This window comes from Lynx canadensis, chromosome X (genome assembly GCF_007474595.2).
Source record: "Lynx canadensis isolate LIC74 chromosome X, mLynCan4.pri.v2, whole genome shotgun sequence".
Classification (NCBI taxonomy): Eukaryota; Metazoa; Chordata; class Mammalia; order Carnivora; family Felidae; genus Lynx; species Lynx canadensis.
In genome coordinates this window covers 9,833,445-9,976,958 of record NC_044321.2, presented here as the reverse complement: position 1 = coordinate 9,976,958, position 143,514 = coordinate 9,833,445, and the positions used below count along the sequence as shown (strand labels likewise).

Genomic DNA, 143,514 nt, shown 5'->3' with positions numbered 1-143,514 from the left:
AATGACGAGGAGGTATCCTCAATAGGAAAATGACACTGCATTGGAAGAACTACAGAAGCGCTGGAATGTGAGCCCCAGGGTTACACAGACTGCTGCAAAGCAGGGTTTCTCACCCCTAGCACTAGTGACATTTGGGGCCAGACCACTGTGTCGCCGAGGGCTGTGCTACGCCCTGCAGGACGCTGGGCAGCACCCGGGCCTGTACCCACTAGATGCCAGCCTCTCTCCCTCTCGGGGGACAACCAAAAATGCCTCCAAGCACTGTCAAATGTCCCCTGGGGTTAGAACTCACTATGGCTGGCTTTGGATCTTGCCCTGCCCTCTCACTACTTGCGTGACCCGGGGAAACAGACCTAACCCTCCTCCACCTCCCAGCAAATTCATCAGTAAAATGGAGCTGACACCACAGAAACGTTGGGAGAATGAAATAAAATGAAGGACGAACACGATTTATACGCACATAACATTCAGTGCCAGAGTGACTGCCCGAGCAATGGTAAGAAACGAGGGGAGGCTAAAAATCAGCTTCTAGAACCAAAGGAACTTGGCCTCAGGCCTCCAGAGTACTGTAGCCCCCACGGGAGGAGTGGCGGGGTTAGGAAGAAACGGAAGAGACAATCGAGGATGGAAAAGAGGAAGGGCACTAAACTATTTCCCCAACTTCCAAGGGAGTCGAGGCCAACGACGCTCTTAGTTTTTCTCTGGTCTACTCTCTCTGACCTCACAAACGACAAACCCCAAATATCCCCAAATCAGAACACTCTCCAAAATAAGTCACCAAGCCAGAAAGTGTTTCGTATAAAGCAAGAGGCATTTACTTCGGTGTCTGCACAGAAATACTGAAAGCACCCAGCGTCTTCGCTTTGGGAATCTACAGACCATAGGGAGAGTTACAGACAAGTCGCGATGATCAATTTCAACAGAAGCTTCTGAAAGAGAAACTACGCACACCCTTCTTAAAAGTCCCCGATTGAACAGTTCTCCGTTTCCTTCATCTCTCCAGTTTGGCTCCACGGAACAGTTTTTGAGATCACAGACAAGTTAGGGATTTTCCATCACGACGGAGCCAGAGACAGACAAACGTGTGAAAACAGTTTCTTTTATTTGAAAAAAAGCAATCAAATGCTACTGATTTTTCTCGGGTCGCTGAAATATTATATAAAGAGCCCGTGGTCACATGACATTTTGGAAACTAGCAGAAAAGTCATTCCTCAAAGGAACCGTGGTCACGGGATGTATCGTCACTTAAAAGGAAAAACAACAACAAAAAGGCGACTAATACCTCCCCAACGATTTGGCCGGCGCTTTAAATTCTCATCTCGCCTCTCCACATACAGGGTTGGAAGAAAGGAACACGATTCTGAAACCTTAGCTTGGCGTCGCCATCAGATAACGCCCTAAACTGCCTCCAGCCCCTAGAAGTGGCTTTATAAACACTGCAAAGCCCTCACCGGACTGGTCTTAACAGCAGGGCAAATGTTCACCGAGGCAGCATGGCAGAGGTCGCCAAATCAAACCGCGCGAGCGCCTTTGCTTCGTCTACATTAATCCTTCGGGGGTACGGTTTGGTCTTGCGTGGCCTGGGGTGTGTGCACGGGTGTCCCCGAAGGGTCGGGGGAAAGGCTGGCGTTCTGTTGTGTGTCCCGGGAGGAATGGGCGTATTTCCCCGCGCGCGCGCGTCTCCCCACGGGTTGTGTGTGCGCCCGTCTCCCCCCCGCCCCACCCGGCCCCGGGTACGTGTGTACGTGTCTCTCTCCCTGGCTGTTTGGGTCTGTGTGCGCCCCGGGTGTTTGTGGATCGCTCTTGCCCCGGGTGTGTGTGCGTGTGTCCCCGTGCGTCTTCCAGATGTTTGCGCGTCTCTCCGTGGGTCCCCGCGCGCTAGGGTGTGTGTCCCTCTCCCCGGGTCGTGTGGGTGTGGGAACTCGTCTTTTCTCCTGCGTCAGTCCACTAGGAGCCAGGAGGCAAAAAGCCGTCCCCGTCCCGGGACCGACGCCCGCCCCGCGGCTCCGCTCAGCGCGCGCCCCAGCTGCCCGAGGGCCAGGCCGCACTCGGGGCGCACGGGCCCCCCCCGCCCCGGACCCTGACGCGGGCGCCCCCGGCCCCCGGCCCCCGCCCCGAGGGGCGTTCGCGCTCCGCTCACCTCGTGGCCACGCAGAGGACGCCCGGGAGCTCGCGGCCGGCCCGTCCAGATGCAACGAGGAGGGAAAGTCGGGGACGGGTGGGCAGGAGGCGGCGGCGCTGCCCGGGTCCGACTCCGGCGGCTCACGTCCAGCACCAAGGGAACAACATGGCGGCGGGCCGGGGCGGGGCCCGGGGAGGCGGGGCCTCGAGGCCGCGGTACGCCCCGCCCTCACCTTCGCTCCCCGACCGCCTGTCCCCTGGCTCAACCGTGGTTTCCCCCGCCCCCCCTCCGGGATCGGCCGCTCCTCGTGTGCTCGGCTGCGTTCCAGCGAGAGAGGGCACGGAATCCTAGTTATCTTTAGAAGTTTACTAACGTGGGCATAAACAGATCGCATCAGCACAATCGGGCTTTTGTGATTACCGTAAGAAAACGAGTGTGCAAACGGCTGGATGGAAAATGGAAACAGCTGTGATATTGTGGCCTAACAGGCATCGTTAAAATTAAATTTAAAACTTCTCCGTAATCTTGTTAAAATGCTGCCTCTGTTAGCTCTAAATATAAAGCAGCAGTGGGCAAAGGCTGTATTGGAAAAGCTTCTTCTCAGTTCCTCACTTTATGTATGGAGTTGAGTGCATCGCTCTTAAGATACATGTCCCTGGAGACCCGAGGGACCTTTCAGTGACCTCTCAATATATTTCGTGGGGTGGATTTAGTTTGTTTATATCGCAAGAGAAGGGCCTCACTTTTATGATTTGCTGGGCCCACAATCATGAAATAACCTCTGGCTTTTTAGGGAGTCACTTCCAGGTAAACGATCTAATGTAGTCTTTTCATTCAGCAGTAGAAAAAGTATATTTAGGAGAGTTTCTTGCAAGTATAAAACACAATTTTAGAATACCTGTGAAAATGTAATAAAGATTGAGTTCTAGATTGAGCTTAGATGAATTTTTCTTTTATTAAAAAAATCTATTTGGGGCACCTGGTTGGCTCAGTTGGTTGAGCGTCCCAACTCTTGATTTCAGCTCAGGTCATGATACGAGGGTCATGGGATTGAGCTTCATGGTGAGCATGGGGCCTACTTAAGATTCTCTCTCTCTCTCTCTCTCTCTCTCTCTCTCTCTCCCCTGCCCTTCTCGCCTGCTAGCGTGCTCTCTCTCAAATAAAAATTTTTTAAAAATCTATTTTTTATTCATGCAGAATTTTTCCCCAAGGAAATATGAGCAAAGGTTTATAAAATACAAATCTGTTGAAAGTAGGTAGGGGAAAGAGATATTCATTATCTTATTTTAAACACAAAATAATGAAAACTACAAAAAGGGGCACCTGGGTGGTTCAGTTGGTTGAGCATCCGACTTTGGCTCAGGTCACGATCTCACGGTTATGTGTCCAACTTTGGCTCAGGTCATGAATCTCGAAGTCTGTGAGCTCCAGCCCCGCGTCGGGCTCTGTGCTGATGGCTCAGAGCCTGGAACCTGCTTTGGATTCTGTGTCTCCCTCTCTCTCTCTGCCCCCCCCCCCACCCCGCAGCTTGTTCTCTCTCAAAAAATAAATCAGTAAACATTTAAAAAATAAATAAAGTAAGCCTTGGGAAATCCAAGAGTTTTCAAAAAAAAAAAAAAAGTTCTAAGAAGGTTTTACAAGTTATTCATATGCTGTTCCAAAATGTAAGCAAGGCAGAGTGTAGCTTATACTCAGCACCTGAAGAATGAGTTACTTTTTCTGAAATAACTATTACTTAGACACTAGACAACTGACACTTAAGAATATTCATGCATTCTGGGGCACCAGGGTGGCTCAGTCAGTTGAGTGTCCAACTTTGACTCAGGTCTTGATCTCAGGAGTTCGAGCCCCACAGTGGGCTTGCTGCTGTACAGAGCCCACTTCCGATCCTCTGCTCTGTCCCCCTCCCCCCCGCCCCTCTCCCACTCATGCTCTCTCTCTCTCAAAAAATAAACATTAAAAAAAATACTCATATTCTGGTCTCGCCCACCATTCACTTCTTTACCTAATTGATTGACAGTGCAACAGTAGGGTGGGTCAAAAGATTTTTCCCTGAAGGGCAAGTTTGGGGGATTTTTGTTGTTGGATGTGTGTGGTTGGCAAGCTGACACAAGTTAGATACGTGGTCTCTCTCTCTCTTGTTCCATGAACTTGTTTACTGATGAAAAACATTTAAAAGCTGACCTCATTTGGGGCGCCTGGGTGGCTCGGTCGGTTGAGCGTCTGGCTTCAGCTCAGGTCATGATCTCACGGTTTGTGAGTTTGAGCCCTGCTTCGGGCTCTGTGCTGACGGCTCAGAGCCTGGAGCCTGTTTCGGATTCTGTGTCTCCTTCTCTCTCTGTTCCTCCCCCGCTTGTGCTCTGACTCTCTCTCTCTCTCTCTCTCTCAAAAATAAATAAACATTAAAAAAAAAGTTGACCTCATTTGACTCACTTCATCTAATTAACATTTTTGTCTTTCTATTCTGTCAACATCCACTGTGTCACTCATGGAGGAAAAAGAGGTCAAGGCTGCTAAGCATTAATGATTTCTTTCATTAAATGACACCTACTTATTACTGTGAGCACTGCGAGTTAGTACCCCATTTCCAGCTGGAGTCTAAAAGAAAATCATCTCTGGAATCTCTGAAGAAAAACTATAAATAAGTGGGCCCCAGACTCAGGTATCATAAATATTGATGTAATTAAATCGACCATACTTCTCACATACAAGGAAAAACACAGAACTCAATGGTAGGCAATTTGACCATTACATGACGTATCTAAATAATCAGAAATTTTATATTTTCCCTAAACCATCACCAAAATAAGAGATCTGTTCTCAATATTACATAGATGTACTTGTATAGCTGTACTAAGAAGAGAGAAAAGCATAAAAAGTAATTTGAAATCCATTATATTTGGCTTTAAAGTCAGAGGGAACATAACAACATACAATAAGTGAAAAAGAATATTATCAAATATTATATGAAGGAAAGAATCCCACTTTGGTGGAGGAAACATTTCTTATATAAGTTCAGTAAATATTCAAAGATTCATCTAATCATTATTTACTTATATTTATACATTTATATGATACATACATTTTCAATATTCCAAACCAACGTCACACCCATCCTATTTGCCGAGAAACTAAATTCCGCATGTTTCTTACGCTAATGCAAACTTTTTATCCTGATCCTTAAGTCAGATCAAAAAATACGAGAAAATACCAGAAATCTGATTTCTTCCCTGCTTAGCGTAAAAAGGAAGACTAAATCAAAAAACAAAGAGTAGCATCGTCCTTAATCTGTATATCGTCAGTGAGAAACTTTCAGAATTTGCGATCTTCAGATCGAAGCGATCAAGTGGAAAGTCTGACTCGCAGCCATGACGGAACGTATGTTCTTTCATGGGTCCCATGATTTCTGTATAGTGGTTGGTGTTCAACGGTTACCCGGGAATCAAGAGCCCCCAACATACTTCCTTCCATCGGCCTGCCCACTGTCAGATGAGAGGGGGCATAAGAGTCAGGAGCCAACGCAACTGGCATGTTCCCAGTCTGTGGGTCACCACCACACCAGCCCAAACCCTTCCAATGCCCGCGGTATAGACACACATCTACTCCCTTCCCTTGGGTGGTTTTCAGATTTTGCGGGAAAGGCAAAGTCATCTCATGCTAATACTTGGTGATTCGGCAAATATGTAGAGAGGGCCCACGCTGCTCCAGGTGCTGAGAATACGACGGTGGGACAAGCTGCAGAAGAATTCCAGGGGTGTCCCCAAGCACCCCTGCGTTTTCGCTGCTGTCTCCCAGCCGTGTTGACATCATATGAACTTACCTTCGTGAAGAGAAGAGACATTCAATAAGCAACGAAACGAACGTGCAGTTACAAATTGGATTAAGGGCCTTGAAGGAAACAAACAAGGTGCAGTTGGTGGGAATGCAGGGGGACGGTATCAGAGGAGGCATGAAGGCGGTGACGTGTGCTGAGCCCTAAAGACAAGCAAACAGCAGTGGGAAGGGTGTGGACAGGTGATACTGGTTGAGAGAACAACAGTCTATTAAGAACCTAGAACGCGGTAGCACTCAATACAACTCTAAAGAAAAGAGGCAAACTATTAGAAAATCTTCATAATTGATGGGAGAACCGAAATTAGAGCCGTTTCTCTAGCCACGCTTAGATCTAAAGTATTCTCTTAAAAAATATTAGGTGCATTTTGAATAGTGATCTTTCTCCACCACATTCTAAACATAGCTTCACTCAGGTAATTACAGATGGCAGAACGGAGCAGGCATTACGATTCTGGAATGTAGGGGGGAATCTGATCCCTTTGCTGATTGCCTGATGAATGTGAGTCATAAATGAACTTTGCCTTTAAAGGCAGTAGAAGGGAAATTCCCGGGACACCATGGCTACATTATATAAAAAGTATATTTGTGTGTGTGTGTGTGTGTGTGTGTGTGTGCCTGTGTGTCTGTGTGTGTTTGTGGGTGTTTCTGCATATGAGTGTTTATTTAAAAAAAAAATGGCAAGCAACAAGGAAAATCAAAACAGTTGAATCACTGGGGCAGCAGGATTCTGGGTAATTTTTATTTAAATTTTGAATTGCATGTTACAGTACTTTTTTGAGCAATAAGTAGGATATTTTGGGGGGGGAGGGGCAAAGGGAGAGGAAAAGAGAATCTTAAGCGGGCTCCATGCCCAGCGCAAGGAGGGGCTCGATCTCACAACCGTGAGGTCATGACCTGAGTGGAAATCAAGAGTGGGATGCTTAACCGACTGAGCCACCCGGGCGCCCCAGGGAGCCAACTATTTTGTGAGTCTTTTCATTATAGAAGCTCTAAAGGCCAGATACTTAGATACTCTCTCTTCCAGATACAGGCATGAGACCCAAGGCCAATCAGATACTCTCTTTGAAGATCTGAATCTTAGGCAGGGAACACAGAGATGCTGGAATAGTTCAGCGTTCATTCCGGCACGCGTAGTGGCAGCCTCTGGTATCTCGTGACCACAGATGGTGCCAGAGGTGACGATGCCAGGGGCAGCGCCTTCCACCCAGCAGTGACCACATCTTGATCAGGCCATTCGTGTTGTGGATTCTCATTGTTCCTGTCCACTGTCCAAACTCCATACTCCAGCCTTGCCTCTAAGAACTACTCCATATCTCCCTGAGAAATCCCTTTTCTAAGTTAGAAGGATTTGATGTCTTTATTTGAAACCACAGTCGATACTTGAACAACATGGGCGTTAGGAGCACCGACTCCCATGCAGTCAAAAATCTGTATAAAACTCTGACTCCCCCAAAACTACTAACAGCCTACTGTGGTCAGAGGCCTTACCAATAGTATAAACAGTCAATTAACACGTATTTTGTGTATGTATTATATACTGTACTCTTATAATAAAATCATACAATAAATATGTATGTGTGTGTATACATATACTTAAAATCCACGTATAAATGGACCTGAGCAGTTCAAATCTGTGCTGTTCAAGGGTCAACTGTACAAACTCCGAGTGGTACAAAGTTAGAATGTATCTTATAGATCATCCAGTACAAATTTACCGTGATTCATAATATAAATTCAGGTAATTGGAATGATACCTCTCAACACTTTTGTATCGACCAGCTTAGGCTCAGCCATGCTGTGGTAAAAAAGATGACCTCCCCCACCCCCACCAACTCGCAGGGGCTTATTCTAGGTCATGCTCCCTCTGGACCCAAGCTGATGAACCTGAGCCAAAGGAGAAGCCCTTGTCAGATACAGTGCAGGTCTCATTGGTTGAGAGAAAAGAGACCACAATACTACAGCTGCTGGCTCTTAAAGCTTCTGCCTGGAAGTGACAGGCATCATTTCCACCCATGTGTCCTTGGCCAAAGCAAGTCGCGAATTAGGATATACAATCCTTCTAAAGGGAGGGACGGGATGCTGCAAGTCACGTGGCAAATCTGATGTCAGTAGTATGGTATTCTAGAACTGTCTCCCTGGGAAGGTCATCAAATACTTGAGCAATAACACAGTCTAACACAGCTCTTATGACTCAGGGCTTCGTGTGATCGATTTGGTAAGTTTCAAATGCCATAACATGAATGAAATAGATTTATTTCAAATAATTTGGTTTTGGTTTTTTTTTTTTTTTTTTGGATATTGGGTTTGAAACACTAACAATAGTCACGTTTGATCCATTTTATTAAAGTTAGATGCGGTCCTTCCAAAGTGTGGGGTGGCATATGTAGAACAGAAATACATATGAATGATTGGAATTCCACTCTAAGTAAAAACCTATTTTACAACATTGAATTAAGCCATCTACCACACCCGGAGTTAATCTTGGGGCTTTGAGGGATACAAACATCACTAAGATGGGCACAGGAATTTAATGGGCAGTTAGAGGAGGGGAAAAAAAAACCATGCCCCCAAATAACATGAAGCAGTGAGAAAATAGAGGAGAGATAGGTTGGAGAGAATTCACGGGAGGAGCTAAGTGTGAAATCTCTCAGTCTAGAGATACAATGGAATTGTGTGAGGAACAGACTGCCTTATAGCAAGCCACATAATTCTTTTTTTGGGAAGTCATAGATTGCAAATGCACAGTAATTTTATACCGCACGGTATGTGTGTTTGGAAGAAGGCATGCAGGGGAGAAAAAACTGATCCAACATGTGGCTAGGAATTCCTAACTTTGCTCCTTACTAAACAATGGCTACAAGTCTTTACTAAAGACAATGGTTGTAGTGATGAAATCAGACTGAACTCAACTTGGCCAATGACAGTAAGTAGGGGAAAATATCACTTCCCTTTTCTTAAAGAAAAAAAAATCTTGTGACCTTTATCTTGTAGATAAGTGGGGTGTTTTTTTTTTTTTGTCTTTCAAAATGTCAAATTTTTTTTAAATGTTTATTTCTGAGACAGAGACAAAGCATGAGTTGGGGAGGGGCAGAGAGAGAGGGGGAGACACAGAATCCGAAGCAGGCTCCAGGCTCCAAGCCGTCAGCACAGAGCCCGACGCAGGGCTCGAACTCACAAACCGCGAGATTATGACCTGAGCCGAAGTGGGTCACCCAACCGACTGAGCCACCCAGGCACCCTCAAAATGTCAAGTTTTAACATGTGATTACCAAAAATTACTGACATAAAAATGTGGAGAAGTGCAATTATGACAGATGTAAATGTTAATTTATTTATGTAAATTCAGTTAAAGCTGCACTTTAAATAAAGGCCAGTTCAGTTCCTTTGGTTAGTAAAATATGGTTTGCTTCTTGAGTTAAAAAACAAAACAAAACAAAAAACCCCCCAAAATACACATGTGAAACAAGTCAGACACAAAGTCACATATTACATGATTCCACTGATAGGAAATGTCCAGGGTAGGCAAATCCATAGAGACAGAAAGTAGATTAGTGGTTCCCAGGGCCTCGGCAGAGGGCAGAATGGGAAGTGATTGCTAATGGGTTTAAGGTGTTTTTCGGGGGCGGTGATGGAAATGTTCTGGAATTAGATGATGGTGATGGTGGTACAATTTTGTGAATATACTAGAAACGAGTGAAAAAAACCTCGTAAGTGGCAAATAGTGTTCATATAATGTGATTTGGGGATGATTATTTTCAAAGAGGCACTTTCAGAATTACTGACATATATCTAGCCAAGCACATTCTGTAATACAGACAAAAAATCAACAGCAACAAAATCACCAAACGACTTTTTCTTTTTTCTTTTTTTTATTTTAGAGAGAGAGAGAGAGCACGCATGTGAGCAGGGGAGAGGGGCAGAGCGAGAGGGGCAGAGGCAGAGAGAGAGAATCGTAAGTGGGCTCCATGCTGGGCACAGAGTATGACGCGGAGTTGATCACGACTTGGGATCACGACCTGAGCCGAAATCAAGAGTCGGACGCTCAACCCACTGAGCCACCCAGGCGCCCCACAACTCTCTCAACTATGTTCCTTACCTAAGATTTGCAGGGTCTTCTGGGAACTAAAATGATGAACATACAGAACTTTTTTTTTTATCTCCTTTTCCTTTTTTATTTCTGATGACAGTGCTATTGAACACTAAAATGGAAAACAACGTACAAAGAAGGCAACCGGACAATTATCTATTATCTACGGTGGCAGAGAACATAATACAGTCAGATTCTAGATGTTTCTAACAGCTTCACTGAGGTGTAATTTACATACAGCAAAATTCACTCATCTTAAGTACACAATTCAACGATTTTTAGAGCGTCTGTGCAGAGTTTTCCAGAGTTGTGCAGCCATCACCGCAAACCAACTTTAAAATATTTTAAAGACCCCCATTAGCAGTCACTCCCCAGGCCAACCCCCAGCCCCCGGCCACTACGCATCTACCTCTGTCCTTACGGATTTGCCTATTCCGGGCATTTCATGTCACTGAAATCACTTAGTAAATGTATGTTTTTAATGGACAGACCATCGTTTGTCTGTGCATTCACCGGTTGATGAACAGCTGGGTTGTTACACTTTTTGCCTATCGTGAATGATGTGGCTGTGAACTCTCCCATACAAGTCTTTGTGGGGGCTTACGTTTTCATATCTCTTGCGTAGGTACCAAGGTGTGAAATTACTGGGTTGTATAGTAAAATTGCATTTAACTTCTTCAGAAACTGCCAAACTGTTTTCCAAAGTGGCTGCACCATTTTACATCCCCACCATCAAAGCACAGATTTCCGATCTCTCTACATCCTCGCCAGCCCTCGTTATTGTCCAGTTTTTTGATTAGAGCCACCATAGCGGGCACAAAGTGGTGTCTCATGGCCGTCTTAATTGGCATTTTCCCATGACTAATGATGTTAAACATCTTTTCATGTGCTTATTGGACATGACTGTATCTCCTTTGATCTTCTTTGCTGGAATGTCTATTTAAATCTTTTGCCCATTTTTATTTTTATTTACTTATTTATTTTATTTATTTATTTTTTGTAAAAAAATTTTTTTTAAGTGTTTATTTATTTTTGAGAGAGACAGACAGAATGCGAGTGGGTTGGGGCAGAGAGAGAGGGAGGCACAGAATCCGAAGCGGGCTCCAGGCTCCGAGCTGTCAGCACACAGCCTGATGCGGGGCTCGAACTCACGAGCTGTGAGATCATGACCTGAGCCTGAGTCGGACGCTCAAACGATTGAGCCACTCAAGAGCCCCGGTTTTGCCCATTTAAAAAATTTGTTTGTTTATTTATTTATTTTTAGAGAGTGTGAGTGAAGGAGAGGGGAGGAGGGAGAGAGAGAATTTATTTTTTTAGGTTTATTTATTTGAGAAAGAGAGAGGGAGAGAGAGAGAGAGAACATGCACATGCACAAGTGGGAGAAGAACAGGGGCTGGGTGGGGCGGGGGGGTGGGGAGAGAATCCCAAGCAGGCTCCACACTGTCAGGGTGAACCTGACGCGGGGCTCGATCCCACAACCCTGGGATCATGACCTGAGCCCAAATCAAGAGTTGGACGCTCAACCACCCAGGCGCCCCAAATCTTCTGCCTGTTTTTAAGTTGGCCTTCTTATTCTTTGGAAAAGAGCCAATAGGATTTGCTGATTGATTGGAAGCTTAATACGAGAGAAAGAAAGGAGTCGGTCATCCCTGCCTGGTTTCTAGCTTAAGTTATGCAAGTGTGGAGTTGCTATTAAGTGGAGAAGTCGTGTTGGAGAGAAGGTCAGAAGCTTGAGTTTAGGGGCGCCCGCGTGGCTCAGTCGGTTGAGCGTCCGACTCTCGGTTTCAGCTCAGGTCGTGATCTCATGGTCTCTGTATCTCTCAAAAATAAATACATAAACTTAAAGAAAGATAGACAAAGTCTGAGACGCTTTAGACATCCAAGTAGGGTTCTCAAGGAGGCTGTTAGATTTGGGGGCCTGGAATTCAGAGGAGAGACACAAGCTGAACCATAAAGAGGGGGAGTCATTCGCACATAGACGGTACAGAATGAATGTAGATACAGAAGGTGTCCGATTAGGAAACTCTGGACACTCCAAAGTTAAGAGGTTAGGAAAGTCGCGAGGAACCAACAAACAACATTGAGGCAGAGTGGCCGCAACCCACTGCCAGCCACGTGACAAGCGTGCCCGAGAAGGAAGCGAGCGTGTCGAGTGGGGCTGAGAGTTGTCCCCTGCATGTAGCAGTGTGGATGGTGGAGGTGGTTCGTGGCCAAGACGAGAGTTGAGAGACCCGTGTTAGCTAGAAACTCGGGCATCTCATCCCCAAGCAGAAGCCGGAAGGCGGAGTTCCCAGGCCCACTTGCTGCGGTCAGGAGAGCGCGCGCGCAGACTGTAACACGCATTGTGAGGAGTCACCGAGGGCTTGGCGACAACGTACATTCCGATCCAACGGGTCTAAGCGGTTTGGTACTCGCTCCCAGGTCTGGCTGCGGCCGCTGAGCCCAGGGCCTCACTGCGAGGCGGCGGGAGTGGCGCGCTGAATTCATCTGCAGTTTCTTCTCTGAGTGCAGATCTAACCGGGCACGCGAATGGCACTGCTCTAAGATTTTCTGTGTTCTAGGGGCTTGATGTCACTGACACAGTGCAGCTCAGGTCTGTGGCCTGACAAGCGGGGAAGAAACGCAAGGAGCGATGACGGTGGGTGGAAACTTTAGCCCTGTTTGTTTTGTGAAAGCGGGAGGGGCCTTCTACGCACAAATGCAAAGGCTGGGGCCCAGCCAACTGCCTGGACAGAGGCCTCTCTCTCTCTCTCTCTCTGCAAACTGGCAGGGGAGCCTCCCGCAAGGCCCCTTTGAGGAAGACTGCCATTATTTCTCCATTACACGCGGGAATATACTAAAGGTTCACAATGACTCGCTGAGATAAATATCCAAGAGAGGTCCTATGTCTCATTCCCTCCCTCAGTTCGTTTGATTTTTTTCCAACAGCTTTATTTACTGAGATCTCAGTCACAGACCACACAGTTCGCCCGTGTCAAGTGCATAATTCGATGGTGCTTAGCATATTCGCAGTCGTGAACCATCACCACCGTCAATTTGTGAACATCCTCATCGTCCTGGAAAGAAACCCCCAGGCCCTTTAGCCACCGGCTCGTTTTGAAATGATATTGAAATCCACTAACATGCCTGGAAACTTTCTGCTCAGCAACTTGTGAGATGTCACAAAGCTGGGGGGAGGGGGGAATGCATCTGTTGCATGAAAACAGAGCTGTAGAGATGGAAGTCCTCGGTGTGAGACGACACGACAGGCGAGACCCCCGGTGGACTCACAGATGCCAACACACAAGCCACTGAAACCTGGGGGTTCTCTCCGGTCAGATGTGGGTGACCACCCCCTTCAGCTGGCCCGACAGACGCGCGCTTGGGTCCCCTGCCATGGGCCAGAGCCAAGTGGAGCAGGGCTTGCGTGGACAAGTTCTGCTATGCTGTGGTTGGGGACAGAAAACGGAAAATGGTTTGCAGCTCCGTCCTTACCGCTCTCGGTGCACTAGGCGGACCCAGCCGGAGGACCCCACGGGGCAAACTTGGAAACGTCTTAATTGTTTCCATCCACAACGGTGAATTTAGCAAATTAGGATGCCATTTTGATGATTTCAAAGCAGCAGCTGGGGAGCTCTCTCGATGTTTGTTACACTTTTTGAAAGTGAACACCGTCTAAAAATAGTGAAGTGTTTGAATGGGCAATATTTTCTTTATTAATTAGATCTGTAACTTTCCCACGGCCGTTTTAGATTTTGTAAAAAATATGTGTCATCACAAAGATCATATGACTTCACTCATATGAGGACTTTAAGAGACAAAACAGATGAACATAAGGGAAGGGAAGCAAAAATAACAAAAACAGGGAGGGGGACAAAACAGAAGAGACTCTTAAATATGGAGAACAAACTGAGGGTTACTGGAGGGGGTGTGGGAGGGGCGATGGGCTAACTGGGTAAGGGGCACTATAAGGAATCTACTCCTGAAATCATTGTTGCACCATATGCTAACTAACTTGGATGCAAATTTAAAAAAAATGAATAAATAAAAGTAAATAAAAAATAAATTTCAAAAATCTTAAAAAAAATGTGTCATCATTTGAAAAAGATTAATGGCTCCTATTTGTACCTTGTTGATATTTTAAAAGAAAGCAAGAATATGTCCAACAAATTTAATTCTTTTTTTAAAAAAAATTGTCCTGCAGGATGCTTGCAATAATTTAATAAAGGATAGAAAACAGCTTGGTTACTTTGTCATAACTGACTGTTATCTTTGTTATATAGTTTCCCTATGTCACACAGAGAATGAAGATATTAACGCCACTATATTTTAGAGGAAATGATATTTGAAGCTGCATTTATACACTTATAGTCTTCAAATTAAAAAAATATATATATAAACATATAAATGTCCCTTTAAAAGCTCCATGTTTTTCTGTTTTTTTTTTTAAATGTTTATTTTTGAGAGAGAAAGAGAATGCGTGTGCACGAGCGGGGAAGGGGCAGAGAGAGAGGGAGACACAGAATCCGAAGCAGGCTCCAGGCTCCGAGCTGTCAGCCCAGAGCCCGATGCAGGGCTGGAACTCACGAACCCTGAGATCATGACCTGAGCCGAAGTCAGACACTTACCCTATTGAGCCACCCAGGTGCCCCTAAAAGCTATATGTTTTTCTGTTTTAAAATTTAAGTATTTTAAAAATCACTTGCTTTTCAGAAAGCTGGATAAGCCGCATGGACGCCACAAGGTTTGGGAAGGGTCCCGTGTCAGGAGCCCCAGCATGGGTGGCTGGTGCCCCCGGCTGCACAGCACTGGAGCAAGGTAGAGTCTATAAATCACACACTCTGGTCATTGAAAAAACAAACCACAACTAAAAAACAGTGGTACCTTGGGTGGAATTAACAGGAAGTCAGGATGTTTCTGGAAGCGAATGGATATGCAAGAAAAAAGCCCCCAAACAGCACCCTGCCTGGTTTTGTCGCTGTGTGCCTCCTGCGCAAGTCACTTAATCTCTCTCTGCCTCAGTTTCCTCATCTCTAAAATGCCGGCAGGGTAGTCGTGAAGATGAAAGGAGATGCTGTATATAAAGGGCCAGGAATCTAGCAAATATGGTGATGGGATCCCCTTCCCTCTTCCTCTGCCTGGCTAACTTCATCTCCAGATTTACCCTAAGGGTCGCAGCCTCCGCGAAGCCCTCCCTGATTCTTCCGGGTACCCTGCAGCCCTGCCGGGTCCGTCAGTCAGTCCATGCCTCGCTCCTGGCTCTGCAACTGGAAAATGATAGCCAGCTACATCACGCTGTGGATCCCCGAGCCCTGGGTTGGCTCCTGATCGTCTCATTGCCCCCAGCACCCGGCAACGCAGCCCTGTGCAATCACTACCGCACAGCGTTTCCGATAACTACAGCAACATCTCTGCAAACCTCATTTTCAAGAATCATGCCAAGGGGATTGCACGAAGCTGTCCTCCCCTCTCCTTTTGATTTGTGCGCTGTGCTGAAAGCAAGACGAACGCCTACTATAATGTAGGTACATACAATAAATACCCCGGCGAGGTAGGAAAGTATTTTTGTAAACTCTTTTGCATCTACTGGGAAGTCATAAAGAAAGCGATCTGACCTGAGAGATGAAGCTGGGCCCCCGGCGGCGAAGGCAGCTGCCAGCTGCGGCTTCCTGGCTGGTGTTTAGAAATGGTAATAGCGCGTGAAAGGGGCCTCTCAGCCGGGGAAGTGCTGGGGAAAGACACAGAGCCGCAATTGTATCCAACTTTTTTTATCTAAAAAAAGTAACAGGGACAAAAGGAGAGTGATGTGGGCCAAGTCCCAAAGAGCCCTTCCGCATTCAGGTGTAACAGCTGATGCTTCGGGCCCTTTGCAGGGACTCCCGGAACCGCGGCAACGAGATCCAGGCTCCACGCGCCGGGGCTGCGTTTCCGTGCTGTTAGCTGATTTGTATTGCGGGCCCGCGCGGCTAGGGGATGTGGGGTGGGTTGGAGCTGATGAAACGTCCATTTGCCCAACTGCCAACATAAGGAAGGAAGAGGGATCTTTTTTCTTCTACCCCCATCTAGGCTCTCGGCTGGGGCTCTGTGACAAAAGGCAGATTAACGAGAGGAAAGAAAGCGGTCACGTGTACGTAAGTTAAATTTTAACGGGACACAGGAGCCTTCGGAAGGAAAGGAAGCCCAAGACGCAGTTAAGGCGGTGGGATTTGTCTTCTGGGTTTGTTTTTTGTTTTTTGGGTTTTTTTTGGTGTGCTTTTATACTCGGCCTGACGAAGAGTGAAGCATCACGGAGAAACGGGATAGGACAGAAGGGCACGAGCTAAGGGGGAAACCTAGAAGGCCTCTTCGTTCGGATTCCCCTCCGTGTCCCCGCCTCTGCTCTTGCCTGCTGAACCGGGAGGGCACCTTTCCCTGGAGGGTCTTGGGACCTGCCTCAGGGGAGAAGGGAGGGGCAGAGGGTCACTCAGATTCCTTCAGCTTATTCAATGCGCCAAGGTGCCGTATTTTGGAGTACCACGTCCCGAACCCTGTCACCAAGGACTTAGTCCACTATAAAGATGCAGGGAGACCAGCCTTGGTGTTTGAAACCAGTTACATGACATCTGGACCATTGCTATGGCCACCTAACTGGGTGGTCTGCGTCCCTTCTTGCTTCCCCCCACCCATCTAACTTGACAAGGCACAGGGACCTTTCCCAAAGGCCATTCAAACGGTGTCACTACCAGCTCCCTGGCCTCAGTGGCTTCCCATTGGGCTGGGGAAAAAAACCCAAAGTCCTTGTCGTGATTGACAAGGGCCTTAACGAACCCAATGGCTCTTAGACGTCACCTCTCATCCTTCTTCCTCTTGCCACGGCTCCTCAGCCCCGGTGGACTCCTGCTCTGCCTGGTCTGTGTCAGCCGCCCCCCACCTCGGGGCCCCTGCACTTGCCGTTCCCGTAAACACGATTTCAAATTAAATGAAAGCTCCTTAGGGTGCCTGCGTGGCTCACTTAAGTGTCCGACGTTTGATTTCAGCTCAGGTCATGATCTCACGGTTCCTGAGTTCAAGCTCTGTGCTGACAGTGCGGAACCAGCTCGGGAGTCTCGTCTCCCCCCCTCTCTCTGCCCTTCCCCCATGCACTCTCTCTCGCTCAAAAATAAACATAAAAAAATAAATGAAAGCTCCTTTCTCCCACGAGCAATTTTAAAAACCCCTTTTTTTTTTTTTTTTTTTTTTTTTTTTTTTAGCGGCTAAGACAGAGCATGTGAAGGAATGATTGTACTTTAAAATGTAATGCTGTCTCATTGGCTAAAAGAAAAAAACCCACATTACATTACAAAGTTGATAGGAAATGAGAAAGACTACCCAGATTTTTACATGTTAGGGGAGTAAAGGAATTGCCATTTCAAATGCTTCTGTCTGCAAATTAAGTTTGCACAATTCTAGTACCAAAAAAACCCAAAAAACCGCACACAAAAAACAAACACGGCACGAACACTTGGTTTTCATGTGATGTGCTCTTTTATAACCGCTGAATAGTTTTTAAGATCACTCCAAGTCACATGAAACCAGTTTGTGAAACTTGAAATTTTGGGTGACTCTGCAAGTTTCTCTTTACAAGACTAGCATGTTACATCACAACGAGCAGTCCTGGGTAGCCACAGGGAGAAAAGGTATCAAAATAGAATTCCTACGTGGTGGCCTCAAGCCATTTGAAGACACAAACATATTTGAGTTTTATGCACATTTGGGGGAATTCCGGCAGGAGGCAGGTAAGCTGTATGTGTGGTTAGGCCTTCAAAGCTCTGGTTCAGAAGTTAGGAGCGGTGGGGGAAAGAATTGGTGAAAATAGGTAGGCTTGGAGAGAACTTACAAGTGAACTTATTAAAAATGTAACCGTTGGGGCGCCTGGGTGGCTCTGTTGGTTAAGCGTCCGACTCTTGGTTTTGGCTCAGGTCATGATCTCAGTTTGTGAGTTCGAGCCCTGCAGAGGGCTCTGCACTGACAGCGTGGAGCCTGCTTGGGATTCGTTCTCTCTCTCTCTCTCAAGAAAAAAACTGTAACCATTAATGCCCTCTAAGTTCTTAAAAGAGAACACAACCAGCTGTAATCACACGGAAGGCAGGTTGTGCTGAAAGGATTGCACAGACTGGTTAAACACTGCAAAAAAAGCCTTGAAGAACTGACTTCCTCTTCATGATTCATTCATTCGAGAAATATTGGTAGATCCAAAGGCTGAGGCAATGGACTGCCTCTGACACATGAAGGCCTGTTTTTACATAAGCAGAATTGGAATTTCAGACCTAACAGGGTTCAAAATATGTGGTCCCCAGATACGCCATGCTGGCATAAGGATCATTCTGCACTGAGAGCAAAAGAGAAAAGGCAGACACGGAATGAGCTCTCCGCCTTCCACCTACCTGCCTGAAAGTAGAACATAAAACCCCCTTGTGAATCCTGTACCAGGAAGGAGGTAACAATCTTATCACTGGAGATGGGATGGCACGGAGAAGAGTCTACACAAACAAACCTTCCTAAATAAACATTATCTTCCATCAGCACCCCCATATTTTACCCTCCCATAGTTTGCTGCCCCTAAAAGCCTAAAGCCCTTTTCCTTTGTCTCATTTCTCTACAAACGTACACTTCTTTAAGGTTCTACTATACAAGCCCAAGTTCTAACCACCCCTTTGAGTTCTTCATCACTGAGTTTCTCCTGCATGTATTACACTGCACATGTTAATAAGCTGTTTTTCTCGTTACTGTCTTTGGTCATGCTAATTTGCAGAGTCCCACCTATACAGCCTAGGAGAGCTTTTTTCCTCCCTACAGATCTTTTTTTTTTTTCCCCCAGTAGGCTTCATGGCCAGCACGGAACCCAACTCACAAACCTGAGATCAAGACCTGAGCTGGGATCAAGAGTTGGACGCTTAACTGAGCCACCCAGGCGCCTCCAGCTCCTCCAGATCTAAACTCATACGCCCTTGAGAACATGAAGGCTCTCTAACAACAGAAACCAAATTTTATAAACGGTTTATAGACTCTTGAGAACTTGTGCAAAAAAACCCCCCACAAAAAACAAAACACACACACACACACACACACCTCCTCTAAGCAAGAGGACTTGAAACAAAATTCTAACTGTGGGATTAGTTACAGGACAACTTTCATGGTTCAAGGGAGAGACCAGTAATGTGAGAAAAGACAGGGAACAGTAACAAAGCTCTAGCTGTCCAATGTTAGGGCCTAAACACACATCTCCAGGAATACATTTCTCAGAAGTTAATGGTGAGACGGTCTTGGACAGTGAATTTGGAAGGCCAATGTGGGAGCCGTTTGAATTGGGCTAGTTAAGGTTGCATGGCTCGGCCAAGTCACAGCACCTCCGTGGACCTGTTTTTTCATCTGTAAAGTGTATAGTGACATTCTTGTCTGAGAGCCGTGAGACAATCAAGTGAGAGCCTGTGTGTGAATAGTTCTCAACTCTGCATCTTAAAATAACTTGAGGAATTAAAAAAGAAATACTAATGGGGCACCTGGGTGGCTCAGTCAGTTGAGCGTCCAACTTCGGCTCAGCTCATGATCTCATGGTTCGTGGGTTCGAGCCCCGCGTCGGGCTCTGTGCTGACAGCTCAGAGCCTGGGGCCTGTTTCGGATTCTGGGTCTCCCTCTCTCTCTGCCCCTCCCCCGCTTCCACTCTCTCAAAAATAGATGAAAATGTTAAAAAAATTTTTTTAAGGAAATGCTGATGCCTGGGTCAGATCCCATGCATTCAGATTTCATTGTTCTAGGGAGGGCCCTGAGCACCAGTGGGTTTTCAAAGCTCCCCAGATGATTCTCCTATGCAGCCACTGCCGAGAACTATATGCCTACTGCGAAAGCAGCACTTCTCAAACTACCTTGAACAGGACCGCTCCGGGATCCTGCCGAAATGCAGAGTCAGACTCAGCAGCACGAGGCCTAGGACTCTGCATTTCTAACAGGCTCTAGGGTGTGCTGAGCTGCTCTCAACCACGCTCTGGAGTCCAGCAAAGTACTAAGTGGCCACAAAGCACAGGGCCAACAGTCATCCACTCTCTCCCCAAACTGTCAACTTTTAGCGACGGTGGTGTGAGCCTCAACGAATGACTTTCCTTCCTTCTTCTTAGGGTTGTTTTGAGAATAGTGTGTACAAGATTTTAAGACCAAGCATAAAAGGGTGGTACCGAAAAAAAAAAAAAGAAAAAAAAAAAAGGCATCACTCCGGCTCTTTGTGAAGAGAACATTTATTTGCAATTACAGGCACACCCACCTGCTGTGGTACCACTGCTCCCCACACTCATTACAGATCACAGAGGTCATCGTGTCTTCGTCTGGATTTGAGTTCCGCACCCAGCCTGGAAGGAAAAGTGCTCCTCTGGTGATTACGGTGACCTTGCAATTGAACTTCTCACAGCTTCTGCATTTTATTTTGTCTGTGTGCCCCCCACCACTCGGGGAAACTGGTGTTCCTGGATGCGAGATTCCGTGTATGCAGCTCTCAACTGCTTCAGGTCCTCGTGTGCCATTTCCAGGACAGTCGTTTTGGCAAATTCTCTTGGCGACATGGTCCCAGAAAGCAAGATTTGTTGTGAGAATTTTGGGGGGGTTCTTCAGATTGGTGACTTTGCTTCTAACACAAGTTTTGTATTTTTTGAGGTTCTTTAAATAGAGGGTAAGAATGTCTCTTGCGAAGTTGTGCCACATGTCGGCTTTGGGCTGCTGGTCCGTGGAAGAACTCGTTAAAGCTTCATAAAGAAGCTCTGTGCCTTTAGCTCTCACAGGTACTGTGGGATCCGGCAACTCACTGGATCGCTCATCAGCGGATCGAGGGGCACCGCCCGTGAAATGCTTTTTCTCAGGTTCCACTGGACTAGTGCTGTTTTCAGGCGCAATCATTTCAATGGCTTCTGCGACATCGTGGCATGATGAATGAGAACCGGAGCCACCCCGTATCTCACCCCGACTTGGGTCATGAGAAAGTCCTGGCTTTTCTTCATTTCCGCCCGTAGGGAATGATTTCGGGCTGTCCGTTGAAGCGGAGGTCCTTATAGACAGCTTTCCATTCTGACAATAGACGCTTGGCTTTCTTTTTCCAAGCCACCGTGGGGCAATTTTTGAGGACTCCGTACACGGCCCTGACCACAACGGTCCCCTGGAGGTGCTCTTGAGTCAAACGAAGAGTTTCTGGCTCAGTAAGGTGGTTGCCAAGATCCTCAAAATTCCTTCTAGACATCGAATGCTCAATAAGGGAAGCTGTGGTTGTCGTCACACATCTTTACAGCAGCAAAGAAAAAAGAAGGTTCCGTTTTTTTTAGGCTTGTGCTTGCCAATTGCAGCGACCTAATAGCAGCACAGCACTTTCTGCCAGTTACCTATGTGTTTTCTGAAAGAGTTATGTAACAAAAAGGGGTGTGACATGTTAGAAAACGGCATCTGCAATGTGCTATTGTTGCAGTTTCAAAAGTCTGAGTCCCTGTAGCGGGGGAAAAGAAAAGCAGCAATGCAACCAGCTTTTGCAGTCCCAGTCACTTAAAAGAAGCTTGCTGGAAGAACTCTAGAACTTTGTCCATCTCAAGTTGGACAAATCCATGATCTTTGCGGATCCGGATTGGCCAACTGCTTTGGATGGGATTTGGCGGTCCTGTTGGGCATGAAATCATGCCAGTGTCAGCATCAACAGGGAAGTCTGGGCAAGGCGGGACCATTTCCCCCCCTCTTCAGCCACATCGCTGAACTACTTGCTGATTTTATCATCTTTAAGAGGTACTGTTCTGAATACGAAAGACTGAGAAACAGAACAATAAGGGGATGCTGTTTAGACATCCCAAGGACATCTGAAGAAATCGTGAGATAGCACAGGTTGGGAGGCAGCCGCAGACAGGCCTGGTGGACCCCAAGGGTCAAAAGGCACTGTGCTGACAACTGAGTCTTCTGAACAACAGGGTAAGGGTTCAGACTAAGCAATCTGGACAAGTGATGACTTTGGACCAAACCAGTCCCCAGGCCAGTTTGGTTCCATTAATTTTGTAACTTCGAGGTGCAAAAAGTTGCTTGATGATTGTATCTGTGTGAACCTCATCCTGGGCAGGCAAATGTTTCCTTTATCTAACCAGTCCATTTTTCTCTCCACGTAAGGTACATAACCTTGCTACCTAATACCTTTGGACCTACATCTGCCCATCATGTCTACACGTAGACATATGCATCTTGATGGTAGGGACCTGTCTCATAAGAAACTCATGGGCTTCCATTTCACAGGACCTGATATTAAATGCCCATCACTAAGCACACAGGCTGACACTAGAGTGCAGAGAGAATCCATGCAGTCTTCTTAGGAACCATCCGACAAGTTCTGTAAAATGCAACGTCCTTGTCAGTGATTCGACTTCTGCAAGTTTACATTAGGGAAACGAGAGATGGGGAAGGTGTGTATGTAAGAATGTTGTCAAACTTCAGACAAACTAGAAGGTCTCAAATGGTTAAAGTTGCATGCAGATGTTCACAGCAGCACTATTCTTAATAACCCCCAATTGGAAACAACCCAAATGCCTGCCAACTGATGGATAAGCAAAATGTAGCATATCCATACAATGGAGTGGTATGTGGCAACAGAAATATGAAATTCTGACATATACATCATGCATGAGCCTTACAAACACTATGCTGGGTTAAAAACACAGAAGACCACAGATTGTACGATTCCATTTATATGAAATGCCCAGAATAGGCAAATCTAGAGACAGAAAATGGATTAGTGGTTGACTAGGGCTGGGGTGGATGGATGGGGCGGGGGACCCAGTGGGGTAGAATGAAAGGGGGTGGCTACCAATGGGTGTAGTTTTTCTTGGGGAAAGTGGAAAATCTTCTCTAAAGTGGACTGTGATGATGAACTGCACAGTAGAAAATATACTTAAAACCACTGAAGTGTATACACTTTAAGGAGGTTAACTGTATGGTGTATAAACTATATCTGAATAAAGTTATTTAACATTTTTAATGTTTATTTTTAAATTTTTTTGGGGCGCCTGGGTGGCTTGGTCGGTTAAGCGTCCGACTTCGGCTCAGGTCATGATCTCACGGTCTGTGAGTTCGAGCCCCACGTCGGGCTCTGTGCTGACAGCTCAGAGCCTGGAGCCTGTTTCAGATTCTGTGTCTCCCTCTCTCTCTGCTCCTCCCCTGTTCATGCTCTGTCTCTGTCTCAAAAATAAATAAACGTTAAAAAAAAATTTAAAAAAAATTTTTTTAAAGATGGTTTTTACATTAAAAAAATTTTTTTAATGTTTGAGAGAGAAGGAAAGAGAGAGAGAGAGAGAGAGAGAGAGAGAGAGAGAGAGATTGAGATCGAGATCATGAGCAGAGGAGGGGCAGAAAGAGAGGGAGACACAGAATCCGAAGCAGGCTCCAGGCTCTGAGGTGTCAGCACAGAGCCCAATGCGGGGTTCAAACCCATGAACCATGAAATCATGACCTGGGCTGAAGTCAAATGCTTAACCGACTGAGCCACTCAGGTGCCCTTATTTTTTTTATTTTTGAGAGAGAGAGTGAGACAGAATGTGAGTAGGGAGCGGCAAAGAGGGAGAGAGGGAGACACAGAATCGGAAGCAGGCTCCAGGCTCCAAGCTAGTAGCACAGAGCCCGATATGGGGCTCGAATTCATGAACTACATGATCATGACCTGAGCCAAAATTGGACGTTTAACTAAGTGATCCACCCAGGCACCCCCTGAATAAAGTTATTTAAAAACAGTATATAGAGTCTGATCCAAATTTTATTTAAAAATCACATGTTTGTTTGGGAAGACCTTTATCTCTCCTTCTAGTCTAAATGACAGACTTGTTGGATAAAGGATTCTCGGCTGCATTTTTTTTCTGTTCATCATATTGAAGATCTCCTGCCTTTCCTTTCTGGCCTGCCAAGTTTCACTAGACAGATCCGTCACGAGTCTTATCGGTCTCCCTTTATATGTTAGAGCACGTTTATCCCTAGCTGCTTTCAGAATTCTCTCTTTATCCTTGTATTTTGCCAGTTTCACTATGATATGTCGAGGAGAAGATCGATTCAAGTTACGTCTGAATGGAGTTCTCTGTGCCTCTTGGATTTCAATGCCTTTTTCCTTCCCCAGATCAGGGAAGTTCTCAGCTATTATTTCTTCAAGTACACCTTCAGCACCTTTCCCTCTCTCTTCCTCCTCTGGAATCCCTATTATACGGATATTGTTGTGTTTCATTGCATCACTTGGTTCTCTAATTCTCCCCTCACGCTCCTGGATTTTTTTATCTCTCTTTTTCTCAGCTTTCTCTTTTTCCATAATTTTATCTTCTGATTCACCTATTCTCTCCCCTGCCTTTTTAATCCGAGCTGTGGTTGCCTCCATTTTATTTTGCAGCTCATTTATAGCATTTTTAAGCTCCTCCTGATCCTTTCTTAGTCCCTTAATCTCTGTAGTAATAGATTCTCTGCTGTCCTCTATACGTTTCTCAAGCCCAGCGATTAATTTTATAAATATTATTTTAAATTCTTGCGCCGTTATATTGCTTAAATCGTTTTTGATTAGTTCATTAGCTGTCGCTACTTCCTGGAGTTTCTTTTGAGAATTCTTCCGTTTCGTCATTTTGGATAGTCCCTGGGGTGGCACGGAACTACAGGGCTCTTCCCCTGTGCTGTCAGGAGTAACTTGCGTTGGTGGGCAGGGCCGCAGTCAGACCCGATGTCTGCCCCCAGCCCACCGCTGGGGCCACAGTCAGACTGGTGTATACCTCCTCTTCCCCCTCTCCCGGGGGCAGGACTCACCGTGGAGCGGGGTGGCCTCTGTCTGGGCTACTTGCACACTGCCAGGCTTGTGGCGCTGCTTCGATGGGATCTGGCGTATTAGCTGGGGTGGATCCGTAAGGTGCACGGGGGCGGGAGGGGCAGGCTCAGCTCGCCTTGCCTTCGGTGGTCCGCTTCGGGAGGGGCCCCTCTTCCGTGGGCCTCTCGTCTACGCCTGGCTCCAGAGAGTCCGTTCTGCTAGTCTTCTGGTGGTTTTCTGGGTTATTTAGGCAGATGTGGGTGGAATCTAAGTGATCAGCAGGACGAGCTGAGGCCAGCGTCCTCCTATGCCGCCATCTTCCCCTCGAACACTAAAAATCACATGTGAAGAGAAAAGGTTGAAAATAAATACACAAAAATTTTAGACAGTGACATTTTCTGAACGGTAAGATTTTAGGTGATTTTTGTTCGTTCTTTTACTCCTTCCTGTATTTTGTATGAGTACGTATTATTTTCACAACCAGAAAAGTGACTAGTCCAATGTAATTTCATGGTAAACATGTATTTATAATATTTGCAAATTGGACACGGCCGGCGGATCAGTCTTCTACCTTCTCTTGGAATCAGAGTATCATACAGGTGTTACAGGACCTGTGGCTTTGCCTTCAGACCAGCAGTCAGAACGAAGTCTGTTACTGAGTCTAAACCAGATGAATCTCCCCTCAAATACGAACGGTTACGTACCCTTGGTCACAGCTATGATGTTCCTACTCAAGTTCTCCCTGTGGGGCCAGCTCAAGAATGACCAAGATTGCGAGTCTGGCATTTTTGCCACGGGAGGGAGTTGGAATGAAGGCAACCTGGGTGGTCTTTTTTTTTTTTTTTTAAATTATTTAAGACTCAGTGGGCCAGCAATTCAGGATCTTAAGTGGCTATATTTCTCGTTAGCAAGAATCAGTACTTCAAGATCATTGTTTTACCTTTTTAAAATTCCACTTTGAAACACTGGAAACAGTGAAAGAGGTCTTCCTGAGAATCAAAGGCTCACTGGGGCACCTGGCTGGCTCAGTCGGTTAAGCGGTTGAGCGTTCCACTCTGGATTTCGGCTGAGGTCATCATCTAGTGGCTCACGGGACTCAGGCTTGTGTCGCGTTCTACGCGGACGGCGCTGATAGCCTGCAGCCTCCTTGGAATTCTCTCTCTCCCTCTTCCTCTGTCCTCCCCACCTAGTGCACGTGTGCAATCTCTCTCTTTCTCCCTCTCTGTGTCAAAAAAGAAAAGAAAAGAAAAAGGCTCAGTGGACAAAGAACAGGCAAGATAACACAGAAAAATAAAAAAATACTTGCCTTCAATGGCTGAACATTTCTCCGAACCGTCTGCCTGAGATCCTGGGATCTGGAGGATGCCTAGCAGCCCACATCACGATAAGGTCTCAAGCTGCTTAATACACTTGAACCCTCCCCACCAGCTTGTTGGCAAGTTGCCTGACAAAGAAAGAACACTCACCTGGCCTGCATTCCACATTCACTTTATATGCATCGCTACCAAAGGGATCGGGATTGAAGTTTGCCACATGTCAGCAAGGTGGTTAATAACAGACAGGCCTACAGTGCCCATGTGGAGGCTGGACAATATTTAACTCAGGCCAGAATTTCTCAACCAAGGGTCAGAGTCTCCAGGAGATTCTGAAGGAATGCATGTCTTTTTATTTACCTCTCATTTCCTTCTTTTTCAGTTTTGATTGTGAAAAAACACACATACCCCAAGACTTAGCATCTTAGCCATTTTTCAGCGAACAGTGAAGTGACAGTAAGTACGTTCATGTTGTTGTGCAACCAATGCCCAGAGTTCTTTGCATCTTGCAAAACAAACTTTGTACCCATTAAACAACTGCCCATTCCTTCCCCCTGCGTGGCCCTTGGCCACCATCACCCTACTGTCTCTGAATGTGACTACAGGCCGCATTGAACTGGAATCATACAGCAGGTGGCCTCTTGTGTCTGGCTCATTTCACTTAGCATAATGTCCTCCAGGCTCACCGGCATGGTAGCACGTGTCCTGGCACGTGTGGTCTATACATGCAGTGGAACCTTATTAAGACTGAATCATATTCCATTGTATGCATAAAGCACATTTTACTTATCTGCTCATCTGCCAGTGGACACATGGGCTGCTTCTACCTTTTGGCCAGCGTGACTAACGGTGCCGGGAACCTGGATGTACCAATCTCTCTTCAAGACCCTGCTTTCGATGCTTTTGGGTAAATACCCAGGAGTGCGATTGCTGGGTCATATGGGAATTCTATTTCCAATTTTTCGAGGAACCGCCATACTGTTTTCCATTCTCCTCTATATTTTTAACAGCATTTACATCCTGTCAAACTTTCTATACCCTCTGTGGGACAATGATGCGGATATAAAGCATTTACTGCCCTAGGATGGTATACTGTGAAAGCAACCGAGATATAAAATTTTGAGAAGTGCCACAAGGAGACAAAGTAAGCTGTGGGTCCAGTTTAGAGTTCCACAGAGCTCATTTAATAAATATCACAGGGGCACCTGGCTGGCTCTGTCAGTAGACCATGAGACTCTTGATCTCGGGGTTTTGTGTTTGAGCCGCACGGTGGGGGTAGAAATGAAATACTACGGATCTCTCCAAGACATTCCCTCATGTTCCCGGCCCTCCAGAGGTTTCCCTCTGCCCTCAGGACGGAGCCCGAGGTCCCCCGCCAGGCGATAAAAAGCCCCCTGCCCCCCCCCCCCCAGCAGCCTCCTCTGAGACCTCAGAACCATTCACAGGCCCCGCCTATTTCACAACTCTGTGCTTCACCTCCGTAGCTCCCTGAGCCTAGCCTGATCCACACCGCGAGCGCTTCTCAGTCCTGCCTATAAACCGGAGTCATCTGGAGAAATTAGCAAAAACAAAGCCGAGGCCAGGGCCCTGTCCCAGACACACTGGATCAAGATCCCTGAAGGTAGGCCTAGGTGCTTTCCCAGCCATCCAGGGGACTCTGAGCTGCTGCCACTGCTCTGTACATGGGCACAGGGCCCTCCCTCAATGGGACCGGCTCAGTTCTGCTGCCATCAGCCCAAAGACAGCTCCTGTCCTGTTCCTGGACTGAATGTACAGAACCGCTCTGGTTGTGGGTTTTGCTGGACGAGCCCCCTCAGGACGTGTTAAAAACACTTGCCGGGCACGGCGGTTGCGATGTTGCAAGTGTCACGATGCCCCGACTGCCCATACTCATTCCCTCCCTTACCTCTCCACGGCAGAAGGCACCCAGTGGGGTTACTGAACAAGTCTACGTGCCGTACGCGCTCCCGTCATCTCAAGCCTCACGACAACCCCGAGACAAGCATGCGGCTTATCTCCATCTTACAGATGAGTGAGACCTGTTCAAAAACTGCAAATATTGGCAGTGGTTTTTCATGGCGTGTATCGCACTGAAAAAATGGTTTATTGTCTGCCTTGCCCACAAGACCATAAAAGAATGATGTCTGTTTCATTCACGGAGAATGCCTGGAAAACACTTGGCCAGTGCTTTACTATTTCTCAACAAACAGGGTTTTTATTAAAGGAGAAAAGAGCACCCAGGCTGCGCCCTCTCCTCTCTGCTTGTGCGCTCCCTTCTATGGAACCGCTTGCTTGTACCCACTTCCCCCAAGCCCAGTGCCTCTCAGCTGCTTCCACAGGAGACCCAACGTCACCTCAATTCTAGTTTAAAAAGTCATATAAAAGAAAAAAAACAAATGCAGCAGCACGGTGCCCACTAGGGGCTAATCGAATAGACTCCCAGTGTCAAGCATTTGGGGATAAGGAGGGTCAGGAGGGTGCAATTTCTAGAAGGGAGGGGTGTTGAGCACATCTGGCATGTCTCTTGACGATTTTGTGCCTCGATTTCCTCATCTCCAAAATCAAGGAAATCCCACATCCTAGGATTAATACGGGAAATAAATGACACAGTCCTTATAAAGTCCTTAGAACCGTGCCTGTGACACAGTAGGCCTGACAATTAACACAGGACTCTAATTAAAAAGCTCACATGACATGTATCTACCATAGCAGGCATTGTTTTGCAGCAAGGGGTCAGCAAATCTTTTTCTGTAAAAGGCCAGATAGGAAATATTTTAGGCTGTGCAGGCCATCCAATCTCTGTATGAACTCCTCAACTCTGCCGCAGACAATACATAAAAGAATGAGTAAGGCTTTGCTCCAACAAATCTTTTTTTTCAAAGACAGGCAGGCTGGATTTAGCTGCAGGCCACAGTTTGCTGACCCCTTTCTAAAGCAGTACTGTCCGATAGTAATATAATGCAAGCCACAGATAGAATTAAAAATTTTCTAGTAACCACTTTAAAAAATAAACAGGTGCTCCTCATCTATTTTTTAAAATGGTTACACAAAATAATTAAAACTACAAAATAGGGGCACCTGGGTGGCTCAGTCGGTTAAGCGTCCGACTTCGGCTCAAGTCATGATCTCTCGGTCTGTGAGCTGGAGCCCCACATTGGGTTCTGTGCTGACAGCCTGGAACCTGCTTAGGAGTCTGTGAATCCCTCTGTCTCTGCCCCTCCCCCACTCGAACTCTCTCTCTAAAATAAACATTAAAAAAAATTTTTTTAAATACACAGACGAAATTAGTAACATTTTGCCTCACCAGTGTATCCAAAAACACTGCTATTTCAACATGTAATTGGTAAAAACAAATGATGGATATTTTAATTCTTTTTCATACTAGCTCTCCCAAATTCGCTGTTTTACACTACCACACATCTCAATTAGGACTGGGAACATATCAAGTGCTCATTATCCTATGTAGCTAGTGGCTACCATAGTGAACAACACAGTTCTAGAGCATATGCTAATATAGATAATGCCAACATACACACCTATAACTCCTACCTTCTGAATACGTATCGATAAGAGTTTATATAGGGCCGGCCAATAGTTGGTCCCATACATCTGTTGACTAGGTGCATAAAAAAGCTTGTAAATGTTAACTAACATTTACATGGGCAAGGTGCCCACATCTGCACATTTCTGGCCTAAACCCCGGGGAGAGGGGAGATTAAAGACAATTTCCAAAAGCCGGTAGGTAACAAATCAGCAGTAACTCAATTCTGTTTAAGTCTTTAGACCTAACATCTAGAGAAGAATTCTGTTTCTAGCCATAACCCACATACACAGGGAGCCCCTTCCTCTATGGAGAGAACTGAAGCCAAATATTTGGTAGGGGCGTCGCAGTTTCGGAACAGCCACTCAACACTGCGCTAGCGCCCTTTATCACGTTGGGATGATCCCTAGCACGGGTGCAGCGAGGGGAAGGGACCAGCCCGAAGACCCGCTGTGGCCCGGGTTCGGGGTTCGGGGTCCGGGGGGTGGAGCGGGGCGACAAGCAGAGCCGGCTGCAAGCCGTCCCAGTGTGCCAGCCTGGCACCCAGCACAGAAGCGGCGGCGGCCCCGAGAGATCTGCCCACCCCGGCGACTTCGGGGGGGGGGAGGGGGAGGAAAGGACAGGATAGGGCCTACCCGACCCAGGACGCACCGAGGGCCCACCCCCACCCCGAGCAGTCGCCGGCTTCTCTGAGCACCGGCGTGCAGACACCCCGGCGAACCTAGAGCTTTGCTCACCGAGAAACCGTGAAATTCCGGACACCTCCGCGCTCAGAGACAGCAACCGCACACCTCCGCTCCCAGAGAGAGCTTCCGGACACCTCCGCGCCCAGAGCTTCCGGTACGCGGGCGGGACCACCAAGGCTCAACCAATCCAAGCTCGCAGACTTAGAGACCACCGCCCCTGCCCCTAGCGCCTGCGTGCTAGGTGAATGGCGCCTGCGCAGAGCGACCCGCGGCTGTGAAGCCGCGCCCCCCGCCCCCTACCGGAGGGCTGATTTGCCTGGGCGACTGTGGGGTAGCGGGGCCTGGATTGAAAGAAACGAGCCCCAGTGATGTTTTTCAGCAGCAACGTTGGTTGAAGTACTCTGCAACGCACGCTTTCCGCTTCCATTCAAGGCATTGCTGAGCTAAATGTTCACAGAACTTTGGCCAAACGTGCGATTTATTTAATGCAGTAATTAATACAAGTATTTATTGCACCCTCTAGCATACATCAGTTGATATGAAAGTAGTAAACGTTCATTAAGCAGCCGTGGGTGTATCCTGCACTTCTCACCTGTACACATTCTTTCCCTGCAAGGGTCCAATAAAATCAAAGTGATGGTAAAACTAGAGACTTTAGTTTCAAAGGGCTGTCGCTCTAAGATTGTTTCTATTACAAGAACAAAGTGAGACACCTATACATCTAATTTATTGAGTAGGCTGGGATCCATAGGGTATAAGAAGAAACCTATTTTTTCTCACCATTGCTTTGAAACCAGCTCTGTTCACTCTCTCTCTCCCGCCCCTTGGCTGCTCCTGGGCTGGAGCTTGAGGTTTGAGCAAATCCCACAGCTTTTCCAGTCACTTTCAGGTATAAAGAAACAATCTGATCAGTGTTGTGGGTTGAATAATATTCCCCCCCCCCAACCACCCCGACCAAGATAGATATGTCTACCTCCTAACCCCCGAACCCTGTGAATGCAACCTTACTTGGCAAAAAAAAAAGGGGGGCTTTGTAGGATCTGGAGACTACACTTGAGCCAAGCAAGGGCCAGAGCTTGGAATTGGATGAGTGCCTGAAGTTTCAATATTAGATTAGGCTGGACTTTCTAACCATCTAAAAATAAGATAAGGGGGTGCCTGGGTGGCTCAGTCAGTTGGCGTCTGACTTCAGCTCAGGTCATGATCTCACGGTTTGTGGGTTTGAGCCCTGCATCGGGCTCTGTGCTGACAGCTCAGAGCCTAGAGCCTGCTTCAGATTCTGTCTCCCTCTCTCTCTCTGCCCCTCCCCCACTCTCTCTCTCTCAATAATAAATATTTAAAAATTTTTTAAGAATTAAAAAATAAAGAAAAATAAAAAATAAAAATAAGATAAGCTTCTGGAATTCTAACAGCTCTCTTCCACTCTGCCTTAAAGCTGAAGAGGGGTGACGGACCACGGGTGGAAGAAAGTAGTGTTGGGCTCTCCATTCGGTGAGCCCCGCGCAGATGGTCTAACGTGTCTCTTCATTTTATTATTATTTTTAATGTTTATTTTTCTAGAGAGAGAGAGAGCGTGAGTGAGGGAGGGGCAGAGAGAGAGGGAGACATAGAATCCAAAGCAGGCTCCAGGCTCTGAGCTGTCAGCACAGAGCCCAATGCGGGACTTGAACCCACAAACTGTGAGATCATGACCTGATCTGAAGTCAGACGCTTAATAGACTGAGCCACCCCAGCGCCCCTACCATGTCTCTTTAGAACCAGAGGGCACTTACACACGATGCTCAGCTTTGGGGCCCTGGGCAAAACTCTGAGTCAAGAAAAGTCTCATTTAACATCCCCTTGCACCTGTCATAATCTGTAGGTCGTTTCCATATCACTTATTCTTCTCCACGCCATTTGTCCATTTTGCCCATTTTTCTAGAATTATTCTACCACAGATTTGTGACAACGGATTAGCAGGGAAATGAAAGACCGGCACGTACGGCTTCAATCACTTGGTGGTGCATATCACAGGATGGAAATTCAGAGGCAAAGAAACATTTTATACTACTTTGTTACTAGGGATGCCTCGAAATTCCATTTAATCAGGAAAATATAGATAAGGTACAAAAAAAAATGGGAAGAAAGGATGCTAATGCTACGCAAAGACCTCTGCCTGCCTGCTCAAATACCTTTGGCATTTCTGCTAAGAAATCTGAGCCTGCCACCTGGGATTTCATTCTGTCAGAGTTGCTTGTTGCCCGAAGGAATACAGTCCGCGATCCTGATGTTTGGACGGCTCTGTGAAGTGCCTCGCCTCGCTTTGGCTCTCAGGTTTTTTCATTTAAAGGGAGGTTTCTTGGGGTGCCTGGGTGGCTCAGTTGGTTAAGCCTCCGACCCCGGCTCAGGTCGTGATCTCACGGTATGTGGGTCTGAGCCCCACATCAGGGCTCTGTGCTGACAGTGTGGAGCCTGCTTGGGATTCTCTCTCTCTCCCGCTCTTTCTGCGCCCCCCCCCAAATAAACTTGAAATTAAAAAAACCCTGCGACAATATAAAGGATAACATGCTTGGGGCGCCTGGGTGGCACAGTCGGTTAAGCGTCCGACTTCAGCCAGGTCACGATCTCGCGGTCCGTGAGTTCGAGCCCCGCGTCGGGCTCTGGGCTGATGGCTCAGAGCCTGGAGCCTGTTTCCGATTCTGTGTCTCCCTCTCTCTCTGCCCCTCCCCCGTTCATGCTCTGTCTCGCTCTGTCCCAAAAATAAATAAACCTTGAAAAAAAAATTAAAAAAAAAAAAAGGATAACATGCTTATTCCAGGTCTTCTGAATCTTCAGGCGGAGACACATTGGGCCAGATGTGAGCCACCCAGGCGCGCCTGCAATGTGAATTCTGAGTAATGTGGAGACCAGTGCGGTGACAGTGATGTGGGCAGGCTGATCAGCAAGGGCTTTTTTCCCATAGCTCTGCTTCCGGCCTTGAAGCCCATTTCCAAAGTTGGATTGCTGGTTTTCCCACGCGCCTGCACGCTCCTGTCTCCTTGCCGTAACTCCCCTTAATGCAGCCGTGTGACTTGAGGGCCACCTGACAGCAGATGGTGCTGAAACTGCCTTATTCCTCGTCCCTTGTATCGAAGCATAGGCAGAGAGCAGCAGCCTGGGGCAGGACAAGTACACAGGGGTGAGATGGGAAATAATGAAAGGTCTGCAAGATTGGCTTCTTCAAGATCTCAGGGGTGACCGGACTGGAAGGTTCTAGGCCCCCAGAAAGAGGCACGGGTTCGCAAGACACCGGGGAGGGGAGAAATGGAGCAGAGAGGCAGCAGGAGATACTGAAGACGGCCCTCTTTGCGGTTTGCCCCCGCGGCGGCCACACACACACACACACACACACACCCCCTCCCGGCTGCCACGAGAGGGCGCTGCCAGAACTAGGAGAAGGATCCGAAAAACGAACGCTGGCAAGAAGTGTCTCCTATCCAGCAGGAGAGCCGTGTGACTGCAGCTTGGGCCCACGAGGGAAAAGATTTTAGAAGGACAGTGACAGGACTGGGAAAGGGGGATGTAGAAGCTTTCACGGGCGTCCAGAAGGACCAACACATGTGGGAGAGGTGAGGGGTTCCTGGCTTTCTGAGCAGCAGGCACATCTCCGGCCTCATCCGCCTCGAAACTCCAATACAGTTTACCTTCAGCAACCAGCTTGGTGACCAGCGTCCGCGGGTATCCTGGGTGGCAAGCCAGGGGACATCCCCAACGTAAGAGGCACCGGTGGCTGGACTATACACGAGCCTGTGGGACTTCAGTGATAGCCCGCCTGGTGTTGAGAGGTGAATTCACTCGGGTGTCCCAAGTCAACCGGCACAGACAGATGGGGTTCATCTTAACCGGGAGAGGGGTGACACTTTTATTTTCTAAGGTACGTTTTTATTGAAGTAGAACCCATACGTAGAAATGCCAGTGCACAGGTCGTAAGTGTACTGCTCAATGATTTTCACAAAGCGTGGCCAACCAAAAAGCATCAAGAAACAGAATGAGGGGCGCCTGGGTGGCGCAGTCGGTTAAGCGTCCGACTTCAGCCAGGTCACGATCTCGCGGTCCGTGAGTTCGAGCCCCGCGTCGGGCTCTGGGCTGATGGCCCAGAGCCTGGAGCCTGTTTCCGGTTCTGTGTCTCCCTCTCTCTCTGCCCCTCCCCCATTCGTGCTCTGTCTCTCTCTGTCCCAAAAATAAATAAACGTTGAAGAAACAGAATGACCGGGCCTCCAGATGTCCCCCGTCGGGCTTCCCCCCTCCACCAACACCCCCTTGGAGGGCAAACCTTCTGGCCACAAGGAGGCTTTTCTCAACCCCTAGAGCAGAAAACCCCAGTGTCATTCAGTACCCCTCCCTGCGTACGGCAAAGGCCACGCCGTGTTCTCAAAGTCAACTTGGTGCTTTAGTCAGTCATGGACATTGAGCCTCAGAGAGGAGGCAGAAATGGGGACTGGCGCCACTGTTATTTCAATGTGTTAATAGGAAGCCCTGGGACTGGAGGATGTGGGACGTCCTGGTGAATGTTACTCAGCCCGAGCCAGCAAGCAGGCAAGCATCGTTCGGTGGTCACTCGGGCAGCGCTCAGGATCCGCGAAAGGTTGAAGGTCCTGGTTTCGCCGAAGAACCAGCCTGCACAATGTGTCATTCTTTGTAACACTGCTTAGCAAGCCCGGTGACGGGATAGACGAAAGGCTGTGGGTTGATGCGCACTGGGACTCCGCGTGGGGGCTGTGGTGGAAGGAGACAAGAGCATGGGCCTTGGGGAGCGTCGGCAAGAGGGTCTTTGAAGGGATGGTGCGCCTTAGGGTCTAGGTTATGTTTTATTAGAGAGGAGAGTCCAGATACGAGGAAGCCAAGAGAGGGGCCGAAAATGAAGATCTCAAGGGAATGGGGCTTTCAAAGAGTCCAAAGGATAAGTGGGGGGATGATTAAAAGCCAGATTAACTAGAGAGTGTGATGTTGGAGTTCAAGTTCAGAGGTGATGATCAAGTCCAACGGGGCAGCCGTGGTGCAGTGACCGGGGAGATGACGGTAAGTGGAACAGAGGCCCACGAACGGTGAGGCTGGGACACTGGACGGGTCATCTGCATAGATGTCGCCACATTGGTTGATGGCAATGGCAAGGGAGGCCAGAGAGGGCTGTAGAGCGATTTAACTGGACCCTTAAGGATCGGTGGTTTTTACACGGAAGCAGAGAAATGAGAGATTGTGAACAAGAGGGGATCAACCAGGTGCCATCTTCCATTGGACCCTGCATGTGGGCAGTGTAGGACGATGAGCAGGGCTCACTGGATAAGGCTGCAAGGGGAGAGGTAGCCCGGGGAGATAGAGGACACCATAGCCTGTTGGCCGGAATTCAAAACAATATTTTGCTATTTCAGGATCCAAAAAGTTAGTCCCCCGAGATGATGGTCTTGTGGTGGAAATGGCAGGGGTAGCCCCCAGGGGTCAGGGAAGAGTAGTCACCAGAGTCTGGATTGTGCTTTGTTTGAAATCCCAGATAGGCCAAGAGAGGGTTCAGTTTTCTCTCACTTAATAAAATGTTGGACCGTGACTGGTTTGGGACAGGGATAGAGATGCCACAGTGTCATCAGGGACCCAGGCGTCTTCTAGCTACGCGCTCCTCCACAAGGTACGGTCCTGGACCTCATGATCACAAGGTAGCTCACAGAGCTCCTGCCCTCACGACCACATTGCAGGAAGGAAGGAGGCGGAAGAGGAATGGCGAGAGGGGCTTCCAACTGACAGCCCTCTTTAATGACTCTTCCTTGAAGCCCCACCAGTGACTTCAGCAGGCTCTCCCACCTTAAAGAGAGGCTGTATATACATATATATTTATATGTTTATACTTGTAAGGCGAAATTCAAAAATGGATATTGGGTAGGCAACTTTAAGTCTCTGCTACAGCTCCTAGAGAGACATGAAACGCTGTTATTTAATTCAACTTAACTCGGCCTTGGGCAATGATTCTCTACCTGTAGAGAACACAATTCCCAGGCTTCCCTATTTCGTTTCGGGTTCAACATCTCTTCCTTTAACCTGGATCACTGGGGCACTGGTCCTTCACTGCAAGTTCTCCCTTCTATCTTCCTTTATTCTAAGCCATAACTATGCTCTCCAATTTCCTTGGTCATTGAAGAAACAGGAGTTCTTTTTCAAGTTCTACCACAGTATTAGAAACCACCTGTATCCGTTAGCTCTTGCTGTGTAACAAACAACCCCAAATCTTAGCATCTTAAAACAACCATCTTATTATGTCTCACAGCTCTGCAGGCTGATGTGACTTAGCTAGAAACCTCTTCATCTGGTCTCACTAGAAACACTTATTTTGGGGTTTTCATACCTAGCAGTTATCCTAACAGATACAACCACAGCCCTTGGAGACTATATGCCAAAATCCCTTCACACTAAAGGAAAACAACGCTTTCCCCTACCATCTTAAGAGGTTGTATGTGTTGGTTGTATTAAAGAGAACACTGTTGGGAAAAGGTTACTAAATTGGGGGGAAAAAAGGATCACTACAAGTTTCAGTTTAAAAAAACTTTGGGGCGCCTGGGTGGCTCATTTGGCTAAGCGCCGACTTCGGCTCAGGTCACGATCTCGTGGTTCGTGGGTTCGAGCCCCGCGCCGGGCTCTATGCTGACAGCTCAGAGCCTGGAGCCTGCTTCGGATTTTGCGTCTCCCTCTCTCTCTGCCCTTTCCCTGCTCATGGTCTGTCTGTCTCTCTCTCTCAAAAATACAATAAACATTAAAATTAAAAATAAAAATAAACTTTAAGAGTGAGGCTATAAACATTAAAGATTAGTAAGGAGGCCATTTTCTCTCTTTCCTTCATCCTACAGCTCAATGCCTTCATTGCTTTAGGGGGTAACAAACATCTGGGGAACCTTCTGTTTGGGAGCTGTCCTGGACCCAGAATCTAAAAACACAATATACGTTCATCCTCAGGGGAATATACTCAAGATTCATTACCACACAAAGCTGTTCTTGAATTTGGAAGAAAAGAGAAACAGAAAAGAAGGCACTGGTCTTTCTTCTGTATCCTGGTATTTGCATGATTTCATCTTAGGGATTTCTCTGAGGCCTTACGTTCAAGAACGGAAGCTAACGTGCATTGCACTTATGAGGCCTAATAAAGCAGTCGTGTGCTCCCAGAAAAGGAAGTAATTTTATGAATTTTTAAGAATGCAAAGCATTTCCGACGAAAATGAATAAAACCCCCATTTTCCAGGAAAGCAAATAATTATACACGTAATGAAACACAGCATCAAAAACTCATTTTCTTACTTAGGAACACTTAAACCATGACACAAGGTAATTATTTGAACGTCATTACAAAGAATTTAAATGTACAAGCTTGGCTGTAAAAGATCAGGCTAAGCCGCTTAGGTAAAAACCTATCTGTGACGTCACAGTTTCCAAGGAGTGCCAGGAAAGTCAAACAAAGAAACAATTCCCTGTAGTCTTTGTTGTTGTCGTTCGTTTTTATACTTCTAAAAGCACAGTGGCACTACATTTAAAGCAACTCTTGGCACGTCTTATACAAGAAAGGCGTGTGACAATAATGTTTCTGTTGGTACAACTTTTCAGTTTGTATTTCTAAAGTGGGGGAATCTATGGTGTAATATCAGAAAACAGAGAACTGACATAAAAAGCCGAATATAAAGATGCAAATGACCACGGTCACATTCAACCATTCACAGATAAAAGGCGATCTGGACATAAGCCTGAAACCAGAAAGACGCCGTCCACTGCAATTTCTCCGGCTTTTCCCCTGCCACGTTCTGCTTCAAAAATGATCTAATAACGGAGAAGATATAAAATAATTACTTTCAACTTCCAAGTCAAAGATATACTCAAACTATTTAATAGCTATTAAAGAGGCTTGAGCTCGGGAGCCTGGCTGACGTAGTCGGTCGAGCATGGGACTTCTGATCTTGGGTTGTGAGTTCGAGCCCCACCTTGGGCACAGAGATTACTTAACAATAAAAGGACTGAACTCATCAGCCCTATTGCATAGGAACAGGCTTTGACATTGCATGCATAGTAACGTATTTTCCAGATGCCAGTATCTACACTGAGCGGGTTATAGTCAGAGAAAACTGGGTCACTGCACCACCTAGAAGAATCTGGACAGCCCTGAAGAGCGGAGAAGGGTATGGTTGAAGAGGAAATTTTGGAATTCCCATTTAAAGAAAATAAAAAGCAAAAATGAAAAAACCATGTGGTTTTCTTTTCCAAAACCAGGCTAGAAGAAATTTAACATTCCCTGTGAACATCTAATGTAAAACCGAACAGTTGAAAGAGAATTATTTTGATATATTCAGATTTTGGGAGTTTGTAGTAGTATGGTTATTTTTCCGAAAACATTGGCTTTAATATTGGAAATTACTGGGAATGTCGTTGTTTTCAAATGTTGAAAAATGTTTGCTAATAGGCTATAATCATTTTCACCTATGATAAAGTAGATCAAATTAAATATCTATTATCTATTAATAATCAAAAGAGAAGCAAACTTCCTTATGTTGTAGAAATACAAAAAAAATTTATCTCTAAATTGGACAAAAACTGACAGGAGTGACTCACTGAACAAAATGAAAGACAGACAGTTACTACTTTATATTCATTCGTCCAACAATATTTAGAAAGAAATATTATGAAAATAAATGACAGCTGACTGATAGTTTTTCTTTTTTGCCCGTTACCACAACTTTTTAAAACATATCTTGGCTATCATAAGTAATCCTGCAATAAACCGAGGCTGCATGTATCTTTCCAAATCAGTATTTTCGGTTTTCTTCGGGTAAATACCCAGGTGTGAAATTACTGGATCATATATGGGAACTCTGTTTTCAATTGTTTCAGGAATCTCCACACCGTTTCCCACACTGGCTGCCACCAGTTTGCCTTCCCACCAACACGGCACAAAGGTTCCTTTCTCTCTGCATCCTCACAAATACTTTTCGATTTTAGCCACTGTGACGGGTGTGGGGCGGTATCTCATTGTGGTTTTGACTTGCATTTCCCTGATGGGTGATGCTGAACATCTTTTCATGTGTCCGTTGGCCATCTGTAGGTTTTCTTTGGAGAAATGTCTTTTCACGCCTTTTACCCATTTTTTAATTGGATTATTTGGGGATTTTTTTGGTGTGGAGTTTTAGAAGTTCGTTATACATTTTGGGTACTAACACTTTACTGGATGTCGTCTGCAAATATCTTCTCCCATCTAGTAGGTTGTCTTTTACTTTTTTGTTGATTATTATTTCCTTTGCTGTGCAGAAACTTTTTATCTTGATGTAGTCCCAATAGTATATATTTGCTTTTGTTTCCTTTGCCTTAGGAGACATATCTAGAAAAATGTCGCCATGGCCGATGTCAGAGAAATTACTGCTTGTGCTCTCTTCTAGGGCTTTTTGGTTTCAGGTCTCACGTTTGGGTTTTTAGATCACTCTGAGTTTATTTTTGTGTATGGTGTAAGAAAGTGATCCCGTTGAATTCTTTTTTTTTAATAAAGATTTTTTTTTAACATTTGTTTATTTTTGAGAGACAGAGTATGAGCAGGGAAGGGGCAGAGAGAGAGGGAGACACACAATTCGAAGCAGGCTCCAGGCTCCGAGCTGTCAGCACAGAGCCCGACATGGGGCTTGAACCCACAAACTGCGAGATCGTGACCTGAGCCAAAGTCGGACACTTGACCGAGCGAGCCACCCAGGGGCCCCAATTCTTTTTTTTTTTTTAGTTTATTTATTTACTTTGAGAGAGACAGAAAGAGAGAGAGAGAGAGAGAGAGAGAGGCAGAGAGAAAGAGGGAGAGAGAGAATCCTAAGCAGGTTCTGCGTGGTCAGGGCAGAGCCCGACACAGGGCTCGATCTCACAAACCATGAGCTGAAACCAAGAGTTAGATGCTTAACCAACTGAGCCACCCAGGTGCCCTGGTCCAGTTTAATTCTTTTGCATACAGCTGTCCAGTTTCCCCCAACACCATTAAGAGACTATCTTTTCTCCAGTGTACATTCTTGTCTCCTTTGTCATAGATGAATTGACCACGTAAGTGTGCGCTTATTTCTGGGCTCTCTATTCTGTTCCGTTGATCTATGTGTCTATTTTTGTGCCAGTACCATCCTGTTTTGATATCTTGAGCCCTGGGATTATAATACGTCCAGCTTTGTTCCTCTTTTTCAAGATCACTTGGTCTGTTTGAGGTCTTTTGTACAAAGACCTCAAATTTGTACATACAAATTCTAAGATTATATGTTCTAGTTTTGTGAAAAATGGTATTGGTATCCTGGTAAGGGGTACGTTAAATCTGCGGATTGCTTTGGGCCGGAGGGACATTGTAACAGTATTTGTTCTCCCAGCCCATGAGAATGGAATATCTTTCCGTCTGTTTGTGTCATCTTCCACTTTCTTTTCTCAATGTATTACAGTTTTCAGAGTACAGGCCTTTCACCTCCTTGGCTAAGCTTATTTCTAGGTATTTTGTTATTTTTGGTGTAATTGTAAATAGGTCAGCTCTTTTGAAGTTTTGTTTATTTTGAGAAAGAGCGTGCGCACGAGGGAAACAAAAAGAGAGAGAGAGGCAGGGGGAGAGAGAGAATCCCAAGCAGGCTCGGCACCGTCAGCATGGGGCCTGATGCAGGGCTCGAACTCGTGAACCGTAAGATCATGACCTGAGACGAAATCAAGAGTCAGACGCTTGGGGCGCCTGGGTGGCTCCGTCGGTGAAGCGTCCGACTCCGTCTCAGGTCACGATCTCCCGGTTCGTGGGTTCGAGCCCCGTGCCGGGCTCTGTGCTGACAGCTCACGGCCTGGAGCCTGCTTCGGATTCTGTGTCTCCCCCTCTCTCTGCCCCTTCCCCGCTCACACTCTGTCTCTCTCTCTCTCTCTCTCTCTCTCTCAAAAGTGAATGAACATTAAAAAAAATAGTAAGTAAAATAAAAATAAGAAACAAACACTTAAAAAACTGGCCCTGCAGCTTCCACTCATCGTGATCAGTGCTGGGCACAGAATGAATGAGCAAGACATTCTTTTACATACTCAGTTACACATGTAAAATTAGAGTCTGGTTTGGGAGGACGCTGGTGAGGAGCCGGACACACAAACGGATCATTTCCATGACACGTGAGGGGCACGCACCTGACGGGTGTTATCGCGAGCTGCGCTGCTTAGCCGCCTGGCCTATTTTGCTCCAGAATATAAACTCTCGAAGTATAGGGAAAAAGCCTCGCTCATCTTTAGGGCCCCACCGCCCCTCTGTTTGTCGAGTCAGTGCAAGAGAATGTCAGTATCCCATGTGACACTGGTTTTCCACTTACACTTTTGGTAGTGCTGATCCCTTGCTCCAACTGAATTTTCCCCGTCTTCCACCTTTCGTCCTTGCTCCTGGTCTCCTCCCATGCCAGGGCGTTGTTACTGCTTTTCACAAACACTCGAAGTTTCCCGACTTTGTCTCCGGCCAGCCGGTAATCAAAGAGCAAACAGAAGTTGCTCTGGGGCTGCAGGTCCGGGAGCAGGAGTTTCAGGCGGCCGATGTCCTTCTTACGGCCTGCCAGGGCCGGAACTGCCATATAGTAGCCAACAGCTTCAAGAGAAGAAAAATGCGCAGTTAACGAGGCCATTGTAAAGGGTCTGGCTACGGGGTATAGAATAGCACAGAAGATGAATGATAACCGGATTCAAAATCTTAAAAAAACACACAGGGGGCGCCTGTGCGGCTCAGTTAGTCAAGCGTCTGACTCCGGCTCAAGTCACGATCTCGCGGTGCGTGGGTTCGAGCCCCGCCTCGGGCTCTGTGCTGACAGCTCGGAGCCGGGAGCCTGCTTCAGATTCTGTGTCTCCCTCTCTCTCTCTGCCCCTCCCCTGCTCCTGCTCTGTCTCTCCTGCTCTCTCAAAAAGAAATAAACATTAAAAAAACAAAAAACCATTTTTTATAAAAAACAAAATGAAAAAAAAAAAAAAAAGAATAATAGTCTCCTGTAGGGAAAGCTGAAGTCTCTCTCATTTCCAACACAGGAAAGACAATTTCATGCTAAAATGGATTTTAGGGATCACAGAGCTGAAATCCTTTGTGGTACGGAAAGGGAAAGGTCATTTGCAGCTGATGGAGAACTCGTGTTCCAGAACTTTCCACCTTGGTTGTATGAACCTTGGACTGCATTTTCCCACAGAGTCAATGAGATGTATGACGGCCAGCTCCTTAGGTAGGGTGGTATTTAATCCACAACATACATGAATTTGTCCTAATGGTTTCATGGAGCTCAACTACCGCCTGTAACGTATCAGTCCGAGTTCCGGTTGAGGAATGGAACACACCTCCTTCTATTTCTAAGATCCATGTCCTAAGTATAGCTCATCTTCAGTCCTTTGCTTGTGGCTTTGACGAACCTGGGCAAAAAACTCTCAGGGAATGGGGGTCTAAAGAAGTTGACGAAAAGAAAGAATTTGTACGGAAGCCAGGAGGAATGCATTGGGGGTAGGGGGTGGGGGCCCGGAGTCTTCTGCTAGTATATTCCCAGCGTCACTTGAAGGACCCAGGTTGACCTTGCCTTAGTTTTCACTGGACTCAGGGACTGTCTGGTCTTTTCCCCAGCTGCTCAGGTTGCCTGATTCAGCAAATAAAGATACAGGATGCTCAGGAGAGCTTGAATTTCAGATAAACAACCTGTCTGAGGGGCGCCTGGGTGGCTCAGTCGGTTGAGCGGCCGACTTCGGCTCAGGTCATGATCTCACGGTCCGTGGGTTCGAGCCCCGCGTCGGGCTCTGTGCTGAAAGCTCGGAGCCTGGAGCCTGTTTCAGATTCTGTGTCTCCCTCTCTCTGACCCTCCCCCGTTCATGCTCTGTCTCTGTCTCAAAAATAAATAAATGTTAAAAAAACAAAAACAAAAACAACAACCTGTCTGAGATGTACTAAAAAGTATTCTGCTAATCTGAAACGTAGGCATCCTACGCTTTAGCCACTGCCACTCCACCAGCAACACCCTCTCTTCTGTGACCCACTGGGGCAGATTTCCCTACTCTCTCCCCTAAAGCCCATTTTGATTTGTCCTTGAGATTTTATCCTTCTAGAAATGCTGACTCATCCCACGTTTCCTCAGAGAAAGACAAGCCCACCTAGAGATCTGAACGGGGCGCAGGGGGGAAGAAGGTACGATTTGAGTGACACAAAGGCTGGGAAACCTGAGGCCATTTGTGAATCGCGTTTGTAAACAGGGGACTTTCCATTGCTGGAAAACTCCACATGAAGACCCTGCTGACTGTGTGAGCTGTCAAGATTCTGGAATAACCTATGGGCTCCCTGTATGATGTGGCTCTGGCGGATAGAAACTTGGAGATGTCATGATGGAAGAAAGGAGAAATGCAAGTTAGCTATTGACCAGACAGGCTCTCCCAAGATATACGGTCTTGGGACTGGTTAAACCTGCCTTGAATCTTCGGTGATAGTTCCACTCACACAACTTGCTGCGTGAGATGTACCCCCTCTACCCTAATCTCAAGTTTTGCAAGGAATTTTTGTTGGGGGATATCCAGGTTTCCTGGTTGCGTGTGAAGGCTTGAAAGGGAGGAACTAGTCTAGAGGAAGGGTCCAGGAGAAGGATCTTGTAACTGAGGGATGAACTTGTAGATTCCCAAATAAATAAATGGATTGGTAAGAAAGTCGAGTCCCCAGAGTTGTCTCTACCTACACCTCTACGTGTCAGCCTCAGGAGACAGGGCCTCCATTTATGCTCCAAGTGGGTTGTATCAGCCAAAATGCTCTGCCCAAGGGGAAAGCTAGGGCCCGTCAATAGTGTTTAAGCAAGAAGTGGAAAGTGCTAGAATTCCACAGCTCAGAGCTGAAGTCGAGAAAAACCCCAGTGTAAGTGGCCAGAAAGGAATCTGCAAGCGACGGAGGGGAACATTCAGTCCAGAAGTTCAGGTTGCTGACCTGATGCTCATCATGGTGTTGCTACTTTGAGGGGTGGCTTTACTAAAACTTCAGGTTTAGGCAGAGGTCATATTTCCTTTCCAGATTTATGTCCCTACAAAAAGCAAAACAAAAACTACAGAGCACCACGAGCTGCCAAACTGGGGAAAAGAACAGCTTCTTTCTACCCTTCCCCCAATACTCTTAAAATGTACATGAATTCTTGGGCCCTGGCTGGCTCACTTGGTAGAGCATGTGGCTCTTGCGCTCGGGGTCATGAGTTTGAGCACTACGTTGGGCACAGAGATTCCTTAAAAAATAGGGTTTTTTTCTTTTTAAGTCAAAAATGTTCACGAGTTCTAACATCTGTCTCTCGGCAGCAGGAGTGACTATGGAAAAGTTTTGCTAGAACATCCTGTATGTGGGTGGGTGGGTGGGGGTAAGAGGGATAAGGCGGGACACAGATACTGAACCAACGGAGCCATTCAACAGGGCAGACTTCGGAAGGTCTAGAAGTTTCCAAAGGTGACAAACGCTGACCTAACGAGAGATAGGAATAATAACCCTCCGTCACTGGAGAGCCTTCTTTACCTGTACGGAGGGCAGAACACACAGCAGAGAACACGAAACAGTAAAATCCAAATACCATTATCTCGATCAGCAGGATTCCAGTCAAAGTCATCTTCTATATCCTGTTTCCAGTCACAGACCCCGTGCTCAAAGCTGCAGTCAACTGAGATATTTAAATCTGCTAAGAAAAAGGGTACATTGTATAATCACAAAGAGTATTAGAAGCACGTCCGACATTTGGAGCTTTGGAAGGAAATGCCGTATTTTTAGCTGTTGAGCATCGAGCCAAGCTACTCCACGGTATTGCTGCGTCCGCCACCATCTGGTTTGGCCAAACAGCCTATGGGGTCCTAAAACGGACTTTTGCCCCTCATGCAGGTGCGAGCCCTAGAGAACAGCCTGCTGAGTCACAAGCTAATTAAGTTCCTAATATGACTTCCCAACAGCCCTAGTAGATAAGACTCCCCTGGAACTCACCAAGACCCAGATCTTTCTGGTTTGAACGGACCAATCCACTAATAAAGGCCTGTGCTCTAGGTCCCGCCTCTCTCTCTAAGCACCCTGCCTCAACTTCCCTGTGTGGCCCTCGAGGCGTGCCATGCTCCTACAGGACCTGCGAGTAATAAACTTCTCTATCTCAATTTCTCTTGTGGTCTTTTGTTGAGCCATCTGGCACCCGGGGAGCTCTACCTGACAAATATTAATTTAACAAAATCATAACAACTGCATGGAGTACAGATCACGGCCACTGAAATGGCCTTAAGGACAGTGTCAAACTAGATACTGCTTCAATTTAAACCTGTGAAGTCCTTCTGGCCAAATTCTGTTGTGATCTTAAATAAAGTAGAAGCAAAACCAAAAACTTAAAAAAAAAAAAAAAGTAATGGGCAAGAGCCCTGTGAGCAAAGTGAGACACAGAATATAGGCAAGAGTTTGTAAAATTTAGGCCAGAAAATCTCTCCTACCCAAACGAACTAGTGCAGACCTTGTCAGATCCTTTGGGATAATCTGCGGAATGCTAAATTTCTCTGTGTGAGGGTATTCTCTTGCTGGAGCATGCTCGGATCAAGCCAGGGAGACCAGAATACCAGGAAGCTATTTCCCCAGGAAAACCCTCAACCACTGATGGACAGGTGTTGGTGGACAGATACCGCAATTTTCTTGCCTTTGGGTAAGACCATAAGTCCCTGGAATTGAACATGGACCTGAAGTCAGACTGGAATCCAGGCTCTCTCTGGTCTTGCAGAGGGTCCAACTGGGATGGAGGTCCAGTGGCCACAGTGGTGCCCTTCCCTGCTTTTATGGCAAGCCAGGAGTACCAGGGAATTAACACCCTCCCGGGAGCGGCCATTAATCATTGTCAGATGGGAGATGGTGTATGAATACCCAGCTCTCTTGTCCTCCAATAGGACAACTCTGAGCTGTGTGTTCTACACTGGCTTTCAGAGTTCCCTAACGGGATTGAGCTTCAAGGGGACTGAGTTCCCCAATGGGATTGAGCTCCAATGGGATTGAGTTCCCCAATGGGATTGAGCTCCAATGGGATTGAGTTCCCCAATGGGATTGAGCTCCAATGGGATTGAGTTCCCCAATGGGATTGAGCTCCAATGGGATTGAGTTCCCCAATGGGATTGAGCTCCAATGGGATTGAGTTCCCCAATGGGATTGAGCTCCAATGGGATTGAGTTCCCCAATGGGATTGAGTTCCCCAACGGGATTGAGCTCCAATGGGATTGAGTTCCCCAATGGGATTGGGCTCCAATGGGATTGAGTTCCCCAATGGGATTGGGCTCCAGTTGCCCCCAGTGAAAATTTCTTAATAACACACTGTTGATTGCCTCCTTCTCGCCCCCACTCCCCAAGCATTCTTTCCTGGGACCGCCTCCCACGTAAACCACTTGCACACAAATTCTGTTTCTGGGGAATCCAGCCTAAGACAGCACCTTAGACAAGAGTGGTGCTTTTACTCCAACCTCACACATGAAAGCAATGAGATGTTCTAAGTCTCAGGGACTTGCCCAAGGCAAATAGCAAGTAGAAGGGCTGGGGTGCCCACCGAGTCTTCCAAGTGAGACTGAGTGCTCCAAGGGACCTTACTCAAGGACCTTTGACAATTGAGTAAACTTCACGTGTTTCATTAAGGATCATGGAAGGAAAAGTAAAATAAGAGACCTGGTCATTCTGGGGATCCAAAGGGGGTCAATTTAGTAATGTCACTTAGCAAGTGGAGAGCCGAGCAGAAGCAGTTCTAAGCACCCGGAGAATGTAGCTAATTCCCTGAGCTATGAAACATTTTCTTCCCAACCAGGAAAATGGATAATAAGATGTTTGCTGCAGAGAAACTTAAAAAAAAAAAAAAAAAGAACATTGAGGGGCGCCTGGGTGGCTCAGTTGGTTAAGCGTCCAACTCTTGTTTTGGCTCAGGTCATGATCTCATGGTCTGTGAGATCGAGCCCCGCGTCGGGCCCCACGCTGACAGCATGGAGCCTGCTTGGGATTCTCTCTCCCCTTCTCTCTGCCTCTCTCGCTCAGAATAAATAAATTAAATTAAAAATAAAATAAAATTGAAAACAGAACATTTAGGGGAAATATGGAAGAAAACAAGATGCCTGTCGGAGCTGGGTCACTAGCCTTTGGAGAGGTTTTAGTAGAAGCTTCTCAGATTAAGTTTGGAGGACTGAACCAGAGAGGCTCTACCTTCATGGTGGAGATTCCTATAAACCAAAGGGACCGAACTGGAGAATGTACTCATGGGGTAAACACAAATGGCGGTCAAATTAGCACTAGCTTAGGACATGCACAGAGGTAAGTAAGAGAGTTTGCAAAGGGGAGGGAAGATCGACGCATGAATATTTATGCCAAATAAAGGGACAAATACAGAAATAGGCTTTCCCCTGGTGTCTGTGTAGAGATGCCACATATAATTTGTCACAGGTAGTCAAAGTGCTAAAGGGACTCAGAGGAACCCGGGATCACGCCTACGAGATTCCTGACGATGAGGCTCTGTTAGCCTGATCACAAGAATGGTCCCAATTTTTACCCCTCCCTGTCTCCACGCTCTTTGCAACATGACGTTGTAGCGCCTTCCCCAACTCTCAAGTCCCGGCCGGCCTTGGGACTTGCCTTGGCCAACAGAATACGGTGAAAGTGACGCTGTGGCCGCTCTGAGCCTAGCCCTCACAAGGCCTGTGTGCTTCCACTCTCTCTTGGAACCCTGCCACTGCTTCTCGAGAACAAGCCTGGCTGGCCCGCTGGAGGATGAGTCACCACATGGAGCAGAGCTGAGACAGCTCTGTTGTCCCAACTGAGGCCCGGAAAACAGCTAAGATCGGCCAAGTCACCGAGTGGGACCAAAGCTGACTGCGGACCCGTGGGTGAGCCCCCCCAGACCAGCTCGGATCAGCAGAACCACTCAGCCGGTTGACGGACTCATAAGCAAAAATAAACAGCGGCTGTAGGCGACCGAAGGTCTGGGGTTGTCTATGACGCAGCACTATCGTCCGGAATTCAGTGCATGGTCATTTTCAGGTTGTGGGCCGTCGGGTGTTGAAGTTGAAGCAAAGGGGTCATTTTCATCTATCTTCACATATGTACCATGTGTCATTCTCGGTGTCAGGCGGGCGTGGTGGAGAGAAGACAGCCTTCCTATACTGTCGTCATTGGTACTGACCCCGTAAGGACCTACTACTTCGTACTGGCACTGTGTCCAGATGTAACGATTTTTCCCTCGGGGGCTTAGGAATGAAGCAGTGATTCATAAATGAAGGTATCAGTTACCTTTGTGTTCCAGCCTGGATGTGACAGCTTTTCTCTGGACCAGAACCAGACCCAATTCACCCGCTGCGTTCACCTTCGGGGCTAATTAAGAACACTTGGTCAGTTAAGAAAAGCCCTGAACCCTCGCATGCTAAGGAGGTGTCAACGAACGACCGAGCAGAGGTTTATCCTGTTATTCTGAGTACAGACTATGTCAGAGCAGACTTTCCTGAACATTCCCAAAGCATTCACACTGGTTCCAGTTTCTGTGTCTAAGACATCATTTTCCAAAGATGACCTAAGCATCTACACTAGTAACATGCCTCTTCTCACCCGGGTTTGGAAATACACTCTTGAGATTTTCGCTCTCTATTCGAGGAGACAACACCATCGTTATGCTAGTTCTTGGATAAGTGGGCCTGGGTCTGCTTTCCATTTGGTTAAATCCAAGAGCCATGGAGCCAAGGGCAGACAAGGCAAAAAAAAAAAAAAAAAAAAATAGGGGCAGTAACAAATGCCTGGTGAAAATGAAACACCAAGTTTCCGCCTGGGGATGTGGGGGAGAGGGGGTTAATATGGAAACTGTCCTGGAGGGGCTGAGACTTAGCTGTGGGCTCTGCACAGCAATGGGTGAAAAGGGCAGATATCCAGTTCAGGGAGAAAATTTAAGCTCCTCTCTAGAATGTTCCCCTCTACAATTGTCATTCTGGCTTTTTAACCTGTAACCTCACAGCTGCGAAATTCCCCTGGCATCGAGCGGGCAGGTCGAAAGTGCCTTCGAGAAGTAAAAAGGCAGAGCTTGGCAGATCCAGCTGGACCCAAGGTCTCTCTGGTCTGGGGGTGTGCAGCATGGCCAGCCAGGGCAAGCGTGCTTACTTGGCTGGGAGCGGAAAGAAGGTCTGCATCAAACAGGAAGCCCCCCAGGGAAGGGGAAAGGACTTAACCTCCTTGTTTCCCACAGCAGCAAATACGATTTGGGATCTGCAGGGGTTGTTCATTTCCAGAACTTACAGAGAACCCTGCTTCTTTAGAATCAGTACTGAACCTTAGTGTTACGGCAGGCACGAAGCCGTCTTTCCTTCTTTCCCTGCCAGGAGAAATCACCATTCGCTTTTCATAAAATGTGCAAAATAACCAAAGTGTTACTCACAAAACACATCTCCTCGAAGGCTTTGCTCCCGCTCCACGTGGTTCTTCAGGGTTTTCTCCTTTCTCTTCTTTTCCTCGAGCCCCTCTTTCTTTCTCTCTTCATTTCGGTTTTTTCCTCCATCAGAGTTCCTACCTCTGGAAACACTCTCTTCAGACTTGAGGGGCTGCAGGTTGACCTCAGGGGCAGGAGCTCCAGAAGGTTCTGTGATGACATTTTTGATTTTTATCTTCTTTTTCATGCTGTTTTTGTGAGCCAGCAACTTCTTGATTCTGTCTTTGATGGTACCAGGGGCCGTGAGGACTTCCTTCACAGAATTTTCAGGGATCACTACAATAACAACAGGTGGGAAGTTTCACATTGGCTGACAATTAGGTCACTCATGAAAAATGAAGTACAGTAAATGAATGCTTCCAGAATCAATCCACAGGAGGCCCTACTGCTTGATATTTTAATACATATTTTTTTAAGTAGGCGCCATACCCCACGTGGGGCTTGAAATCATGACCCTGAGATCAAGGGTCACGTGCTCTACTGACCGAGCCAGCCCTGAAACAAGGATTTGGGGGCAGGGGGTTTATTTGAGAGGTGATCCCTGGAGGCAGAAGTGAGGGGAAGGAGGAAAACAATGTAGAACACACCTCAGAACTGTCCCATCCTGCGACAATTTAGGGGTATTTATCCAGACTCCTGGCCCCCACTGGTTGAGGGCTGTCCTTACAAAGGGGCTGAGTGGCACTCTAGAGAAGACGCACGGCCACAGGCAGAGAGCCCACTGCCCTGGGGCTGAAGATCTGCGTGGAACTGTCCATCCACCCTGCCGTGTTGAAATCAGGGAGCAACAAGGGACTGGGGCCTAGCTGGTCACAAGCTGGACAGGAGGAAATGGAGTTTGGAGAGGTTGAAAAAATTTTATCGAAGGTCATAGCCAGTATGGGGCAGAGCTCAGAGTGAGATGCAGGCTTTCCTAGGTCCTGAACCTCAGCTGTTGACCATTACACCAAATGGCCCACAACAGGTGAGGCTGGAAGACAAGCGTTCAGATTTGGTGGCACGAAGGAGCCCTTGACCACGATGCAACACAAAAAGCTGATCTACTCCACTTCTTCTCTGGGGGCCTCTCCAGGGTATGGCATCCCTCCTCCCGATCCACCCGTGCACGTCCTACACGGGCCGTCGATCTCTCTCTCTCTCTCTGTCTTTGAGAAAGTTCCAGAAGGAGATCACGAGCACATGTGCACGGGATCGAGACCCGAGCACTGTGTGGTTGGAGACACAGTGGCTGTGTAATCCCACCTCCAGCCCCGTGCAGGAATCCCTCGGAGAGCCGGGCCTGGAAGCCTGAGTGGCGGAACACGCGCTGGGCAGGGCTCCCGGCTCCACTCCCAGACACCTGGCCATCATCTGGAAGACAGAACATGGCCTCCACCCGGCGCTCCCAGTCCGCTTTAGGAAGTCACTTTTATTTCACATTCCTTAAATACCTACGGGCACCACGTATACTTTTCCATACTCTTTGTTCCAGACGAAATGCTGCCCAGTTCTTCTGGCGGTTCTGCAGAGAATTTGGTTTCTAGACTCATCCTCCTTGACCATATTCTTTGGCGCACACACTCTCGTCCAGTGGCACTCAACCACGGCCCACCGGGGTACTGTGAACTTTTATGGCTGTGGGGCTCAGCGTCTATCACGGTGCGGACACTTTGCTTTTGGCCACCACAGAGTGGCCACTCCGCTGTGTCACCAGGAGCACTGGCCATATAAGGACACGGGACAGGTCAAGGCAGAACTTGAAGCCGTACGTGTTGGAAGACGTGAGAACCATGCTAAGGGGTATACAGGACAGTGGAGTCAGGGCAGTGAACAGATTGAGGCACGTGATGGGCCAGTGCTAAAATGGACCAGACCAGGGGTGCCCGGGTGGCTTGACGGTCGGGCGTCCAACTTCAGCTTGGGTCACGATCTCACAGCATGCAGGTTCAAGCCCCGCGTCAAGTTCTGTGCCGACAGCTCGGAGCCTGGAGCCTGCTTCGGATTCTGTGTCTCCCTCTCCCTCTGCCCCACCCCCGCTTGTACTCTGTCTCTCTCTCTCAAAAATAAATAAACATGAAAAAGAATTTTTTTAAATTATTTATTTATTTATTTATTTTTATTTTATTTTTTTTTAATTTTTTTTTTCAACGTTTATTTATTTTTGGGACAGAGAGAGACAGAGCATGAATGGGGGAGGGGCAGAGAGAGAGGGAGACACAGAATCGGAAACAGGCTCCAGGCTCCGAGCCATCAGGCCAGAGCCTGACGTGGGGCTCGAACTCACGGACCGTGAGATCGTGACCTGGCTGAAGTCGGACGCTTAACCGACTGCGCCACACAGGCGCCCCAAGAATTTTTTTTTTAAATAGAGAAATAAAAGGGACAAGACCCGAGGGATAAACCTAAGGGACCTCAGACATTATGAGACACTTTCGCCAGGACGGTGACTGCAACGTAATCACCACCGGCCTGTCTTGGTAGACGTTCCGGGTTCTTATGGTCATTTCTAGTTTGCCAGACACTCAGCAAGACTATGTATATTTTGCCCCTACTCCCAAGTTGAATGAACGAAGAGCTGGTGTGCGATTGTCCATGCTTCTTTCCCTGCCTTGACAAACCCTAAGGGCTCCAATCGGTATTGTGGTATCACAGGACGCTGGGGACTCTATCGGCGTGGCTCCCTGAGGGACCACATGGAGAAGAAACGTCGGAGAGAATACACCGCCAAGGGCAATGAGTGTCACATTTCATGGTTCTACGTGTGGTTTGTCAATTTGAGATGTTACCACCTACGCAGTAAGGAATTCACCAGCAAGAACAATGGGACTCGTTGCTAAACGTGTGAATCTAGGTTTGAGGATGACCGATAAAGTGCCGTCAGCTTTGTCCGACTTGCTTTTGGTGGTGTATACTGGAAGAAGCTCTGATTCCTGCGGTCAACAAGCTTGTGGTTCTGAGCCCCTGACGTGTTAGGATTGCTTGCTACTGTGCCATAACCTGCCCTCTCTCGGCAGGTAACATGGGCCCAGGGCCATTTGTCCTTAAATCTTCTTTTTGGTCGTTGAGAGTGTGCTGTGACCAGACAGAAATCCAGGACCTTTGCTGCTCTGTAAGCTTTAGTGGCTACGACTTCAGTGAGTAGTGAAGATATGGTCCAGTTAGCAGAGAAGTCAAGGCTGAGTTAGAGTTGCCAAATATTGCATGCACACGTTATCATACGTGCAGAGAGAGAGAGAGAGAGAGAGAGAGAGATGAAGGGAGAAAGAAGAGAAGGAGAGAATGCTTTACTGAGAATAGCTAAGACGCCATGAGCAAATCCTACTTACCGGAACACTGAAGGCCATTGCCTCTGTATCCCTGCTTGCATTTACACTTGAAGGATCCTTGGGTATTGAGGCAGTTGGCATAGAGGCTGCACGGATGGGTATTCCCAGCACATTCGTTTATATCTAAAAAAATGTGAACGTTCCCGTGAACAACTCTGTGGCTGCTGGGCTTTGCTAAAAGCCCGACTATCCCTTACACTTGAGCAACTCCAGGGCCAACCCCTCAACACCTGCCAACAAACCACGTGGGGCTTGAGAACCGGGACGCTGTCAAATCTCCCAATGCCTGGCTTTTGCCCGACGCCGGTACGCAGGGAACTGGGGGGCCCCCTGCACCCCCAGCAACCTCGACTGCTTATCACAACTACTGAAAGCTGGAAGATGTTTACGTCTTTTTCTGCACGTTTTCATCTGTCTAATTCCAAACTAAATAACGGCATCAAAAAATAAATTCTACATGTGGAAGGGCTTGGAACTCCTAACCAACAAAGGAGAAGGGGGGTTATGAACCAATGACATCATCTAAACTCCTAGGCATTTTGTTCCAAGGCTGCCAGGAGCAGGGCTGGGCTGGTAGGAGCTTGTCTGCTGGACCGAGACCAGGAAAGTTGGCCGAATTCCACCCAAGTGAGAAGTTCATTAGCCCTCTTCTGCATCTGACTTGCTATCCACCCTTTGGGAGACCTATGCACACAAAATAGCCCATTGTTTTTAAGTCAGCCACCAAAGGAGCCCAGATGCCAATCTTAATCCTTTAAAATCACAAGATGGGTTTCTTCTGGAAGCTCTCCATGGGAATTCCCACCCTGTCCAGTGGAACCGGCTAGGGATCCAGGAACGGGCTACTTCTCAGGGACACAGCACCACTGGGTTACACAGCTGGATGGGTCTGCGGCGGGACATGGGGTCCAAGCCCACGAGCAACATGGCTTGTGACGAGCCGGTGAAGAATGGCCTTTATGTTTGAAAAGATCTGAGTAAAGAGCTGGGGAGTCTTCCTAAGACGGTTCAAAATGCTGGAGCCAACGGTAGCCACGGTGCGGTCACACAGGACACAACCTGGGACGCTCTGCACGTGGGGTTGAAAGAAATCCCACTTTCCCCCAACTGTGAGCTTTCCTGTCGCGCACACGTTGGCTCCACGTGTTACACGAATAGGCATCTACAGGGAGCCCGGATCTCCCTTCACCGAAGGGCAGGCCCCGTCCCCCATTACATCAAGGGCAGTGCGGATGCACCCAAGGTCCCCAAACACCGTACTTTACTCGCTCGTTCGGACTCGGAATCCCTTCACTAAGGGCCCAAATATCTTCTTTCACACAGATCAGGCCAATAGCCAACTGAGACCAGAATCTTATCAGAGAGTGGCTTCGGTGACCTGGAAAGGGAACATCTTAGGCCATTTGGAGCCTGAACCATGAAAGGGGCCTTCATCTTCTTTATACCTTTGTCTAATGCCACCCCCAGAGGGAACTGTCATGAACAGATCACGGAGATCAAGCTCAAACAGGCCTTTTTAGGCTTCCTTTTGTGCTATATTGTTTCCATTTTTAGGTATGTAGCTGGAAAGTCAAAAATTAGAAAGAAAACCAGCCAAATTTTTAAAAAACGCACAAAAACCATCTTAAGATATTTGCCCCCAGAACAAACGATACCCGCTGAGGTCCCTTACTTTTGACCTTGACTGACCTGGCTTCTTCTAATTCATCTCATCAGACTTTTCCTAAAAGCCAGAAACAAAACAATGTGACTTCTTCTGTATTGTTAAACTGGTCAGTACAATAGACTGTTCAACTAATAGATGGAATCGACCTCAAAATATCCATAGACGACGGCTATAGGTTTGGGGGGGAGAACAAAAAGGGAAACGGTGCGACCCACTCTTACCTACACAGTCATAGCGGCCACGGACATATTTCAGTTCAAAACCAACGTGACATTTGCAGTAGTAGCTTCCAAATGTGTTCACGCATCTTCGATTGTAAGGGCAGACAGCTTTCCCAGAGGCACATTCGTCGATATCTAGGACGCAGAACCAGAAGGCGTCGGCGATAGCCAGAGCGGCACTTTCCCTCCAAATCACACCCGCACGCACGCACGTGAGCCCACACGCACAGCAGTCTCTCTGATTATTCTGCCAGCATCATACCCTCGGGAGGTGTTCTCAGCACACTCACGGCTCTTCCTCTTACGTGTTTCCATCACGTTGTACATCCCGTCTTAGAGACGTTATCTCACGGCACTACTTATATTCGCATCTGTCCTGGTAGGCCCAGGCTCTTCTGGGGCTGGGAGATGCCTGGCCCTGGGGACATATACACTACAGGCTTGGTGGCCGAATTACTACCTTTCCAGGTATATAGACCGTGTAGCGAGGTCATGACCTGAGCCGAAGTGGGACGCTTAACCGACGGAGCCACCCAAGTGCCCAAGATGTGGTTTCCTGAAACTGCACCTAAACAGAAACTGTGTGATGATGCAACTTCAGCAGACAACAGGGTTCCCTCCTTTCCATGTGAGTCAGGTCACTGAGGGGCCGGCGGCAACGCTGAGCAAAATAGCCAGAATCCGGCTTTGCGTTCACTATCAGATCGAGCAGATGGTGTATGTTGTTCATTTGGACCTGTGGTGCATTCTTAAAATACTAAAGAAGTGTCAGACTGATCAAAACTCATTTCTCAGTGACCACTTTTGGGCAGATCAGCTTTCCCTTCAATAAAAAAGGCACCCGACAAATCAGAGGTGGTGAAAATTGCCTTCGGTTTGGTCAAGAATTAGCCTTGTCATATACATCTTAGTTCACCAAAGAACGTTAAACCCGGCGAATGTAACTAAATCGGATTACTCTCAAAGAACAGAGCCAAAATTGTAATTTTACGGGGATTTTTAAAAAAAAGATGTAACTGCTTTAGGTAACCTGTTTGGCGGAACTTTCTAAATGCAGCTTATCAAGTTAGGTACATTTAGAATAAACGTCCAACACCTTGACTGAAAAGTATTTCTACTGCAGTCAACAAGTAAGAATATGCTTAATTCTTTATTATTTATTATATATAAATAATATAAATATATAAATAATATATATAATTTAATTTATTATATTAATTTATTTTATTATATATATTTTTATTATATAATAAATAATTATATATAATATAAAATATATAAATAATATAAATATATATTTATTATTTATTATTTAAATAATAAAACAAAGGGGCGCCTGGGTGGCTCAGTCAGTTAAGCGTCCGACTTCGGCTCAGGTCACTATCTCACGGTTGGTGGGTTTGGGCCCCGCGTCGGGCTCCGTGCTGACGGCTCGGAGCCTGGAGCCTGCTTTGGATTCTGTGTCTCCCTCTGTCTCTGCCCCTTCCCTGCTCACGGTCTCTCTGTGTCTCTCAAAAATAAATAAATGTAAAAAAAAATTTAAATAAAAAAACCATTAAGAACCCTTTCAATATTCTGATTTGGTTTGAGATCCCTTATTAATGCTATGTGCTCACTTGCTCTAAATACCGTGTATCTTTAGTGCAATCTAAGTATAGATCCAGGAGGATATACAGTTTGGTTGTTGAACAGAATACAAATCCACAAGGGAGCTAAGGCAGAAAGTGTTGCATCAGTCACTGAGGGTGCCCTGTGGGTGCCCCACCCATCGCCCCTCAGCACTCAGCTACCTGCCTAAGGCCGCACCTGGGACTTTCTGCAATGACCCTTATCCGGGCTGGGCTGGGCTGGGCATGTCCTCGAGTCAGTGTTCTGGAGCCACTCCCCCATCAATAAACTTGACGCATAAATCCGCCCCCCCCCCCCCAACTTGCTCTGGAAGGAAGGAAAATGCGGAGGCAGCTCTCCCAGCCTCCTGAAAGGGCACAGATGTGTAACTGGCTCATTGAACTCACCCTAGGGTCTTCCCTTCCCTTCTCCCCTCCTCAACCAGCATTCCCTGAGATCACCTCCCAGATCAGCTACTTGCTTGGGGTCAGCTTTTGGGGACCCAAGACTAAGACACAAAATAAGACCAGAGAGAGTAAGAGCCCAAAGTTCTAATCCAGTGACTTGACTAAATTCAAAGTTATAAATGATGGCTGTCTCTCGCCCTCTAATATTATGGATTTAATTTGTTCACCCCTCCAAGCGGAAATGATTTTGGAATACTTAGTTCACATAATTTAGAGCAACCTTTAAAGACCACAAGAAATTGGTTACTTGCTAACTTAAACAGTGTACAAGGGATAGACTACTCTCAACAGTTTTAGATCTAAAAAAAAAAAATAAGTAACATTAAAAACAATTTTTTTTTACATTTTATTATTTATTTTTGATAGAGACAGAGCGTGAGTAGGGGAGGGGCAGAGAGAGAGGGAGACACAGAATCCGAAACAGGCTCCAGGCTCTGGGCAGTCAGCACAGAGCCCGACGCAGGGCTCGAACTCATGGACTGGGAGATCATGACCTGAGCCGAAGTCGGACGCTCAACCGACTGAGCCACCCGGGCGCCCCAGTAAACACTTTTTTGTAGGAAAATATTAGTTAGAACCCGAAAGGGAGTCCAGTGGCCCTTGGGATTTTATCCACTGAATGGCAGTAAGTGGCAGGTTTCTGTGGGATGGTGATTGAAGTGAAACATACAGGGTAAATGTACTAAAATAAGATGACCTGTATCCTTTTTTCCACTATGACATTAGACAACCCCCAAATAATAGAGAAGTGTGCTTTCCAGCGTCCTAACGGGTGTCTAGAGTATATGTGGCTGATGGTCTCAGACATGGGCATAAACCTGTACTTTCAGGAACTTTCGGTCTAGTCAACAAGCAGACTGTGATGAGTGAGAGAGAAGGAGGTCAGTAAAGGGGAAAGGAGGAGGAGTGGAGGCCGGCCCTCCTGCTGGGCTACCTGTACAAACTCTTCCATTCGGCGCCAGGCGGAGCCCCGAGGACGGACACAGACAGCGAGGCCCTTCCTCTGTGTCTTCGCAGCTGTACTGGCAGCTTGTCATGGCACACGTCCTGGAGTCTGAAAACGTAGGCAAGGATTAGCCGAGGTGATAAGAAGTACTTACTGAGGAACCATCTCTGCATTCTAGGACATTCGGCGGGACACCTGCAATGTATTATAGGATAAGCACACTGTCTGAGACCCGAATGGAATCTGGGCAAGGGTGGCCTCTTGGTGGCCCCCACGGTCTGTTCTGCGGGCCGGTGTATTGAATTTGATCGTCTTTAGGTCGGCACGTCCCTGGCAGTTACCAGAGACTGCATCTTCCTCTCCTCTCGTACATTCTAAAGTCATTTTTAAAAAAATGTTTATTTATTTTTGACAGAGAGAGAGAGAGCCGGAGACACGGAATCCGAAGCAGGCTCCAGGCTCCGAGCTGTCAGCACAGAGCCCGACGCGGGGCTCAAACCCACGAACCGCGAGATCATGACCTGAGCTGAAGTCGGACGCTCAACCGACTGAGTCCCCCAGACGCCCCTCCTCTTGCACATTCAAATCACTCTTCACGTCACCCGGCTGGCGTCGCTACGCTGAAATGCAACTTCTGATGGAGATGATCAGTCTGAGTAATTAGGGCAAACAAAAATCTATCCCTTGTACACTGTTTAAGTTAGCAAGTAACCAGTCGTTCACATGGCTGTATTAAAACATGCGGCAAATAGGACCGATTGGCTGCCCGAAAGCCATCCTGGACGCCTTTTCCTCTCACCACTACCGTCGTAGAGGCTGGAAAGCCAGTTACGTGTCTTCATCCCGGCTTCCTCTGCAGCAACAAAGGGTGGCCATAGGACCCAGCCGTGGCCAAAGAGATATACAGAGAAGTCTCCTGGAGGGAGTGGGGCTTCCCCAAACATGCTGCTGCATGACAAAAAGGGACAAGGACGAAAGAGTCATTCACTCATTGACATCACTCCCCTTTGTCTAGCACGCCTCAAATGCGTGTGTGATACCTGGAGCTGGGGCAGCCATCCTGTGACTATGAGGTCACAAGCATGAGCATGAAATCCATACCCTGAGGATGGCAGAGATGGAGTCCTTGCCGAGCTGTTCTAGAACTGTGTGCCTCCCGTTTTTTCAGTACCTGAGATAATTTAGGTGGATTTTCCGGTTACTTGTTGCTACACGTAACTTGTCTCCCATAAATGCATTTCCCTGGCACAGGCCTACTATGTATGGATCACGCGTGTCTACTATAGGCAAGTATGGTGAATATACTCCCTTTATCCACCATGGGCATCCGTAACATGCCCATCACTCAGCGGGACAAGAGAGACTGCCAGGAACCAGGTGAAATAAAATTAGGAAAGAGGTCCAGGGCTCCCTGGACACTCTGAGCTATAAACAGGGAGACACAGGCAACAGCTTCCATATACAGAAATAGACAAAGAGGGTAAAGGATACACACACAGGTCAAGGTAATGTAACAAACACCCACCAATGGTAACATTTCTAGTTTATACTCTTTTCCTCTTGAGTCGCCTCTTAAGATTAGTCTTCAACATTTACCTAATTCTATCTTTCCGTTTGGGAAAAGATACCTTTCTTGGCACTGGTTAGGCTTTTCGTGGAATGTTTCAGAAACATCCATTAGTATATATCTATTTAAAAGTGTTAAGTGATCACTGTAAAAGCCTAGATGGTAATTCCCATGATGGGGTAGGGAGGGAGGTTCTGACAAAGTTCTATTTGGTAGGTGTTAGAGGGTTATTCTTGCCTTATGAGAATTCATGAAGCTACATATAATATAATATATAATATCATATGGATATATATATATATATATATATGGATGGATACATATATATGGAGATATATATATATATGGAGATATATGTATATATATGGAGATATGTATATACACATACACACACACACACATACATACTTGTCTTTGGTGGGTTTAATTTATAATATTAAGGATTTAAAAAAAAAAGACTCTGAATGTCTGCTTTATCTCTTAAGCTTGCTTGCCAACAGAGGATCTAGGTGACTGGTGGTATTGGGCGCTTTGCCAAGGACCGAAAGCACAAGGACCCGTCAGGAGAGCAGCAAGCCACGCGCTAGCCAGCCAGGACTGTGACACTGTGGCAAAGCCCCGGATGGGCTAGGGAGTCCTAAGACTCTGTAACCACAGGGAGCTAGCAGAACACCTAAGCTCCAGGTTTGCTGGGGACAGCAGGACAGAGCAAAGAGAGATGGGAGGGGGGAGGAGGGGAAGAAGGGAGGAGGGGGCGAGGGGAGGAGGGCAGGCAGGCAGGGAGGATGGGTTTGCCTGTCGGCTGTAACATTAAACCGAAAAACCTTCCCTCTCAATAAATGAATAGATGTACTCTCACCCTCCCACGGGACATGGGTTTCTCTTTATCAAAGAAGGGCTTTTCTTTTCAGGAATGTGAATCGGAATGTATTCCCAACAAGAGTCACTAATCTTTGAGCATGGGGCAAGGGGCGTGAGAAAGGCAGTTGGTGGGAAGAAGATGGGAAGTGGGTGGAAAGAAGATGTCCCAAGATGGAATTTCAATGTATCACCTTCCCAAGGCAATATGCTCATTTTCAGGAAGAAACCCCATACAACCCTGCATATAGAGATATGTAAGTTCTTTTTCTTCCCAGTTAGCTGTTTTCTTTAAAAAGCCAGTGTCCAGAATAGGCAAATCCAGAGAGACAGAAAGCAGGTTAGGGACTGTGGGGGAGCTGGGGGAGGAGGAGTGGGCAGTGATTGCTGATAGGCACAGGGTTTCCTTTTGGGGTGATGAGGATGTGGTGACGGTTAAAATGGTGAATTTCACGTTTACTTGTTTTACCACCTTCCCCCCCTCCCCGCCCCAACTGCTCAGATGGCAAGAATCTAGTCTCAAAGGATGACGGAGAGCAGCCTGGCTGTTGAAACTTACTTGCACACGTGGCATCCGGCATGAGCACGTGGCTGCTCAGGCAAAAGCACTTGTAGCTCCCGTGTGTGTTCACACATCTGTGTTGGCACGGCCGGGGTTTTAGTCCACACTCATTCACGTCTGCACGGGGCAGGGGGAAAAGGGAGAAAGGTTAACCGGATTGGAAAACATCAAGATGTAGGATTGGGTTGGCCTCCCTGGCCCCCACCGGTGGGGGTGGGTACAAGGGGCAACGAGTCGCCTCTTCTCCAGTCATCATGAAAACTCCATCCTGAAGGACGAATGAGCGTGCGGAGCGAACAGGATGATCACGCGCCATCGGAGGGGAGGCAGACGCGCACAACCACTTTGGACAACTGTTGGGCAGAATGTACTGAAGCTAGATACAGATTTACCCAAGGACCTAGCAGTGCCTCCCCTGGGGAGATCCCCAACAGCAACATGGATATGTGCCCACCAAGAAAACACGTGCTAAAATGATGACAGCACAGAGGCTGATATATACAGGGCTTGAACTCATCAACGGTGAGATCATGACCTGCGCCAAAGTGGGGCGCTTAACCAACTGAGCCACGCAGGCGCCCCGACAATAACACTATTCTTAATCGCCCCAACCTAGAAAGAATCCAAACGTGTCCCAACAGAAGGAACACTATATGGCAATGAGCCTGGACAGAGTACAGCTACAAACACAATGGATGAAGCTCACAGACGTGAGAGCGAGTGGAAGAAGCTACGAGACAAACGAGTACATTAAAAATCAGGCAAGGGGCGCCTGGCTGTTTCTGTCATTAGAGCCTGCGACTCTTGATCTTGGGGTGTGCATTCGATCCCTACATTGGGTGTAGAGATTACTTAAAAATAAAATCTTTAGGGGCACCTGGGTGGCTCAGTCGGTAAAGCATCCGACTTCAACTCTGGTCATGATCTCACGGTTCGTGAGTTCGAGCCCCGCGTCGGGCTCTGTGCTGACAGCTCAGGGCCCGGAGCCTGCTTTGGCTTCTGTCTCCCTCTCTGCCCCTCCCCCACTCATTCTCTCTCACTCTCTCTCTCTCTCAAAAAGAAATAAAACATTAAAAAATTTTTTTAAAAACTAAAAAATAGGGGCGCCTGGGTGGCGCAGTCGGTTAAGCGTCCGACTTCAGCCAGGTCACGATCTCACGGTCCGTGGGTTCGAGCCCCGCGTCGGGCTCTGGGCTGATGGCTCAGAGCCTGGAGCCTGTTTCCGATTCTGTGTCTCCCTCTCTCTCTGCCCCTCCCCCGTTCATGCTCTGTCTCTCTCTGTCCCAAAAATAAAATAAAAACGTTGAAAAAAAAAATTAAAAAAAAAAAAAACTAAAAAATAAATAAAATAAAAACGATACAGGAGGGAAATAAAACGATCATGAGGAGAGGAGCTTATCTTTGGAAATGTGGTCACGTGGGTCCCTCATAGCTTAACTCCTTGAAGGAAGATACAGAAAGGAGAAAAGAACCAAGTTGTACGTAACACCACAATTCAGCAGGGCAACAGGCAAAGCGTATCCTTGAAAATAAAGAAGTGGGAATTGGAGAAAGCTGATGAGACATAATGGGAAACCCAGAAACGCCCCATCACTTGGCCCTAACTCAGAGGTAACTCACGCGTCGCTTGGAAGAAGCATTTGGGGGAAAGACGGCATAGCGGAGGGCTGAGGCCTGTCACCATTAATGGATACATCCGGGCTTTGATCAGGCCACCCTGGGGGGCAGAAAGGCTGTGGGGGGGGGGACAGACAGTTCCAGACCTGAGCCGACTAGACCACTCCCTCGACACTGATATTTTACTGGGAATCGAACACCAGCATGAAAAATCTCTTCTCTATTCCAAATCTCTGGTGGAGCCATTTCGATACAGAATCCAAGACACGAGCGAGAAACAGGTTTTCTGGCGCGAGCCCCTCCGGTGAGGGACACTGCTGCACGACGACTTAGAAGAGCAGGATCCGTGACGCACGTCTCTCCAGCAGGTGGACACGGGGGGTAAGAAGCACCGTAGGGCACCGGCCTCTGTGCTGGTGGTGGGATGGAAGAGGCTCAGAGGTCCCCGCAGAGGCCGCAGGCCCGGCAGTCCCCTCGGCCTTCGGAGCTGATCTCTGGGCTTAGCAGCAAGGGCTGGGGATGGCGGAGTGGAGTGTGCCTGCCCTTCTCTGGGATCCCACCTGTTCATCTGGAACCCCGGTGGCCTGAAGGACAGCTCAACGTGATCTGTGGCTCTTTGCTCAACTGCTCATAGGGCTGGGGACACTTTCTTCAGGCCAGGGTCTCTCAGCCGCAGCACTGTGGACACTTGGGTCAGAGCATTCTTCGTGTGGGGTCTGCCCTGTGCACTGGAACATGATCGGTAGCATTGCTGGTCTCTACCCACCAGACGCCAGTAGCACCCCCCCCCCCCAATGCCTTCAGACACTGCCAGATGTCCTCGAGGGGGAGCTTCCCAGATTTAGCAAGTAAAAATATGGGATGCCCAGTTAAAGTTGAATTTTATTTTATTTTATTGAGAGAGAGAGAGAGAGAGAGAGAGAGAGAAGCAGGGCTCACCCAAAGTGGGGCTCGAGCTCACCAGATGAGGGACTCGAACTCACAAATCATGAGATCGTGACCTGAGCCAAAGTCAGATGCTCAATGGCTGAGCCACCCAGGAGCCCTAAGTTTGAATTTTAGATAACTAATACTTTTTAATTTTATTTTTTGAAATATTGTTAATGTTTATTTATTTTTGGGAGAGAGAGAGAAAGACAGAGCGTGAAGGGGGAGGGGCAGAGAGAGAGGGAGACACAGGATGTGAAGCAGGCTCCGGGCTCTGAGCCATCAGCACAGAGCCCGATGCAGGGCTCGAATTCATGAACGTTGAGATCATGACCTGAGCCAAAGTCGGACATTTAACTGACTGAGCCACCCAGGCGCCCTGACTAATACTTTTTTAGTATACCTATGTCTTGTGCAGTATTTAAAACGTTCATACACTATAATATTATCTGTTGTTTATCTGAAATTTAAATCTAACTTGAGATCTCTATTTTATCTGGCAACTCTTTCTGGGGAACAAGATTGCCCAAATTGAGAACCACTGTTCTCATTATTATAAATACTCTTTAATATCCTCAGATAAATAGCTTATGACAAGTCACAAAGTATCTTTTTAAATACGCTAATTATAATTAAAGATATTCATGTCAGGGCACCTCGGTGGCTCAGTTAGTTAAGCGTCTGACTCTTGATTTTGGGTCAGGTCATGAGCTCGCGGTTTGTGAGTTCGAGCCCCACGTTGGGTTCTGTGTTGACAGCGCAGGGCCTGCTTGGGATTCTGTCTCTTCCCCTCCCGCGCGCTCTCTGCGTCTCTCAAAATACATAAAGTTAAAAAAATGTGTACGTCATTCACCCTGACAATTCTATTTTCAGACATTTTTCCTATAAAAATACTCAAGGGTACAAGGATACGCAGAGACTGACATCCGATTTAGTATCGCTTGTAATGGTGAGAAATTGGAGACAAGGTAAATGAGAGCAGTTAAATAAAATCTTTTTTACACAAATGATAAAAGCATTCGCATCGGGGCCTAGGATACAGCCTTAAAAAGCACGAGCTAGCTCTGTATGCGCTAACATGCAAACCGGCCCACGAGAAACATCCCTGTTTGCACCATCACAGAAACAGATCACAGGTGCTCAGTTCGGCACTCCCACTTAAAAAACGTGTTTTTAATTTTAATTTTTGAGAGAGCGAGAGGGGAGTGTGCATGGGGGAGGGGCAGTGAGAGAGGGAGACAGAGGCAGTGAGAGAGGGCTCACGATGTGGGGCTTGAACTCACAAGCTGCAAGAGAACGACCTGAGTCGAAGTCCAATGCCCAAGGGATTGAGCCACCCAGGTGCCCCAGTCCCACTTTTTCATTTATATCCTTTTGCATCGTTGGGTTGTTTTGCTTTTTTTTTTCCAGTAAAAATATGCATTTGGTAGCATAAAAACACAATGAAAATTGTTTTATGTATTTATTTCATTTATTTTTTAACCATTTTTTTAAACGTTTATTTTCGAGAGAGAGAGAGAGACAGAGCATGAGCAGGGGAGGGGTAGAGAGAGAGACACACACACAACCTGAAGTAGGCTCCAGCCTCTGAGCTGTCAGCACAGAGCCCGACGCAGGGCTTGAACTTACAGATCACGAGATCATCACCTGAGCCGAAGTCGGATGCTCAACCGACTGAGCCACCCAGGTGCCCCACAATGAAAACTGTTTCAGAAAAGAAAAATTGTTTAGAGAAAAAAATATTCTAGAGGCCAAAAAAGGCCTTTTGTCTGGCATCTTAACAAAAAGATCAGAAAGACTTTTACATTTTTCTAGAAGAGATGGATTGAAAAATCTAGTCCTGAAACCCTTTTCATTCTAAGACTCGGGTTAAGTCTACAAAATCCCGGGCGCTGTCCTGTATCACAGAGCCCCCCGCAATGATTGTGTTGCTTCTGAAAGCCCCGGGGAAAGGTTGGTACTGGGACCCTGGCTTGTGGTACTGACCTTGACTGCACGTCTTTCCGGTGTATCCCGGGAAGCATCTACATTTGTTCGGTCCCACGCACTCCCCGAACTTGCATCCGGGCTCACACAAAGCTGTGGAAAGGAAAGACGTTTTGAGCAGGAGTAGATTGCACAGAGAAATGCACGTGTGTCACACTCAGCAGCCTTCTGTACGGCACAGAAATCCGGGGGGCCGTAGAGAGGACGATGTGCTGCTCCCTCTCGGGTCTGTTTTCCCCTTCGGGATGCTGGGGAGCCCTCTGCCTGTGAACGAGAGCACTCGCCCCGTCCCGCACCCCCATGAACGCAAGCTTTTCCAAGTTTATCCTCACTTTGCTTAGCCCCGCCAGGCCTCCAAGTGGCATTCCAAGATCAACAAAGCCTCCCAGACCACAGCCAGATAGGTTTGCATCTAAACACAAAAACATTTAATAAAAGAAGTATAACGTGGGAGCTGGAAGAGAGTCCAGAGTAATTCTAGGTCAAGGTCCTCCTCCTTTCTGTCACTCACCTCTCTTTTCTCTTGCATATTGTTTCTCCTGTTTTTCTTTGGAATGAGCAAACTCTATTTCTTTATAATGTTTTATTTATATTTTGAGAGACAGAGAGAGAGAGAGAGAGAGAGAGAGAGACAGTGCATGTGCACGCGTGCGCAAGTGGGAGAGGGGCAGAGAGAGACACAGACAGAATGCGAAGCAGGCTCCAGGCTCTGAGCCATCAGCACAGAGCCCGACGCGGGGCTCGAACTCACGAGCCGCGAGACCACGACCTGAGCCACAGTCGGACGCTCGACTGACTGAGCCACCCAGCAAACTCTATTTTGAAAGCTGTACGTTATCAGTCAAAAGGATCAGCCTAAGGATGGTGATGGTGATGATGGCGTGAGGCAGGATATGCTTTTTCTGTGTCATTATTTTGTTTTGTTTTGTTTTAATGTTTGCGCCCAGACGCCTGACACAAATGAGGCCCTCGCTTAATATTTGTTTGATGAAAGAAGTGACAGGAGAAAGAGCGAGGCTGGAGCGTCTGTCTGGGTTGGAGGCAAGCAAAAAGAGTCAACGACGGTGGGAAGTTTGAGTCCGGCTCATAGGAAGGAGACGGGGAGATGAAGTAGATCAGAAAAAAAGGAAAATGAAAAAACCCAAAGAGAGGAAGAGGCCAAAGGAATAATGAACGAGAAAGGAGGTAGGTAAGGAGTAGAGAGCCCTTAGCAGCTTCTGGATCTAGGAGGAGCCCAGGAAGCAGCTGGGCCCTGAACGGCTGACTCGGCCATTGCCCAGGAAGGCCACCTACCTCCCCTCTCGTTGATTTCCCGGCTCCATAGGTCTACCTCTAAGCACGCCTGTTCCCAAAGACCCCAGCCTCTTCCCCCTCCACCACAGACCCTATTCTTTGTTAACGTCCACATTTATCTCCCAGTTACCCGGACTCAAAATGCCAGTCATCGCTATTATCTCTTGTCCCCAAACCAATCCGTTGCAACACCCTATCCCTCCTTTTCCACCATCATTCCTCGAACAGGTCTTTATCTACCTAAAGGGAACCACGCTGCCCACAGATGTCTGGGACATTACCCTGCACCCGTCTGTCTCCCGCTTCTCCCCGCCACAGCCCTGTGACCAAGTGCTTGACTGGCATGGGGTCTCACAGCCTAGCCCCTGCTTTGGGGGCAGGACAAACTCGGTGGTGGGGTTAAAATTCGAGCTGCCCGGGGATCAAGCCGAAGGCAGACTTCTCTCGAAACCACATCTTTGCCTGGCTTCCTCCCCTGCTTCCCGGCTCCCTTACAGATCTCTCCGGAGAGCGCCTCTCAACAGATTGTTTGTCCAGGAAGCCCCCTTACAGGCTCTGCTCCTAGGAAATCTGATGTCAGATACGACATTAAGCCGATATTCCAGAAGCACAGCTCTGATCATGCCAGGCCTTGCGCAGAAGTCACCAGATATTATGAACTGCCTCTAGGATACAGTATAGGTACCATCACCATGGCCTGGCTTCACCTTCGTTCATTCCCTTGGCCTACTCTGTTCCCTAGACATAGGCAACCCTGTGGTCAAACTAGATTGCCTACTCTTCTCTAAATCTACCCTTTTCTGGGGCGCCTGGGTGGCTGAGTCAGTTAAGTGACTCTCTGATTTCGGCCCAGGTCATGATCTTGCGGTTCATGAGTTTGAATCCCGTGTCGGGCTCTGTGCTGACCGTGCAAAGCCTGCTCAGGATTCTTTCTCTCCGCCCCTCCCCTGCTAGTGCACACGTGCTCGCAATCTCTCTTGTTCTCAAAATAAATAAATAAACATTTAAAAATTAATAAATGTGGGGCGCCTGGGTGGCTCAGTCCGTTGAGGGTCCGACTTCGGCTCAGGTCACGGTCTCACAGCTTGTGAGTTCGAGCCCCGCGTCGGGCTCTGTGCTGACAGCTCAGAGAACGGAGCCTGCTTTGGATTCTGTGTCCCCTTCTCGCTCTGTCCCTGCCCCGTTCATGCTCTCTCTCTCTCTCAAGAATAAAAACATTAAAATATTTTTTAAAATAATAAATCTACCCTTTCGGCCTCTTCTCACCCACGGGCACCCCTTTTTCACCCTCCAATGGTTAATATCCTCCTGATCCTTCAAAGACTACTCTGCATGACCTCTGCTTCCAGAAGCCTTCAGGGGTTTCTCTGGCCATGTGTGAATTTGAGAATTCCACAGACCTCTGGCGGGCCTCTCCCATGAAGCCGATCAGGTACCATCTTATTAAATAATTAGACATATATTTGGTTTCTATCCTTGACTTGCATCTCCTATCTGATCCCAGTGCCTTCAGAACACAGACTTAAACATTCATCGTTGTTCCTCCCGCTGCGCTTAGCGGTGTCGTGAACGTGTCAGACACGCAAACAGTTCTGAGTCATAAGTAAAATAAAAGGTGCAGAACTCTGACCAGGGCAACCTTTTATGGCTCTGAACAAATCACAAGTGAGAAGGTCAGGAAAAAATGCTTCCCGGCAAATTGCTTTCACTTCTGGAGACAAAAGAGAATTCTGCTTTCCAGCGTCTATTTTGTTATGGATGTGTTCTTGGAGAGGCAGCCTTAAGTTCAGATGTTAGGAAAAGAAATCTGTTACTTTTTTGAGCCTTGAATACCTCTGATGGCTCCCTCGAAAGTTATTTTCAATGTGGGCCAGAGAGGAAAGCCAGGCCCAGGGCCAAATAGAACATGAGAGAAATGGTGAATAATATCCCCGCTGCTCTGAGGTCAAAGCTTCAGCAAGATGTTTTCCATTTACAGTGACTTCGGATCTGTGATTCGAACAGCCAGGGTCCAGCACAGGAAAGTTTGGTTTATGTCTACAATGGCCTGAGGTTTAAGTGTCCTCCAGCTAAAGTTCTTGTCCATCCTCCCTAGATTCCTCCAGATTCTCGGTGGGAACGCGTTCATGGACAGCTCTCAGCTCTGTATCTCATCGCGCTAAGTGCCGTACATTTGAAGGGTAATGATGTCGAGCTGAGCCATCCCGCCAAGAGCTAGAAAGTGCCAGCGTGGAGTCAGGGCCTCTGGAGGAAGGAACAGACAGATGGAAGTGACCTCCCAGGTCTGGGGTATGATTCGGCTTGTTCAGGACGTGCGTTCTCGCCTCATTACCATTCAGCCCACACTCTGGCTTGGGAATCAGAGGTCTGGCAGTCGGGGGCTAATCACGCTGTTATTTGGTGCTTCAAGGAGATGACTTTACCGTCAAGAAGGACCATGCAAATTGGATGTGATACAACACGGATTTCAGATACAGAAATCATCGCAATGCAATACCTGAACCTTGGGCTCGGGCAGCAGGGGGAGGGGGGCGATGGTCCCTCCGGCTTGCCAAACACGCACAGTGAGCATTTCGCTTGAACCCTGTGCACGTGCTCTTTTAACATCTTGCTTTAAAGCCTCTCCTGCCTGTGGTAGTACGTTGTCCACAAAAACATCGAGAATGTGACCGGCTGGCTGCGCCACGGCCAAACTGCTCTGATTTAGGTACAGAACAGACCTTACCGCCCTCATTTATTCACCAGAGACGTGTCAGTTTTATGGCAGTAGGTGCTGGGGTTTGTGCAACTGTGAGAGATTCCAAAGCATGCGCTCCACGTGGTTTTTGCCCCTTTCCACCTGACTGGCTTCAAATAAAAATGTGCTGTGTCTCGAAAAAGAATACAGCAACGTTTCATTCCTGCGTCACCTGGTGCTTTCGGGGACAGGAGAGTTACTGGTCCTTTCCGAATCAAGGGTGATTTATGAGGTATTTTCTATGCGTGCCAGGGAACGAGCATATCCTTCGATGCTTACTCTCCTCGTCCTCTGAAGCAGGGCTTAATCTCTCCACATGGAGGAAGGAGAGCCTCAGCCGGCTTACCCACCTTGCTCAAGGTCACAGACAGCGTTCTGAGTTCTCAGGACAATGTCCTTGATCGGGACACTATAAATCCCGTCAGTGTGAGGCCCCACCCTCTTTTTTTTTTAATTGACAAAGCCCCAGGAGAATGTTCTAACTTTACGGAGGTGGGAAAGAATGACCTCAACTATTTTTCTGGTATCTTTATACTCTTACCATCTGGGCACAAGGAGGCTGATGGTGAGAGATGTTGCATAATAATGAGCGGGTAGGAGCATTATCAGTGCCTTCCAGGGTTTTATAGATCTCAGTTATTATCAAGTTCTGTCTTCACCTGTGGTCTATCCGGCTATTTCTTAACCAGCTAGAGAGGAAGAGTTTAGGGCAGAGACAGAAAGAAGGTAGTACTGTCAAAAAAAGCTAACAGTTTTGCGCCTTACTGTTTATAATCCAGTTGTGTGTTTATCCTATTGAAGAGATTAAGGGCTTTGGGTTCAGGTATAGCCACCTGCTAGGGACATGGGGACCATGAGACCAGATTCCTGCCCTGAAGGAATGTACCCCCGGTCAGACAGTCAGCTAGGAGTTATGTGGATCGGATTCTTCTTCACTGTGACTGTGGGTTCTCATAGACAGTCATACAAAACAAAGAGGGGCGTCTGGGTGGCTCAGTCGGTTGAGCGTCCGACTTTGGCTCAGGTCATGATCTCGCGGTTCGTGGGTCCGAACCTGCGTCGGGCTCTGTGCTGACAGCTCGGGGCCTGGAGCCAGCTTTGGATTCTGTGTCCCGCTCTCTGCCCCTCCCCCTGCTCATGCTCTCTCTCAAAAATAAACAAACATAAAAAAAAAATTTTATAAAAAAAAGAAAGTGACATAAAAGTATGCAAAGCCTCGTCCTCCCTAGCCCTCCTGAAAATGATCAGAGGCCTCTCTTGGGAGTTCCTCACACATGGTCTGAGAAACCGTATCCAAAGCAAATTACGGTTCCTTAGATTGAAATCCAGACAAAAGGATCAGAAAAATACTTAAAGTGTTTACCTATACGCACCTATCTCTTGAAATATCTAGAAACAGGCATAATGGACTTTAAAAATGTGAGTAACCAAACCATGAAGTAAATGACTTACTTTCTGGTGTGTAATTGGAGCCTACTGGTTGGATGATTCATAATTAACAAGTAGATTTCATTAGCAATCAATTGGAACAATTATAACTAGAAGGAAGTATACTGGCCGGAGACTGACAGAAGTAACTCACAAGACCCCTCTCCTAAAGCAAATCCTGTCTAGAATGAAGGTAGCAGCCACATTTTGAACGGGAAAACATCTCACAGGAACCCGGACCTTGGGTATAGTTATTTTCGTCCCTCTGCTGGGGAACCCACTGACAAGTTGGCGACAATTTACGGTGTCACAGGTAAAAACCTAAGGACGCTGGCCTCATACTCGAGCACAGGGTGGTCTGAGTTTTTATAAAATTACCTTCACAGCCTCCCCTGCTGTTCCTTCTCCAGCCATAGCAGCAGGCCAGCTTAGTTCCGTAGCGACAGAGCCCGGGCTGCGGTGTGGACGTCGACAGCCCACGATCCTTTGCACTGTGGGTCAAGAGCCACCCGTTAGTACTGAGAAAACAGAAAGGGCAACAGAGACCCTTTCCTGCTAGTCAACGAACAGGAGAGATGACAAGTACCTGGTGAGTTTCAATAAACCCGCCCTAAGGGCTAAATTAGATTCTGAAAACGTCAATTTCAGGTTGCCAGCCTCTGCCACCATCCCTTACCAGCCTTCCCCGATCATAAGCGCCGTCCATTTCTTTCTTCTTCAGGGTTAAAAGAATTGAGTGACATAATCTATAAAACGAGGGCGCGTGAGAGGGGCCCAAAGTTGGTCTCCGGACACTCTGCGGTGCCAATTTTCCGCTCCAATTCCGCATAGACACAGTGGCGATCCAGGTCTGTGTCTGTTTCGCTGCCGAGGGCGGTAATGTGACTCCCCGGCCCCGCCGCTTTGTCCCAGACAAGAGTGCTGCATTCACCCCACTGGCCACCTGGGAACCACTAGACAAACTGGAATCTCCACACGCCACAGGCAGTTAAGAACTGGAAGGGCTCCAGAGACCCTTTGGCAAAGCCCTCTCATGTCACACATGAGGACACTCCAGCCCGGGGGGGGGGGGGGGGGACAGTCATGTGCCCAGCAGAGCCGGGTGTCGGGGAATCCAGCCCGGGGCGGGTTCTCGGTCCAGACCGCCTCCCAGAAACACCATTTGCTACACTCCTTAACTGTGGAGCAGGGAGTGGCAAATGTTTCTCATAAAGGGTCAGATGGTAAATATCCTAGGCTTTGTCATAAATACGGTCACACGGTCTCTGAACAGGCACAAAAGCAGCCAGACGGACAACAGTAGGCAATAGCACACAGGTGCGCATAACTGGGTTCAAGAAACTTTCTTCATGGACACCAAAACTTGAATTTAATACACTTTTTGCGCGCCATGGAATAGTACCCTTCCTTTGGTTTAGCTTTAACCACTTAAAAAGATGCAAACCACTGCTGGCCCGCGGGCTGGAACTTGCCGACCCCTGATCCGGAGACCGGAAAGAGCGAGCCCGGTCATCAAGCGCCCCTCAGCATTCTGGGCCACGAGTGAAGCTCGCCCACATTTACTTGCCTGCTGACCTAGTGTCGGACAGGGTTGCTACCAGCTTCTGGAAGAAAAGACTGGAGCTGTGTATTCTGTGGAGGGCTGGGATGGTTTCCTCCCGCGTGTTAAATACAACGTAAAACGTTTCCCGGGCTCTTTAACAGACAAGGAACGCACGCGTTACCACCTGCTTTCTGCTGCACGACTGAATTCTATGCAATAACACCTTAGTCAAGGTCGGGAAGTTACACAGCCTTGCGGTTTTCCCTTGTGGTCTGCCTCTCCCACCAGCCTGGTTCTTCCGTCAAGAGCCACAAAGATACGGTCTGGGACATTTCATTAACCGAGAACACCGAACGCCAGGATGCTTTTAGTGTTTAATTTTTCTTCAAGGGGACTTTCATCTTCTGCTGAAGTTAATTTGATGGATTTGTAAGTCATTCGCTCGACCATTTAGAACTGGGTTTTTCAACCTCTACGTGGCGGACGCTTTGGGCCAGATACATCTTTGCCGCTGAAGGCTGTCCTGTGCAACATCCCTGGCCTCTACCTACACACGCCAGAAGCGTGTGGGTTACACACCCACCTCTCCAGGTGTGGCAGGCAAAAGTGTCTCCACACATTGCCACACGTCCCCTGGGGACAAGACTGTCCCGTTAAGTCCCCCTGCAAGTGAAACCTTTACTCAGCACTTGCGATATTGCAAGCACTGTCTTAGACACATAGAGTGATGAAAATAGACCCACTATTTTCTCTCTTAAATTCCCAATCTATTGTAAACAGATATATTGCAGTCGAGGACAGCATGGTAAGTATCCTTTGCGACGCTTTCAGAGCTCTGACCGAGAAATAATACAGTCACCTGTCATAATCTGATATGGATATTACTAACAATTCTTCAAGGGATCCCACAAACTTTTTTTTTTAATGAAAGAAAAAACTTTTAAAGTTCACTTACTTATTTTGGGGGAGGGGGAGGGACAGAGAGAGAGAGAGAGAGAGAGAGAGAGAGAGAGAATCCCAAGCAGGCTCCATACTGTCAGCGCAGAGCCCGACGTGGGGCTCGATCTCACAAACCATGAGATCATGACCTGTGCCGAAATCGAGAGTCGGACGCTCAACGGCTGAAGTATCCAGTTGCCCAAAATACCACAATCTTGACCCAGTCTGCACGTTACTAACAATTCCCAAACAAGAAAGCAGACTAAGGAACATAAAGTGTTACGTGTGTCAGTCCACACATCATGATGCGCTTCAGAATCTTGGTTTAGTATTTTAAAAATTGATAAAATTGACATAATAAAACACAGTACGTTTTAGTATTCGCTGTTGGGAAACCATCACCATTATCTAATTCCAGAACAGTTTCATCCCTCCAAAACAAAAACCAAAAAACAAAAAACCCCAAAGCCACACCCATTCGTAGTTCCAATTTCCCCCCCTTCTATCCTCTGACAACCACAAATCTACTCTTTGCTTTGGGATTTGCCTAGTTTGGACGTTTCACATAAATGTAATCATGCGCTATGTGATCTTTTGAGTTTGGCTTCTTCCACTTAATATGCAAAAGGCTCATCTGTGCTGTGGCACGTAACAGGACCTCATTCCTTTCTACGGCTGAATAATCTTCCATCGTATGGATACACCACATATGTTCATCCATTCAGCGGCTGATGGCCATCTGGGTTGTTACTACATTTGGGCTATCACGAATAATGCTGCTGTGGACATTGATGCACGACTTTTTGCACGGACATGTTTTCACTTCTAGGAGTGGAACTGCTAGGTCATATGGTAACCATGTTGAACTTTCTGAGGAACCGCCAGAACGTTTTCCAAGACGGCCGCATCATTTTACACTCCTGCCAGCCATGGACAAGCCTGCTGATGTCTCCGTTCTTTTTTTTTTTTTTTAATTTTTCTTTTAACGTTTATTGATCTTTCAGAGACAGAGAGAGACAGACTGTGAGCCGGGGAGGGGCAGAGAGAGAGGGAGACACAGAATCCGAAGCAGGCTCCAGGCTCCGAGCTGTCAGCACAGAGCCCGACGCGGGGGTCGAACCCACGAACTGTGAGATCGTGACCCGAGCTGAAGTCGGACGCTGAACCGACTGAGCCACCCAGGCGCCCCCCTGATTTCTCCATTCTCACCAGAACTTGTTATTGTCCATTTTTTTCCATTACAGCCATTCTAGTGGGTGAGAAGTGGTATCTTACTGTAGTTTTGGTTTGCATCTCCCTGATGGTAATGGTGTTGGGCATCTTTCATGTGTTTATTGGCTATTTGTGTACCTTCCTTGGAGAAAGATCTATTCGGGTCCTTTGCCCATTTTTAAATTGGATTATTTGTCTCAATGTCCTTAAGATGTGAACACAAAGATTGAAACTAGTCGGTAAAAACAGCTATCCCCAAACCTTGGTGAATAAGGTAATGTAACTTTGTCTCACCCTGCAGAAAACTCTTCCCCCTAGAACTTCAGAGTTAGTTAGTTTCTTTTTCTTATTTTTCAAGTTTATTTTTGAGAGAGAGCGAGCGAGTGCACGCATGAGCAGGGGAGGGACAGAGAGAGAGAGAGAGGGAGACACAGAATCCGAAACAGGCTCCAGGCTCTGAACTGTCAGCAGAGAGAGTGACTTGGGGCTCGAACTCAGGGGTGGCGAGGTCATGACCTAGGCCGAAGCCACGCAGGCGTCCCCTCGAGAGTCAGTTTCTTCACTACACATGCCTCTCATAAACATTGACAAAGCACGCACATCTGCTTTCTCCTTTAACAACCTGGAGCTGATGTTTGGGGAGCAGAGCAGACAGAGGAAGTAACTCTGCCTGGGAAAGAAGAGGAAGGTGTCACAGGGGATGTTGACACTGGGGTTGGATTTGAAAAGAAAACATGACAGAGGTGCCCGGGTGGCTCGGCTGGTTAGGTGTCGGATTCTTGATTTTGGCTCAGGTCATGATCTCATGGTTCGCGAGCCCAAGCCCCGTGTCAGGCTCTGTGCTGACAGTGCGGAGCCTGCTTGGGATTCTCTCTCCCTCCCTCCCTCCCTCCCTCTTTCTCTCTCTCTCTGCCTCTCCCCAGCTCATGCTCGCTCCAAAAAACACAAACATTTAAAAAATAATAAAAATCAAAGAGAAAACATGACAAACAGGAAGACAGGGATGCATTTAATTAGATTTCAATCTATCAACTAAAACCTTGGCGATGACCGTGGCCAACTTCTTGCCTATAGGTTTGCAAGGGAGGGCCTTACCTATTTCCCGACGCCCCAAGCTCAGCTTATTCAATAGGACGTGAATATGTATTGAGCGCTGAGCTGGGGACTGGGGATACAGAGATGAACATGGTCCCTGACTATGAGCTTTCAGACAAGAGGGTGAGGGTAATAGAGGCGCTAAACATACTCCATCAGCTATAGAAGCTTAAAGCAAAGAGACACACTCTGGTTGAAGAGTTCCAAGATGTTCCCTCTGAGGGCGCAACCTTTCAGGGAAACGGAAGATGAACAGAAGTCAACCGCATGGAGCGAGGGAAAGAATATTACAGGCAGAAGTCACAGCACGAGTGCAGGGTAAGAGCTAAGAGACACCATGCTGGTGCTCGAGGAACCGAAAGAAGACGAGAGGATCGGAGGGGACGGAGGCGAGCGGGTTACAACGCAGAGTGCCCTGTTAGTCAAGCTAGGGCTACGGGGCCTCGTAACTGAATGGCCATAGGGCAGCACGGAAGGGTTTGAAGTAGGGAGCTTATTTGATAACATTTTCCTTTAGAAAACTATTATCGTGGCAGCAGTCTGGAAAGCGGACAAGATGGAGGCAACACGGAAATAGGGATGCCAGCTGGCTTGGAAGATGCTGGTCTTTTGGACTGGAGCAGTAGCAGGGGCAGTGGGGAAAAGCGAATGGTTCAAGGTGGCACCAAAAGGCTTGGTAATGGATGAATCTTCATTCATTCATTCACTCACTCATTCATTCATTGAAACATTCAGTGTTTACTGAGAACCTACCATGTACCAGGCTTCGGGTTAGTCTCCAGAAGCTCAGCAGCAATCATGAGGAACGTCAGCTCTCAGCCTCACAGAGGTCGTATTCTGGTCAATCAGGCATGGAGTGTGAGAGGGATGCAAAAATGGGAAGATGGCAGGGTGTTGTTTCTGGAATGGGGAGCACGGATGGAGGACCACATCCGGGAGCAGGGTAAATGAGCAGTTGTCTCTGGGACATGATAATTGTAAGGGCTCATTAGACGGGATGTTGAGGAGGAAGCTGGAGATTGAGGCCAGAAGTCCAGGAAGCAGGACTGCATTCCGGAGTCTTCTGGAGGTACTTGATTACTGAGTCCATGGGAATGCATGTAGTGTAAGAAGAAAAGAAGGCTTGGGGCACAGCCGCAGGGGAACTAGCACGTGAAGGTGGGCCAAGGAGGGAGGGGAAAGGTCCAGAAAGAGACCCAAACAATGCTCAGAAAGGTAAAAGGAACACCAGGTTAGTACAGCGTCAGGAAAGCCAAATGCAGAGAGTGTTTCTAGAAAAAGCAGGATCAGATGATGCTGAGTGGTTATAAAATATGATGGTTAGGACTACAGTCTCCTTCCTGAATTGGAATCTTGGCTCTACTATATACGGGCCTGTGACTTTCAGCACGTTACTTCACCTCTCTCTGTCTCAACGGATCTCATTTGTAAAACGAGGATAAAAAGGGTATCTACTTTAAGGGTTTTCGTCACAACGAGATGATTGAATACACATACGTAAAGGGCTTAGAACAGTGACTAACACGGTAAATGCCCTCTACCTGATCGCTCTCAGTAGCGTAGGATTATTATTAGATGTGTTGAAGAGGGTATAAGGTTTAAAACTGCCATTGACTCATAATCAACGAAAAGAATCTCAGTTTGAACTAGGTTGCTGCTTCAGTCCGAGTCCCCCGAGAAGCAGAACCCATAAGGGGACTAAACGTGCAAGGATGTTATTACAGGAAACACCTGTGAGAGAAAATGGACGGGAGCCGGGGAAGGCTGGGACATCTGTTGGAGCCCCATGGACGTCTGACTCGGAGTGGAGGGAACAGGGAAAAAAGTTGAGCGGAAGCATCCGAGGCTGCCGCGTAGTCTAAGGAAGCTTTGGCAAAACCGAGGGGACTCCTGGAGCCCAAGCTGACCTTCAGAGGAGAGTGGTATTTCCCACAAAAGGTCCTGCCTTAGTATCCCTGCCATGCTCAGCCTGGAAGGCGGCCTGGAGGGAGCAGCCCATGGGAGGCGTGGCCTTGCTCAAATGTGGTGATGGATTTTTCTTTCTTTTTTTTTTTTTTTTTTTTTTTTTTTTTTAATGTTTATTTATTTTTGAGAGAGAGAGCACGAGCAGGGGAGGGGCAGAGAGAGACAGAGACACAGAATCGGAAGCAGGCTCCAGGCCCTGAGCTGTCAGCACAGAGCCCGACGCGGGGCTCGAACTCACGGTCTGCGAGATTCATGACCTGGGCCAAAGGCGGACACATAACCCACTGAGCCACACAGGCGCCCCAAATGTGGTGATGGATTTCTAAGAGCAGAGTAGTCGGGGCCCTGGGTCAATTACACCCCCGGCAGTTGGAAGTCTGCAAGGCACATTCTTGTGGTTGCCACAGTTTCCACGCGAATTGACTTGTTAACGTACCTACGAATCGGTTTTCACCGTAAGGGGAGGTTATTATAGAATTTTACCTTAAAGAAAGTAACCTTAGGCATCAGCCCCGTTCTACCCTATCATTTTACACCTGAAGAAACCAGGGCCAAGAAAAAGACCGGGGGACTTTACATTGTATCAAAAGTCAGAGGGGAACACACTTCACCAAAGTATGGAAGGGGAACAGAGTTTTCACCTCAAAATATGCTTCTTTGGCATAAGGGCTATTTGGGGCTGATTATTTTTAAGAAACAGCAGACATAGGAGAAGCTCTGAAAACCTGAGAAGAAGAGAAATCTCCATCTGTAAGGGTGTCCCCCTCTCTGTACCAGGAAGGGGATAATGGCTTTATTATTTTTTTTAAGTTATTTATTTTGAGAGAGAGAGAGAGAGAGAGAGAGAGAGCGTGAGAGCGCACACACAAGCAGGGGAAGGGCAGAGAGAAAGGGAGAGAGAATCCCAGACAGGCTCCGCACTGACAGTGCAGAGCCCGATGTGGGGCTCGCTCGAACCCACGGATCACAAGATCATGACCTGAGTGGAAGTCGGACGCTTAACTGAGCCACCCAGGTACCCCAATGATGACTTTAAATCTCAAGAAACCGTTATCAATGGAGAAGGCCAGGACTTAAATCTGTGTAACGGCCTTACCCTTGTTTACAGTGCTTTGCCTGGTAACCTCTCATAACCTGCTCCCCCCCTCCCACCCTCAACATCATCTTTGGTCTTTAGCTGGAGATGTTCCTTAAATAACTCCATTTGGGGGAGTTATTTGGTTTTCCTGGGTCTCCCCCATGTGCGCAGCAGGTAGATACGTTATTGCACTTCTGTTTGGTTTTCTATTAATCTTCTATTACAGGGGGAACTCAGTCAAGAACCTAGAACGGTAGAGGGAAAATAATTCCACCCTCCCGCGCTATTCATTCATCCATCTATCCATTTGTTCACCCCAAATTTATTCAGTAACTACAGATGTTAGGCACTGTAGTGGGCACTGAGACTCTAGACATATATAAGGAACAGCCCCTGCCCACAAAGAACTTATAATCTAGGCATGAAGAGAGGCAAGTGAACAGATAATTACACTCCAACATGACAAATCATAACCAAGGAGTAAGTTCTCAGGAGCTCGGAGAAGATAAAAGAATCGTTAGGTTCAGGTGGGCAGGTGAGGGGTTTTCTGGCTGAAATGGGGGCCTGATGTGAATTCTGGTGACTGACGGGACTTACCCGGGTAACACGAAAGGAGGCTGTTTGGTGGGGAAGATGTTCCAGGCAAAGAAAATAGCCTGTGCCAAGGCGGGGGCCACTAAGAACACGAGGATTGGTGGCCTATCAACTGGAGCTCAGATAGGGGTGTGTGTTTAGAGCAGGGGAGTGGGAAGGGAAGCGGGGAGAGTACGGGGAGGAGAAGGTAGCAGAGAGATAAGCAGGGGCAAGAAAAGGCCCGCGACCATGCAGAACATTTTGTCCATCCTGAAGGCTCTGGAGAGTTAGAGAAGGATTTCAAGCAGTTTGAAAATACCAAGGATTTTGCAAGACAAAGCAGCCTCCGTAGGCATAGGGTGAACTCAATAAGCAACAACATTACTGAAACTTGACACCAAAAGTGAAAATTAACAAGTGGGATGACTTCAAACTAAAAAGCTTCTGCACAGCAAAGGAAACCATCAACAAAATGAAAAGGCAACCTACTGAATGGGAGAAAATATTTGCAAATCATATATCCGGTAAGGGGTTAATACCTAAAATATATAAAGAGCCCATACAACTCAATAACAACAAGACCAACCTGGTTAAAAAAAAAAAAAAAAAAGGCAGATCTGAATAAACATTTTTGCAAAGACAGCCAGATGGCCAACAGGTATATGAAAAGATGCTCAACGTCACTCGTCATCAAGGAAACGCAAATCAAAACCACAAGGATAGATCACCTCATACCAGTTAGAATGGCTATTATCAGAAAGACAAGAAATAAGCATTGTCGAGGATGGGGAGAAAAGGGAGCCCCTGTGCACCGCTGATGGGAATGTGAATTGGAAAACAGTATGGAAGTTCCTCAAAAAATTAAAAAGAAAACTACCATATGATCTAGCAGTTCCACTTCTGAGTATTTATCCAAAGAAAATGAAACCACCAACTAGAAAAGATACACACACGCCCCATGTTCACTGCAGCATTATTTACAATAGCCAAGATCTGGAAACAACCTAAGTGTCCATTGACGGATGAACGGATAAAGAAAATGTGGTATATGGGGCGCCTGGGTGGCTCCGTCGGTTGAGCGTCCGAGTTCAGTTTAGGTCATGATCCCACGGTTCGTGGGTTCAAGCCCCGCATCAGGCTCACTACTGTCAGTGCAGAGCCCGCTTTGGATTCTCTGTCCCCCTTTCTCTCTGCCCCTTCCCTACTTGTGCTTTCTCTCTCAAAAATAAATAAATCTTAAAAAAGAAAGAAAGAAGAAAGAAAGAAAGAAAGAAAGAAAGAAAGAAGAAAGAAGTTAAGAAAGAAATAAAGAAAATGTGGTATATATACACAATGGAGTATTATTCAGTCATAAAAAAAAGTGTGAAATTTTGCCATATGCGAAAAATGGACGGACCGTGAGGATGTTATGCTAAGTGAAATAAGTCAGACAGAAAAAGACAAAAGCATATGAGCTCACTTCTATGTGGAATATAAATAACAAACAACAACAAAAAAAAACACAAGCTCATAAATACAGAGAAGAGATGGGTGGTTGCCAAAGGCAGGGAGGTGGGGGTAAATGTGAAATGGGTAAAGGGGGTCAAAAGGTATAAACTTCTAGTTATAAAATAAGTAATGTACAGATGGTTAATAATACTATTTTGCATATTTGAAAGTTGCTAAGAGAAAAAGTCTTAAAAGTTGTCGTTACAAGAAAAAAAATTGCAGCTCTGCATGGTGACAGAGAGTAACTTGACCTATGGTGATCATTTTGCAATAGATACAAATATTAAGTCATTATGTTGTACACCTGTAATTAATATAATATTATCTGTCAATTTCACCTCAAAAAAAAAAAAAAAGATTGCCAAAGCTGTTGGGATGTAAAATCACAACAAAAAAATTGAAATTGGTTGAAACACGGTATTTTTTTAAAAGCCTAATTAAAAACTTTGGGGAAAGAGTCCAGGGTCCTCTGTCTGAACAGTGCTCGCACATTACCGCAACTCTCCAGAGAAATCCTTCTTCTCCAGTTTTCTTGCTTTCCCATGCGTGTCTTTAGGTGAAAAGGTGAAGCTGGGAAATCTGAGGTGTATCGATTTCTCCCAAATCATCATTTTTGACATTGGGTACAAAGCATCACTTGAAAAGCTCTCCAAAATGTTAACGACCCACTCTTGGGCCACCAAAGACTTGTTAATCAAGTAAGATTTCTTATCCGCTGTAAAGAGTTCCTTCCCCGCAAATGCATCTTAGCACTACAGCTTTGTTAGAAGATAACGGAGATTTGTTATTAAATCTAGCCTTATTCCCTTTTGGTAAAAAAAAAAAAAAAAAAAAAAAAAAAAAAAAAAAAGGAAACAATAGTTAAGAATGAACTTATGATTGAGAACCATACAATGGATTCTGATGTCTGGGCAACTACAGAAATCAGAAAATACCAGTTCAGCCGACAGCTCCTCTGTAGCTGCAGCGACATGTTCTGTGCATATTTCCTAAAGAAGACCGAGCAGCTTGAAACAACAGCATAGGAAAAACCATCAGAGAACCACGCAAGTCCACAAACGAGCAACATGCCTTTTAATTCAAAGGGACAGCCACAAATGGGATTTTAGTGGTTTAATCATCCGATTCTACATCTGGTCAGGAAAATGGAAAACTAGTTTAAAGGCGGCGGGGGGGGGGGGGAACTCTCTGGCGGATAAAATGGCTAATAATTACTTGTTGGTTTGTAGATGCCAGAGGAAATTGATTTATTACCCCAAGAATCCGGCTCTACATTCTATGTTTGCCGGGTTTTTCTTTTTTCTTTTTTTTTTCTGAAATGCACATATGCAGTTATTTAAAATTATGGATAAAAAAGTACGTATTAAAATATTTCTGTTTAAGTTGAAACAATACGATTGAGGGGAAGAAAGGAACGCAGCGCAGGCAAGCATCTCGACAATACTAGCAGGGCACGTGGGCTTATAAAATCCTTTAAAAAGCGCTAAAAAAAAAAGGTTTAATCTATAGTTCTTTAATCTAGAGTTCTTGCACGGCATTGCAAGTTAATGTTAGCGAATTATTCAGATTACTTCCCTAGCATCCTCCTTCCACCTGTCTTTTGCTCTAATTCCTGTCCAATCACTAACTTTCCCACCATTAATTCAATTATCGTTTTACTTTAATATCTGGTTGTATTCTGGATGAGGGACATACACTGTTGGGTTAAACTACATGAAATTTTTACAAGATGAAACTGGCCCCCCAAAACGGCCAAGTTTCTGAACTTTCGCGTTACGATTTAACGATCGTGGATGAGAACGTCATAGGTACTCAGCAAATCGGCTTCTGGGTCTCCTGGGCTACGCTATGCTTGCCCGCCAGCCTGCCAGTTAGGTGGGGTCACCATGACTGGTTTGGGCCCATCAAAAGTGGGCAGATCACCCCCAGGTCTGTTCACAAAGCCTCCCGTGGGATCCCGGACACGCTCCATTTCTAACAGCCCATTGGACAAAAAGGACTCTGTGGACCTGGAGGAAATGGCACTTTGAGATGGATGGAGCCTGGACCCGTGTGAAAACATGCAGCAGAAGTCTCTCAAACATGCCTTGGACTTCAAGGCAGGTGAAGAAATAAACTTAACCATGTTCAGCCACTGCAAACTTGAGATGGTTTGATACGGAAATTAGCCTACCCTGATCAACAGAGTAGTATCTCAAGAGCGATTTCCTTTCCTAAAGTCTAGCGCACATATTTTCCTCATACGTGCATCTGTTTTTTATTTCTTTTTAATTTTTATTTGTTTCTCATACGTGCATCTGTTTGCACAAATAAAATCTTACGAAACTATCAACATGAATTGCATTTAGTTCCCTGTTTAGTGAACCGTGTATTTTTTCTTTATTTTCTTAATGTTTATTTTTGAGAGAGAGACAGAGACGAGCAGGGAGCAGCAGAGAGAGGGAGACAGAGAATCCAAGCAGACTCCAGGCTCTGAACTGTCAGCACAGAGCCCAACGTGGGGCTCGAACTCACGAACCGCGAGATCACGACTTGAGCTGCAGTCGGACGCTTCACCGACTGAGCCACCCAGGCACCCCAGCATGTATTTCTTAAAATGTACAAAACTGGCGGGGCGCCTGAGTGGCTCAGTCGGTGAAGTGTCCAAGTTCGGCTCAGGTCGTGATCTCGCGGTTCGTGAGTTCGAGCCCCACCTCGGGTTCTGTGCTGATGGCTCAGATTCTGAGCCGGATTCTGTGTCTCCCTCTCTCTCTCTCTCTGCCCCTCCCCAACTTGTGCTCTGTCTCTCTCTGTCTCTCAAAAATAAATAAATGTAAAAAAAAAATTTTTTTTGAAATGTACAAAACTGGAGCAGTGCATTCCAAGATACGAAGGAGGCATGCTTCCGGCACAGTACGAAGCACTGGAATTTAATGCATAACAGACTATAATGTGCTTGCATGCATTTGGCTGGATTACCTAACCTGCTGGGACCCGATAAACGTGGGGTCATCAATCCAAAGGGATTTACGAACCTAGAAAGAGAATTCCTGATCGTGGGCTGAACTGACCCCAGCAACATCCTCGGCCATCTCGGGAGGTCTGGCCTGGTCGGCTAGCGGCGGTCTCTCTCAGATCTCTCTTGCTGAACAACGTTTGGCATATCGGAGGCCGAGGGAACCTGTTCCCGAGGCAGGGACGTGTCAGTGTAGATGAGCAAACGTCTGTGGAGAGGAGGCTCTGAGCTGTGGGAGTCTGAGCTAAATGCCAAACTGTCCCCAGTTCCTTTAACGCGTTATACAGCTTGCTGTCTACACTGATCGAATTAATCACGGATCGCCATCTCCACAGCTGAAGTTAATTTAAAAACATTCCAGGGATTGTGTAAGTAGTGTAGTATGTCTTCATGGGATTCCTTATTTTCCGCAAAAATATACTGTGCCAGAGTTCTTTGCTTGCTGATGGTCAGGTTCCAGGAAACTTTAGGCTATTCCTTCTACAAGACAAATTGAGGAGTTAAAACTTCTTCCGCTCACGTTTATATATGGCCAAACAAATGAAACGAAATGGTTTCTAGAGAGGGGCCATCAGGTCCGGCCATGAGGTCTCTTTGCTTTGTTTCCTTTTGTGTTTATCAGAACTCCCAGGACGGCTGGCCCATTGTACCTAACCGGTTAGGATTAATTCTGATTTCCGACACATCTTCAATATCCAGAGCCCAAGTCCAACAGGCCCAGGGATGCCCCAAAGCGTCTCACCTTCCCAGATGCGTAGGCACTGAAGAGCCTCATCAAAAAATGCCCGGACTATCACGTGTGCCCCGGGATGTGTCCCTTACCTTCCAGTCTCCCGGGTCATGAATGGTAGTGTAATACGTGGTGCCTCCCATGGCTTCCTCCATTTCTCTCGCTTGCCTTCCAAGCTCAGGAGCCGGTGGAAACTGGGCATGGGGGTGGTCCTAGTTCGGGCTCTTCCAGAGGCCGATCGAAACAAGGGTCTGAATACAAGTGGTTAGTCGAGGAGGGAAAGGCATGGGGGCCAAGGGCAGAGAATGGAGTCTGAGAACTAGGCAACGCTGGATCAGACAGGGCCTTCTACACCATCTTAGATGGAACAGATTTTATTCTTCATCCAATGGAAAGCCACCGAAAGGCTTTAGGGAGAGGGCTAACGCCATCTGATTTAAATTTGAAGAGGAACACTTTGGGACTGAACTAGAGGGGACACAAGAAGCAGGAAAGGGATGCTACTTACTGTAGGGGTTCAGGTGACAGATGACGGTGATGTGGCCGGGTGGTGGCAGGCGAGAGGGAGGCCAGGAGATGGGCTTGGGACGCGGTCTGCAATGGGATTTAGCGCCAGACTGAACAGAAGAGGGGAGAAGAGTGAGTTGTCAGGAATGATGCCCAGGTTTTGGGCTTGAACCAGTGGGGATACTGTTTGTTCTGGAAGAGAGAGACTGGGTGAGACGGGGGGCAGTGAGTTCTGGGGAGCCGATCTAGAGCTCAGTTTGGGATGTCCTAAGCTCAACGGGACATCCCAATGGACAGGTCAAGAGTACAGCAGAGAGCACCTGGGGCTTGATGCTGACATTTTGAAGCCGTCTACACATAGACGGCATTGAAACAGCTAGAACTGGAAAGATCGCCTGGATGGAGTATAGATAAGGAATAAACTCGGGTCAGAGATGGAACTCTGTGAAAATGGAGGCTGATGAAAGAGGCTGAGGAGTAACCAGCGTGGGAGAAGGAAAACCAGAAAGTGTGATGTGGTGGTTTTAAAACATACCCACAATTTTTTTTGTCAGTCCTCCTTTCAAAAGGTGAAGCCCACGTCCCCACCCCTTATGTGGGACTGGACTTCGTGCCTGGCTTCAGACGAAGAGATCATGGTGGGCGTGACAGAGGCTCACTTCTGAGATTAGGACACAGAAGGCGTAGCAACCTTCGCCTTCTCTCTCTCTCTCTCTCTCTCGGATTTCTTGCGATGTGGAAGTCTGCTGACGTGCCATGAGGACCCTCGAGCAGTTCTATGGAGAGGTCCACAAGGCCAGGGGCTGAGACCTCCTGCCACCAGCCACTGAGGAGCCGAAGTCTCCTGCTGTGGTCGGGTGAGTGCGCCATCTTGGAAGCAGACCCTCCAGCTGGAGTCCAGCCTTCTGAGGACCACAGCATTGGCCGACAACTTGGCCGCAACCCTGGGAAAAGCCCCAAGCCCTGTGCAGCTGACGTGCTCCCGAACTCCCAGCTCACAGAAACCGTGAGGGATAAGAAATGTCGTTTGAAACCTCTGAGCTTTGGAGTATTCTGTAGAACGGCAGTAGAAAATTAACGCATGTGGTGGCCAGAAACCAAGCAAAGGGACTACCCGAAGAGCAGAGGTGATGGTCTTTGTAAAGATATTTGGTGCTCTGGTATGATTTTTAATGTTGCATTTGTTTTCATCAAGTCTGAGGCGCCCCGGATCATAAGCGCGCTAATATGTACCTCTGGAAAGGAAAAACACTGCCAGTCTAACTGAACTATGGTCCACTGCCTTAAAGATAATTCAGTGCGATTGTGTGATCATTCTGAGCTTGAATTGCTCATGATGGGGTTAGCTTTACAGAACGCGGCCTGCAAGGCCCCCCCTTGCTCTCTGCTCTCACAACCGAGCCCACGTCCCGTGGCCCAACCCACAGGCTCCCTGAAGCCTGGTTCCAGCTTGCCTTCTTGGCTGTCCCTGGGCTCGTGACCCCAGATGCTGGCCAGTCCACTTCCTATCTGGGCCCAGTGCCTTCCTTTCACATTCCTCTTGCAAGTATGTATCAACCCAGCCAGCCATTCATATATTCCTATGAAACATCTACTGGGAATTAAGCAGTGGGATCCTGGCTTTCTGCCCTCTGTTTTCTATCAGGTGGGCTCATATTCATTGCGCAAGGACAGTTTAAATGTCAGCCCCTGTCCTCCACTTTCCCTGACTCACGCAGACTAAATTTCTCCTATCTGGTTTCTATGGAATGTTTCCTATGTTCTCTATGTTCTCTCCCCCCCACCATACACACACACACACACACACACACACACACACACACACACAAATGTGTATATAGTTTTATATGTGTATATATATACATAAACAGACGCAGTTCATCTGTGCACAACGTGGGAGTTAGGGGCGCTGGCCCCCGGCACAGTCAAAAATCCTTGTATAACTTTTGACTCCCCCCAAATTGAACCAATAGCCTACCGTTGACTGGAAGCCTTACCGATAACATACAAAGGTTGATTAACACGTCTTCTGTATACGTATTAATATGGTGTTCTTACAGTAAAGTAAGCTAGAGAAAATGAAATGTTATTAAGAGAGAACGCATCCACAGTACCGTACCATAAAAAATCCAAGGTTAAGTAGTTCAAACGCGTGTTAAGGGTCAACTGTAATACGTAAAAATATAATATATACGTATTCATTCTTTGGAATGCAACACCTACTATGTGCCGGGCAGGGGGCTAGGAGCTAGAGTTACGACCCTCACCCTGCACCCCATTCACCAAAACAGACAGATGTTGCCTGTCCTACAAAGTTGTTCAGTGGGGGCGGCAAAGAGATATGTATCTCTGGCATCCAGGAGAATGTTTGGGCATGTCGTTTGTTCAATTAATGTTGAGTTGAAGTGAATTAGTTTTAACTACTTTTAGAACATTGGGTTTTGGGGGGTTTTGTTCATTTGTTTTCATACACAAGACCTTCAGGGGCGCCTGGGTGGCTCAGTCGCCTAAGTGTCCAACTTCGGCTCAGGTCATGATCTCACCGTTCGTGAGTTCGAGCCCCGCACTGGGCTCACTGGTGACAGCACAGAGCCTGCTTCAGATCCTCTGTCCCCCTCTCCACCTGCCCCTCCCCAGCTCATGCTCTCTCTCTCTCTCAAAACAAATAAATAAACTTTAAAAAACCCACAAAAAGCGAGACCCTCATATTTAAAACAGGTATTTAAACCAGTACACTGATTACTCTGGATAGAACACCTCATGGAAAGTGATCTAACTATCCTTGGGAGACAACCGCAGCTTTTAAATCTGCTACCTCTCCGCTATGATATTTTAAGCAAATCACTTAATCACTCAGTCTTTCGAAAAAAAATTTTTTTTTTAATGTTTATTTATTTTGGGGACAGAGAGAGACAGAGCATGAACGGGGGAGGGGCAGAGAGAGAGGGAGACACAGAATTGGAAGCAGGCTCCAGGCTCTGAGCCATCAGCCCAGAGCCCGACGCGGGGCTCGAACTCACGGACCACGAGATCGTGACCTGAGCTGAAGTCGGACGCTCAACCGACTGAGCCACCCAGGCGCCCCATCACTCAGTCTTTTGAAACTCAGTTTATTCATCTGTAAATTGGAGACATGATCTGTAGTTTACACATGGCTGACATCGCAAGAGGGACCTCAATATCTGTTCTTCTTATGGCTGGAATTTGGATAGATTTGCCAGAGCTCTAGAAGCCATCTTTGGCTATGAAGGGGGAACCTTCTGGTAGAGATGTTAGATGGTGCAGCCTGGGCGCCTGACTGACCCAACTACCCCCTCCTATGTTGAGAAACACAGTTCGATTTGTTTAAGCCAAGGTTATGTGGGTTTTCTCTCACTTGTGGCCAATATTAAAGGGTCAAAAGGCAATATTGCTATACTCACTGGCCAGTTACCCTATTCTGACATCTCCTACCTAAAATCCCCAACGTCACATGTCTTGGGAGGCCCAGTTTTCAGTGTGCATTCAACCGGAAATCAAGATCACGTCCCATAGGGTCTCTATCTTTTGTGCGCTTAACTTGCGCGTTCGTTTGCTAGGGCTTTCGTGACAATGTACCCCACACTGGGTGGCTTCAGGACCAGAATTCATTTTTTCACAATTCTGGAGGCTGGAAGTCTGAGATCAAGCCACAAATGGTTTCTTCTGAGGCCTCACTCCGTGGTTTACAGATGGCCATCTTCTCCCTGTGCCTTCACATGGTCTTTCCAGTCTTTCCTCTGTGGTTGTACGTGTGTGTGTGTGCGTGCGCGAGTGAGCCTGTGTGTCCTAATGTCTTCTTCTTACGAAGACACCAGTCATACTGGATTAGGGCCACCCTAATGACCTCATTTTTAACTAGTTACCACTTTAAAGACCCTATGTCCCCCAAGAGTCACATTCTCAACGTATGAATTTGGGAGGGGAGGACACAACTCAGCCCACAAAACCTTAGGACACCCGTATGTCCTGCCCCTAGTCTCCCCAGAGGACTTTGTGTCCTGGAACTTGTCACCAGAAGCACAAATGCCTGCGGCATTTCCCTGTGTCATCAGGTTAGTGACAAATGGTGCCCTGTGGCTGGTGGCCAGCCTCGTTTCGTGATGTTCAAGGGTCTTCTCTGTCGGCGGCAGCCAGCTCTGCCTGTGCCCACGGTAAGCTGAAAGCGTAGACTGCCCCCCTCAGAAGCCCTCAACCAATGACTGATGGGAGTATAAATACCCCAGCTCCCTTGCCTTCAGGGGGGTAACTCTGAGCCGTGTGTCCTACGGTCTTCCAGAATTCCCCAGCAGGATGAAATCACAGTGGTAACTTACTTCGAAAACATTTCGTTCCCTACTAGAACTTTCTGGGGTCACCTTACAAATAAACCGCATACACTCGGATCCTGGTCTCAGAATCTGCTTCTGAGATTATGTCAGCATCGATGTATCCAATTTGGGGGGTGGGGGAATAAATTTGGAATATTGGAATGTCACTGCTCTAAAGGCAGAAGAGCCAATCAAATAAGGATCTTGGAAATTCATCAAATCTCTTCAAGCTTGTCCATCCCAACGTCTGTCAAATAGGTACAATATCTCTTTCTTAGGGTTGAGGAGAGAAGTGATTGAAATCACACTGAAAAGCGTTGACACACAGTAGAGTGTCAACAGTATTTGTTAAATGCTGATCTGATTTATGAAGACTGGGTAAGATACTTATTTTCATTTTAATGTTCGTGCAACCTTGGCTTATCGCATCAATTACATATAAATAGGATTTTAATAACCTCCTAAACCAATGAGCGGAGTTCCTCTAGGAAATAGTGACCATGAAATGTAAAAGATGCATGATACCTCAGCCACTGACAAATCACTAAAATTGTGTTTAAAAACAAGATCCAGGGGGCCCCTGGGTGGCTCAGTCGGTGAAACGTCCGACTCCGGCTCAGGTCGTGATCTCACGGTTCATGAGTTCGAGCCCCGTGTAGGGCTCTGTGCTGACAGCTTGGAGCTTGGAGCCTGGAGCCTGCTTTGGATTCTGTGTCTGTCTGTCTGTCTCTCTCTCTGCCCCTCTCATGCTCAGGCTCAATCTTTCAAAAATAAATAAAACATTAAAAAAATTAAAAACAAAAAAAGATCCAGCCCATAAAACCAAGAACAACGGATTCACAGTTCATGCTTCCTGTGGAAGGCTGAAAAATGGTCTCCCCAAAGATATTCACGTCCTAAGGCTTGGACCCTGTACATGTTACCTTATGGCAAAAGGACTTTGCAGATATGATCAAATTAAGGATCTTATGAGAGAGAGACCATCCTGGAATATCTGGGTGCGGCTGATATAATCACAGGCTGCTTCTTCGAGGGAGGAAGATGACTAAGAGAAAAAAGGCAAGGTGATGAGGAAGGGACTGAAGTGATGTGGATGCAAGCCTAGGATTGTTGGAAGCCTCCAGAAGCTGTAAAAGACAAGGACAGATTCTCCCCTGGAGCCTCCAGAAGGAACCAGCCCTCCGAACCCCTTCGTCTTAGCCCCTTATGACTCATTTTGGATTGTGGATCTCCAGAACTCTAAGAGAATAAATCTGTGTATTTTTTAAGCCACAAAACGCGTGGAAAATTCATACAAGGGCACTTTCTTAGCAGGGCTCGGACAAGAATCAGTTCTCAACATAGGCGTGATTTACAGAAAGCAGGCATCTCTCTCCCTGAGCACAGACCCTCAGCATGAACCCACTCATTCCTTCCTCTCACATTTTCACTTGAATTCAACAGAGAAAAAAACGTTTACCAGATATATGTTATAACAGGGAATTGCTCCAAACTTGAAAAGATTAACAACGGTAACATTTATCTCATGTGCTCAAGGCCAAAAGACACCAGTGTTAGGTCCTGCAACACTGTGGAGGTGAAATTCAGATCAATAAATGTCCTAGACGGGCAAAAAGTCCCAATGCCCAGAGAGCATTTAAAAAATATAAGATTCAGGGGCGCCTGGGTGTCTCAGTTAAACGTCCGACTTCGGCTCAGGTCATGATCTCGCGGTTCATGCGAGTTTGAGCCCTGCGTCGGGCTCTGTGCTGATGGCTCAGAGCCTGGGGCCTGCTTCGGATTCTGTGTCTCCCTCTCTCTCTGCCCCTCCCCTGCTCACGCTCTGTCTCTGTCTCTCTCTCGAAAATAAATAAAACATTAGAAAGATTTTCTTTTTTAAAATACATAGGATTCAAGCCAAATACTGATGCTTAAGATCAGGAAAATGCATGCTGCTAATGATTTATTCAGTCGATGACTGATAACTGTGTACTACGCACTAAGCACCATTTAGGAGGCATGCAATTTTCTAGATCACGAAAATCATGGTGCAGTATTTTAATTAAAAACAAAAGAAAACAGTGCTTCTATTAGAAAGCTCTACACAGCAGTCGCAGATTTTACTGTAGGCTGTGAAGCCTCAGGAAACAACTGGAAGACACACTCTTCTCCAAGCAAGTGCCTTTGCCTTTTTGGTGAACATATCGTCTGTAACGTGGGGGCTGGAGTTGATTAAACGTGGTTTCTGGGCAGCTCCTGGAGGGCTGACCGCCTGACATTCCCAAGCCCGCTGAGCAGGTAATAAACACACCAGCTTGTGAACCTGATACCGTGTAAAGGAAGCACATTTCACATCTCAAAAACCAAGGAATTGCAGAATCCTGACGTGGATTCTTCGTTTTACTATTCCTTGGTTTATTTGAGGGCTTTTCGGCTTTAATTTTAATTTGGTGGCTCTCTGCGAGTGGAGCTCTTGGAGGTCGGTTTGCCGGCTGCTGAGGAACCGTTAATCTCATCTCCAAAGAGCATTTGGTCTTTCTTAAGTAGGCTTTCTAGCCATACAACAACCCCCCAACGTTCCAGGAAAACGTGATTATGAGCAAAATTGCATCTGCTTACATTTTTATTGTGGAAAGGAAATTGAAACTTACGATCATACGTTCTAAGAACCTGGTTTGAGGTTTGTTCTGTTTGAACTTCAAAATCCCTTAATACGGTGGCTGACTGATGAAAGATTTTTTTTTCCCCCCTGTAAGTCAAACAAAGATAGTCAGGCTCACCTTTAAGAAGCCTGTTCCACACCAAGGCTCTCAGCCTGCTCTCCCTGGGAATTAGTGACACACAAAACAATCTCCACAGGGCAGGGATTCTGGAAGCCACGGCCTCCACCCCCACCTTGGTGCGTGTCTGGGGACATTCTAGCTGGAGAGGCTGCTACTGGCATCTAGTGGGCAGAGGCCACAGATACTGCTCAAAAGTCTGTAATGCACAGGACAGCTTTCCACCCACCCCCAACCAAGGATTGTCCAGCCCAGCCCCAAAGGTCAACAGCGCTACAACAAAGGAACCCAGCTCTAGTGGGCACCCCAGAAAGCAAGGCATCACAACCAGAGAACCCGGAAAGCATTTCCAGGGAGTGATTCCTAAAAGGCTGCCCTCGTGCGGGAGAGGAGTAAAGGAATCTGAGCCAGACTGCCTGGGTTTGAACGCGGGCTCCATCACTTACTGGCTGTGCCTCTTTGGGCAAGTTATTCAACTGCTCTGTGCCTCATTTCCCTTCTCTGCCATAGGGGGGTTATAATCATAGTGCTTATTACCGCAACACTTATGGGCTTTAAATGGGGTTAATAGTCCTCAAGTGTTTAGAACGGGGCCAGGCCGACAGTAAGCCCTAACTACGTTCGTCTTTACCAAGTGGCTCTGCTGATCTCTGGAGAAAGAAGTTTTTCAAGGGCTTCGAGAAGTTTATCAACAGTAGAGAGAACGGCTTCAGAGTCTCAATTGCCACAGCAAGAAAAAACGAGTCAATTTCATCCGACACCCACACCCTTTTTTTCCGGTTCCTCAACCTTAATCAGAAAGGCACCTAGACCGAGGAGGGGCGAGGAGGGGCGAGGAGGGGCGAGGAGGGGCGAGGAGGGGCGAGGAGGGGCGAGGAGGGGCGAGGAGGGGCGGGGGGGGGGCGCGGCCCCCCCCCTCCGGGCTCAGCCCAAGCATGGCAAACACTCCCTCGGCCTCAGTTTCTCCCCCTCCTTCCCCAGCAAAACTAGCGACGGACAATCAGTGGGCGCCCTACAGACAGAACGGAAGATACAGAAGTCCACGGGCACAGAACCCACCCACCCACCGCCGCTCGCACCCGCACAGATGTGTGCAGACCACCAAGCCAGAACGCGCGCACCCGCCGGGCTGGGCACAGAGCCTCTCTCCCCCCCCCCGAAACCCGCCCGACGCCGCCAGGTGCGGCGCAGGCGGTGCGGGGGTGCCGGGGAGGAAGCCTCGCCAAAGGGGCGCGGGTGGGAGAGCCCGTGGGCGCCCCGGGCCCCGCACCTTTTGAAACCCCGTCTCAGCGCGCGCGCACACTGGCACCCCCTCCCCTACGCTGCAGGGGTGCCTGGAGGGACCGAGGAGAGAGAGAGAAGCCGCCGCGCGGGGGAGCTCAGGCCGGGCGATAACCACTCACCTGGCCGCGTCCCCCGATCCACCTGCCACCCAGGGGAGCAGCAGCGGGAGCGCCAGGGCCCAGGGCCGCGGCATCGTGGCGCCGGGGCCTCCCTCCGCCGCCTCCCGCCGCTCCTGCTGCGCCCCCTCGGGAGGGCGCGGGCCCCGGGGCGCTGCGGGCCGGCCGCCTCCGCTCTCCTCGGCCGCTCGGGGCCTCCGCCGCTGCCCGGCGCGGTCGCAGCGGGCTGTGGGGGCGCCCCGGCGAGGCGCGCGCGGCTCCTGTCCCCGTGCGGCGGGGCCGGGCGCGCCAGGGAGGGCGGGGCGGGCCGTGCACATCTGGCCGGGACCCGCCTCCAGCACGACCCGCGCATCCTCCGCGCTCTCTGCTCACCCGAGAACCTTCCCCCCGGGGCTCAGGGCGCTTGTCTCCAGGCAGAGTCACCGCGTGGCGCCATCTGTTTGGGGCCGATTCCGGGGATACCTGCGCTCGGGTTTCAGAATTTGGTGAAGTCGAAGCAGGGGCCCAGGATGCTGGTTCAGAGCACTTCTGTACCACTTTTGTTTAGGTCTTCATACTCCGCTAGGTTTTCTTCCACGCACTGTAAATCATGGGCGGCTAGAGCTGGAAGGTCACCAAGTCCGGGGCAAACCCTTCCTTTCACAAGCGATCTCTCAGGCTCATCTGCGACGGCTTACTTAGGGGACCATCGGATGATACTGTAATATAACCAGCGCAGAACTGCCGAAACACGTTCGGACCTTCCTCCACCCTGCCCCTGCACATCCATACCCTTTGGCTTCACGGTGGGCACAACCTGCGGCCCCACGTTTTTGTCTCTGGACTTGACTGTGACTTGCCTTGACCAATGGCATAAGGGCGGAAGTTAGCCAAGTTGCCAGTTCCAAGCCTACGCCATAAGACACCTGAGCCCCTCTCCCGGACAAGAGAAGACCATGGCCCAGCTGGCATCATAGGCCAAGGAGAATGAGGAACAGAGCCACTCAGTCAAGCTTAGCCTGTATCATCCAACCCCCAGATACACGAATGAGCTCAGCCAAGGTCAGCGATGCCAGACAAACTACTGAGGCTCATTGTGACCCTCTGTTATGTGGACGCAGCCTATGACCTGGTATTAGAAATCCAAAGAAGTATAATGGAGAAAGAGGAGGTTTGTCTTGATATGCTTGATTCATGGTTATATAATGAGTATATGCCTTAACTGTAGCCAACAAAATGTGAGAAGCGGAGATGGGAAGATTCAAGTGGTGGACTCTTGATTTAAACCATAATGGATCTCCTTATTGGTGTAAGCCATGTTCAGTTGGATCCTTGGTTTTATGGTTGAAGGTATCCTAATGGATGCGGTATCGTTGGTCAGTAACCAGTTAGGCCATTGAGCTGCTCATAGATAATGGCCTGTCCTAACACTCTACATGCATCATCTTACTCAACACCCACAACTCTATACGTAGTGATCATTGGTTCCCCCATTTTTTTTTAAATTTTTTTTCAACGTTTTATTTATTTTTGCGACAGAGAGAGACAGAGCATGAACGGGGGAGGGGCAGAGGGAGAGGGAGACACAGAATCGGAAACAGGCTCCAGGCTCTGAGCCATCAGCCCAGAGCCCGACGCGGGGCTCGAACTCACGGACCGCGAGATCGTGACCTGGCTGAAGTCGGACGCTTAACCGACTGCGCCACCCAGGCGCCCCGGTTCCCCCATTTTTAAAGTGTCAAGAAAGGCAGCCAGAGAGGTTAAGCGACTTCCCCAAAGTCCTACATCTAACAAGTGTGAAGCTGGGATTGGAAAGGAGGGCCCTTCTCCCCCGAGCTCTGCTGTTCCAGAAATCCTTTTTCTCCTCTTCTTAATCCTTGGTGGCTTCAGATGTCAAATGAGTCTCGTGAATAAGGTAGTAAGATGACCGCTTCAAGGCCATGACCCCAATCCTTTGGACTCTTCACACCAAAACTGGTGAGATTTACTGAAAATACCAAAACTGAGTTCTAAAGGTGAGGCTGTTTTACGATTGTTGCTTTTTTCGGAACAGACCTCTCTTCTGTCTGCTTAAAGGAGATGATGAACGTGATAACAGGAACCTTCCAGAGTGGTCAAACTCTCCTCTGCCAACCCACCTATTACTTCCTAGGGGGAGCTGTGGACAAAGGCGCCATCGGGTAGCATGATGAACAGAGAAGGAACCTGGAAATTATGTGTTGCCAGGTGAGAAGACATTGGATACAAACTGCCGTGGAGAGGCAGGTGTTTCTAATAACCACACTGGCGTCGCTGACGTTGAGGAGTGCGGCTCTTTAGGGGGGCCCACTGCCTCCTACAAAGGAAAAACAATCTTTGATCAGAATCTCATAAAATCATCCGCACCTTTTACCACATTTTTTTTTCCTCCAATCTATTTTCGCCGAGCCCCCTGCGTGGTACAGGTGTGATGGGATATTCTTGTGCCCTTCTGAAATATACACACGGAACACACGTATAAAACTTTGAATGCTGACATCGTGTCCGGTGCTGAGATCCAAAAGTTGTATTGAAATAGCGGCACCAGAAGCAAAGCATTGTGAGATCAAACGGCTGGGTGGAAGTGTCTAGGCCAGAGCTTTTAAACTCGAAGGTCAGTACACACTAGCTGGGGGTCTTGTTCAAATGCAGATTCGGATGGTGTTAGCTCTGGAATAAGGCCGGAGTCTGGATTACTCAAAAGATCTCAAGTGATGTCTATGCCGCCGTCCCAAGAAGTGAGAGTCTGGAAATCACCTGGAGGGGGCGCCTGGGTGGCTCAGTCGGTAGAGCATTGGACTCGACTTCCCCTCAGGTCAGGATCTCAAGGTTCGTTGAGTGCAAGCCCCACGTCGGGTTCTGCGCGGACAGAGCAGAGCCTGCTGGGGATTCTGTCTCCCTCTCTCTCTCAAAATAAAGAAAAATCAAAAACTTTAAAAAACAATTGGAGATCACCCGAAGGAGTAGTTCTCAAGTTCAGCTGCACATTGAGGTCACCTGGGAAGCTTTGAAACTGCCGATGCCCCGCCCCACCTCCACACTTTCTACTGTATGAACCATGGCTTGAGCATGGGGACCCTTAGAATCTTCCCTGGTGATTCTAAGCGCAAACCAAGATGGAGAACCATTGGTTTGGGCCGACTCCAAAATTTTACAAATGGAAAAGCAGCTCCACTGTGTGAAGAGCCATGCCCTAGGCCACACACAGGGCGACGTCCTGCCTCGGTTTCCATCACGTGGCCCTGCCCTCAAACTTCAAGAGATTTTCGAGATCACCCTTCCGATCAAGAGGAAAATGGCCCCTCTTCATTCTTAGTCTTCTATGTTAATTGTAGTGACACGTTCTAGAAATTGATGTTTTCCCAGTCTGTTTTTCTTTCCATTTCTCTGTTTTGTTGTGTTTTATTACTTTTTATTTCAATTTTAGTTTTATTTAAATGTTAGTTTAAGTTTTAGTTTAGCACAGTATTGGTTTCAGGAGTGGAATGGAGTGATTCATCACTTACAACACCCAGAGCTCGTCCCAGCAAGTGCCTTCCTTCATATCCATCACCCTTCTCATTTGTTCCGTGAAATTCTGTATGGCAAGGAGAATCTTCAGGTATACACAGCTTTGCTTCATCCTGTGCCTGGCAGGGACCCTGTTCTTGGAGCTCTGTGGTGGCAGAAAAATCCCAACCGCTTTCAGTCTTCCTTCCCTTCCTGGTCCCCCACCTCTCCTTCCTTCCCTCTGCGTCTTCTCCCTCCCTTCTTGCTCATTTATCTGGACCCTACCAAGTGCCAGGCCCTGTGGGGACCGCTTGGTAGAAATGTGTCTGCCGGACAGGCTCTGCTTTTTCCTCCCTGGGGACCTGGGATGGCCCGCTAACACCTGGTCCTCTTCAACATCATGACCCACACCTCTTGGGGAGTAGGAAAAAAACGAAGGTCAACTTGAAAGAGAAAAAAATCACACCGTGATTCATTTTCCCTCCAATTTTGCCCGCTCCTAGGACCTCCCACTTGATAACTGAAGAGAAATTGATATTTGTGGAGGGATTATCACATGCTGGACATTTCAGAGTCATTCTTTACTCTTGGCAATAAGGTAGATACCATCACACCGTTTTATGGATGAGGCACGTGAAGTCTGGAGCAGTTAACGTCTCGTCCACGGTCACCCATCGACAAAATGGAAGGAACGTGGGTGTGGGAGTCAGACCCCACTGGTGGTTAATTTGGCTGCCAGATTTCCTTCTTCCTAGTAGGAATTCATGGCCTGGCGGTGGTGGAGGAAGGCCCGTTCACCACCAGCAACAGTGCAGATTTTCGATGTCGGGGAGTATGTGCTGGTGAGGGTCAGCACGGCTTTCATCTGATTTTTTTAAAAAATTTTTTCTTAGTGTTTGTTTATTTTTGAGAGACAGAGAGAGGCAGCATGAGCGGGAGAGGGCAGAGAGAGAGAGAGGGAGACCCAGAATATGAAGCAGGATCCAGGCTCTGAGCTGTCAGCCCAGAGCCCGACGGGGGGCTTGAACTCACAGACCACGAGATCATGACCCGAGCCGAAGTCGGACGCTCAACCGACTGAGCCACCCAGGCACCCCGGCTTTCATCTGATTTTTAAGGGAGTCTGTGATCTAGGACGCTTTAATTTTTTTTTTTTCAACGTTTATTTATTTTTGGGACAGAGCGAGACAGAGCATGAACGGGGGAGGGGCAGAGAGAGAGAGAGGGAGACACAGAATCTGAAACAGGCTCCAGGCTCCGAGCCGTCAGCCCAGAGCCCGACGCGGGGCTCGAACTCACGGACCGCAAGATCGTGACCTGGCTGAAGTCGGACGCTCAACCGACTGCGCCACCCAGGCGCCCTGAGGACGCTTTAAACGTCACTACTGTCTAGAGAGATCTCCTTGCCCGTGAATGAAATTTCACTGTCTGAATGTTAGCGCCCTTGACTTTGACTAAATTCATGTTTCCCACCTATGGCACTCAGTCACCAAGGGCTTTTCTTTTTGTCTTTACGGGGTGGGGGGTGGGGGTACAGCTGGAGTGCACCCTATATACTTCCTTCCTGCTCCATGTGTAAATATCCTGTGCTGCTTTCCTGTTCACGATTGAATATAATAGCTCGGCATACCCTACAGGCTGATTTCTGAGAATTCAACCCGGGCAACTCCGTTTACATGGGCCTTCAAAGTACAGACGTTTGTCCCAAGTCGCTCTGACTTGACTTGGGAAAGCCTGGCTAAGAGCTGCTCCGTGGACTGTTAAATTGCAACTATCTCTGTGATGCCTCTTTTAAGGATGAAAGTAGCAACATTTGCTAAAACAATATATTTTCGTTCTTTTTTTTTTTTTTTCACATACATACCTTCCTATTTGCAAACGGTTCTCATGGGGTTTGCAGACTTATTCCTTTAACCCGTTTATTGTACTCCTGCCAATCACGTGCAGGACACTGTGTCCGGCGGGGATGGAAAGATGAGTAAGAGATAATCCCGTGCCGTGGGTGACGGGAATGTCAATACATTAGGATTAACGGTGTCAGTGCTAACAGAAGTACTTTAGGTGCTGTGGAAACAAGGAAGGAAGAAGATAAATGCTTTGGGTTCTATACCTATCGATGTTCCCTACTTGCATAAATTGTCTTATAAAACAGTTTTTAGATGGCGGGGGTTTTACAAAACAGGGAATCTTAAAAACTGTCTTTGCTCAGATAATAACTGGTCCCAAACCATGACGTTGATCTGACCCACGGGGATGCCGGTCCTTTTGAGAGAGGGAGCATCTGGATTCAGTTCAGGGTTCTACCAACTAATTGCCTCCACTCGCGCAAAGTCAGTTCACGTCCTCAGGCCTCACTACGTCTGTATCATGCTTGCAAAGGATTCTGGATCCTTAAGTGTCTCTCTCCAAAGCTCCATGATTCTAACATTTTCTTTTGTAGGAAGGTGGGGGGGAAAGACAACTAGGACCCAAAAGACCGTATTTGAAACTCAAAAGTAGGGTTCATTTCAGCAAACAAGGAATCTTGTTTCAATGAATAAATGGATGGAAAAAGGAGTAAATGAAGTTTCTCTTCCATTGTGGCTAAGATTCACTCTGCTCTGCTTCTGGGTTTTATTCCACACGTTGTGTGTGTTTATACAGTAATTTATTTAGTACCCACTTGGGGTGCCTGGGTAGCTCAAGTCGGTTAAGCGTTCGACGTCAGCTCAGGTCACGATCTCGCGGTTCGTGGGTTCGAGTCCCGCATCCGGCTCTGTGCTGACAGCTCGGAGCCTGGAGCCTGCTTCGGATTCTGTGTCTCCCTCTCTCTCTGCCCCTCCCCAGCTTGTGCTTTCTCAAAAATAATAAACATTTAAATTTTTTTTCAAAAGCTGTATTTAGTATCCACTTGGTGTCAGAGAGCTTGGGGTTGGTAATATAGTTCAGGATGTCTAGCGTTAACTGACATTAGTACCCCTAATCATCACGTCTACTAAAAACCCACCATACATTTCCATTAGGCCCTCATGAGGGTGGTCCTGTGCTATTGAGAACTGCTTAGCAGGATGGGGACCACAGCGAGAGCTCCCTAAATACACACTCTGCGTATGGCTTCCTTCCTTTCTTTGTCTCACCTACCCTCTTGTTTACCATTGTTGTCTTGAATCATCTGTAAGTCATTTTCACTCATATTTAAGTCTCGGGGTCTCCTTCTGGGAGGCAGGCACTTTGTTAGGGCAGGAGGCATGATACGGCATCCTAAGCTCTCTTAAGAAATTCTCTGGACCCCAGGGCTCCTGGGTGGCTCAGTCGGGTAAGCGTCTGACTTTGGCTCAGGTCACGATCTCTTGTTCGAGAGTTCAAGAACCCCACATCGGGCTCTGCACTGACAGTGCGAAGCCTGCTTGCGATTCTCTCTCTCTCCCACTTGCGCTCTCTCTCTGTCAAAATAAACTCTAAAAAGGAGGAGGAGGAGGAGGAGGAGGAGGAGGAGAAATAATAATTCTCTGAACCTCGTAGCCTCTTGTATGTGTCACCTTTTATTCCTTTGCTATTTTTTATGGGCATATGTACCTTTTGGTATTACCTTTCCGCTGTTTTAAAATACTTTCCTTGAAATGCAAATCAAAACCACAATGACCTATCCCCTCACACCTGCCAGCAGAAGGGCTAAAATCAAAAACACAAGACACAAGTGTTGGCGAGGATGTGGAAAAAAAGAAACCCTCGTGCACCGTTGGTGGGGACGCAAACTGGTGCAGCCACTGTGGAAAACAGTACGAAGGCTTCTCAAGCAGTTAAACATGGAGGGGTGCCTGGCTGGCTCAGTCAGTAGAGCATCCAACTCTTGGTCTTGGGGTTTTGAGTTGGAGCCCCACAATGGGTGTAGAACTTAGAGTTTCTGTGTAAACAAAAAAAAATTAAAACTAGAATTGCCCTAAGATCCAGTAATGTCGCTGTGGGGTATGCACCCCTATGTTCACTGCAGCATTATTTACGATCGCCAAATCATGGAAGCAGCCCAAGTGTCCAGCGATAGATGGATGGATAAAGAAGATTATGTATATACAGTGGAATATTACTCGGCCATAAAAAGAATAAAACCTTGCCATTTGCAGCAATATGAATGGATCTAGAGAGTATAATGCTCAGTGAAAGAAGTCGGAGAAAGACAAACAGCAAAGGATTTCACTCGTAACAAAACAAACGAACAAAGAAAAAGAGAGACAAACATGAAAACAGACTTTTCACTCTAGGGAACGAATTATTGATTGCCAGAGGAGAGGTGGGTGGGGGGATAGATAAAATAGGTGAAGGAGATTAAGAATACACTTATCACGGGGCGCCTGGGTGGCTCAGTCGGTTAAGCGTCCCACTTCGGCTCAGGTCACGATCTCATGGTTCGTGGGTTCGAGCCCCACTTCGGGCTCTCTGCCGTCAGTGCAGGGCCCACTTTGGATCCTCTGCCTCCCTCTCTCTCTGCCCCTTCCCTGCTTACACAAGCACTCTCTCTCTCACAAGCAAACATTAAAAAAAAAAAAAAGTTTCCGAAAACAAATAAATAAGTACTTGCTTTGAATCACTTGCAGCCCAAACACCCTCATCCTCTTTAAGTGCAGAACCATGCCTCTAGCACTCCTTAATCATTAAGAAGACACATTTTGGGGTGCTTGGACATCTTATGACTCCCTCATCACTTCTTTTTTTTTTTTTTGAGAGCACACATCCATGCTGTGAGACACAGAGGGAGAGAAAGAGAATCCCAAGCAGGGTCCATGCTTAGCGCGGGACTCATGACGTCGAGATCATAACCTGAGCGGAAGTCAAGACACTCGACACCCGGAGCCACCCAGGTGCCTTTCCTTCGTCAACTTTAAAACTAGTTCCCTTCAGTACTAAAAACACAGTAGGCTTAGTAGTCACGTTTGTGCCCTGTGACTCACCAGTCCTTGGCCGTGGCTGATTGGACCAGGGTGGATATATAAGCCATGCTTTTCCTCTCCAAGACTTTGGAATTGGAACACTAAGGTCATTAGTCTGTCGGTCAACTGGAGAGTGGCATGGGACAAGTCAAGGCATGTCCAAGCCAAAGTTAGGGCAGGGGACTGACGGGGGAGAGGAGTAACAAGGCCACTGAGCAGAAAGGGAGCAAATGCTGAGGGACTAGGTGGTTCTTATCCATTTTATCTGCATCTATGTCTATATCCGTATCCATATCAATATCTATACACAATCTACATATCTAGCGACATATATATAACCCCGTATCACAGTATCTCTACAACTACACCCACGTGCACCTATTTCTATATAGCTCTATGTCTATCCCTCTCTGTGTATGTTTCTCTCCATGTATCCATGAGTATCTAACGCCATATCTGTATCGACATGTCCATAACTCTATCGCTATACCTCTATCACTCTGTGCGTAATTCTCTCTCTATATGTGTAGCTATCGATATCCTTAGGTCTATGATAGTATCTCTATATATTTACATCTCTGTAATTCCATCTATATACCTGTAACTGTCTATAACTGTCTATATCATATCACTGTCTCTCTATCTCAAGTTAGTTTTAGGATTCTTCTGTTCCTTGAGCTCTCCGTCTCTAGGAGTCCCTGGATCCTTCTAATAGACGTTCTCTGACCCTGAGCTAGTTTGAGTGAGTTTTTATTTCCTGCATCCAGAAGGGTCTAGACTAAAACACTATTACATTCCACCTCCTACCTTTTGCCCAGTCTGGCCAACCTGCACTGACCTCTTTTTTTTTTTTTTTTAATTTTTTTTTTCAACGTTTATTTATTTTTGGGACAGAGAGAGACAGAGCATGAATGGGGGAGGGGCAGAGAGAGAGGGAGACACAGAATCGGAAACAGGCTCCAGGCTCCGAGCCATCAGTCCAGAGCCTGACGCGGGGCTCGAACTCACGGACCGCGAGATCGTGACCTGGCTGAAGTCGGACGCTCAACCGACTGCGCCACCCAGGCGCCCCTGCACTGACCTCTTCTAATAAGAAAAGGAGACATTCATTTGCATCAAACATAGAATCTTAAGATGGAAGAAATTCGGGGAATCACATGGTCCACGCCTCCCACTTCACAGACAAGAAAATGGGTACAGAGAGCTCCAGCCTGGAGTCGGCCTTAAGATGTTGGAGGTATTTACTACTAGAGGTAGTAAAATATAAAAATGGGAATAGAATGAGGGCACCTGGATGGCTCAGTTGCTGGAGCATCTGACTCTTGATTTCCGCTGGGATCGAGCCCCACATTGGGCCCTGTGCTGAGTGTAGAGCTTGCTTAAGATATATTCTCTCTCTCTCTCTCTCTCTCTCTCTCTCTCTCTCTCAGCGTCTGGGTGGCTCAATCCACTGAGCGACCCTTGACTTCACCTCAGGTGAATTCTTCACCTCACCTCAGGTCGTGATCTTACGGTGTGGGAGTTCAAGCCCCACATCCCTGCTTGGGATTCTCTCTCTTCCTCTCTTTCTGCCCCTCCCTCGTTTGCTCGTGCGCACTCTCTCAAAATAAATAAACTTTAAAAAGATTCTCTCTCCCTCTGCCCCTCCCCATGCTCATCCTCTAAAATAAAATATAAATAAATAAAAAGAATGAGGTCACCTGATAAGTGTTCTTCCTGGCCCCGCAGTTTATTCTCATGGGGCAAATGAAATGCACAGTGGAATTGAAAGAAACAGTTCATCCGTCGACCTTTTAAAATCTATGGCAGCAGGGGCGCCTGGGTGGCTCAGTCGGTTAAGCATCCGACTTCGGCTCAGGTCATGATCTCACGGTCTGTGAGTTCGGGCCCCGCGTCGGGCTCTGGGCTGACAGCTCGGAGCCCGGAGCCTGCATCGGACCCTGCGTCTCCCTCTCTCTCTGCCCCTCCCCTGCTTGCACTCTGTCTCTCTCAAATATAAACAAACATTGACAAAATTTTTGGCACTCTCTGTTCATTGCCGAGGGCTGCTTACCTTGAACCCTTGCCACTCTTCATCAAAGGGCTTTGTAGTCACTGATGACAACTAAACTAGTAATGGACAGGGATTTGGTGACTCAATACCCCAGATACCTCACCTCTTGGTTGGCAGAGCTCTACACGGACTCCTGGCGTTCCCCAGGGGGACTGAGCACCAGACGCCCAGCATGGACGCTGGCTTGATAATTTACTCTTTACTGGCTTTCTTCTCCTACCCATCTCATTTCCATACTCCCTTGCCAAAACTTCCCACGATCACCTTCCAAGTAACCTCCTGGCATTCACCCCCTTGCCTCTGGGGAAACCCTGAACAAGATACCTACGTACCTTCTAGTAGAAACATTTCCATCTGAGCTTTGGGGCCCTCCTTAGAAGCCCATCTGACATAAACTCTATTGTATATATGAATTCAGAGGTTCCCCACATCCAACTTGAGAACAGTGAGGTGCTTTGGTCTTCTTCAGTGGCCATTTTGGTACAACCTGTTATCCTAGTCTGACTATAAGCAAGAGGATAAAACCCATAAATCTAATCCTAAATTTATTGCTTGGCCCCACACCTTTCATTTTACTGAACTTATTTAAACATGTGGTGTTTTGGGTATGGTGTAATATTTGTATGGTATGAAAATGAAGAAAATACACCTTGTAAAATTAAACTATAAATTCCCTAGGGGGGCACCTGGGTGGTTCAGTCAGGTAAGCACGCAACTTCAGCTCAGATCATGATCTCACAGTTCATGGGTTCGAGCCCTGCACTGGGCTCTCTGTTGCTTGTGATTCTCTCTCCCTCTCCCTCAAAAATAAACATTAAAACAATTTTTTTTAATTCCCTAAATGACAGATTTATGATGTTTATAAATTCTAGAATTTTTCTTTCATCAAACTGCTGATACTTGAACGCCGGAGACAAGAATTTATGTAATTGGAAGCTTATGGTAGAAACACAACATAACAATTATTTTGTATTTCATAGATCTCTTTGCCAAATAGAAACATATGTAACAGGGGCGCCTGGGTGGCTCAGTCAGTTAAGCATTTGACTCTTGATTTCAGCTCAGGTCATGATCCCAGGGTCATGAGATTGAGCCCCATGTACAGCTCCACACTGAGAATGGAGACTGCCTAAGAGTTTCCGTCTCTCCCTCTGCCCCTCTCCCCTGCTTGCGTGCACTCTCCCTAAAAAATAAAAAAAAAATACAGAAAAATATGTACTAAAATTTTGTTGATGTGAAATAATCTTCATACTATGAAAATAAGATACCTCACGTTTGCTACTGGGCTCCATTAATGTAAGTTAATTAGTAAAACATTGTAGATGATGGCATATTTTCAGGAATTACTAATACAACATAAGGCTGATGGAAATGTTTGTGCTTGAAGCTGACTGTTGAAAAGTTGATTGTGTTTTCTCTTTCACGCAAACGATGTCCCCAGCACCCATCTGTAGAACAGAGCACCGAACAAGAGAAAATTTCTACTCTGAGAGCTTCCTTATGAGGGAAAGCAGATGATGGTAGGTAAATATGCAAGTAATAGAACTTTTGCTTTTAGTTGGTTTTTTTTGGGGGGGGGGGGGGGGGGAACATCCCGTTACATACAAAGCCCTTAATTTGGCTTTATAGTCACAGAACAACAAAACTGGAGATTTACATACCATTTATTTAAACCGCACCTACTTTCTACAACATACCTTTTAAATGAACACTTAACCAAGTTTTAGGGGCGCCTGGGTGGCTCAGTCGGTTAAGCATCCGACTTCGGCTCAGGTCATGATCTCGCGGTCTGCGAGTTCGAGCCCCGCGTCGGGCTCTGTGCCGACAGCTCGGAGCCTGGAGCCTGCTTCGGATCCCGTGTCTCCCTCTCTCTCTGCCCCTCCCCTGCTCGCGCACTCTCTCAAAAATAAACATTAAAAAAAAAAATCAAAGAAACAAAGAATAAACATTTTTTAAAGTAGCATAACACTTGGTCTCTTTTGGATACAACGGCAAGGGGCAGCAATTATAGGAAACACATGCAAAACAGCCATCTAACGCTTCGTATCAGTCCTGAAGGATAGAAACATACAAGTGCAAACCTTAGCAATCAAGCAGCATGAGACCCCCTCCTCCTCGTCGTCAAAGGAGGAAAATGCCTGCCGGGTAGTTGCCGTGAATTGCCGAGTTTTGCTTCCGGCTTCGGGGGCTAAGCCGAGGATCTCTGATTCCCAGACCCAAACCCGTCAGGTGTCACCCGAATGCTAACGATACCACTGACGTGCAGCCTCGCTCTGGCCTCATCACCCCGAATTTTGCCTGACCTGTTTTCCGGTAACAAGACGGCTGCAAGCAGGTATTTGTGAGATCCAATATAGCTGGACTTCTAAGACTCAGAAATCAAGCGGTCGGTCTCAAACTGCGAATTCTGGGATCTTTCAACGACGGCATTTCTTCACCAGTCTCCAAGGGTTCGTGGGAATACTCTGGGGATAGGAGCCATCTAGAAGGTTGGTATTCTGATTTAAGTGCAAGTGCGGACAGATAGAAGATGCCACCTTTGAAGGAGGTGGGTCCAAGCCTGCCGCCCAATCATTTATGCAAGGATTCTTTTTTGGTGCCTTTACTGTTCTGTCCAACTCAAACGGATTCCAGGCCAACTGAGAACTCTGGTTCCCGTACATATTCATCGAAGTACAGACACGGGAAATGGTGAACTGTAAGACAAGTCTTGGAAGACAAACTTCTAAAGAAGTTGGTCCCATTTTTCTCTGGTGTCACCCGTCTTTGTTTTGTTTTGGCTTTTACGACATAAAAATCAGGGCCAGATAGGGCCACGTGAATGATCTGGGTTAAAGAATGGAGGTTAAAGTCCCACCTGTTACTAGCTGTCTCACATGGGGGGAGTTCAACTTGTTTTTTTAATTTCCGCAGCTGTGAAACGGGAAGAAGCTACCTCCCAGAGTCATTGTGAAGTTAAGGGAGTTAATACAAACCCAGACTTTAGAATGGTGTCTAGTACAAGGCAAAAACCCATCTAGTGTTAGAGGTCATCAGACAGTTGGAATGGGTTTTTTAAAATTTATTTTATTTTATTTTATTAAAAAAAATTTTTTTTTAACGTTTATTTATTTTTGAGACAGAGAGAGACAGAGCATGAGCAGGGGAGGGGCAGAGAGAGAGGTAGACACAGAATCCGAAGCAGGCTCCAGGCTCCGAGCCATCAGCCCAGAGCCTGACGCGCGACTCGGGGCTCGAACTCACGGACCGCGAGATCGTGACCTGAGCCGAAGTCGGACGCTTAACTGACTGAGCCACCCAGGCGCCAATTTTTTTTATTTTAGATGTGTCCCAAGCCCACAACTAGAGTGGCATCCAGGCTTTGAACTCCCAAAGCTCCTTCCATACCACCACACTACAGCCCCCCCCCCTTCAAAACCAACACGGGTTCTAGAGTTTGGGGGTCAACTAGGACTGAATCTGCCAGTTGTACCATTGGTTACCATACCAAAGAGGATGCATTTGGGGAGACCGAATTTTCTGCAGCATGACAAATATGACGTCAGTATTCATTGCAAGGATTCGGTCAAGACTTTCTAAGAAGTTTAGTAAAAGCCTCCTTGTTTTTCCATAATAAACCTCCTCAGGTTTTATTCTTCGGCTACAGAAGATCCCCAACACTCACGACCACGCCAAGGGGAAATCTCGGTCAAAAAATGTTGTCGTATGGTGGGGACAGAGAAACATTTGTGCTCCAGTGGAAAGCAGTGTGTTTAGATGGCACCTTTCCTGGTTTCCTGACTCTAGCTTTTCAGAGTCTGTGAGCTATTCGACTACATGTTGTAGACGACGGGTCACAGCGCGTAATCATTACTATCCACAGACCTGTACCATCCTGCAAATGGAGGCACGTTCATTTCAACATTCCTGGTCTACGTGTGTCTGTTCTTTGATTTCTCCCCTGAGCTACTTGTAGTATCGTCCTAGTTCCCACAGCGATGAGTTAAATCTTTAACATGGTTCGTCTTACATTTTTAGGAGAGCCATGATTTTTTTTACCTTTCGAAAACTATCACTTTGGTCTTCAATCAGAGTTAACCGAAATACAGCTTAAATATTTGAAATCTAACATGACCAGATAGAGTAGATAATAGGTTTTAAAAATACTGGTTCTATATACGGGGCACTGGTTTGATAACTAAGACACTCTGAGGTGTGATTTCCAAACCAGTTAGATTCTTTTTTTCTTTAATTTTTTTTTCTTTTTAAATTTTTTTTAACGTTTTTATTTATTTTTGAGACAGAGAGAGATAGAGCATGAGTGGGGGAAGGTCAGAGAGAGAGAGGGAGACACAGAATCTGAAACAGGCTCCAGGATCTGAGCTGTCAGCACAGAGCCTGATGTGGGGCTCAAACTCACGGACCGCGAGATCATGACCTGAGCTGAAGTCGGACGCTCGACCGACTGAGCCACCCAGGCGCCCCTTGAATTTTTTTTAATGTTTTGTTTTTGGGAGAATGCGCAAGCAGGGGAGAGGCGGGGGGGGGGGTGTCAGAGGATCCAAAGCAGGCTCTGTGCTGACAGCTGAGAGCCCGACATGGGGCTCAAACTCATCATGAGATCATGACCTGAGCTGAAGTCAGGTGCTCAGCCGACAGAGCCACCCAGGTGCCCATCAGTTTGTTTTTGTTTTAAATCACAATTTATTTCTACTTCTCTGTAATAGAGTTCTTAAATTTGAACAAAGCAAGGGTACCTGGGTGGCATTCCTCTCCCCTGCTCACACACTTTAAAAAAAAATTTTTTTTTTTTTCAACGTTTATTTATTTTTGGGACAGAGAGAGACAGAGCATGAATGGGGGAGGGGCAGAGAGAGAGGGAGACACAGAATCGGAAACAGGCTCCAGGCTCTGAGCCATCAGCCCAGAGCCCGACGCGGGGCTCGAACCCACGGACCGTGAGATCGTGACCTGGCTGAAGTCGGACGCTTAACCGACTGCGCCACCCAGGCGCCCCAAAATAAAAATTCTTTACATTAAAAAAACCCCAACAAAATAAAGTACTTCCCCAACCCAAATTTACTGAAATAGAAATAAACTTTAAAAAACGAATATGTTGGGGGGCACCTGGGTGGTTCAGTCGGTTAAGCACCCGACTTCGGCTCAGGTCATGATCTCAGAGCTCGTGAGTTCAAGCCCTGCATCAGGCTCTGTGCTGACAGCTCAGAGCCTGGAGCCTGCTTTGCATTTTGTGTCTCCCTCTCTCTCTGCCCCTCCCCCGCCCACACTCTGTCTCTTTCTCTCAAAAATAAATAACAAAACCTTAAAAAAATTTTTAAATGAATATATTGGAACCATCTATGTTGACTAGGGAGGGCTATTAAAAAATTAACTGTTAAGATAGAAGATTGATTTTTCATCAGAGAGGCTAAAAACAACTAACATCACATGGCTAACTGGTAATTTTTTTTTATTTTTATAATTTTGTAAAGTTTATTTTATTTATTCTGAGAGATACAGTAAGTGAGCACAGGAGCGGCAGAGAGAGGAGAGAGAAAGAACCCCAAGCAAGCTCCACACTGTCAGCACGGAGCCCGACGTGGGGCTCGAACTCACGAACCACGCGATCACGACCGGAGCTGAAATCAAGAGTCGGACGCTTAACTGACTGAGCCGCCTAGGCGCCCCCAGCTGATATTCTTACTACTAGCTCCCACGTGTGTTTATTTTTCTAATACCACCAAAACGATTCACTCAGCTCTCCGAGGACACTGACCAAGTGCCCCACAGATTCAATTCCATTCTCTGACACTGTCTACCCAGAGGTAACATCCGATGCCACAGGTTAAGGGCTCAGTCCTCCAAGACTGCCGCCACCAACTTCAGGCACCAGTCCCAAGTACCAGTTGTCACCCGTGCCTCTGACCGGCAAGCTATAGGACTGGAGGTTTCAACAATCCTTTCCCTGGGTTTAACTTGCTAGAGCAGCTCCCAGAACTCCAAAAAACCATTTTACTTACTAGATCACCGGTGTATTAGGAAAGAATAGAAGCGTGGCACAGCCAGATGGAAGAGTTCATCGGACAAGGCGAGGGGAAAGGGCGCGGAGCTTCTATGCTGAGCATGTCACTTCTTGCAACCACATGTGTTCACTAACCCAGAAGCTCTCCAGACCCTGTCCTCTTGGGTTTTTATGGAGGCTCTGCGACATAGGCTTGATCGATTACATCACTGACTATTGGAGATTGAATTCCATCACCGGCCCCTTCCCCCTCACTCCCCCCCCCCCCAAAGGGACTTAAAGTTCCAACCCTCGAGCACTTGCTCGGTTCCCCTGGCAACCAGCCCCCATCCTTAAACCCCTCCCCAAAGTCACGCCATTCACTTAACAAAAAAAACGCTTTTCATTGCCGAGGAAATTCCAAAGGTCTTAGGATCTCCGCGCCAGGAACCGGCATTGGAAGACCATATAAATATTTCTTATTATGACTCACAAGTATCACACTACCGTTTCAGCTCTATGGACAAAGTTAAGGCAAGTTTGTAGGTAATTTAGACCAAGGTTACTTTCTTTGGAGGTGGGTGGGGAGAGCTTGGGTAGGATTATATAGGGTGACCAATTTGTCTCCGTTTGCCTGGGACTTTTTGGTTTAGCGCTGAGAATCCCGTCTTAGGAGAACCCTCAGTTCAGGGCAAACTGGGATGGTTGGTCACCCCAGGTTTGAGTTATCGAAAAAGGCTAACCATATTGAAGATGAACACGTGACATTTTCAATCATCTTCCTATCATAGTAGAGAAAGTATGGGCTTTGGAATCTAACTTGGGCTCAGATTTCGGTCATGCATCTTACCAGCTCTGTGGCCATGGGCAAATTACTCAACCTCTCCGGTGCCCAGGTTAGTGAGGATAACACTACCTGACTTCCCAAGACGGTGGTGAGAATTAATGCACGGCCTTCAAGGACGTTTGTGCCACAGTAAGCTTGCCGTGTGTGTGGCTCACAGATAATGCCGGTGGTGCTGAGGTGGGAGGTGCGGGGCGCTGGGAGGTGGTTAAGCACAGCAATGAACATAGCATGAATCATACAACAAGCAGATCCCAGTTGTGGGACGACCGTGGGCCAGGTACCGGTCTAAACCCTTTACCCGAATTAACGAACTTAATTCTCATTCCTCCTGGCAACCCTAGGAAGTACACGCTGTTGTTACCTCCACTGTACAGGGAAGGGATCGGAGGCATGGAGAGGTTAAGTGATTGGCCCAAAGTCTCCCTGCTGATCAATGGCAAAGCCAAGGTTCTGATCACGAGATGGGCCAAAGTGAAGGGCCCGCCAGGGTGTCTAACAGGCAGCTAGAGACACAAGTCATGGGCTTGCAGCAGAGGTCAGAGTGGTGTTCACAAGGCCCCATCTGGGAGGGCAGGAGAGGAAGAGGGTACTGAAGAAGACAGAGTAGGAAAGACCGGGGAAGGAGAGAACATAAAAATGAAAGGGAAACTTTCGAGGGAGTGTTCTAGTATGTGGACAAATTCAAGGAGATCAAGGATGATGAGAAAAAGGCCGTTGGGCTGGGCAGGTAGGCCCCCTGAAGGCTTCTCTAGTGCAGCTCCGGGGGGCTCAGGGAGAGGAATCCAGCTTATGGTTACAGCAGGTCCTGGATCCTGCCCGTCCACTAGGACCATCTGCCGGCCTCTCCCAAAAGTAGGAGTTAGACCCTAGGACTCATCTCTAGAGATTCTGATCCAATTGGTTGGAGGTAGATCACTGGCTTCCGGCTTTCAGTGTTTCTCTAAAAGACCCCGAGATGATTCCATTTACTATCGTAGCACTGAGTTCAAGAAGGGCTACGGTTTGCGAAAGAGTGACGGTCAAGTTGCAAGTGGGTCTGTAAATAAGTTTAAAAAAGGAGAAAGAGGGGCGTCTGGGTGGCTCAGTCGGTTAAGTGTCTGACTCTTGATCTGAGCTCAGGTTTCGATCTCAGGGTCCTGAGGTCAGGCCCCACACTGGGTGTGAAGCCTATTTTAAAAAAAGAAAGGAGAAAGACAACTGGAGGGGAACAAGAACCACCATATGAGCTCCTACTATGGGCCAAACTCTCTCTAAACACTTGGCATACACCTTTGCGTTTAATCACCAGACCAGCCTGTCACCAGAGAACCCTTAGCATCCCCCATGTTCCCCGCTTAGGAAACGAACGTCTGAAGAGATCCAGAACCTTCCCCAAGTCACCTCGCGGAAAAGCAAAGAAATCAGGATCAAACCCTGGCAGCCTGGTAAATACAAACGAAGTTATTTTTCAGGTTATCAGAGAGAGGGGCATATTAATGGGCAGGAGGGGAGACTTCTCTACACCAACGGTTTTCTTCCCAGGGTAACCTGTGTTCATTTCCTCTTGACAGATGAACTTTTGCTTTTTAATCCAAATGGATTATACTTCCATGTCTTATGTCCTTATTTTCTCCCACGCCTTCTTCCTGCCATCCCCCCAAGAACAAACAGTACCTGTGAACAAGCGCGATGGTCTTCAGAGAGGAAACCCCTGTTCTGGAAATTCCGCTGGCAGAAGTAGAACCCTTTGCGGCTCTGCCTACAAAGAAATGCGGGTGCTCTCAGAGGGTCACGCACACTGGAGGCACTGTGCCCCCAAATGTAAAGGGTGCCGAGGGGGCCGAGGGCAGGTGCGTGGAGTGCTGCTGATGTCTGCTCCCAGGTGGGACAGAGTTGTCCGGGATGGGTCAGAGATGTGGGAGAAGGGAAGGAACTTCCTGTTCCATCTGAAAGTCACATGGCAAGAGGTGGCAGGCAAGCGGGAAGCCCGAAGCTGTGCTCAAATGAGTCAGAGAGACAATCTGCAACCCCGACAAATGGGGGAGTGCGTGGACCTCTTCCACACCTCCTCAACTCCAACGCACCGGGAAGGGGTCTGGTCAGACAGGACTCGACCATTCAAGGGGGCCGAGGGCTTTGGTAACTTGGAAACCGAAGCTCTCTCTGAAAGTTGGACGATCTAGACACATCCGGGCTCGCAAAGCAGATATACACATCCTCCGACAGGCTCCGCTACGCAACAAGTATTGCCTAACACCACAATGCGGAAGGGGACAGTTGCACAGCCTGCTGCCCACGGGTCTTTCCAGGGCAGTGGCTCGACCCCGCCCCCCGATTATACAGATGATCCCAGAGAGGTTCTGTTGATCACCCACGGGCTCAGCTAGGCTACTGACTGTGCCTAAAGATGAACGGCATCAGAAATCTCCAAACCCGGATCTTCCATGACTGCCCTAACCCCACCCCAGTCACTCACCCTGCCAAGTGTCCTGGGAGAAGTGGGGTACTCTAAGCATCTCCGGCAAACATCCACGCTCGGTCTCTTCACCACTGGCTAGCGCTAGCTCTTACTCTGGTCTAGGATATGTAGAACCCTCAAGAACTCTTGGGGCACCCGGGTGGCTCGGTCGGGCAAGACTCTGATTCTTGATTTCAGCTCAGGTCATGATCTCATGGTTTGTGAGGTGGAGCCCCACATCAGGCTCTGCATTGACCAGGCGGACCTTGGGATCCCCCCTCTCCCTCTCTGCCCCTCTACTACTCGCGCGCACATGCTATCAAAATAAACAAACATTAAAAAAAAAAAAAAGAAAGAATTCCTTTTGCTTAAGACCTAGGCTACTGCACATCTATACAGTTTAACCAAGAGGCGCATGCTTTTTGGACCTTCTGAGGAGCAGACAGCCCAGGGCTCTGGCCACAGGAGTTCGGAGAGAGACAAGAGTAATGGAAAGATGGTCCTATGGAGTAGAGGTTGGCAAACTTGTTCGTAAAGGGCCAAAGAACAAATAATTTAGGGCTTGCAGGTCATGTGGTCTTTGTCCTAACTACTCAACCCTGCAGGGGTAGAGCAAAAGCAGTATAGTTGATACAAACATGCACGAATGTGGCCATGTTCCAATAAAACTTTATTTATGGACCTTGACATTTCCGTGTCACGTAATTTTTGTGTGTTGAGAAACACTCTTTTGATGTTTTTTCAACCATTTAAAAATGTAAAAGCCATTCTCAGCTCCCAGAACGGACAAAAACAGACCGTGGAGAGGATGTGGCCCATAGACCATAGTTTGCCAATCCCTGTTGTAGAAGGAAGATCCCCAGCGAGCCCAGCCAGCTACACTCACACACGCTTTCATTTCTGTCATTGCACATTTCCACATCTTAGCAGACCAACCTTGATGTGCGATCTCCAGAATATTTTGTCCACGGCTAGGACGCGTCTCTCACTTTTGGATTGAGAGTTGACAGAGACCTAAGTCGCCTGTGAAGTTAAATCACGGGGCCACGGCAACAGATGTTGGCGAGGATGTGGAGAAAGAGGATCCTTCTTGCGCTGCTGGTGGGAATGCAAGCTGGTGCAGCCTCTCTGGAAAACAGTAGGGAGGTTCCTCAAAAAATTAAAAGTAGAACGACCCTACGACCCAGCAATGGCACTACTAGGTATTTATCCAAGGGATACAGGTGTGCTGTTTCAAAGGGACACATGCACCCCCATGTTTATAGCAGCACTATCAACAATAGCCAAAGTATGGAAAGAGCCCAAATGTCCATCGATGGATGAATGGATAAAGAAGATGTGGTATGTGTGTGTGTATACACACACACACACACACACACACACACACACACACACACACACAATGGAGTATTACTCGGCAATCAAAAAGAATGAAATCTTGCCATTTGCAACTACGTGGATGGAACTGGAGGGTATTACACTAAGTGAAATTAGTCATTCAGAGAAAGACAAAACTCATATGACTTCACTCATATGAGGACTTTAAGAGACAAAACAGATGAACATAAGGGAAGGGAAACAAAAATAACATACAAACAGGGAGGGGGAACAAAACATAAGAGACTCTTAAGTATGGAGAACAAACAGAGGGCTACTAGAGGGGGTGTGGGAGCAGGGGATGGGCTAGATGGGTAAATGGATAAGGGGCATTAAGGAATCTACTCCTGAAATCACTGTTGCATTACACGCTAACTTGGATGTAAATTAAAAAAAATTAAGAATTCTGAAAAAAAAAAGAAAAAATGGGGCCACATTAGTCACTTGTGGGTGAAATTTTAACTTACTAAATATTAAATTGCAAACTGAAAGAAGGGCTTTCCAAAGGTTTAAGGAAGCCATTCTACACACACATGCACATTTTTCTCAACTTGAAACAGAACGTAAGAATATTCTGGGAGCCGAAGCTGAACTGAATCAACATGCCATTTGGTCTGAGTTTTTGGAGAAAGAAGTCAGGAGAAACACCAAACCATTTGACATTTACCTGTGGAAAGTCCTCAAACCCGGGACACCGTGGTCGATCCCAAGTGCAAGCTCCCAACCTTCAACTGGGTGATAAACATTTTGAGCGTGAGGGCCTCATCGGGGATCAGAGGGTTTTATTTCCTGTCAAAATGCCTTTCCCACCGTTCAGCCACAATAGAGGCCTGTCACTGTACTAGCCGCTCTGCCCTTCTCGTAGAAGAAAAAGGGAAGTCCCATTAAAATGACTCCCGCGTTGTGGTCAGTGGTAGAGGACACCAAGAATATAGTTAGCGGTTCTGCAAAGGTCAGCCTCTGAGCATTATACATGTTGACATTCAAAATCAGTCACGTAAGCTGCCTAAAGTAGCTAACAGGAGCCTCTGGCGTTTAAGTCACCAGAATCTCTATTTGGAGAGAAAGCTGATGGCACGAAGGTTACGGTGCCAGACTTTAGGGAGCTTAAACGTGTTTTATTATTATTATTGGGAGTTTGGAGCGGATGGAGACTGGACTGGTGTTTGAAATAAAATATGGGTTTTTATGTTTTTAATGTTTATTTTTGAGAGAGAGAGACAGACAGACAGACAGACAGAGTGTGAGCAGGGGAGGGGCAGAATGAGAGAGGGAGACACAGAATCTGAAGCAGGTTCCAGGCTCCGAGCTGTCAGCACAGAGCCCGACACGGGGCTCGAACCCACGAATGGTGAGGTCATGACCTGAGCTGAACTCAGACGCTTCACCGACTGAGCCACCCCAGCGCCCCAAAATATGGGTTTTGATGGCAGCCCATACTTTCTATGTTATGAAGATGCTACCCTGAGTTTAGACCTGTGGTGTTTTTTGTTTTTTTTTTTTTAATTCTTCCTGCATCTTAATTCCGGAGTAAAGCAGGACAGACCCTTTCACCCTTAAGTGTCCTGTTCATTCCTAGAAATGGAGAGCAGGGACTGGAATCTATGGGGATGGAGAACCTAGACCTTGTCGGAAAAATGATGGCTTTAGGATTCTGGCAGTAGGGATTGAAGGCAAAAGGTCGAAGGAGCCAAGAAAAAACAACCCAGTAAGATTCGATATCAGATATAAATGAGCCAATGAACTTCCCACGGGGAGAAAGCAAGCAGCTAAAAAAGGGTCACATTTGTAGGAGAAACGCAGAGTCGAGTCACGAACAGGTTTAGCTGGAAGTTAAGAGAAACATTCAACAAGTGACGTCCTGGGTACACGTGGAAGCACGGAACTGGGGTTCAGATAAGACGTGGGGACTGATCCAAATGAAGAGACCATCATCCACCATTTTAGAACATTCTCTGAATGGTCAAGGGAGTCAAATTTTTTTTAAGAGTTCGAGGGAAGACTCAAATGATCATTTATTGATCTATCCTCTGAAGATTTATAATGTTGAATTTTTTTTTTAAGTTTATTTATTTTGGGACACAGAATGCAAGTGGGGGAGGGGCAGAGAGAGAATCCCAAGCAGGCTCCGCGCTGTCAGCTTGGAGCCTGATGCGGGGCTCGAAATCATGAACCGTGGGATCGTAACCCAAGCTGAAGTCGGACGCTTGACCGACTGAGCCACCCAGGTGCCCCTAATGTTGAAAATATTAAACAGAATGATAACCTGGCCCTTGATACAGATGTGACAGAGAGGGCGGGTCCTGGTGAGTAAGAAATCCTGAACTGTAAGGGGCGGGGGTTGCTGGCTTCATTTATTCAGGCCACCCTTTCTGCAGGCCCCACGGACCTTCCTCTGTTCGTCCTCATCGCAGAAGGCTTTCCTTTGCCGATCCCACGGTCGGGACTACGCTCTGTCCTCATCTTTACTTGGCTGGGTCCTTCGCACCATTCAGGTTCCAGCTCAGATGTCACCTCCTTGGAGAAGTCTTTCCAGATGACCACATCTGAGGCTGTATCCAAAGCTCTCAATCTGTACCGTGCAGGCCGATCTGTTACAATGCAGACTCGCGACTCCGTGGTTCAAGGGGCTGGGGGTGCGAGGCTGCGATTCTGCCTTTCTGACAAGCTCCCGGGGGCTCCAACCTGGCTTCCCCACACCCCACCTTGGGTAGCATCACTACCCCTTCCATCTCTGCCACACCACCTGCTTCATTTTCTTCACGGCGTTTCTCGCACTTGGAAATTCTGTGTTGGATTGTGCATAAGTCGAGCAATTTGTTTACTGAGACATAAATTCCACAAGAGGAGGGACTTATTTTTTGTGCCATTATTCGTCTTTTATTTTTTTTTAATCCTCAAATCCTTCCAGTGTTCCCCAGTGATTGGATCAAATAATTGAAAAAAAGAAAAAAGATGGTAATTTGTTTATCAGTTCTACCTCCCTGTGATAATCTGCTCCTAGCTAACCGTACTGACCTAGGCACAACCCTGCCTAGATTCTGGCCTACAGCAAGGCCAGGGTCACTGGGATTTCAGATCGGCTTGGCTAAAAGGGGACTCGGGTAGAGAGAGTTACACTGCAGTCAAGTCAAGAGAGAGAACCTGCCAGGTAATCTTATCAAGAGATTCAGCTTCAATAAGTCTGCACTAAAGGGATAAATCCTCTAAGTGAGAGCTAGAATCCACACTGCTTGGCCCTCCAGTTCTACTGAGTTAGGTATGGTCACCATCTCATCATTACTCAGTTTAAAGTCAAAAGCCTTGATGTCCTCAACAATGCATGCCACTGTCGCAGACTTGGGGATTCCAACCCTCTTCCCTTGGCTGGGGAACTGAATCAGACCCTGGGCTGTGGGTTTTTTGGGCTCTGCATCAATCACTTTAATCTTGAGACCCTCCAGAAGCGAAAAGTCCTTGGACTTGGCCCAGAGTCCTTCAGGAGAGCCCAGAAGGCTGTCAGTTGTAACGGGGATGCCCTTGGAATGGCAGTATTAGATCCATTTTTTCTCGTGTGGGGTATTTGCTTCTATTTCAGTCCAGGTTTGCTCAAGAGCCTTTCGATCTAGAAGTGGTGGAAGACTGCAAAGGCTCTCACCAGCCCCTCATCTACCAGCTCCTCCACGGTCCCCCAGGCTCCCAAGAACGTTAATTTACTGGTGAGGCCACTGCCTTATTGTCTTTGGAGAAAAAGTCCTTCCCAGGCTGCAATCCCGGTGACCAGTGAATCAAACAGACGTCCAAACAGTTCTGCGTCCGATCCTTCGAAGTCTTCTGACAGGCCTCTTTTGCTAGGATTCTCTCAAAGAAGGTGGGTCCTCACTTGCCAGTGATGAAGAGTTCCTCTTGCTTGACAACCTTCTCTTGGATGGCTTCTCCCACCTCATTCTTCCTCTTGATAGACACGGATAGGCTATCCTCACCTAGACTGTGCCTACATCAGCGGCCACCTTCACCGGCTCCTTGACTTTGCCTAGGGGAGACTTCCAGGTGCGCAGACCCACAAGACACACCTTAGCTTCGGTACTGAGCTCCACGAAGGTGGCCGTGGTCAGGGATGAGACATTTCTGAGCAAGCAGGTAGATGTCCTGTGCCATGATTGAGGGCCCTGGCCCTCAAGCAGGGACTTCATCCGGGGTGCTCACTTTTGTATTCCCGACACTTAACACAGGGCCCGGCATGTTACCAATGTTCCCTAAGCACTACCGAATGAGTCTTTTTCAAAATTCATTAATTCCTTTCTCTCCTTACGGACTCAGCGACTGTTCCTGTATGCAACGGGACCTAGACTCTAAGTAAAGGGCAGAGTTACTCAAGTGCCAGGAACCGTTAGTTACTAGCCCAAACCAGGATAAGAAGCTTGTACTAGAAAGCAAATCTGACATGTTTCTTAGCAGTGCTCAGGGGGCATGACTTCCTTCTTCACAGCAACTTTCTTGATGAAGTAAATGGCTTCCCTTCCGGCACAACCTCCTTTCCTTGACAGAACAGCATGAAGTGGCAACTGTGGGTAGGTTGCATCGTTAACCAGGGAATTCCAATCCCGAGAATTGTAAAGACAGAATTGGGGGAGGGACTGGAGAATTATGGGCTGCACACAACTATGGGGTGGATGTAGAATTGGGGGGTGGGGAGACAGGGAACTGTGGGAACAAACGGAGAGTTGTGGGTAGAGGAGAACTGTGAAAGAAAATGGATAATTATCAGAGCAAAGGGAACTGTGAGAGAAAATACAAAGTTAAAGATGGAAATTTGATTACTCGGAATTGTAAAGAGAATTGTGGGAGAAAATGAAGAAATAGGAGAGTGGCGTCTCAGTGTAGGAAGGACGGGGACTTGTAGGAGAGCAAAGGAAGGAATATCCTTACGAAAGGAAAGGATATTGTGGGAGAAGCAAAGACTAGTGGGAAAGAAGGGGGATTATGGGAAAGACTGGAAAGCTCTGTGAAGAAGAGAAATGGCAGAGTGGGGATTTATCAGAATGAAAATACATTCTGAGATGCACCTGGGTGGCTCAGTAGGTTAAGTGTCAGACATTGGCTCAGGTCGTGATCTCAGAGTCTGTGGGTTCGTGCCCCAGGAGCCTGCTTCAGATTCTGTGTCTCCCTCCCTCTCTCTCTCTCTGCCCCTTCCCTGCCTGTGCGCTGGCTCGCTCTCTCTCTCTCAAGAATAAACGTTTAGAAAAATAAACATTTTTTAAAATTCTGAAAAAGACTGCAGAATTAAGAGATGGAAATTAGAATACTGGGAATCATAGAGAAAATTGGGGGAACTGCATATAACCGTGGGAAGGATGGGGAATTGTGGGATAGCACGGGAATTAAAACCCAGGGACTTGGGGTGCCTGGGTGGCTCAGCTGGTTAGGTGTCCAACTTCAGCTCAGGTCATGATCTCATGGTTCGTGAGTTCGAGCCCCGCGTCGGGCTCTGCGCTGACAGCTCAGAGCCTGGAGCCTGCCTCGGATTCTGTGACTCCCTCTCTCTCTCTGCCCTTCCCCCGCTCATGCTCTGTCTCTCTCTGTCTCTCAAAAAATAAATAAAATGCTAAAAAATAAGTAAATAAAATAAAATACAGGGACTTGTGGGAATGGCAGGGACTTGTGGGAAAGAAGAACATTTATGGGAAAGAATGGTGAGAGATGGGCAGAAGAAATGTGAATGGAGAATTATCAGAATAAAAAAAATTGAGGGGCGACTGCAGGAGACGAGGGGCGATCGTGTGTGGGAGCTGGGTGTGGAAGAGAAATGGGCTAGTGGAGAATTAGCAAAATGAAAATAAAATTTTGAGAGAGAATGGGGAATTGTGAAGGAGATGACAATTAGAATACCAAGAATTGTGGGAAATTGGAGAATTATAAGAGATGCAAATAATTATGGGAAGAACAGACTTGGAGCAGCGGAGACTTGGCAGAAAGGATATAAAGTTATTTTAGCAAAAACAAAATTGTTAGAGTCTAGAACGATGGAGATAAAAATTGTAATACTGAAACTTGTAGGAATGTCAGGGAGACCTGTGGGAAGCACGGAGAGAATGTAAACAGACTGAAAAAAAAATTGTGAAAAAATGGGAGAATTACAGGGGCTGATGGGAAATTGTGGCAGAAAAGGAGAACAGAGAATGGAACTGTAAAGGAAAACAAATTGTAGGAAACTATGGAGAACTGTAGGAGAGCCTGGGCACCACGGGAGAGAAAGGCATTGCGGGAAAGAAAGAATTGTGAGGGAGAAGAGAATTTGAGACTGAGAATTGTACGAAAGAATCAACTGTGAGGGACAAGATATTGTCGAAGCTGAAATACAAAAGCAGCACTGAGGAGAAAGAAAAAATGGCAGGTTTGGAAAGGTGACTCATTTTATCAGGACCAACTCTAAGTTCAGCTTGCAACTCAGAGACCCACGCTTTTAACTCTGCTCAACGCTTGGGTCTGATAGCAGCTGTTTCCTATTACGTTACAATGGATCGGCAAGCTTATGGGCACCGCCTCTTCCATTCCAATGTCTGGGGTAGTATTCCAGACCCTCTCCATACTCTCCTCACAGGCCTTGCTCTGCCTCAGTTCAGAAAGTTCGACATAGTCAAAAATGAACTATTGGGACCTCATCAAGATACAAAAACTTCTGCACAGCAAAGGAAGCAATTAACTAAAAGGCAGCCAACAGCATGGGAGGAGATATTTGCAGATGACATATCACATCAAGGGTTAGTATCCAAAATCTACAAAGAACTTCTCAAACTCAACACAAATAATCCAGTGAAGAAATGGGCAAGAGACACGAACAGACACTTTTCCAAGGAAGCCATCCAGAGGGCTAAGAGACACATGAAAAGATGCTCAACATCACTCATCGTCAGGGAAATACAAATCAAAACCCTCAATGAGATACCACCTCACACCTGTCAGAATGGCTCAAATGAACAACTCAGGAAACAACAGATGTTGGTGAGGATGTGGAGAAATGGGAACCCTCTTGCACTGTTGGTGGGAATGCCAAACTGGTACAGCCACTCTGGACAACAGGGTGGAAGTTCCTCAAAAAATTAAGAATAGAACTACCCTGTGACCCAAGAATTGCACTACTAGGTATTTATCCAAAGGATACAAAAATGCTGATCGATGGGGCACATACACCCCAGTGTTTATAGCAGCCCTGTTAACAATAGCCAAATTATAGAAAAGAGCCCAAATGTCCACTGACTGACAAGTGGATAAAGATGTGGTGTGTACACACACACACACACACACACACATACACACTCTACTCGGTGATCAAAAGGAATGAAATCTTGTCACTTGCAACAACGTGGATAGGACTAGAGCGTATTATGCTAAGCACAATTAGAGAAAGACAAATCCAGGATTTCACTCCTATGTGGAATTTAAGAAACAGACGAACATAGGCAAAGGGATGGAAAAGTAAGATAAAAAGAGAGGGAGGCAAACCATAAGAAACTTAAATACAGAGAACAAACCGAGGGTTGCTGGAAGGGTGTTGGGTGGGGGGATGGGCTAAATGGGTGATGGTCATTAAGGAGGGCACTTGTTGGGATGAACACTGGGTGTTACATGTAAGCGAGCAATCACTAAATTCTACTCCTGAAATCATTTTTACACTGTATGTTAACTAACTTGGACTTAAATAAAATTTAAAAACTAAAAGAAAGTTCGACATAGTAATTTAGTGCCTCTATGCTTTGCTATCCCTGAGATCCTACCCTTGGGAGTCCTGATGGGAGGTCTAACTTCAACATTCACAAGGCACTCATTTTTCACGTCAGTTTCAGTTGTCCAGAAAGTAAAGAAACACAGAGGTTTCGCTGAGTGACATTTTCCCCCTTTTGTAGTATATCTTCCAATGAATGGTAGGAAATCTGTTCATTCATCGGGAAATGGCCCATTTATCATTTTCATGAATAAATGTAACGAGAAGGCTAGGTTCAACTTGAAGTGTTATAAATCATTGGCTTTCGAATTAAAAAAAAAAAAGTCTTTGCTCACCTCTGGCTAAGAGCTGAGGGTTTCATATTGCCACGTTTCTGGGTCTGTGATTTCATTAAGTGTTTATAATTATAACCAGGACATCTCCTGGATCTCATTGAGGACTCATTCATGTCTTGGTCTGTAATATTTTCCATATGTTGGTTTAGAAATGTTGTACCTCTGTTAGCAGCTCCCCGCTCTTAAAGTAAAATATCCCTCATGTTTTTAAGTGGGAAGAACATTGTAATGTTACACAGTTACTTTCTCTTTGAGGTACTTCTGTGCCTATACACGCACGTGAACGTTTTAAAGACTACCTTTAGGGCGCCTGAGCGGCTCAGTCGGTTAAGCTTCCAACTCTTGATCTCGGTTCAGGTGGTGATCTTGCCCGTTCGTGGGATTGAGCACAGAGCCTGCTCGGGATTCTCTCCCCCTCTCTGCCACTCCCCTGCTCACGCTGTCTCCGTCTCTCTCAAAAGAAATCAATAAGCTTTAAAAAAAAAAATCAAAGAAATAATAAATTAAAAAAAGGCCTATCTTTAACTGAAAGCTGACCATCACTGGAAGCAAAGGCAGTCCAGTTAATTCCTCTTCCCAGGAGCAAATGAACGAAGGCAAAATGACAACCAGAGTCTACGTGATTGCAAAAAAGAATGGCACTGGAGGGGACAAGCAGTCAGGACTGTCGCCATACAGCTCTGACAGCAGCAGGTCAGACAGAGAATTCAATGAACCAGGTAACGCTAAGGTATCCACATAGTCCAAGGAAAATCCCATTTTCATCGTCTAGTCACTTTTTAGGAGTTAATTCATTTTTTGTTTTTGTTTTTTAACTTTTTAAATGTTTATTCATTTTTGAGAGACAGAGAGAGCATGAGAGACAGTGGGACAGGGCAGAGAGAGAGAGGGAGACCTAGAATCTGAAGCAGGCTCCAGGCTGTGAGCTGTCAACACAGAGCCCGATGCGGGGCTCGAACTCACGAGCCGGGAGATGGTGACCTGGGCCGAAGTCGGATGCTCAACCGACTGAGCCACCCAGGCGCCCCCACTTTTCGTTGTTTTGAAACTTAGAAAAAGCATAGTACTTCCTCCGTACAAAGAAATCGGAAAGATTCCGAAGCATCAAGGGAGAAGGCCACCTCCCACTTAGCCTGGGTCCTCCCGTCACTCAATATCCCTCCCTGGAGAGAATACGGTTACCATTTCCTATGTAGAGAGGATTCCTCTTCAAAATAAACAGGAGTCTCGAGCTCAAACTGTTTTCCGCTAATATTATTCAATATGCGATGTGGCAAAATTCCATTCCAACAAAATAATCTGCAATGAACCTGAAAGCACGGGACCTGTATTTGTGCAGCCCAACAATGGGGGTCGAGAAGTTGCGTGGGAAGAGTCAGTGGGTCTATTTGAATGAGAGACACCCGAACTATCGGCGACTTCTGTGCCAAGGGCAACGTTCTGGGTCCTTTTCAATCTAGGAGTTGCTCTCCTGCACCAACAACCCTATGGCTCTAACCCTCAAAAAGTCAGCCCAACTTAGAAAGACAAAGCCCAGGATGCCACATGCCCAAGTCAACAGAGAATTCTAGACCGTCAAAGGAAAAATGCAACTTGCTGGAATTTCTTAAATCTGTGCTCTAACAGCTGGAGACATCAGAATCTAAATCTTAAAAACACAATCCTCAAAGGCTGTATCCTCCACTAACAGAAATCACCCAAGACTCAGACTTACTAGAATTGGGAAACACAGAGCACCTGAATATAACAAAGAAACCTTCCTCATAAGGCTGGCAGGAAATGTCCAGCAGCCTGGGGCCAGGAGACAAGAGGGCCCAAGGCCAGCAATCAAGTTAGCAAACAGAAGCAGAAAATCTGGGGACGCCTGGGTGGCTCAGTCGGTTAACTGTCCGGCTCCTGGTTTCAGCTCAGGTCACGGTCTCACGGCTTGTGAGTTCAAGCCCTGAGTCAGGCTCTGTGCTGACAGTTCACAGCCTGCTTGGGGTTTTCTCCCCCTCTCTCTGCCTCTGCCCGCCTCACGTGCGCGCTCTCGTTCTCCAACTAAGTTAAAAAAAATAATTTAGGACGAGTTTTGGCAAAGCTGCTGGGAAGTGTGGGAGCCCAAGCATACCATTAGAGGAAAGTTGTGTCTCCCAACCACAGGCTGCCTCAGTTTCCTCCTGCACTCGATACTGATTTCCAAGCACAGGCACTAGTCCCCAACCGGGGTGGATCTCCGCTCCTGCCGCTGAAGGCCTGCACGCTACATGCCGACGGCTGGCCTAGGGCACTGCCGGGTCTCTCTCGGGCCTTACTGTGTTAGCATCAGCCATGTCCACATGTAGGGAACTTGGGAGTCGAGGTCACAAGCAGTCGGTCTCCAGCCTTAGTCCTGAGAAATCTCCATGTGCTACACTTAACTATTTAGGAAGCTATATATAGTTCACTTCCTTAGAGAGGATTTAATTTTGACTAACTTTTCTGTTGTCATTTTATCGTTAGCAAAAGAAGCCTTTTAGCTATTAAGGGAATTGAACGGGTCAACTGTGGCAATCACAATCAGGTTTCTGGGGCTAAGAGGCAGATCAACTGAACAAATGCACTGCACAACCCGGGTCCTGCTAAGGCCCACGTTTTTGGATGCGTAATCACTGCCCGAAACACCTGTAGAGCAAGAGGCCAAACTCCGACACAGCTGATGACAGAAGAGTCCAAGAAGGCTCCCGGCGGAGGCCAAAAACGTGTATTAGGAAAAGAGCAGAGGGGCGCCTGGGTGGCTCCATCAGTTCGACGTCTGACTCTTGACCTCGGCTCAGGTCATGATCTTCCGGTTCGTGAGTTCGAACCCCACGTTGGGCTCCAGGCCGACAGCGTGGAGCCTGCTTAGGATTCAGTCTCGGACCTTCCCTCCTGTGCTCTCAAAAAGTTAATATACTTAAAAAAAAGAAAAAAAAAAAAGAAAAAAAAAAAAAAGAGCAGACCCCAGGAGTGGAGGAAATTCCCAAACTCGATCACATCATCCTCAGTCGGCTGTTCACGAGGGCTCAGTGTCATAGAAACACAGTGCTTCACAAAATCCCTTTCAGCGGCAAATGAAAGTCCCTCTGCTTCTTTTTTGCATACACGTGGGCTAGAGCACATCTCCCATTTCAGGATCTGTTCTCATTTGTCCAAGCGGAGGTTCGGAAACAGCACATTTGTGGGAACGGAATACAATGCCTGCCTGCGAAACTGATCCCCGAGAGAGATAGAGGCCATTTCTGTGGTGTGGTAGGCCGGCTTGACCCGCTTATCTGTACGGGTGAAACTCAGAACTGAGTTATCAAAACCCTGGGAACATTTCTAAGCTCTCGGCATTTCCACCCAAGTTTCCATAAGCACGGCCTAAGACTTCCTTCTACATCCAGAACCATTTTGGAAGAACTCTAAACCGTAGCAAGAAAAGGGGTTTCTGGAATTCATGGTCTTGTTTTCATCCGTGTAAAATTTTCAAACTTTCTATTTAAGTTTATTTTGGGGCCGAACTCCAAAGTACAAAAGGGGGCACCCGGGGGGCTCAGTCGGTTGAGCGTCCAACTCTTGATTTCGGCTCAACTCATGCTGCGGGGACTGTAGGGTCGAGTCGCGTGTTGAGCCCCGCGCTGAGTGTGGAGCCTGCTTGGGATGCTCTCTCCTCCTCTGCCCTTCTCCCCCAATCCACATGCACACTCTCAAAAAAAAAAAAAAAGAAAGGTACAAAAAGATTTGCCATGAAAAAATACACCTCGTTCCTTCTCTCCGACAAGGATATTGAACGCTACCTGAGCCCTGTGCTCCTGGAAAACAGCAGAAGGAAATCTCCCCAGGTTTTGGATTCCAGGAAGCAGCTTACTATGAAGAACAACCTTTCTCCACAGGACTTCATTAAGACTCTCCAAATTCCCATTTTTTTGCCTTGAAAATGATTAGCTGAGGGGCGCCTAGGTGGCTCAGTTAAGCATCCGACTGTTGCTTTAGGCTCAGGTTATGATCTCATATGAGGTTCAGGAGATCAAGCCCCACATCCGGGTCTGTGCTGTCAGCACAGAGCCTGCTTGGGATTCTCTCTCTGCCCCTTCCTCTCTCCAGCTCTCTCAAAATAAATAAACATTAAAAAAAAAAATGCTTCGCTGAATTGTTCTGTCCCCACCCATCAATCAAAACAAGCTTGTTCATGGAAGTTTGACTAAATCAAGTCTGGGTTTTTTGCTCAATCCCCACCTCCCGCTTCTCCCCGAAGGCAACCCCGGTTCCCAGTGGGTCACATATCCTCCCCTAGATGGTCTGTATTTACAGCAATAGGTCTGTAAACATTCCTATCATTTCTACCTTATTTCCATGTGACAGCGTGTTTTATGGATTATGCCACTAGCCTATGTGGCCGGCCTCACTGGATCTTGAGCTATGGAGTCTTCTATGGCATTTTGCGGAGGCCCTAGCTTTTATCTCCCTGGTCCCCTACCGATGGGCATTTAGGCCAGTGCACGGGCTCCAATGTGAGGAATTTTTGCATACACGGGTCATCTTGCACTAGGTGCACATGTTCATAAGGGACTACCTAATTGGACGGGGTGCCTGGGGGGGGTTCAGTCGCTTAAGCGTCCTACTTCAGCTCAGGTCATGATCTCACGGCTTGTGAGTTCGAGCCCCGCGTCGGGCTCTGTGCGGACAGCTCGGAGCCTGGAGCCTGCTTTGGATTCTGTGTCTCTCCTTTTCTCTCTGCCCCTGCCCTGCTGACACTCGGTCTCTCTCAAAAATAAATGTTTAAAAATTAAAAAAAAAAAAAAAAAAGACTACCTAATTGGAGAACTCCGGTCAGAGCATATAGGTATGCTGTATTTCGTTTGATAGTCGATTGTTCTAAGAAGCTGTACCGATTTACAGTACCGTCGGCCAATTTTCTTTTTTTTAATGCGGCATCTTGTCCCAACCCAGATTTACAGAGTCAATTTGCAGTTCACCAAAGCCCCTGGGGATTTGCAAGCACATGTAAGGTTGAGCTGCTGCCCTACGGCAATGCAGTTCACCCCTGGCCACTTATTAGAACCCCCTGGGTCGAGTTAAAGAATTCTGATGCCCAGGTCATATCAAAGAAATCAGAATGGAGGGATTTTTTTTTTTAAATGTTAATTTATTTTGAGAGAATGAGAGACAGAGTGTGAGCAGGGGAGGGACAGAGAGAGAGGGAGAGAGAGAATCCCAAGGCAGGCTCCACGCTTGTCAGCGCGGAGCCCAATACGGGGCTTGAACTCACCAATGGCGACATCATGACCGGAGCTGAAATCAAGAGTCGGAGGCTTAACTAGCTGAGCCACCCAGGTGCCCTAGAATGGGGATATCTTTTCATAGCTCCCCAGATGATTACGGCGTGCAAAGCCATTACCTTAGAAATCGACGGTTACCAAGGACCGGTTTTATTTATCACGTGCCTCTTTGAACGTTGACAGTGTGGGATGTGGGAAAAAAGTGGTTCCCCCGCCTCCTGGGGATTCTGAATTCTTTAATTCCTTCCAACTGGGGTACACAGAGCAAACTTATTTGGGGCCGTTTAATGTTGGGGACCATCAGGGAGTTCCTTTGCCCTATTCAAACTTTTAACCTCATCTGTGCCCATTTTGTGCATCCCATTTTTTTGTTTATTTTTGAGAAAGAGAGAGAGGGAGGATCCGAAGTGGGCTCTGCACGGACAGCAGCGAGCCGAATGCAGGGCTGGAACTGGCCAACCGTGAGATCATGACCTAAGCCGAAGTCAGGGGCCCAACCGACTGAGCCACCCAGGCGCCCCATCCATTTCTGAATAGCCACCTCAAGATGGCGACCCTGCCGGGGGTGGGGGGTGTTTCCTGGGACTCTCCTCGGTCTTCGTTTCCCTCTGAGCACATTTCTCCTAGTCACGATCTCGTAGTAACCGTTTACAAGTTTCCACTTGGGGGGCAAGATTTCCTAGACTCCCCTCAGCCTACTCCTATCCTCTCGTTAACCTCAGGTTTTTATCAGCATTTGTAAGACACAGGAGGTCAAGCAGGGACGGCCAAAGTGACAAGGCTCCCTGAGTTTTGTCCGTTTTTCAGTAATAAGGTTAAATGAGGTGCCCCTGTGAAGGGAGTCCCCCTCTGCCCCCCTTAACCACAGCAGTCACCAGTCCCACCGGGCTTGCATAGAAACTTCTGGACAGCTTTACCTGGAGCGTTCCACAGAGTCGTTCACAGAGGGAGGGGGGCAGTCCCCCTTCTCAGGGTTGACAGATCCTCCGGTGGCTTTTGTCCGGCCCACTAGGCTGCCTGTTCCTTCAGGAAGAACCTCCCATTTAGGTCTGGATCAACTCAAACACGCACTTCCCCCTCGGCGGCATTCAAAAGCAAAGACGGTCCCGATTAGTCGCTTTCATTCATAATCCATTTCAGCAAAGGTTGCTTAGGAAACTGATCCACAAAAACGAGGCCGCCCGTCCCCAAAATGATAGCTTCACACCGCGCACCCTAGTTTCGATAGTTTCTTGGTTTCGCCCTTCCCCAGGGGCGACTACCTTCCTGGCGACCAGAGGTCGTAGAGGGGCCTTGTGTTGTCCCTGCAGAAATTTCCCCTTTTCTAGGTGGCTTCGAGGCTAGTGGCCAAAGCTCAGGCCCACTGAAATCTAAGCTGGGTCCAGCATCGCAGCCTGAACCAGCACCCTTGTAATTTCATTTTGGCTGTTACAGACAACAATAACCCGGGGGGGTTGAAAATTCTGCCTTTTTCTTCTTAGTCTGCATTTCCTTATGCGCCCAGTGAACCAAGTCCCCAGCCGCTGGATCCGTCCCTAGATTCCGTTGGTAACTCTTACCTTTGTAACTCAGGGACGGCCCAATGGCAAAGACGCACTCACCACCCCCGTCCTCCTGGGTTTTTATGGAGGCTCCACCACATCATTGAGTGAATCACTGGCTGTCGGTGATTGATTCAACCTCCTGCCCTCCTCGGAGCTCAGGGGGTGGGACCGAAAGTTCCAGCCCTAGAATCACCTGGTTGCCTCTATCCTTAGGTGCTCTCCCAAAGTACCTCGTTAACACAACAAAACACACCTCTAAGGCTCTCCTCGTTGAGGCGATTCCAAGGGTTTTAGGAGCTCGGGAGGGAATCGTAAGATCGTGACCTGAGCCGAGATCAAGAGTCGGACGCTTAACCGACTGAGCCCCCCCAGGTGCTCCCAAATATATATATTTCTTATTACAAATCACAATATCACAACAGGCGGAATTTTTCTTAAAACGCAGCCTAAATCCTGCCACTACCATCCTGGAGGCTTGAAATGGTTTCCCATCCTCTTCCGCAACGGCGTTGAGTTCTTTGTATACAGATTCCTGGCCTCGCTGCCCTGAGCTGTGTGTGGAAGCAGGTTTGGGATCAAGTCAGGAGTGACCAGAAGAGTGTCTGACACACTGTAAGACCTCTATAGGTTGTTGAAAGAGTGAATGGCTCACACACTTATTTATACGCTTAGGCTGGGCTGCAAACTGGAACCCCCCTGGACCAATGAAATCAGAATACCTGGGGGTGGGATCGGGCCACCCGGGGCAGGTGGTCAACTGTTTCAGAGAGTTGAGCACCGGCTTATACGAGCCTTCTAATGCGCCAGCTCAGACTCCCCTGGGAGTTCTTTGGGACGAACTCATTTGTCTTTAATTTTTATTTTGCCCCCCTCGCAGATTTGTTCATCTCTCTCTCTCTCCCCGCCCCCCCCCCCCCCGCATCTGTGCTGCCAGATGAGGGCAACTAAAATTCGAATTACAATATTCAGTTTATCGGTTGTGCTAGCTACGGGTCAAGTGCGCAAAGGCAAAGGGTTATTTAAAATTACAATACAATTCCTTAGGCTCACATTTCTAGTGTTTAACTGGCACATGTAGTTAGTGATTACCATATTTGAGAAAGACCAAATGAGGGCTAATGGGGTGGAGGAGAGTATATAGTATGCAGTGACTGTATGCTCTGAGAAGGTGACGACGATCATAACTGCAGTCCATCCAATGTTTAAATACACGAATTTATAAGAGTATTTAGAACGGTGATGAGGACAGGAAACCAATTTGTTGTCTGGAAAAACTAATAGATCAAGGAAGCGAATCAAAGATTTATCCCACTTTCGTCTACGAACCGTAACAGTGGGTGACAAGTACTAAATGAGAGGAAGTCCCTCCCTATAAGAGTATTCCAACAAATAACTGTAAAAGAAAGGGTAAAATTAGAAAAGAACCATTCTGCAACCGCCGATAAATATATAAGGTACTAAACATCAGTGGCTGGTAACAGCATCAAAAGGGAGACAACCAGACATGATGAGCTGTCTAGGTCGGAAATCATCACCATCCCGTGGTCCTGCCAGACAGAGCTGACCTAAGTCTGACGAGTCTCAGGATCCCACTGCTGAACTGCAGGAAACACGGAGGACAAGGAAACATACTGAACTGCGTCAAGAGCGTTGTGTTAGTTATCTACCGCCGCATAACAAATGACCCCAGAGCTTGGCGGCTTAAGGCAACAATGCACACTTATCATCCTCAGAGTTTCTGCGGATTAGGAATTCAATGGTTTACCAGGGGGCTTCTGGCTCAGGCTCACACGTGAGGTCACAGACAAGCCGTCAGCTGGGGCTGAAGTTATCGGAAGGCTTGCCTGGGGCTAGACTAGCGGTTTCCAGGGTGGCCCGACCACGGCGCTGTCGGCGGAAGGCCAACACGGGCCTCCCCCAGGCTGCTTCGATGTCCTGGTGAGGTAGCGGCTGGCGTTTCTCGCTGAGTAATCCAAGAGACAAAACCAGAAGCAGCACGTCTTTTATGGTAAAGCCTCAGAAGCCACCTGCCATCAGTTTGGCTGTATTCTGTTGGTCATACAGACCAACCCTGACACCAGGCTGGAGTGGACTACAAGGGTGTGTGATTCACAGGATGGGAGGATCTCCGGAAGTCATCCTGAAAGGTGGAAACCACAAGTACCCGATCAGCAAACTCCACGCCGTGAAATGCCACTCTTCAAATAGTCCGGGCTCTTCGGAAGATAAATTGCAAGCAAAAGAAAGGATTGGGCAAGTTGGGCAAGGGACCTACAGTTGAAAGAGACGTCAAATTTTATTTTATTTATTTATTTTTAAGTTTATCTTGAGAGAGCGTGAGCGAGCATGGGGGAGGGGCAGAGGCGGGGGGGGGGGGCGGAGGGAGAATCCCAAGCAGGCTCTGCACTGTCAGCGCAGAGCCTGATGCGGGGCTCGACCTCACAAACTGGGAAACCATGACCTGAGCCGAAGTCGGACGCTTCACCAGTTGAGACACCCAGGCACCCCCAAAAGAGACATTTAATTTTAAAATATGGGCAAGACTATACGTCATATCCAGGTACATGTAATTGGCTAATAAAACTATCAAAAACTGCAAGGAAGTGATTCCTAGAGAATCAAAAGTGATGGTTACTTACGGGGAGAGGGAGGGAAGGGGCCAGGAACGGGCATGTAGATGGGGCTTTGGGGTAGCCAGCAAAACCCTTTCTTGACCTGGTGACAGTTACAAGGGTGCTCAACCTAGAAGACTTCGCTTAGGCATGTATCTGCTTTACGTGATTTCCTGTACTACCCTTCCTTTTACCATGAAAATACTTTAAAAAAAATTAGAAATCTTAGCCCCGGGGCACCATGTGAAATCCTCCTGAGGCTATTTGTTCGACGTTGTGCAGAAGTCACAGGTCCCTTGAACCGTATAAATTAGGAGGGCACAACATAGGTCTTTTTAAAGGTCTTTTTCAAAAGTATGAAACGAAATGGCGTGCCAACATGCCAATATGTTTACAACATTTCTGCTGCTTTTTTTCCTTCCCATCCCTCTTCAAGGTAGTAAAAATAAGGAATTTCAAGTGACTTCGGGTGAACTTTAGAGGCACAAGTACTCTCTCTTTCCTCAAACGTAGGTTATTGTCTTTGCAATGGAAATAGGGAGTTCAATGTGATGGAATATCGTTCCACCCGTCTTTCACGAAAGGAATTTTTATTGCAAGTAGCAAAAGGCCTTTTGAATGAAAGGATGAAGTCCATAGCTTCCTACCTCCTCTGTGAATAACCTCTAGTGATCCCACATATTAACAGAGATAACCTCCCAGCCTAAAGATGTAGTTCTCATGTGTCCTTACAAAGCCCCAGAGGAAGAAAAAGAAAACACACCATCCTAATCCCAGGGAATTTCTTAGCTATGCAGCTAAAACAGAAAATCAAATTGAAAATCATCTTTTTTCTTAAGTGAAAACTATTTTGCACTAGAAATCAGGTCTATTTTTATTGGTAGGTGTCTTTGAATTTTTTTTTTTTCACTTTAAAAATGTTTATTTGCTGGGGAGCCTGGATGGCTCAGTCAGTTGAGGGTCTGACTGCAGCTCAGGTCATGATCTCTTGGTTCATGAGTTCGAGCCCCCGCATCAGACTTTCTGCCGTCAGAACAGAGCCTTTAATCCAATCTAGCCTTGGATTAAAGAATACATTGGAAAGCATCTTAACTGGACAAAAATATTTTGATCCCAATCCCTGTCCAAGAGTTGCTGTTTGGAACTCTCGGCGTTGCACATTTCCATTGGCCTTCCGAGAAGAACAAATATGTCAAACTTGTCTCTTTGTCACAGGGTCACTGATGAGGTCCTTGCTCACTTTCATACTGTTCCTGGTGCTAGGACGGAGGGCGAACGGAACCTTCCCTAAGAATCAGTTTATGCTTTATGGACACTGGCTCACGTAACTGCCGGTTTCTCCTTGGGTCTTGGCTGCTTGAAAGCTCAGAACCAAATGTGTGGCCACAGCACGGGTGTCGAGCAGCTCGCTCTGCCTTCTTTTCCCCAGTTTCTTTGCCTGTTTTTAAATTTAACCTTATCTCTATGGTCCAACATGTTCCAACTGATACATTTAAAATTTTTTTTTTTCAACGTTTTTTATTTATTTTTGGGACAGAGAGAGACAGAGCATGAACGGGGGAGGGGCAGAGAGAGAGGGAGACACAGAATCGGAAACAGGCTCCAGGCTCCGAGCCAACAGCCCAGAGCCTGATGCGGGGCTCGAACTCACGGACCGCGAGATCGTGACCTGGCTGAAGTCGGACGCTTAACCGACTGCGCCACCCAGGCGCCCCTCAACTGATACATTTAAAATACACTTATAATCAGTCCATTTGACACGACGCATAAGCATCATCAGTACATGGGACTCAACTCATAAGAGGTTGAAACACCTGTAAATGACTGATAAATTTGTGGCAGTTGATGAGTGTAAAAAGTATGTAACAATTTATATTTGTGTTAAATCCATTCTTGGAAGATAGCTTGGTATAAGCAAGGAAACCAAAAACAGCAGTGCTTTGTAGACATACCGATGAAATCCCTGGTAATTTAAAAAGAATGTAGCTGACTGTTGGCAGGGGGAAGTGGGGTCCACTGGGGATTCTTTGTAGTCAGTGGCCTTTCTAGATGGTTTCCGTGTAGGGCTTTCCAAAAGGGGATCACTTGGGGGAAACCAAAGCATCTTTTGTTTTGTTTCGTTTTAGGAAGAGAGAAAGGACACAAGTGAGTGAGGGGGGGGGGGGGGTGGGGGTGGGGAGAAGCAGGGCTCACCCAAAGTGGGGCTCACGTTCACCCAAAGCGGGGCTTGAGCTCAGGCTCGAACTCACGAACTGTGAGATCACGACCTGAACCAAAGTCAGATGCTTAACTGACCGAGCCACCCAGGTGCCCCAAACTGAGCCATTTTAATGCCTTTAAGATCTGGAGTAACTCAGGTCTGTCTGACCAGTTCCTTCCAAACTGATGACCTTCTCTAGATTCTTGTTCTCACTGACGTCTGACTCACCAGCGTCTCTAGTATCTTCTTGGTATTTATGGGGAACCCAGAAACAAAAACTTTCAATTTTTGCATGCACATGCACACACATACACAAGGTATAAACTGTGTTCTCAGAAAAGTGACATTTAAAAAGGGGCCCTCTCTCTTTATCAAGTCCCCCATTCCTTCTTCCTGCTTCCAGAAAGAAGGCTCCAGGGCATAGTCTGTGAAGAGAAGGGAACACCACTCTGTAGCACCGTCAGCCGCACGCTGCACAACACGGGTCTCCGCGACGACGCGAATGTCCTTTACCTGGGCTGTCCGATATGGTCGCCTCTAGCCACCTATGGCCACTGAGCACTGGAAGTGTGGCTAGGGCCCCACGGGAACCGAATATTTTATTTTATTTCATTTTAATTAATTTAAACTTAAATCACCACACGTGCTCTCCAGCTTGTCCGGCTCTGTCTTTCTTTCAGCGGGTCCCTCCTCTGCAAACACGCGTGTTTTCTTTCTTCCTAAGCTGCTTTTTGCGCAGAGAGAAAGCCCAGGGGACAGGGCTTCCTGCCGGTGCTCTACCCCGTGGCTTAACTCAAGAGCATGAGAGCTAGTCCCTCGGTGGGGGGAGATTTCCTGAGACAGATCTCTCCAGCAGAGGGCTGGGGCCTTCTGCCTGGACAGGACTCAGCTCCCTTCTTTAAACAAAATGCCAGGTGAATGTAAATTACTTACAGATGAGGAATGTAGGTCGGTGACAAGGCAAGGGCCCGAACAAATTGTGACAACAGCTTTACAACAGCTACTTCTGGTTTAACTTGAGCCGGGCTACTTAATGTTTATTTTTATTTTTGAGAGCGAGCGAAAGAGAGACAGAGCGTGAGTGGAGCAAGGGCAGAGAGAGAGGGAGACACAGAATCTGAAGCAGACTCCAGGCTCCGAGCTGTCAGCACAGAGCCCCACGTGGGGCTCGAACCCACCAACCGTGAGATCATGACCTGAGCCGAGGTCGGACGCTTAACCGACGGAGCCACCCCGGCGCTCCAATACAATGATTAATTTAAAAACCATAGATTAGTGATTACTATATGCCAGGCCCTAAACTGGGAGCTGGAAATACAGAAAAGAAGAAAACAAATTTCTGTTTTCACGTTGCTCACTGTCCAGCGGAAGGAATAGCTGGAAAGAAATACCCAAATTTTGTAAAGGGCTCTCATAAAACAGCGCGGATGCAGCCTGGGACTTCACCAAGCGGGCTTCCTGGAGGAGGCGGCATGGGAACTGGACCAGAAACCAGAGGAGGAATTTGCCAAGTAAGCAACAACACCGTGGACAGAGGCATTTGTCCGAAGGCACAGAAGCAGGAGAAGCCTGGTGTTTTTGGCGGAGGTCAGAGGGCATATTCTGACCCTCGGTATGTAAAGCAGGCATATTTAGTTATTCACACCACACAGAACTGCCGAAAGGAGAAAGTCACACGAGTCCTTTTGCTCCAAATTCCATGACCCACAGACAGCCACCGTTGATTTTTGGATGTATCTGTATGGACTGTATACGTAGTTTGGGAAAACCGTGCTTTGCACATAGTAACTGCTCACTAAAGTCCATTCAAGAAACGCTGGCTCCGTGTGCATGTGTGAACCACATATGAATGGAATGGCCATAAAATCCAGAGGCAGGCTCCGGCATTCTCCCCCAAACACGAATCTGTCCATGTTCTTCCGGATGTCCCCCTCCACTTCCACACCCGCAGATCATCATGTTGTTCAAGGCTCTTCCCTATTTGGACCCTGGAGGGGACTCCCCCCAGAGCACTGCCTTGGAAGCCATAAGCTGCCATATTAAATCTCTGGTGCCCCTATCGGCCTCGTCCCTTGCCACTCGGAGTGTGGTACACGGACCAGCAGCACGGGCACCACCTGGGAGCTTGTTAGAAATGCAGCTTCTCAGGTCCCACTGGGTGGGAATCTGCACTAAAGACCCCCGGGTGATTCAAGTGCACACTGCGGTTTGAGAAGCTGTGGCCCAGTCAACACAATCCCTAGCCACCAGAGAAACCCAGGTGCCGACCGTGACCTCAGCCCAGCCTCCCCATTCCTCTCTCCCTCCCAGGCCCTGGCTCTTGAGATCTCCCGGAAGAGAAATCGGTCAATTACGGCACTGTTCGCTGTGGCATTGTCTTCTTGCTTTAGCTACGGACCCTTTAGCCTCTCCTGACCCTCTCTGCCTCCCCAGTAGTCCTCAAAATGGCCACTCGGAGCCTTGATCCTCTGCTGGTCCTTCGTGGTGGCTTCGGTCCCTCTGGCCTCGACCCCTCCCCCTGCCTTCGCTATGCAGAAACAGCACAGTACAGTCTTGGAGCACATGACCTACGTCGCCGCCTGCCGTGGCTTCGGATCCCAAGCAGTTGTCTGACCTTGGGCAAGTTACATCACCTCTCTGTGCCTCTCGGTGGCTCCCGGATTCATTTGCAGACACACACTCACGCTGGTGTGTGATGAATCATACCTCCTGGCATTATCGCAAGGTGGCGCTCTCTACTGTCCTCCTGACTGTGACTTCTAGACTGGCTGGTTGTTGGCCCTCCCCACAGGATAACACCAGGGCAATTCATGCTTTCTCTGGTACCGCTTAGACTGAAGGAGGTTCCAAGTATGTTCGGCAGCTTCCCTCCCAGCCAATCTAGGCTTCAATAAAGCCAGGTGAGGCACACTTGGCCAGCATCCCATTCCCTGAAGTCGTGAGAGGCTGCAAAAAGCTGGATCCGGAAACACTAAGAATTATCCAGATCCGCCACTCTGCTGGTGTATAAAATGTATAGCCATAGAAGACGGATTTCGGGGCACCTGGGTGGCTCAGTCGCTTAAGCGCCCGACTTCAGCTCAGGTCATGATCTCACGGGCTGTGAGTTCGAGCCCCGCGTCGGGCTCTGTACTGACGGCTCAGAGCCCGGAGCCTGCTTCACATTCCGGGTCTCCCTCTCTCTCTGCCCCTCCCCTGCTCATGCTCTGTGTCTCTCTGTCTCAAAAAATAAATAAAAACAGTAAAAAAAAAATTAAAATAAAAAGAAGACGACTTCCATTTTAACAGGAAAGCTCTTTAAAAAATAAAATAAACTGGGGGCACCCGGATAGCTCAGTCGGTAGAGCGAATGACTCTTGATTTTGGCTCAGGTCATGATCTCACAGTTCGCGAGTCTAAGACCCGCGTGGGTCTCTATGCTGACAGTGCTGAGCCTGCTTGGGATTTTCTGTCTCCCTTTGTCTGCCGTTCCCCAGTCGCACTATCTCTGTCTCTCTCAAAATAAATAATAAATAAACTGGGGGGGGGGGGACCTTCCAAATAAAAAAAAAAAGAACTTATTGATTAGATATAAAATTCCTTGCAGCAAAATATTACATTACCCTGGGTGAACCTTAAAATCATTATGCTCGGTCAAAGAAGGCAGATACAGGGGCGCCAGGGTACCTCAGTCGGTTAAGCATCCAACTTCGGCTCCGGTCATGATGTCACAGCTTGTAAGTTCGAGCCCCGCGTCAGGCTCTATGCCGACGGCTCGGAGCCTGGAGCCTGCTTCAGGTTCTGTGTCTCCCTCTTCCTCTCTCTGCCCCTCCCCTGCTCACCCTCTATCTCTCTCTCTCTCAAAAATAAATAAACGTTATTATTATCATTATTATCCCGGTCAGGAAGGAGATCTGCCCTTTGCCTCAGAGGGAGACACGGCCTCTGTGTTCCAAGGCTGGGTGCTATACAAACATCCTTGGGCAGACAATCCAGAGCAAAGGCTGTCAACGCCTTTGTGCAAACGATGGGCAGAAATGCAAGAGAATTCAATACCACCATCTCCGTGCAGATGTCTGCTTAGATGTCCCTTCTCTAAGACAGCCCCCCATGTCACCTGCTACCCCCGCCTCTGCTTCGTGTGCTTGCATAGCGCCCATCGCATTCTGGTTTGTCACATAGTTGTCTGTTGTCAGCTTCTTCCACTGGAACGCAAAGCCCAAGAGGGCAGGGTGTCATCCGTCTGTCATTGCTGTATCACTAGGGTTTAAAATTGTGCTTGGCACCTCACGCGCTCAATAAATACTTACTGAATCAGTGAATGAATGAATGAATGAATGAATACGCTGTCACCGAGTATCTCCTTTATCCTAGGCATACGGAATGCCAGCACTGTGTACATCTGTGCTCATCAACTTTCCCCAAGCGAATTACTCCAGACACTCTCTCAATACTGGGGTGCCCCTCAAAGTGCGCAGGATTCCTTCATCACCCTACGTTCTGAAAGATCCTGCCAAGTTTGGGATCCAAGGTCACGGTTCAACGCAGAAGCCTCATTTCAGCCTCGCGGGGGCAACAACACAGAAAGGAAAGGAGCCGACTCTAGGACTTGTCTGTCTGGAGGAAGTTCAAGGCCCCAGCAACCACATGGCCAGTGCTCCTAAGCTATGAGAAAAGGCCGTGAGGACTAACCCATGATGGTCTGGAAAACAGACCACGGGCTTGCGAATTTCAAACAAGACATTCTTCTAAAGCAAGAGGAGGTGCTCACCCGTCAGGGGCTGGGAGATCCTAGGCCCTGGATCCTCAACACGCGGAAAGTAGGAGCTGTCTTTTAGAGCCGAACATTCCCGAAACACTCATCACAGCCCCAACCCCTTGCGGAAGAAAGACTTTGGATTCAGAAACAAGGTTCAAAAGACTAAGTTGATACCTTCCACTGAGAGCAAGGGAAAATCAGAGAGACGATAGCTCGTCTCTCAGCCCCGGACACACACTTGTCCATTTCCGCTTTGCCAGGCTGCTCCCTGTTAGGCTCTGCCGTGAGGGGACGCTGGAGGGACACTGGGGGAGGGAGTGCTCCTTGTTTATTGCAGCTCCTGTTAGTGTGTCCCCAGGAATGGTCCTTCCCCTTGGCCCCTAGCAGTTCGTTCCAGTTCCTGATTCGTTCCTACATCGTAAGACCAGCCTTATCACATCTGCTTGGCCATACTGGAACCATGAGATCGGTTCAGAACCCGACTGAGAGGTCTGGGCTGCAGCCCTGTGGGGACCCACGTACAATCTTCCAGGTTCAGACAGCCCCAATCTCTTCCCACCGAGCCCTGGGGGTAGTGGTGGCTTCCGGTAGGTACCATCTCGGAGATACCTCCATGTTCCCTTTGCCTGTTTTCAGTCTTCCAGCACCAGGTTAACCAAGTTCTTGTATTAAATGCACTGCTGAAATAACTGCTTTAAAAAAAATTTTTTTTAACATTTATTTTTGAGAGGAGACAGAGCATGAGCAGGGGAGGGGCAGAGAGAGGGGGAGACACAGAATCGGAAGCAGGCTCCAGGCTCCGAGCTGTCAGCACAGAGCCCGACATGGGGCTCAAACTCATGAACCGTGAGATCATGCCTGAGCCAAAGTTGGACGCTTAACCGAGTGAGCCACCCAAGGTGTCCCTAAAATAACTGTTCTGAGTTCTGTTTTACTGTCAGGACTAGGACGAAATTAGGGGGTATGACAACGAAGACTGGAAAAAGGGCCACAGTATTTGTTCATACGACGGAAACATTAATGACCTCTTTGGTAGTCGACCTCTTTGACTTTTAGAATAAGTGTCATGAAGTTCTGTTGATCATGGAGGGATCGATGCCATCCAGGGTGCAGCGTCCCCTCGTCACCCTGAGCTGTATTTTCCCTACGTATTTCATTGAATCTGTGAAGTGACCATCAAGTACTTTATGGCGTCGTGGGACGCAAGCACAGAATCGTACGTTCTAGTTACAACAGTTCCAATGCCTTCCTTGGCAGCGTTTTCCGGATGTCCTCTGGGCAGGATTACCTAAGCACAGCTGGCCTCCTTGGGGGGCTGGGGATATGCTGTTGAAGTCAGTATCTCACACCTGAAAACAGACAGCATTACATCCTTCCGATAAAAATAACTCAAGGGACAATAAGATGAAATGTCCCTCCTGAGGAGAGAACACAGCACCGCCTACAGACTTGCCCAAGACACTGAACATGAGTCCATTCGGACCCTGTGGATCAAGACGAGAGTGGAAGGAAATAAAGAAGACAGAGGTCAGGGTGAACCGCCCCCAAATAGAAAGTAGCAAAATCCAGACAGTGGGAGATTTTATAGGTCAAATGGCCTTAGTTTTTCAAGAGATAAATTATAAGAAAAGAAAGGGACTGAGAGGAAACCTACGAATTCAAAAAGATTCCAAAGATACATCAAGTTTTGGTGGCGCCCGGCTGGCTCAGTTGGCAGAGTGTGCTACTCTTAAACTCGGGTCACGAGTTCAAGCCCCATGTTGGGCACGGAGCCTACTTAAAAAAAAGAAATGAAAAAAAAAAAAGATTCAAAAAACTATACCAAGTTTTTAAAAATGAGCCAGGCCAACCTACAATGTCTAGGGAGAGACGCTGTGTGACAGAGTGATAAAGAAATACCGGGGCGCCTGGGTGGCTCAGTCAGTTAAGCACTGACTTTGGCTGATGTCCCAAGCATCCAGAAATCTCTTCAAGTCAGGGTTCATGTTTGCTGTGACTGTGTACAATGCTCTATGCGGACACAGTTTGACTTCCTGGTCCATTTGGGAAGTAGAGAAATACCACTGCAGTTGAGCGTAAGTCGGAAAACATGATGAACACATCTGGACGTACGTTCCAGAACTATCTGGCTTCTCTGCTGGTTTCATCCAGAGGGAGGAAGCCATACCTCTTTGGAGTAATCAGCAAATCACGGAGATGATTTGGCAATGACCAAATTTAGGAATCTGAATTAGTCTGAGACCCAACACAGAAATCTCCTGAAATATCGAAGTTCACAGCAGGTCGGAAAAGACACGTGCACGTTTCGTGGCCTCTATCCCTTATATTCGTGAAGTTCCGACCACCTTAAAAGAGGTTTCCTATACGTTGCGTGATTTTACCTTCAAAGCAACCCTCGGCAAAACTGAAAACACATCTTCATCCCTGTTTTTTTAAATTTAATTAATTTATCTTGAGAGAGAGAGAGAGAGCACGTGCACGCAAGCAGGGGAGGAGCAGAGAGAGAGAGAGAACCCCACACGGGCTCTGTGCTGTCAGCACGGGGCCTAATGTGGGGCTCGATCCCACGAACTGTGAGATCATGACCAGAACCGAAATCAAGAGCCAGATGTTCAATCAGCTGAGCCACCCAGGCCCCAACCCCCCTTAACTTCTCACTTTTGAAAATGCTCAGTTGTGGCAAACCTTGATCCTTTCGGGGATGATCTGATTCTTTGAGAGGGTAGCATGTTGTTTCAACAAAGTCTGGCAAACGAGAGGAGTGAAACTTTTTATGTTACAAGAAATCGAAAAGGTATTATCCTGAAGAATAAGGCTGCTGTGTTCGTGAGTCTGAGCCCCGTGTCGGGCAGGCTCTGTGCTAACAAACAGCTCGGAGCCTGGAGCCTGCTTCGGATTCTGTATCTCTCTCTCTCCCCCCCTCCCCTGGCTCATGATCTGCCTCTCTCTGTCTCTGAAAACTAAATGAATGTTTAAAAAAAAATTAAAAAAAAAAAAAGAACAAGGCTGCTGTTTTCGGTAAGATGTTTCCTGGCTCCTTGACCCATTCTCCTTCCAAAATACCACGTGGTCTCCAGGGGAACAATTTAAACTTTGTGCTGTGGGGTTGTGTATATGCAGTTCAGCTCAGGTCATGATCTCATGGTTTGTGAGTTCAAGCCCCACATCGGGCTCTGTGCTAACAGCTCAGAGCCCGCTTCAGATCCTCTGTTCCCTTCTCTCTCTCTCTGCCCCTCCCCTGCTCATGCTCATGCTCTGTCTCTGTCTCTCTCAAAAATAAACAAAAAAGAACTTGGAAAACTCTGCACTTTGAGTCTTCAAACTCTTAGAATTGGGGTTTTGATAAGCCAAGGTCGTAGACGTTGACCGGCTGTTACGTTTGCTAAGTAACAGACCAGCCTTGGTATGAAAACCATATGATACAAGAACACAACTGGCCTCTTTCTCCTGCCAGGGCCCACCCAGGCAAGTTGCACTAGGTAGCATGTGCTCCAAATTCTAGAAGCTCAAGACAGTTTCAGGGAAACGACTTTATTTGGGGACGCAGACTCGATTATCGGAAAGTGCAGGAAGAAGGCCGCTTCTCTGTTTTGATGCCTAGCCAAGTTGCGTAATAAACATGTTTTCTCACTGCATGTATGGTAAAATCTGAAGCCCACAAAATTGACAATTTCATGTGAAACTAGTAGATTTGAAGTTATACGTTATAGAGTATTAAAATATAGAGAGAACACATAATATATGTTTGGAATAGTGTCGGGGAGAAAGATCTGCCTCTGCCCTATAGTCTTTCCGGCCAGCCTAACAAGAGAAAATCAAATTTCATAGATGTCTGTAGGGGGAACCCCCACACACATGAAATTCCAAAGACGGTGATGTACCACGAAGCTTACATGAGCGAAGGAAAAAAGCAGGGGCCTGAGGACACAAAGAGGAGAAAACGCATTAGCAAGAAGTTGCAGGGCGGGATGTTTCCAATGTAACTGTAGGTGTTTGGGGGAGGCTCCGCTGGGTTTTGATTGCTTTTAACTCGAAATAATCTTTATGCCAGAGTGGCCCATTTTGGGGCGTCTCATCTAAGCTCGGACTGATAACTAGTTGATAAAATATTGTACATTCTTAGAATGGGATGCTATGCATCTGTGAAAAAGCACGAGGAAGCTCTTTAGAGATGGATATGGTAAGAACGCCAAGCCACAACCCGCACTTGACCCCCTCAAAACTAACGCGCTCATTCCTTCCCCTCCCCTCGCTGGAAATGTTGACAAGTGACATTTTATAGCTGAAATCTCCACTGGACTTTGTCTGGATTGTCCCCACTTGCTGGCCCCTCCTTTTCCTTCTAAGTTTGCTATGGTCTGGTCCTTATGCCCTCCGCTTTGTTAAAATTCCCCTCCGTCACGTCACCATATTAGGGTAACTAACACTGGTAGCAGTAGCGAACAACCT

At 47.4% G+C, this 143,514-nt stretch overlaps 3 protein-coding genes, 2 long non-coding RNA genes and 1 pseudogene across 10 annotated transcripts in view; 1 reads left to right on the top strand and 5 right to left on the bottom strand.

Moving 5' to 3' along the window:
* Window positions 1–2,277, bottom strand: part of RAB9A (RAB9A, member RAS oncogene family) — a 22,816-nt gene extending 20,539 nt beyond the window's left edge. For all 6 annotated transcript variants that reach the window (XM_030305390.1, XM_030305392.2, XM_030305389.1 and 3 more), the window contains exon 1: window positions 2,141–2,277. The gene's annotated coding sequence lies outside the window, so the exon portion shown is untranslated. The remainder of the gene's footprint in view (window positions 1–2,140) is intronic.
* A 17,974-nt stretch (window positions 2,278–20,251) lies between these two features.
* TCEANC (transcription elongation factor A N-terminal and central domain containing) lies at window positions 20,252–23,080 on the bottom strand. The gene is given in 4 exon segments (XM_030305601.1): window positions 20,252–20,458; window positions 20,461–20,627; window positions 20,629–21,066; window positions 21,068–23,080. Coding segments are annotated over 4 exon segments (975 nt in total). The 5' UTR covers window positions 21,259–23,080; the 3' UTR covers window positions 20,252–20,279.
* Window positions 23,081–25,105: 2,025 nt separating this feature from the next.
* LOC115507308 lies at window positions 25,106–30,502 on the bottom strand. Its single transcript, XR_003966605.1, has 3 exons — window positions 30,405–30,502; window positions 25,754–26,035; window positions 25,106–25,144 (listed from the first exon to the last, which is right to left on the bottom strand). It is a non-coding gene; the product is annotated as an uncharacterized LOC115507308 (long non-coding RNA).
* On the top strand, window positions 26,326–28,363 carry LOC115507309. The gene is made up of 3 exons (XR_003966606.1): window positions 26,326–26,582; window positions 27,611–27,747; window positions 28,046–28,363. It is a non-coding gene; the product is annotated as an uncharacterized LOC115507309 (long non-coding RNA).
* Window positions 30,503–37,655: 7,153 nt separating the features above from the next.
* Window positions 37,656–93,906, bottom strand: EGFL6 (EGF like domain multiple 6). The gene is made up of 12 exons (XM_032592247.1): window positions 93,593–93,906; window positions 71,356–71,495; window positions 65,520–65,612; window positions 60,987–61,106; window positions 57,991–58,110; window positions 54,982–55,116; window positions 53,095–53,217; window positions 49,739–50,065; window positions 48,610–48,690; window positions 44,909–45,010; window positions 41,675–41,940; window positions 37,656–38,159 (listed from the first exon to the last, which is right to left on the bottom strand). The coding sequence occupies exons 1-12, from the start codon at window positions 93,904–93,906 to the stop codon at window positions 38,049–38,051; spliced, it is 1,932 nt and encodes a 643-aa protein (XP_032448138.1). The 3' UTR covers window positions 37,656–38,048.
* A 23,973-nt stretch (window positions 93,907–117,879) lies between these two features.
* LOC115507723 lies at window positions 117,880–118,845 on the bottom strand (annotated as a pseudogene).
* Between the last annotated feature and the right edge of the window lie 24,669 nt (window positions 118,846–143,514).

What these genes read in the sequence shown, in the direction of transcription:
- EGFL6 (XM_032592247.1), bottom strand. Translation starts at nt 93,906, where the DNA reads ATGTGCACGGCCCGCCCCGCCCTCCCTGGCGCGCCCGGCCCCGCCGCA. An exon ending in CCTTCGAGGAGATGTGTTTT is followed by an intron (nt 48,691 to 49,738) that starts GTGAGTAACACT and finishes GTTCTTAATTAG; the next exon opens with CCCCGAAGGTGAACGCAGCG. An exon ending in TCCTGCTGATCGAGATAATG is followed by an intron (nt 41,941 to 44,908) that starts GTATTTGGATTT and finishes CTTCTCTTGAAG; the next exon opens with CTGTTGGCTACTATATGGCA.